Source organism: Zootoca vivipara, chromosome Z (genome assembly GCF_963506605.1).
Source record: "Zootoca vivipara chromosome Z, rZooViv1.1, whole genome shotgun sequence".
Lineage (NCBI taxonomy): Eukaryota > Metazoa > Chordata > Lepidosauria > Squamata > Lacertidae > Zootoca > Zootoca vivipara.
Genome location: NC_083294.1, coordinates 18,314,803 through 18,443,113, shown reverse-complemented (window position 1 = coordinate 18,443,113; position 128,311 = coordinate 18,314,803). Strand labels below are relative to the sequence as shown.

General features: G+C 47.5%; 2 protein-coding genes and 1 pseudogene across 2 annotated transcripts in view; 2 read left to right on the top strand and 1 right to left on the bottom strand.

Moving 5' to 3' along the window:
• Positions 1-14,131: 14,131 nt before the first annotated feature.
• Positions 14,132-86,906, bottom strand: EFNB1 (ephrin B1). The gene is made up of 5 exons (XM_035113208.2): positions 86,469-86,906; positions 43,228-43,505; positions 25,089-25,181; positions 22,174-22,302; positions 14,132-20,172 (listed from the first exon to the last, which is right to left on the bottom strand). Exons 1-5 carry the CDS (start codon positions 86,612-86,614, stop codon positions 19,784-19,786), a joined length of 1,035 nt encoding a protein of 344 aa, XP_034969099.1. The 5' UTR covers positions 86,615-86,906; the 3' UTR covers positions 14,132-19,783.
• Positions 21,167-21,430, top strand: LOC118083479 (protein S100-A6-like; annotated as a pseudogene).
• A 32,625-nt stretch (positions 86,907-119,531) lies between the features above and the next one.
• Positions 119,532-128,311, top strand: part of NALF2 (NALCN channel auxiliary factor 2) — a 20,507-nt gene continuing 11,727 nt past the window's right edge. Inside the window, exon 1 of the mRNA XM_035113946.2 lies at positions 119,532-120,712. Within this exon, the coding sequence (XP_034969837.1) occupies positions 119,936-120,712 (777 nt within the window). The 5' untranslated portion in view covers positions 119,532-119,935. The remainder of the gene's footprint in view (positions 120,713-128,311) is intronic.

The following is a 128,311-nucleotide window of genomic DNA, read 5'->3' as shown; positions in this document are numbered from 1 at the left end:
ATTTGCCGCATCACTAATTTTCAAGTGAAAGAGCTCTGTGGCATCTTTGCCCAATGCTATTGGCAGCCTTCAAAAGCAACAATAAATTCTGTGTGGAGTTTTGGAGGCAGCTGACAATTAAAGGGACATAGCACTGTGGTTTAAGAACATAAGATGGAGCCTGCCGGATCATAGAATAGAATCCCTAAATTTTTAGAGTTGGAAGGATCCTGAGGGTGATCTAGTCCAAACCTTTGCAATATAAAGCATTGCGAGCAGTAAATGCATTAAAATTATCAGGCCAATGGCCTATTGAGCCTAACAGCATGTTCTCACAATGGCCAGCCAGATGCCCCAAAGTAGGGTGACATGGGCATAGTCAAGAGGTGGCAGGGAGGCAGCTGCCCACACAAATTAAGTAAATCAATAAAAATACTTACCTAGCTGAGGTTCTCCCCCCCCCACACACACACACAACATAAAGCCTGCTTCCCTCCAACATAAATCCTGGCTACTCCCATGTAGGGTGGTCCAACTCTTCAAACCAACTGGACCGCAAGAGTACTTTGACACAGAATCCATGGGATGCACACTGCAGGGTGGGGAGCAAGGCCAAATTTGATGCCCCCCTCCGCCCTCGCTCTGCTTTCCCAAAGCTGGCAAAGTGAGGTGATGGGCTTTGGGAAGAAGGTGTGAGGCTCTGGCAGGGTCCCCAAACCATAGCTGCCAAGTTATCCCTTTTTTAAGGGAAATTCCCTTATGCTGAATAGGCTTCCTCATGAGAAAAGGGAAAACTTGGCAGCTATGCCCCAAACCCTCCTCCCAAAAGCTGGGAAATTGCTAACTAGGTTTTAGGAAGTAGACAGAAGGACTCTAGGACCCTGCCAGAGCCCTCACACCTCCTTCCCCAAGCCCAGAAACCTTGATTATCAGCCTTTGGGAAGGCAGTGTGAGGGCTGCGGATTGGGGGGGGGGAGTGTTGCCAAGGACCACTGACAAAGGCCTTGAGGCCAAGCAATGGGCCACCCTGCTGTAACGGACAGCAATGCCAGACTAGATAATCTGTGGTAAATTGTAGAATTTTGTGTAATTGTACTGTGATGTGGGTGCACTATATTTAATTGGGGGCAGCTGGCTGAGTGGATCTGCCACAATATTAATTGGTGGTGAAAATAGGTGGGTCCGCTACACCTGCTCCAGAGGGAAACCTTCTAGCAGTATCAATGGCATTTCAAGTACCATTTTACAATCCCATGGCGGGGCAGGGGCTTTTAACTGATTCTTTATGTATTGTTAAACCAGTTTTGAGTCATATATATATATATATATATATATATATATATATATATATATATGGTTCACTGCTGTAACATCATAATGCTATCCTATTTTAAAAAAAGAAACTTTCCTAATCATTGCAATTAACTACATTGCAAAAATGGCAATGACCCAAGATATATTTAAAATATATTAATTACCATTATCGTGTAATGGTACAATTGTGTAATAGCACTGTTATATAAAAATTAACAACATGTTAATTTTCTATTATTATTCCTTTCATTAAAAATATGTAGCTGGGAAAGCATTTTAGCAATAATTAAAATACTGATTTTTTTTTTAAAAAAACCAAAGGTCTTAAAATAGCACTGATCTCAAGCACTTGAGTGAACATAAGATCATAAGGAGAGAGCCTGCTTGCTGGATCAGGCTAGTGGCCCATGGAGTCCAGCATCCTGTTCTCACAGTGGCCAACCAGATGCCGCTTATGGGAAACCCACAAGCAAGACCTTAAGAGCACTCTCCCCTTGTGTGGCTTCCAGCAACTGGTATTCAGAAGCAACCCTCTTTTAAAGCCATCTGAGTTGGTGGACATCACTGCCTCCTGTGGGCATGAGTTCCATAGTTTAACTTTCTTTTATTGATCCCGAATCTTCCCTTGTTCACCTACACTGGGTGTCCGTAAGTTCTAGTGTTAGGAGGGAGGAAGAAAGCCTTTTCTTCTCCATGGCATGCATAATGTTACGGATCTAAGGTAATAGAACTTAAACCACAGGTTAAACCAGGAAATCACCTGGGGAGAAGGGCCATCCAGGTGTAATTACTGGACAATGGCCAGTCATTGACCCTCTGTCTGAGCTCTGAGCAGAGTTAGAAGGGGGAGGTTTCAGGAGGCATGATGTCACACAGGAAAAAATGTGTCCATTTGAAAAACAGAAGTCTGGATAAGGGGAGCGAGCTGTCAGATGGGGAGCAGTTACTTGGAGCAAGGGTTGTTGGGAAGAAGCAAGGAAGTGGGCGGAACTTCAGGAGCTGCTATGAAGGCCAGAACCATAATGGCAGGCTGGGAATGAGGCATGGAGATGGCATGCTGGATTCTTTGGACCCCACTGTTGTGGGGAACAAGCCCCTCTAGAGATGCAGCACTCTGAACTCTCTCCCAAGTAGACCCAGGTGTAAATATGCATGCAAGTTACCACAATAACAAACCATATTTCTTAAAGATACTAGTCTCTGCTGAGCCTTGATTTCCCAATGGAAACACAACCCTCGGTGGGCTCTGGACCCCCTTGGAATATTGCTACTGCTCGGCAGATATTAGGGGTGGCGAACAAAACTCTGCAGCAATAATTTTATACGCTTCTACGCATGTCGCCTCTTACTCGCCTTTTCCCTAAGCAGAAAAGTCCCAAACACTGCAACCGTTCTTCATAGGGGAGTCGCTCCATCCCATTTGCTTGCATATGCCCGGTGCAGAATCAGCTAGCATATGCCTGGAAGGTTGCCAGCTTCCCCATCACCCGAGCAGGGTTTGCTCTTTGGAGCGGAGTCGCGCTCTGACACATGGCTCCCAGCTGCCACGGCTGGATGCCACGTGGGCTTGGAGAGCTTGTGCATGAAACGGAGCCAGCCAGGGATGAGCCAAGCCTGGGAGCAACACAAAGAGCTGGCTTGTTTACTTCCGTTCGGTGTTTAACAAGCAGGATCTGGTGCAGCGCCTTGTTTACAAAGGATCTTGGCTCTCAGGTGGCGGCAGAGGCGTCTGACGCTTTCTTTCATTTCCTCGCAACTGCTGTCATAGAAGCCTAGAAGCCTAGGGGTGGACGGGACCCCTGGCCCTAGGGGGTCATCTAGTCCAGCCCCCTGCAATGCAGGGCACAGCTAAAAGATTCCTGACAGATGGCCATCCAACATCTGCTGAAAAGCTCTAATGAATCATAGAATTATTGAGCTGGAAGTGATCCCAAAGGACATCTAGCCCAACCTCCCGCAATGTAGGAATTGCAGTTAAAGAATATCTGACAGATGGCAATCCAATCTCTGTTTTTGGGGTGGGGGGGTGGGGAGTTCACCCTTTACAGCTACACCTCTCCTGCTTGTAGGGCCCTCAGCAGGGCAGATGGTCTGTTTCCCCAACTTATTAAGGGCTAATTATCCCTCTATTGGTTTTAGGGGAGGATACCAGTGATATTTGTGAATCAAGGCTCATTCCCACCCCCCTTTTCACCCCGCCTGAGATTCATTTCCCCTTGACCCTCAAGCTGGGCAACCCACTTCCAGGGGGAGATTTGCTCACAGAGGAAGACACTGCGGCCTTTGTTTGGACTGCCCTTTTGAATGGAGGATCACTTTTCTCATCAAAAGTTCCAAGTCCGCTACCAAATATCCAAGATAAGCAAAGGCCACCCAGCCTGGAGGATCATTTGAATCCAAGGGAGGAGGAGATCAAGCTCCATCACAGTCCAACCTCCACACACTCTATGCCTTCTAAGATTTAGGACTTCTTCAACACTGTGCATAATTAAACTGTGGAACTCACTCCCACAGATGGTCACCAACGTGGATGGCTTTAAAAAAGGGCTGGACAAATTCATGGAGGAGGGGGGAGCAATCAATTGCTACTAGCCATGATGACTATGCTCTGCCTTAAAGGCCAGAGGCAGCAATGCTTCTGAATACCAGTTGCTGGAAACCACAGAAGGGGAGAGCTGCTCTTTTTTTTTGCAGATCCTGCTTGTGGGTTTCCCATCTGGTTGGCCTCTGAGAGAAGAGAATGAGGGACCAGGTGGGCTTTGGCCTGATCCAACAGGGCTGTTCTGATGCTCCTGTGGAACCTTCAGGTTCAGATACACTCTACGTAGAATAATTGAATCATAGAATTGTAGAGTTGGAAGGGACTCCAAGGGTCATCTAGTCCAACTCTCTGCAATGCAGGAATCACAACTAAAGCATTCATGACAGATAGCCATCAAAACCCTCCAATGAAGGAAGACGCACCACCTTCCAAAGGAGTCTGTTCCACTGTCAAACAGCTCTTAGCACCTGAAAGTTCTTCCTGATGTTAGTTGGAATCTCCTTTCTTGTAACTTGAAGCCATAGGTTCGGGTTCTACCCTCCAGAGCAGGAGAAAACAAGCTTGCTCCCTCTTCCATGTGACAGCCCTTCAGGTATTTGAAGATGACTCTCATGTTACGTCTTAGTTTCCAGGCTAAACATGCCCAACTCCCTCCATTGTTCCTCCTAAGGCTTGGTTTCCAGACCTTTGATCATCTTGGTTGCCCTCCTCTGCACACGTTCTAGCATGTCAATTTCCTTCTTAAATTGTGGTGCCCAGAACTGGACCCAGTATTCCAGGTGTGATCTCACCAAGGCAGAATAGAGTGTTACTTCCCTTGATCTGGATGCTAACTTCTGTTGATGCAGCTTAGAATAGCATTAACCTTTTTTCTGCTGCAACACACTGTTGACTCATGTTCAGCTGATGGTCTGCTAAGACCCCTAGATGCTTTCCATATGTACTATTGGCAAGCCAGGTGTCCCCCACCTTATTTTTGTGCAGCTGGTTATTCCTGCCTAAGTGCAGAACATGACTTTTGTCCCTATTGAAATTTATTTTTTAAGCAGATGTTTGGTGGCTATTTGTCATGGATTTGCCATGGATGCTTTAGTTGACATTCCAGCATTGCAAGGAGTTGAACTAGATAACCCTCAGGGTCCCTTACCAACTCTACAATTCTATGACCTTATGGTTTGATGATGCTTCAATGCTTGGAGAGACCTCTTGCCTGAGGTTCAGTGATACTCCAAGGCCACCCAAGAATCAGAACCTGGTCTTAGCTGTGATTCCTGCAATGAAGAGGACTGGACTGAAGGACACTTGAGGGTCCGTCCAACTCTACCATTCTATTATTCTTTACTGGACCTTGAGGCAGGGTCCATCTGCAATCTCCTTCCCCACAGTGAAGCACTCATGGGCCTTCGAGAGGTTCTTTGGGCTAGCGTCTGAAATATTTTCTCTGCTCGGGAGAACCTGACCCCAGTAGGAGAGCCGAGAGCCTCCACCATCCTGTTTCCTTTTGGAATCAATCGATGGCTCTCTTCCTTTGCTGGCTCCGGAACATCGCAGAGACCTGGGAGTCCTAACGACAGTCAATTCTGCAGCAAGAACTTGGCACTCAGCTTGCTCCTTGGGAAAGTGGGTGGGGCAATTACACCAGCCTGCAAGAATTGGGGGTGGAGGTGAAATTCTAGGTGCCTGCACTTCATCCCACCAGAGTCTGAACAGAGCTGAGTCCAAACCATTTCCAGCAGGATTAAATGGGTGAGTGGTGAGGTCACATCCACACCAGACATTCAGGCATCGAAGAGCCACAGTTTCCCTTCCAGAAACCCCTGAGAACTGTAAGAACATAAGAAGAGCCTGCTGGACTGGGCCAATGGTGTAGCTAGTCCAGCATTCTGACCCCACAGTGGCAAAGCAGGTGCTTCTTGTGGGAAACTAGCAAGCAGGATTTGAGCACAACAGCGGTTCTCCCCTCCAGCAGTTTCCAGCAGCACCTGAGAGAACTACCGTTCCCAGGATTCATTTGGGGGTGGGGGTGGGGTGACCAATGTGATTGGGGGGATGGAGAGACTCCCCTATGAGGAAAAGTTGCAGGATTTGAAGGCCAGGGTGGCTATGCTCTGTCTCCATAGCTGGAGAAAGCAATCCTTATCCAGTTGCTGGAAACCACAGGAGGGGAGAGTGGCTCTTGGATCCTGCTATGAGTTTCCCATTGAGACATCTGGCCATTGTGAGAACAGGATGTTGGACTAGATGGTCCATTGGCATGATCAAGCAGGATATTCTTATGTTCTTGTGACTGGCCTGGAGAGCCTTACTTACTTACACTTACTTACTTACGTATTTATTTTATTCATTTTCATTTATAGCCCAGCTTTTTTTCTGCAAAGAACTCAAGGTGGTGCACATAGGTTCTCCCCCTTCTCATCCAATCCCTGCAACAACCCTGCGAGGGTAGCTTAGACTGAGAGGCAGGGACTGTAACATAGCGCCATCCAGTCAGCTTCATTGAGTGTGGATTTGAACCCTGGTCTCCCAGGTCCCAGTCTAATCCTCACAAGAACCCTATGAGGTAGGTCAGGCCAAAAGGCAGTGACTAGCCCTCAACATCACACCCAGTGAGCTCCATAGCAGAATGGGGATCTCTGCCCTGCTCTCTCACAGGTCCTAGCCTTGACACTCTAACATTATGCCACACTGGATTCTCCCAGGTTCTTCCATGCGTGAACACCCCAGTGCAGCTTTGCAGGGTTGGCGGTCAGGTCAGGTCTTGCATGTTGCAAATGCACTGTACACCACAGCCCTTACATTATGCTGGAAGAGAAAGGAGACTGGCCATCCTCATCCTTACTGCAACATCTGGCTCGGGGAAATTTAACAGCAGGGAATTGCATCATTTTAATCTTTAAAGCATCTCTCTCCTCCCCTGCTAAAACCTTTCCCCCCTGCAGAATTGCTCAAGGAAAGGAGGCAGGTTTTTTTGGGGGGGGGTGGAATTACTCCCCTCCCCAAATGCGGAGATGGTAAAGGATCTCTTTACTGGCAAGCAATGGGGGGCTGGGAAGGGGCTCCCCAAATGCCATTGAGTGCTGAGACAGAAGAGGGGGGTCTGAACATTCATGTCAACGAGAGATTAGTGGGGGGAGCATTTTAGGTCTCTTGCCAGCGGCCAGGTTGCCATGGTGACCTGCTCAACCTTTCAACATCAAAGGGCTGCCTGTCAGTTTGCTGCCATTGAAGTGGGAGATGGGAGTCCCCCCTTTTTCCTCTTCTGCAAGCCCTCCTGTGGGGCAGGAGCGGTGTGTGGTGAAGAGCAAAAGACCCCCTCCTCCTTGAGCAGAAGGCAGACTGGCCTGGCAAGAAGCCAGCCTCTACCCCCACCTTGAAACTGGCGGCCACTGACTTCTGGAAGCCTATAAAGGACCCTCACCTGCCAAGCTGGGGTGTTTGGGGGTGGGGGAATGGAAGAAAAAGAGCTAGCTCTGGGAATTGGGGGCAGGCTTTGTCCCTGTGACAGATGTCAGGATTTCCACTCAACTCAGCTTTCCACACCAACACAGGCCACCCCCACCCCAAGGAACCATTTTTTCGCTCCTTTCAACCTTTTCTCTCCTCTTATTCCTCCTGCTAAAGACTCAGGTTCATCTCGTGGGAATTGAGGGGGGAATGACGCTACTTGCCAGAAGAGAAGTAACGGGGCCCCACTTGGATGCTTGCAGCCAGCAAGGGAGAACAGCTGATCTGTCCTTTGAAGCACAGATCCCACTGTTGGTTTCCATGATTGCTGGGCGGGGGGGGGAGGGGCGTGGCATGTCCGTACGATGGAGTGGCCACATTTTACACATAAGAGACATTCCAGCATTGCAGGGGGTTGGACTAAATGTCCCTCAGGGTCCCTTCCCACCCTACAATTCTATCATTCTATGACATAAAGACATAAGAAGAGATTGATGGGCCCATCTAGCCCAGCATCCTGTCCTCACACTGGTCAAATGCCCCAGAGAACCTAGGAAGCTAGGTAGGCTACCTCTTTGCCTGGAGGCTCCAGAAGAGCATCATAAGAACCCTGCTGGGTCAGGCCAATGTGCCATCTAGTCCAGAATCCCGTTCTCACAGTGGACAACCATATGCCCATGGTGGGAAACTTACAGGCATGATTCAAGCATAAGAGCCCTCTTCCCTCTTGTGTTTCCAGCAACTGGGGTTCAGAACATTGCTGCCGTCAACGGTGAAGGCAGAGAATGGCCACCATGCCTAGCAGCTGCAAATAGCCCCTTTCCCCATCCAATGTGTCTTTCTCCCTGGCCACCATTTTGAATCTCTGCACCCGTTCCAGGGCTCCTTGTGGGGTGAAAATGGGAGCAGCCACAAAAATGAAATAATGATATATTTTTGCATACATAGAATATATATTCTATGTGGGCCTTTTTCTTTTTTTCTTTTCCTGGGGGAAGGAGGGAAAGAAACATCTCTAAAATTCTAGAGTGTTTTCCAGAGGGAAGGACTTTTATGGAAGGATTTTGCCCAGCTGGTGAGCCTTGCACAGTGGACATTGTAGAATAATGGAATTGTAGACTTGGAAGGGACCCCAAGGGTCATCTGAAAAAATGCTCTGCAATGCAGGAATCACAGCTAAAGCAATCATGACAGATGGCCACCAGACCTCTGCTTAAAAGCCTCAAACAAAGGGGAGTCCACCACTTTCCAAGGGAGTCTGTCTCACTGTTAAACAGATCTTCCTCGCAGAAAGTTCTTCCTTTCTTGTCATTTGAACCCATTGGTTTGGCTCCTCCCATCTAGAGCAGCAGAAAGCAAGCTTCTTCCATATGACTCAGGTGTTTGAAGATGGCTCTCATGCTACCTCCAAACTCCCACAGTCGTTCCTCATAAGGCTTGGTTTTCAGACCCTTTGTCATCTTGAATCACCCTCCAGCTTATCAATATCCTCCTTAAACTGGGGCACCCACAACTGGACACAGTTATCCAGGTGGAATCTGACAAAAGGCAGAATAGTATGGCACTAATGCTTCCCTTGATTTGGACACAATACTTCTCTTGACGTGGGCTAGAATTGCATTGACTTTTTTCTTCTTCTACTGCTGCTGTATCATACTGTTAACTCATGTGAAGCTTGTGTAAGACCCCAGGATCCTTTTCATATGTGCTATTGACAACCCAGGTGTCCTCCATCTCACATTCCTGCAGCTGGTTCTCCCTGCTTAAGTGGAGAACCTGACATTTGTCCCTGTTGAAAGCAGCCTTGGCAGACCTAAGGAATATGTGAAGGCAGGTATGATTTTTGTCTAGTTATATTGATATTTTTGCAACCCCATTTTTCTTCCTTTTTCAGCTCATTTCCTTTTGTGAAGTAGAGGAGACACTAGACATTAACATTATCTATACTGCATCTGCTGTCCATCAAAATGTGGTTGCCATTTCTCCCGCATTGTGTTTAACGTTTTCTAAACTATGTGCAAAACTGGTAAGAGAGTATTTTTTAAACGTTTTGTTAGTTTTGGCCCAGTTCTCCAATCTGTTAAGGTCATCTTGAATCCCAAATCAGTTTTCTGAGGCATTACGTAGCTAGCCCTCTCGGTTTGGTGTCATCTGCAAATTGGTTGAGCATCCCCTCAATTCCTTCACCCTAGTAATTTATAAAGATGTTGAACAACAACAATGGGCCGAGGACAGAACCTTGTGGCACCCCTCTTGTCCTCCCTCCCCCCCCCCCCCCCGGATGAAGAGGAACCATTAATGAGCCCTCTTTGGGTTCGGTCAGCCAACCAGCTACAAATCCACCTAACAGTTACCTCATCCGGCCCACGTTTCTGACACACAGCAGGAACCTGCTTTACACGAAATGAATGTGGCATCTTATATTCCCTCAAATCCTTTCCACCAAGATTGCATGTGACAGAAAACTCAGCCTTTCTTCACATCTTGCGTGGTGACTGCCATATTAATTTCGCATGCAAGAGCAAGCAGAGGCATAGGGGCTCTTCCCTGGATTGGTGTCACCAGAGACAGAGATGGACCTGGAGTGGAGATGCAGCATACGGTGAAGCAGGAGCAGAGAGGGCTGTTTACATTGCACAAACATCCCACTATGAGACAGAGAACGGTCTGTAAAATGGCACACCTAAAAAAACCATGTTTTTTTAAAATATATTCTTAGAATCATAAAATTAAAGAGCTGGAAGGGACTCAAAGGCTCATCTCGTGCAACCCCCCAGAAATGCAGGAGTGTTGCATGTAGTCACACCAATTTTTCTCAACCCATAAGGGAGCAGCAAATCCAAAAATTCATAACAAAAGAAGTCCCCTGCTCAATTAGGTCAATGGCCCATCTAGTCTGGAGTCATGTTTTCACAGTGGTCAACCAGATGTCTCTGGGAAACCCACTATGAGGACCTAGCACAAAAGCCCTGTCCCCTCCTGCAGTTTCCAGCAACTGAGATTAAGCATTGCTGTCTCCAACTATGAAGGCGGAGCACAGCCATCATGGCTAGTTGCCCTCAATAGTCGTCTTCTCCATAAAATTCTCATCTTCTTTGGAAGCCACCCATGTTTGTGCCCTCACTGCCTCCTGCAGAAGCAAGTTCCATAATTATCTATGCACTGGGTGAATGACTTTATCTGTCCTGAATCTTCCAGCATTCAGGTTCCTGGGATGTCCATGAATTCCAGCACTAGGAGAGTGGAAGGAATGCTTTCCCTATCCCCTTTCTCCAGATTATGTGTATTTTTAGGAATTTTTATGAGCCTCCCATTCGATTTTTTCCCCCTAACCTAAAAAAGTCCCAAACATTGCAGCCTCTCTTCACAGGGCAGTTGCTTCATCCTCTGTATCATTTTGGTTGCCCTTTTCTGAATTGTTTTTCCCAACTCTGCAACATCCTCTTGATGCTTGATGCTGAGGCAACCAAATCTATACCGAGTTACACCATAGATTTCTATCATGGGGAGTCACTTTGCCCCCTTGATCATTTTAGCAGCCTTTTCCTTTCACCACTGCACCTTGCTTTATCGTCTTTCTGCTCAAAGACTCAGAGAGAGGCACAATTAAAATACGAGAGACAAATTATCCTTTAGGGATCTTAAAGCAAATCCAAAGGACCACAAGAAACTCAAAATGTGCCCTATAGATGTTCCCAAACCCCACTAATGCAGAGTACTGCCAAATAGGCTACCAATTATTTCCCAGGCCCAATTTAAAGTTCTGGTTTTGACCCTTAAAGCCTTGTGCAGCTCAGGACCCCAACCTTTTGAGGACCATCTCTCCATCTTCTCTGGCCTCTCTGCAAGGGTGGCAGCTGATGTGCTGGACCACTGTCTTGTCTTGGTAATGGACTGGATAAGAGCCAACAAACTGAAGCTCAATCCAGATAATACAAAGGCACTGTTAGAGGGCGGTTTCCTAGAATGGATGAATGGGAGGTTGTCTCCTCTTGATGGAGTTACACTTCCTCTGAAGGAGCGGGTACACAGTTTGGGGGTACTTCTGGATCCACTGCTGTCGCTTGAAGCTCACTGTGGCTTCAATGGTGCAGTGCCTTCCATCAGCTTCAGCTGGTGGCTAAGCTGTGCCCCTATCTGAATAGGAAGAGGCTAACTGAGCCTAGGGCTTGCCGATCAGGTTGGCGGTTCGAATCCCCATGACGGGGTGAGCTCCCGTTGCTTGGTCCCAGCTCCTACCAACCTAGCAGTTCGAAAGCACGTCAAAAGTGCAAGTAGATAAATAGGTACCGCTACAGGTGGAAGGTAAACAGCGTTTCTGTGTGCTGCTCTGGTTCACCAGAAGCGGCTTTCTCATGCTGGCCACATGACCTGGAAGCTATACGCCGGCTCCCTCGGCCAATAACGCAAGATGAGCGTCGCAACCCCAGAGTCGGTCACGACTGGACCCAATGGTCAGGGGTCTCTTTACCTTTTTAACCATTGTTAACTATGCTCTGGTAACCTCTACAAGATGTTATACATGGAGCTGCCTCTGAATATAGTTCAAAAACTTCGGCTGGTGCAGAATTTGGCGGCCAGGTTGCTCACTATACAATGCCAATTCTGGCCTGACTGCACTGGCTGCCAATCAGTTTCCAGGGCCAATTCCAAGTGCTGATTTTGACCTTAAATGGCTTAGGACTGCAATACATCAAGAACTGCATCTCCCCATATGAACCAACCCAGACCCTGTGATCACCATCCAAGGCCCTTCTTCATGTGTCTCTTCTGCAAGATCTGGAGGAAGGCAACATGAGAGCGGGCCTTTCTGCAGTGGCTTTCCGAGTGCGGAATGCTCTCTGGGGAAGCTCGCCTGGCACCTCCATTATCTTTAGGTTACAGGCAAAAACATTCCTTTTTCATGAGGCCTTTGTGTGCTTGGGATGCTTTAATGTTAAGTTCCACACACACACCCCCTAAAAATGCTGACTCTAACGTATATATGTGCTTGGATTTTGGTTGCTATGACAAAAAAAGGGGGGCGACTAATCATAGAATCATATAATAGGAAAGCGCACTAAGAGGTCATTTAGTCCAACCCCCTGCAAAGCAGAATTCACAGCTAAAGAATAATAGAATTGTGAGTCTAATCTCCAACAGGTCATCTATTCCAACCCTTGCCATGCAGATACGACAGCTGAATTTAATATTTATTGCTTGACCCAGTTTCTAAAGGAGAACAACAACAACAAAAGATACAGAAGACTATACCAAATTCCATAGGAAAAAAATATTTTATTTAACAATATATCAGGCTCCATCATGGCACCAGGGAATCAAAATCCCGTTATTACTGATTTTTCCAGTGACAATGATGTTATGGTAACTTGGTGAGAACAGTGTGTGTGTTTGTGTGCATTGAATGAATGTCTACGAAGTGACAAGAATGTCAAGGAAAAATTAAAAAGATGTAAGTGTTCCATTTGATGGCACCCATAGAGCCCCCAGCATTCCCTGAGCCCTTGGCACAGAAATCTGACAATGCTGGAAGCCAGGATGGGATCAACCAGTGGCAGCCTCAGTTGTTGCATTCTACGCCCCCCACCCTACCCCCAGCATAAAAACCCAGGGGGAAAAAAACCCTTCTGTGAGGGAGGGGTGTTAAACTAAAGCTTCAAGTTCCCCTACTGCCCGCCCGCCCACCCCTGGTGAAAACATAGTGAGAGAAATTACAAAAAAGGGGAACTGTTTTATAAACTTGCGTCCCAACAGGGGTGGGGGTGGGCTGGCTGGATGTTGCAAAATTAGGGTGGTAGAGTTGGCAGGGGTGGGCCACCCACCTGGACCACCCAGGCGACTGAAGGAGACTCACATCCAAGGGAAGGAAAAAAGGGAGCTAACATTTATCATTGAACTACAGGGCCAACCCGGGTCCCAGAGGGGAATCTGGCCGAACCCCCTGCAATGTGGGAATCACGGCTGAAAGTGGCATGGGATGAGGTGGCTCACGAAGGATGTATGTGGATGGGTGCAAGGGATGGAACTCCCTCTTGAGAGGGTGTGTGTGTACTAACACAGTAGACACTCACCCCCCACCCCACGAGATGGGCTGGGTCACATCTCTGAAAGGTCAAAGATGCTGGGCTTGGAAGTGTGTGTGATGCTGTGTGTAGATGGCTAAGCTTTTTAGCACACGTTAACACACACTTCTCTCTCAGCCTCATCGGCACAGCAGTCCTACCTCCCAGGGCTGGCGTGAATGAAGGGGGTTCTGCAGTCCCAGGCAGGCATGGCTGGTGATATGCTTTGCTTACATGCGGCCGGGGAATGGGGAGGGGGGACGGGACGGGACTAGCTGGATGCAAAAGGTACTGATTCAGGGAAAAGAGGAGACACTGTACTTAAGAACAACCCTTGGTTATCAATTACCAGAATTCAGGAGCCTTGCAGCTTCACAGTGCTCATTCGCACAGGAGCAAAATAAGGTTGTGGCCGTGACTTCTGCTCTCCCAAGTCTGACCTGGCAGGAAATGTGACCAGGACACAAAGTCGTACTTTGGAATCAGAGAACTGTAGAGTTGGAAGGGACTCCAAGGTTCATCTATTCCAGCCCCCTGACCACTAGAAATTGTGCAGAGCCAATTTATTTCTGAAGGGCAAGCAGGGAACCTAACAATTTCAGGGGGAAGTGAACAGCATCCTAAAGGAATTTCAGCTCTGGGAAGGCTGGAAATATTTATGAAATGCCATTCCAGCCCCATCCAAACTGGCCATCCAGTTCTGCTCGGTGTGTGTGTGTGTGTATGTGTGACAGATGCAGGACTCCAAAATGAATCTGAAACAACCATTTTCAAACAGAGTTTTTGTTTGCCAACCCAGAGATTGCCAAATGGTCAGTGCCTATCCCATGTCTCCTCTCCTCTCCTCTCCCACAAAATTGTAGTATTAGAAAGGACCCCAAGTGTCACTTAGTCTAATGATGCCTCTTTTTTGCACTGGGACTGTTTTTTCCACTGTGGATTCCCGCCTGGCTTTTGGGAGGATAGCACACAGGCAATGACACCCCATGTTTGATGGATGAACCCTGCTAAGCCGGACTGCAGCATGACAAAATGTTTTACACCCGTTCTTGTGTGTGTGTGTGTTTTTTTTAGGTTCTCATTTGTTTTGTTTTTTTCTAAGAAAAAGCAACCAGAAAATAATCCAGAGTTTATACAAAACATCTTTACATTATATTTTTTTCCAAAAAAGACTAGATATTTACACAAAATAAAACCTCAAAAATCCAGAAAGAAATGTTCTTCCGAAGGGGCGGGGTGGGGAGAACAACAACAAAGAAACTGTTTTAGGACCCATTAAGTCAGACACACACAAAAATATCTGATCCTCCTCCTCTCCCCCATTCCCCCTTTTTATTTGGCTGTGCACAACTGGATGAGTTTGCTCCCTTTTGGACGAGGACCAAAACTAACCTTGGCGTTGGAACCTCCTGCAATTTATTGCGCACAAACCTGTGGCGACAAGTGATGTCAAGAAAGACCTTACTTATTAAGGTGGCAAGGATCATGGACAGGAGGTCAAAATTCCCTGTAAAGTCAGTTTTATGGAGGGGAACTGCCTCCCATGTTGTGGTGGACACGTACGTGTGTTTGGAGTATTTCCCTCTATAGGCAAAGATGAAGAATATGCAATTTCCACGGTTTTCTTACAGGAAATCAAGTTTCTCAACGTAGCACATTCAAAGAGAGTGATTTCAGTTCCATTCAGCCTGGCATTTCATACCTTCCTGTTTCTTGTTTGCCTCCCCCCACAGGATCTGCTATCTAAGAAATGTATCTATAAACCCCCCCTTTAAAAAAAATAGCAAAAGAAAAACCCTGGCCCCCTTTTTAAAATGTTGTTTTGAGTCTGACACAAACTCTCCCTGACTTGGAAAACAGTGTGATGACATGGTAAAGCCAGCCTGGATTTGGTAGTCCTTGATTTCCAAAAGTTGCTGAACAGACCCTGGGACCCCGCCTGACCTGCATTAAATCAAGAAAACGGACAGATGTTTTTGTCCAAGGCAGTATGATTCAAGAAACCAATTTGTGCTGCAGGGAAGGTAAGAAGCAAAATGCAAACCACAAAACCTTAGGCTGAAACCAGCATCATCCCTTCCAATCAAGACCTTGGGTTGGCATTTCCTGCAGATATATCTACCACCCATGGATGGCCCACGGCAAATGCCGCTTGAGGCAAAACAGAAAACAGGTGTCCCCCATGCCATCTCCTCCACTGCTGCTGGAGGCGGTTTGGAGAAGTCCCAGTGAGTGGAAGATGAAAAAGGCTGGAGAGAAGCAGGGGTGGCAGCAGCAGAGACGATGGTGGAGGTGGGAGAGAAGCAGAGGAGATGGGTGGGGGTGCTTCTCTGGGCCAAATCTGCTGTTCCTTCCCAGCCTGCCACCTGAGGCGACTACCTCACTATGCCTCATGAGTGTACTAGCCCTGCTACCACCCACATTCTAAGACAGAGGGTTCTCCCCCCCCCCAACAAACAAACAAACACACACTGCTTTGAACAGCTTCGAAGGACCCTACATTTGTGGCACCAAGAAAGGGATCGTTTGTATTAGGAGGAATGGAGATTTTCAAAAAGGAAGGAAGGAAGGAAGGAAGGAAGGAAGGAAGGAAGGAAGGAAGGAAGGAAGGAAGGAAGGAAGGGGGAAAGCTTCAATTCTTTTTTAAATAAAAAATAATAATAGTAATAACAACAACAACAATAATAATAAAAGAGACTGTTGGTTATTTGTGGAGTCCTGAGAAACCTGCCTTCTTGGCTGACCTCCACGGAGCATGCCTGAAAAAGTGCAAGGTTTACCTAAAGCCCTTACGGGGTTTCCCACCCACCAACAGCTTCCGGATCCTGCATAGAGATGGGGGGAGAGTCAGTGCATTGGTGGGGAGGGGCGGTGTGGTGGGGTGAAAGGCAGGAAGAAGCCAAACTGCATCATACATGAAGAAGGTGCAGCTGAAGTAGCCCAACTGGGGAGGGCTCAAGAGTTTGGCTGGTGTGTGTGTGTGTGAGAGAGAGAGAGAGAGAGAGATATGTGTGCCTGCTCAATTCTTCCCAAGTCCATCAAGCCTCAGATTATTGCCTTGAGCAGGAGTTTGTATCAAAAGGAAGGCAGAGAGGGTTTAAGCTGCATGCTGGCAGCTGTAACAGGGGTGGAGGGCTCCCTTCTGCAGTGTCTCCAGCTCCCTTCAAGGCCTTCCGAGACCACCTGGCCTGGTCCATTTGAAAGCAAAATCTACCTACGAAGAGGAGAAATAAGGCTTTGATGCAAGCGGGGCTGGGGGCGGGCAGGCTGCTACAGCCTCAGTGAGGCATGGGTGCTGGGTCTGTGGGTGCGATGGAGGAACGGTGTGTGTGTGTGTGTGTGTGTGTGTGTGTCTCCCAGAGTAGTGGGGAAAACCAGGCCTGGGCCTGGGGGGGGGGGTCCTCCTCCCCTATGCAAAGTAAGGCCTCTGGCATGACAAATTCAACCGAACAAATTGAGGGCAAATAGCTCTCGTGGGGGGGGGATGCCCCCAAACCTTTAGAAGGTCACAGCCCAGTTGTGGATCAGGCAGATTGGGTGTGTTAGTGATCAAGTGGAATGCAGGGCTCCCCACCCATGGAAAATGTGCTAACCCATCTGGAGACATGGGACATGGGGACAGGTTGGTGGGGAGCGGTCTGTCGCCAGGCGACAAAAGGAAAAGGTTGGAGCAGGGTCTTTGATTGGCGCTTCTGCCCTGATCTGAGCACCCAGCTGGGAATGCTAGTGTGATCAGAGGAGGAGCTGAGCCCCGCTTCTAGTGCACAGCAACAGGGGCCAGGATTCCCGGAGTGCCAGCCGACCATCAAGATTTGTTCCCTCTCTTCTGCACGTGAGGCGAGCCACAGGACAGGCAAGATTCCCCACTCCCACCCCCAACTCTCCTAGGGGTTGTGGAGGCCATGACTACGGTTCCTTCCACTGGGGATGTGCCTCAAATTCAAGAAGTCTGACTGCAATGGGCTTCAGCCATGTTAAGTTGGGCTCTGTCCTATTGCAATAGCATCTAATAAACTCCAGGCCCCTAACTGGATCTGCTGAAGCTTGCTGTAATGCTCTTGGTTCCGTGTTTTATTTAAAAGCTGTTCCCTCACTTGGGTAATGAACAGGTGGTGGATAAGTAAATTCTTACCACACCCTGGGCAAATAAAAAACCTCAGTGCTATTGCTAAATGGGCTAGGGGGCCACATCACTGATGGGCTCTCTCCCTTCCACACCATACAGAGATTGTCTGAGGGATGACGTGGTCCAAAAGTCTGTCTTTTCTGACAGAATTTTTTTTGGGGGGGGGAGGTGTTGCTGGGTTTAGATACAAGACCTCTTGTGAGAACGGATATGGTGACGGCTTTCTCTCTCTCATGCAGCAGCTCAGCCCCCTCTAGGCCTCAGACAACTGGCTTTTGTCACTCAAAACCATTTGAGACTGAATCGCCCCCTCCAGCCTCAAAGTTCGTCAACTCCTCTCAGCTTAGTGCTTGCTGGACACACCATGCCAGCAATGTTGGGATGCCTGAGAGAAGCACTTTTGCACACCTCAAGACAGCTTCTGTGGAACAGAAAATGATTATCTTCACAGGCCTGCACATGCATCCCTTTGTTCTCACAAAATCCCTCAAAACTGAAAGCAGACTGCATCATGTGGCATATTCATTGGTGCCAAGAACCAGGAAGCAACATGGTCTTCAGTGCCAGAGCCCCCTGTCTCTGGAAAAAAAAAAGGTTGTTAACAGTCCCTATCTGTACAACTTCCGAGAGAGATTAAGGGCTCATCCACATTTTTGCTTGACACCGTATTTTGATCGTATCGTGGACCGATTCATTCCCTCAGGTCTAAGAGCTTTTCTCGCTGTTCTGCGGCTGTGCCTTGTGAAAATCCGGTCTTACCCAGTGAATCAGATCTTATCAGATATGTGGAAAATCTGAAGAGGGATTTTGCTTACCTGAGCTTCAGATCAGCGGGTAAGATTGGATTTTTGCAAGGCACAGCTGTGGAACAGCAAGGAAAGCACACAGACACGGAGGAATTAATTGGGACAAGATGCATTCCAAATAATGGCCAAGCAAAAGTATGGACGAGCTCTAAGAAGCAGGATGAGGACACTGGAAAGGGTAAAACAGTGGGCTTGATTCCTAATACCTAGGGTCACTGGGTCAGAGAGCAGGCGCAGACCTCACTCTATTAGTTTTTCGTCCACGGAAAATGGAAGTGCTGAACTTTGTGATTCTGCTTTCCTTGCGGCAGCAAAACTCGCCTTGTAAGCCAGTGGCTCAGTTCTCCCTGAACAGACCCTGCACAGGAGGAAGGTGGCAGCCCATGCCTCGGGAAAAGATACAAGGCAGCATTCCAAATAGCCCTCCCCAACACCCATTACACACATGATCAAAACTTTGACCCTATTGCCTAACAGCCTGGAGGGGATGGCTCTTTCCTGTTAAGATTCCTTTCAGAACCTGGGCCCCTTTCCGTCTGTCTGTCTCTCACTGACTACTGCAGACCTTTCTTTATTTTTAAAATCTTTTTCTCTTTTATAAACTAAAAAGAAGACAGACCCAAACTGGAGACAGATGGAGAGAGAGAGAGAGAGAGAGAGAGAGAGAGAGAGAGCTGCTCCAAACGTCCAAGAGCACAAGCTCGAAATGGCAAAGAGGGTCATTGGAAGAGAGGGGAGGATGCTGGTCCCCAGGGCCCTGGTTTGACCCCCGGCTGGGGGAGTTATGTGTGTAGCAAATAGTTAAAGGAAGCTTGGAAGGTTGGCGGCAGCGACTCTAGTCCCAACACTCCGCGACTTCAAAAGGAAGTTACAAAAAAGTTTATGTCGCAGGAGAAAGTCAGGACCAGACACCTCCCCTTACTCCACAGGTTCTCCATCTTTGCCACACCGGCAAACAGCTTCCTTTCCCAACTTACCCTGGAGCACCAGGTTTAAGGACAGCTGACCTGGCGTGCACAAACACACACACATTTACACCCCGCCCTGAGAACACCTGAAATCATAAAAGCTTGGAGTAGTGGAATCGAAAACAAAAATGGGAAAGAGTAAGTGACGGCGACGGTGACGTTCCCTGGACACGTCCGAAGAGCGAGGGAAAAGGCACAAAGCCCAAGCACGAACAGCGGTACGTGCTGGGGGGGAGGGCGGCGGCGAAGACCTCGGCACTCCCGAGGCAGAAGGGTCTGCTGGCGAGGTCCTTCTTCTTCCTCCTCGTCCTCCTCAACTACAAAATCTCCGAACTACAAAACTAAATTACTGGAGAAAAGGGAGAAGGGCGGGAGGGACAAGGGTTCTCTGCGCTTCACTGTGGCAGCAGGTGGACCGCCTTCCGCCCTCTGCTGTGCAGTGCAGTCGCAAGCACGGTTCAGGCAGGAGGGGTTCCTGGCAGAGGCTGCCCTGCCCCCCTGAGCCCCAGTTTCTAGAAAGCATTTCCAAGGCTGCTGCTCCCTCAAACCTTGTAGTAAATGTTTGCCGGGCTCTGCGGGGGCATCTCCTGGACTATGTAGACGGGGTGCCCGTAGTCCCCGCTCACTTTCTCGTAGTGAGGGCAGTAGTTGTTCTCTGTAGTCCGCAAGGGGATGATGATGTCGCTGGGCTCTGAGCCGCCGCTGCCACCGCACTTGGGGCTGGCCAGGGTGCTGAGTGACAAGGCCTGCGCCCGCTGCTGTGTATGCTTCCGGTGGCGCTTGCGCAGCTTGATCAGCAGAACCACAAGGAAGATGATGATGAGGATGAAGATCACGCAGCCCGCCCCGATAGCAGCAAAGACAGCCACTTTGGAGCTGAAGAAGCCGTCGCCGGGGCTCTGGCCGTCCTGCCCATCCTGGTTGACGGGGTCTGGGGGTGCGAGGGGAGGAAAGAGAAAGATGGGGGGAAGGAAACTTTGGTGAATTGGCTCCAGGCTTGGAAGAGATTTCTAGAGCAGCAAACAACCTAAACCTACTAACCAAATAAAATTAACCTTGGCGATCTTTAAAAGAAGCTGGATTTATTTCTAAACAAATTCAGAGTTTGATTATAAAGTAGCATGGAAAAAGGCAAGCTCTGATACCCTTAAAAAAGTTTTGTTGAACACAATGAGGGGGGGAGAAATATGTGGTTTTTTGACATGGAAAGGTTTGTGTGCCAACATCTTTTTAAAGGGCTTTATTGATCCATCAGTTACATTAAGCAATATAGAGTACAATTTAGAAACTAATCCTCTTCTACCTAATTGTTGGAGGGGCTGTAATTAACTCGGTACAGGCATCCCCTCCCCACTAATGTGTATTCCATTATGTTTCAAAACCTCCAATTAATCATGGAATCGCAGAACTGCAGTCAGAAGGGATCCCATGGGTCATCTAGACAACCCCCCTGCAATGCAGGAATCACAGCTAAAGGATCACAGGATTGTGTGTTGGCAGTAGGCAATAGTCAAAGGGGCTGCAAATTTGCTGTGCCAGATTCGATTAGTGATCTTGCAATTTTGACTAGCTCATGTTTTTTGTTCTTTTAAAGGAAAGGAAGTTACTAGTTGTCATGATGTGTGTGTGTGTGTGTGTTCGATTATATTACAGTTTGTCACCAAAACTATTATGTATTACCCATCCTTGTTTCTCAAGAAGAAAAAGAAAACGAATTAAAGAAAAATAAAATAAAATGGCATGGGGGTGGGGAAGGATCATATAAAATTCTATAGTGCTGTGAATGAAGAAAAGGAAACTTAATTGTCATTTACACTGTCATTTTTTAATCTTCCTTTCCTTTAAGAAAGACGCCCGGCCTGACCACTTTCCCCTTCTTTTTCTGCCACCCAGCACCAAGCCCCACATGATTTGAATCTCATACCATGGCACACCCTCTTGACCAAGCTACTGGTTTCCTGGTTGCCGCTTTACACAAATATTAAGGCAAGGAAGGCAGTAAGAATGCTCTAAATAGGGAGGAGCTGATCCAGAAAGCGTGTAGCATTGAAATGAAACTGAGGGAGGTAGAGATCCAGGGACTGATGGAAGATCCAGACTGCAACAGGGACTAAGAGGTGAACTTCCTGGCATATGTCACTTTCCTGGGTGCCTTGGCAATGATTTATAATGAAGCTTTGTGTTCTTAAAGTGGGTCCCAGTGGTGTCATGGTTTCACATCCAATAAAATTTAAGTTTTGTAAAGTTATTTTTAAAAGATGATGAAGAAGAAGACCCCTTCCTGAAACCATGGAGAGTCACTGCTGCCAGTCCATGTAGACAAGATTGAGCTAGATGTATCAAGACCGTAACTCTATACCAAGGGAAGACTGGAGCCTTATTTTTAAAAGAAGGGCCATGGCAAAAGCAGCTATCTCTATTCCTATGGGTAAGTAGCTCAGTGAGGACAGAGCACTTGCTTTGCTTGCAGAAAGTCCCAGGTCCAATCCCCAATTGGCATCTCCAAGTAGGGCTGGGAGAGAGACCAATTCCTGAAACCCTGGAGAGGAGTTGCTGCCAGTCAGTGTAGACAAGGCAGAGTGAGCTGGACCAAGGGTCTGACACTGCAGAAGGTAGCACCCTATGCTCTTTTACAGCAGGAAAAACAGTTATTTTGTGAATAACTGTTCACTCTGTGGACTAACGCAAAAATGCTGCTTTGGAAACTAGAGGCAGGCAGACCCAAACTGACCATGTTGAAAACCTGTATTTTCATAGCTTTATACTTGCAAGGGGCTGGGTGTTTCCAAGAATGAGTACTTTTGTTTCACAGAAACACTGCACCACGGGGTGCATGGTCTGAAGTATCTCCCTGCATCGTGGGATTTATAGTCTGAAACATTTCCCTGCATTGTGGGGTTCATGATCTGATTCCTATGCTCCTGCTCTGTACCTGGCTTCCCAGGGTCCTCCACAGGTGGGAGCCGGTTGCGTGGGCTCTGTGTGACAATTTTGACTGTATTGTCAGAGTCCTTGCTAGGCCGGCTGGTCGTCAGCTGCTCGGGCATCACAGCATTCGGATCTAGGTACAAAGACAGAAAAAACCGGGATGATAAATCTGGGCCCAGAAAGAGGACATCATCTCTCTTGCTTTGCACCTGACCCTTTGGGAGGTGAGTACCAGGCCGGATTATTTTATCAGCAGAGGAGCATGCAAGGTTAGAGCATGCAAGGTTAGGTTGCTGCTGGGTGTCATAGATCAGGGAGGTCAAGCAGGCAACATAGATCAGGGAGGTCAAGCAGGTGACATGCACTTAAGAGGTGGAAGGAATCCATACAACACTAAAGGATAGGAGTCTGACTTTGAGTTTGACCTGCCACTCTACAATCACATGATCCTATGGCCTCTGTGCTTCTAGTCCTCATGATTACATATTCAATAGTTTGGAGGGCTGTGCAATGTCTGGGAAGGTCTCAAAGCCCCACAAAGCAACGGGGACTGATTCATTTGGTCTGAATTCTGAGGTCTTAGTGTGCGTGCCATGCCTCGTACACCGATGGCTATATTCCCTTCCCTACTTGATATATCAAGCAAAGTCCCACTGAACTACCAACTTTCATTTCAACCTGTTAAAATAGTTTCAACGATTGGTCCTTGGAAGTCAATGTTTACCCATGAAGCTGAATCATAGGGTTGGAAGGGACCCCAAGGGTCATCCAGCCCAACTCCCTGCAATGCAGGAATTGCAGCTAAAAAAAATCCCTGACAGGTGGCCATCCAGCCTCTGCTTAAATACCAACAATGAAAGAGAGTTCTCAATTCTGGGAACGAAATTAGGTTTTGGTGCAAGCCCAAATATCCTGAGCCACTGTGCTCTCAAGCCCATGGACTTCTCAGTTGGTGGGACCCTCTCTTCTGAAGGAGGCAGGGTTTCCAGACAAGGGGCTGGGGGACAGTGGTGGTGGAGGCAGCACTGGGAAAAGTCTGGTGTCTAGCGGCAGATCTGATTGCATGCGGTTTCCACTTGGCAGGTCATCTGGTTCCTCTGCCCTCTTTTCTTTTTTGAGGAGCAAGACAATTTCTCTGCTATTTCAGAAACTGCTGCGGTCTCGCCTCCCTGCCTCCTCAGTGTCCCCTGAGCCTGAGCAAAGGGAGTGTCAGAGAAACAGGAATCTGTTCTTTTGGCTCCTGCAACTGCGGCTGATACTCTAAACAATGAAAGAACACAAGAAGAGCCTGCTGGATTCAGGCTGGGGGGTGGGGGGAAGGGGACATCTAATGCAGAATCCACTTCTCACAGCAGCCAGACCCATTATGGGAACCCTGAAAGCAAGATATGAGCACCCTTTCCTCCTGTGGTTTCCATAGCAGCATAGTAATGTAAGAAGAGCCCATCTAGTCTGGCATCTTGTTCTCACACTGGCTGCCCAAATGCCTAGTATGTGAAACCCACAAGAGGGATCCGAGCACAAGAGCCTTCCCACTCCTGCGGTTTCCAGGAACTTATATTCAGAAGCACTGCTGCCTCCAACAGCAGAGGCGGAGCAAAGCCATCGTGGCAAGCAGCCATTGCTAGCTCTTTCCCCCATGGATTTGTATTTTAGAGCCATCCAAGGAGGTGGGCATCACCGCCTCCTGTGGGATGCAGTTCCCTCCTGCGCTGCGTGGAAAAAGTACATGCTGGTCCCCCTATCCGCCTGCTTGTTAGCCGCAAACATGAATGCCCAAATCTCGCTCTAGACACACAGCGGATTCAGATATTTGAACAGCCAGACCTTTGCCCACTTCCTTACTTGTTGGTCGGCAGAAGCCATTTTCAGGCAGAACCCACAAGGAGGGAGGGAGGGAGGGAGGAAGCAAGACCGGGTAAAGCAGGGAGCAGGAGAGCTAAGGCAAATGGTTTCTTTCCCCCCCCCCCCTTTCTCTCTCTTTTGCTGGTTGGCTGCAGCCATTTTAGAAGTCTTCAGTCAAAACACTCTGAGCCTCCTCTTAAGCCAGTAAATAAATGCAGCTGGTGAAGAAGAAGGGGGGAGGAGGAGAGCACAGGGTTGGGGGAAGTGGGGGGGCAATGGCGGCCTCATCCTTCTCACCTGCCTGCTCAGAGTGGAAGACTGAATCTGTTCCAGATTCCAAAGTCCGGAGGGAGGAAAGCCTTCAGCCGCTGGTGGGGGCCCTGTTGCTTTGCCTTTTACACATAACTGCCCTTCAATTGCTGCTAGTTTACTGTGTGGCTTTATCTGTAATTTCCCTCACTCTTGTGAGGTATTCCTCAGATTCCCCAGAGGGCAGGGGTGTGCAATACAAACAGAATGATCAATGAAATGAGGTATTCCTTATGACATCTTGGACACACGCATTAAGGCAGAAGCCCCCACCCACTCCTCAGTATTATTATTTATATTGCTATTTGCATTCCTAATTGGCTGCTTACATTTGAGCAGGGTGGCTGGGTTTACAAGCATGCACTGTTTTCGGAAGGAAGGAAGGAAGAAGCCCTTCTTCCCAGCAACTTCCTAGATCAAAGTTGTGCCTTCAGAAGGAGAGGAGAAACCAGCAGAGCTACCACCCCAGAAGCCCCAGCAGTGCAGACTCCCTTCCACGGAGCTGGCTGTGGAGGCACCTCACAAGGGTGCTGCAGGATAGAGCGGCCGGCAGACTGCCCTCTTCCCTTGCCCACCAGAAAAGGCCTTGCACACATGTTAAACCACCGTTTTATAGAATCGCAGAGTTGGAAGGGATTCCCAAGGGTCATCTAGTCCAACCCCCTGCAATGCAAGAATCAGGTGCCCACAGCCAGTCCCAAGGACCATTCTTGACCGAGTTCCCGAACCGCAGGAGAAATCGCATGCAAAGGCTTGGCAACTCACCCTGGCCCACTTTCATTATGATCTTCATGGAGCGTGTCTGGCAGACCCCGCCTTCCCGGTTCTCCAAACCCTCCAGAGACCCGTTGGACGTAGCTGCAAAGCAAGAGGAGATTAAGTAAGGGTTAAGGTGATGCTACACACCCCACCCACCCATATTATTACTAAGTCAAATTTGTTTGTTTGTTTACCCCAGAATTTATACACAGCTTGCTTACTTTAAAAAACTCTCAAAGGGGTTTACAAACGCATAACAACATCACCAGGGGAAAGAACCTTATAAGTGACTTTTGTAACGCTTTCAAAACATAAAATCAACAGTAAAATGAAAACAGAATTAAAAACATCCATCTACATTCTACAAAATTAAGTTGCCTTGACTAAACAAAAAAATGTTCCAAAGTGTATAGGTTCTGCCACACTAAAAGAACAAATTCTCACAGACGCTGAATGCACATTTTGTGACAGTTGTAATGGTCCCCGTTCCGCCGATTGAAGTGGCCAAGTATGTGGGATATGGTGATCTCACAGGTAAACTGGTCCCCAATTTTTAAGGACTGTATATATTAATAGTAACACCTTGAACTCAGCCCAGTAGGAAAAACTCCACATAGAGTACGTAACTAGAAATGCTCAGCCATGCGTTAGAGAAATTGCACATCACTGACTCATTCATCCACAAATGGTGGTGTTAAAAGTGGCAATGCCCCAAAGTCTTTTTATTTTAGGAAAAAGCTTTTTTTGTGAAACACGCCTTATCACAAAACAAAATATCCCTTTGGATGCCAAAATAGCACCTCTATTGTACTACTCAGAAATATCGCAACAATTTCCTCATTGCTCATCTGATCGACTGCTACACAGCTTACTATTTCATGGTATTGCACAAAAGAATTGTATAGTTGGAAGGGACCCCAAGGGTCATCGACTCCAACCCCCTGCAATGCAGGAAACAAAACAAAATTCAGACTTGTTTGCAATCAATCAACACACCTGCAATGAAGGAAAACATGGTTATGGGCCTCTGAGAACAGAAGTGGTGGAATGATACCTTATCTTAACAACTGAAATATAATTAAATAGGCATTTGGTGCTTCTGCGGCAGGTGGGGTGGTTGAAAATGGATTGTTGCTTCTTGCATAAATATGTGAAAATAACAACAATTTAAAAATTGGGTGAGGGGGAGATGGTGCAAAGGAAGGAGAGATCCCAGGTATTGATCTCTTGCAGGTGGCACCCAAGGACGCACTGCATGGGGCACAGAGACGCTCACAGGGGTGGTGGGCAAAGGGAGAGGAGGGGTGGCTGGCAGCAGTGGCACTGGGGCTCCAGGGAAAGGTGGATTTCAAATGGATAAAATTTATAGAATCACAGAATTGTAGAACTGGAAGGTACACCCAAGGGTCATCTAGTCCAACCCCCTGCAATGAAGGAACCACAGCTAAAATCCCTGACAGGTGGCTACCCAACATCTGCTTAGAAACCTCCAGTTTCATTAAAAAAAAGTTTTCTAAAAAGAAGAAAAACCCACAAGTAAAACACAGAAAATGAAAAACATGTAAAAGATAACAGTTCAAAAGTAATTAAACCACAACAGAACTGAAAAGATCAATTTATTGAAATAATGTTAGTAAAAATGGCAAAGCACTATTAAAATGCCCTTTCCTTAAAAAGCACTCAGTTCTCATAAACCCAGAAAAAAGGGCTTTGTCTGCCAGGGGAAGGATAGCCAGGAGGGAGCCAGCCTGGGTTCTCTAAGGAGGGAGATCCTAAGTTGCCAGGGAGCCGCCACCAAGAAGGCCCTGTCCCACATCCTCACCAATCATGCCTGTGAGAGGGGTAGGACTGAGAGGAAAGCCGCCTCCAAAAAAATCTCAAAGCCCAGGCAGATTCATGAGATACCCTGCTTTCCAGATATAGGTCATAATTATCCCTTTGAATTGTGGCTGGGAGCAGACTGGTAGCCATTGGAACTGTTGCAGCAAGTTCCAGCAGCAACTGTTGCAGTTGCTCCCTATAACCAGCCCCAGTCAGTTTCTGAGCACTTTTCAAAGGCAGTTCCACATACTGTAGTGCACGGGTGTCAAACACAAGGCCCGGGGGCCAAATCCGGCCCGCCAGACCTCGTCATGTGGCCCGCCGAGCGCCCCAGCCAGCGGGACCCAGCAGCGGGACCTTGCTGCTGAAGCGCCGCGCTGACAAAGCGCCGACAAACAGCTGGGGCCTGGGGGTGTTAGAAAGGCGCTGCGTGGAGCGCCCCGAGCCACAGCAGGAGAAGGAGGAGGCAGCTTGCCGGGTCAGCGCCCAGCAGCGCCGCACGGAGAGTGCCGAGCCTCTGGGACGCAGCAGTGCTCTGTAGCACTTTGAATCGTCCTCCTCCTGCCACGGCTCGGCGCCTGGAAACGGCTGCTGCTGCTGCTGCTGAAGCACAGACAAAGCACCCAGCAGCGCCGTGTGGAGCTACATGTAGAAGGACCCCAGCATCTCCAGGTACCAGTAGCTCTGCAAAGCTCCTGCATGAAACCCTAGCGAGCCTCCACCACCCAGTGCAGTTACCAAAAATCATTTTTCAATAAATTGTACAATAATTGTACATTTGAATATCTACTTGCCATTAGTCTGACTATGTTTCTGCTTTCAGAGCTAGTTATTACTGACATTATTACAAAAAAACAGTAATAATTGAATGCAGTGGCAATAATTTATGATAATAAAGAGTGGACACATAGTCCTACAGATACAACCGGCCCTTTGAGGGTGACCAAACTGCTGATGCGGCCCCCGATGAATTTGAGTTTGACACCCCTGCTGTAGTGTGTCACAGTAGTCCTGACGGAATGCAATTAAGGCATGAGTCCATGTGGCCAATTTAGATATCTCCAGGGACAGGTCCATCTGAGTTAACTAGGGCACTGAAGCAGATGGAGTGTCAGGCACTTGGGCTGGGCTGGGGGTGGGGGAAATCTGGGTTCAAATTAGAATCTTGTTGGGATACCTTAAGGTGTAGGAAAGTGATTTTAAAAAACAAAATAAACCCCTGCAAATCCATTACAGGTAGCATCCATTTTTGCATGTGTGATGTCCACTGACACACACATCGCTTTCGGTCCTGGAAGGGGGCGGAATGGGGTTACGTGAGACCACTGATGCACGCAACAACCTGGAACGCAACCCCCGCAAAACACACAATCCCAACCCCAACGCATGCTTGCATTCACAATCAACAACACACACACATCCATCTCAATTTGCACATACAGGTCAATATATATGCCATCCGAAAATGAATCCCAATGGTGTCTAAGTTCGTTCAAACGCAGCAAAAATACAAGAGAGAGGTGGTTTTTTTTAAAGAAAAAAGAAGCAACCAACCTCTCAGTCAGCTTTCAATATTATTGTCCGTACTCTCCAGGCTCCAGCAAATGCATCCCAGACACAGAACTAGGGGTGGAACTGTGCAGAGAGGAGAAGGAGCAGGAGGAGGAAAGGGCCAGTAGAGGCATACAATTGGAATGGAACCCCCAAGGGCAATATGGTCCAACCCCCTGAATCGCTGGAATCACAGCTAAGGATTCCTGGCAAACGTGCATCCAGTCTCTCTTTTGAAAATGGAATTGAGTCCTGCTCATGGGCTTCCCAGTGGGGCATCTGGCTGGCCAATGTGAGAACAGGATGCTGGACTAGGTGGGACGCCTTTGGCCTGATCCAGCAATGCTCCTCTCCATGGTCTTTTGGTGCTGATTTTCCACTAATGCAGGGGGTTGGACTAGATGACTCTTACCTTCCAATCCTACCATTCTATGATTCTAAGAAGAATTCCACTATATGTTAGCAGGAACTGACCTGTAGCTTTCTGTGGAACAACATCAAACATTGTATTATGGTGCCCAAAGTTTAACTTGCACACAATCACTGCTAACTCTGGCATCCTTTATGAATGTAAACCCACCAGTTTTCCAAAGTGGCTGTAACTGCAGAACAGAGGGCAGCTCAACTCCCTGTCACCCCTCTCCCCTCCACAATCACCAGTCCAGACCAGAACAACCCAGACTGAATCGCTAGTTCTTGACAGACTGGACGGAGCCACCATCCACAGACCGCAGACCTCCTGATTCTGGGAGGCAGGACTCAAACCACAATGCCAGTGCGGTCAACAAAGGCTACTTCTCTGATTACAAGCTCATCTGCTCAATGCCCAGGGAGGGAGAGGCAGAGAAAGAGGGTCACAGAGAACTGGAGAAATAGAGTGGTTCCACCGATATGGACTCCTTCCAAAAGATTTCCCAGACAGAAGGCAGACCTCGACCAAAGTTCTGAGTGGTAAGCAGGACTCCCTAGCTGGGAGTGACAGAAAGAGATCAATTGCTGTTTTGTTCAACGCAACAAAGTATTGTACATAAGATCCTGCTGAATCAGGCCACTGACCCACCTAGTCCAGCATGCTGCTCTCACAATGGCCAAACACACCAAGAACCCAGGAATCAAGATAGGCTGCCTGGATCAAGCCAATGACCCATCTGCTCCAGCATCCTGTTTCCACAGTGGCCAACCAAATACCTTAATGGGAAATCCAAAAGCAGGATTTAAGCACAAGAGCACCCCCCCCCCAAAACCCCTAGGCTTCCAGCAATTGGTATCCAGAAGCATTGCTGCCTCCCATGATGGAGGCAGAACATAGTCATTGTGGCTAGTAGCCACCAGTAGCCCTCTCCCCCATAAATGTGTCCAGTCCTCTTTTATAGCCATCACTGCCTCCTGTGGAAGCAACTTTCAAAAGTTAACTATGTGCCAAGATGGACTTCCCTTTTATCTGTCCTAAACCTTCCAACATTCAGCTTCATGGAATGTCCACGAGTTCTAGTGTTATGAGGAACACTAGAGGAACAGCAAGGAAAAAATTATCCATGCCACCCATAAGCTTATAAACTTCTATAATGTTGCCTCTTATTTGCTTTTCACCAAAATGATCATTTGGGTTTCCCTTTTCTCAACCCTTTCCAACTCCACCATTTCCTTTTTGATGTGAGGTGAAAAGAAATGTGCAAAGGATTCCAGACCCACCCCCAGAGCTCCCTGCCCTGCCCTACCCAATAAAAAAAGTACTATTCAGAATAGTGGCCTGCATGCCTCACCCACTAAGGAAGGTAACAACACAATAAAACTCAGGACAGTAACAGTTGTTTGCACATGTATCCAAAAAATAAATGTGTGAAAAAATAAACATATACATTGATCTAAGCTTGCAGCCAAAAAAAAAAGGATAGACAGCAAAGAATGTTGCACTGAAATTATATTTATGCATTTATATGTTATTAATAATTCTATCTATATTTGTATTTTTATATAACTTCTATTTAGCTGTTATTCTTGCATTGGAGGGGGTTGACTAGATGGCCCTTGGGGGTTCCCTTCCAACTCTACAATTCTACGCTTCTATGACCTCAGAAGGTGGTGGACTCTCCTTCCTTGGATGTTTTTAAGCAGGTTGGATGGCCATCCGTTGGGGATTCTTTGGCTGTGATTCCAACACCGCAGATGGTTGGACTACGGGTCCCTTCCAACAATTCTAGAATTCTATGCCTAACCAACAACAACATAAGCAATTGCTTTATAAGGTCAGTCGGGTGGAAAACAGTAACTGGGGAAGATGGGACAGTGGATTTCTACCATAATCGGCTCACTGCTAGAGCTTCACAGTTTAGCTTTTTTGCTGGACGCTTTTCCTGGTGGTGGAAAAAGGCATCTCTTCTTGCTAGACACTTCTATTAAAGAATGCACTTTTAAGTTAGAGGTTGAGATAAAGGACGAAGGCTGCTGAAGGCAGGTAAGGCATTCTTTCTTCTTTTTCTTTTTTTAAGGCTACTGCGCAAGGCATGAAATGAATTCTAGCCAAATCACATGGGTCACTTCTCTTCACTTTCCCTGCTTGGAAGCACCAGGGTGATAATTCTTCTAGACACAGAAAGCGCACAGGGCAGAGGCAGAAGCAGGAGGGAGTGTGCCGGGCCACACAAAGCATGGACATCAGCATTGTTGATGCCTGAACTCGCAGAGCTGGAAAAGGTTCGGAAAAGGGCAACCGAGATGATCGAGAGGATGGAACAATGCCCATGTGGGGGAAGGTTGCAGCATGTGAAGAAAGACTACAGCGTATGGGGCTTTTCAGTTTAGAGAAAAGGTGCTGGAGAGGCGACATGACAGAAGCTTATACAATGATGACCGGCCTGGAGAAATTGGAGGGAGAGAAGCCCACCCGGCCACCCACCTCCGCGCAGCTGCTTCCTAACACTGCAGCTTCATGGACATCCAATGAAGCTGAATGTCGGAAGATTCGGGACAGAGAAAAGAAATCACTTATTCACGCATAAACCATGGAAGTTGTTCCCGCAGGAGGCAGTGGTAGCCACCAAGCCGGATGTCTTGAATAGAGGATTAGACAAATTCATGGAGGAGGGGAGGGCTATGCTCTGCCTCCATGGTCAGAGGCAGCAATGCATCTGAATACCAGTTGCTGGAAACTGCAGGAAGGGGGAGGGTGCTCATGGGCTCGGATCCTGCTTGTGGGTTTCCCATTGGGGCATCTTGCTGGCCCCTGTGAGAAGAGAGTTCTGGGCAAGATAGGCCATTGGCCTGATCCAGCAGACACTCCTTATGTTCTCACAAAGAAGCCTGCTAACTAAGCATCATGCTATCATCCACAGAAGCACTTTTGCCTCCTGAGAACTACGTTAACGAGTAAGAACATAATACCTGTTTTATTTTATTGTATATGTATATGTATGTAGACCTCCTTTTTTCCTCCAAGGAGCTCAAGGTGGTACACATGTTCCTCTTCCTCCTTTCATCCACACAACAATCCCGAGGGGTAGCTTAGGCCAAGAGGACAAGACTTGCCGCCAACGTCACACACAGTGTGCTTCATGGCCGAGTGGGGATTGGAACCCTGGTCTCTCCGAGGTTCAAGTTGAACACTCTAAGCAATACACCACTTGGGTACCATGTAAGAACATCAGAAGAGCCTGAATGGCCCATCTAGTCCAACACCCTCTTCTCACAGTGGCCAACCAGATGCCCCAATGGGAAACCCACAAGCAGGATCCTAGCCTAAGAGGATCCTCTCCTATGGTTTCCATAAAAATGCAAGAGGTTGGATGCCCATCTGTCTGGATTATTAACTGTGATTCCTTCATTGCAGGAGGTTGGGCTAAGTGACACTTGGGGGTCCCTTCCAACTCTACAATTGTGCCATTCCATGAGTGCGTCAGTGCAGACTTGCACAGTCCCTCCTCCCCACACACTCAGGGACACTGGGGTGGGGTTTGCTTGTGTTATTTCCATCTTTCAAAGCAAAATGTGATCTGGGCAGGTTGGAAGATTTGGAACGTACAACACTTGGCGAAAGATAAAATGTAAGGGGGCTCTTAAACAGTAAGCTTTGGACAAAATTAAGCATTCTGAGCTGCCTCCCAGGTTCTCTTTAGCAGGTCTCTGTTATGATTTGGGGTCCAGCGCACCATTAACGTGCCGTGGCTGCAGCAAAATCCAAGCTGCTGGCCTTTTTATGGGGCTAAATGACTCTTGCAGCTGTGCAAGCTGTCTGGGTACTTTTAAAGGAGCAGGTAGAGTAGAGGCAAAACTGCACACATCTTTCCCTTTCCTTTGCATTCAGATCAAACCCGACAAAATCATTAAGTAAATCATATGAAATTCTTTCTGACTTTAGGTCCTACAAGAAATCTGTACTAAAACAGCTGGGGGGGGGAGGTATTTCAGACAGGAAATTCCTTTGGGCTTCCGGACCCAAGAAACTAAGAAGAGATTGCTGGATCAGGCCAATGGAATATCCAGCCTGTTCTCACAATGGCCAAATGCCCCTAGGAATCTAGGTAGACTGCCACTGGACCTGGAAGATCCATAAAAAGAAAGGAAGAGCTTTCTGGATCAGGCGAATGGTCCATAAGTCCAGCATCCTCTTCTCACAACTAGATGCCCCAGTGGGAACTCCACAAGCAGGATGTGAACACTAGAAATCATAGCATCTAAAGAAGCTGAATATTGGAAGATTCAGGACAGATAAAAGGAAGTCCTTCTGAGTTAATGTATGGAACTCACTTCCACAGGAGGCAGTGATGGCTACCAACCAAGAGGATTGGACAAATTCATGAAGGAGAATCACACTGTCAATGGCTACTAGCCAGGATGGCTATGCTCTGCCTCCAAAGTCAGAGAGACAGTAAATGCTTCTGAATCTCAGTTGCTGGAAACCACAGGAGGGGAGAGGGCTCTTGTGCTCAAATCGTGCTTGCGGGTTTCCTCTTGAGGCTTCTGGTTGGCCGCTGTGAGGACAGAATGCTGGACCAGATAGGCCATTAGCCTAATCCAGCAGCCTCTTCCTTTAAGCAGAGTCTTCTGCTTTGCCAATTTTAAATCGTGTTCAACGATTCATTTCCTGGGCTAGATTCAGACATTTGATAGTTTAAATGCCATGCTGACCATTTTCATTGAACAGCAGCCTGCAAGCAATTTAATTAAATATAAATACACTACATTTCCTCACCAGTTGTACTTCAAACACCCTGATGGGCACTGACATTTGCATCTGCCTTCAGGAGCCTTCACCCTTTATCTCATCCAACTGAATATTTAAGGGGAGGGTGTGTGTGCAAGCAAATACCTTTTCTTAGTGATTTAGTCAATTTTTAATTTCCATGTTCTGCATCAGTTTCAATTGCGTTTCTACAATCTGCAAGGCACCCTGGGAATTTTACCAAAAGGCATGGGATGAATCCCTTAAAACATACCCTCGCAGAACAGTAGAGTTGGAAGGGACTCCAAAGATCATCTATGCAATGCAGGAATCACAATTAATTGCAAATGTTAATTTCAACATTAGAATTTCAACATTGCAGTCCATTTTGAAAGGACTGTGGCCTCTCAGCTTAGGAACTAGAGATGCTCAAAATGCACTTCGGCACAGACAAATGTCAGGTTCTTCCCCTTAGGCAGAAATAATCAGATGAACAACTATATGATGGGGGACACCTCCCTTGACAGCAGCACAGGTGGAAAGGATCTGGTGGTCTTAGTAGAAACCACAAGCTTCACATGAGTCAACAGTGTGGTGCAGCAGCAAAAAAGGCTCATGCAATCCCAGGCGTGATCAACAAAAGTTTAGTTTAGGGAATGAATAGCAACCTTCTACTCTGCCTTGGCCACACCCCACCTGGTGTCCTATGGCACCCTGCTTTAAGGAGGATACTGACAAGCTAAAAGGTGTGCAGAGGAGGGCAGCCAAGAGTTGGAAAGGACCCCAAGGGTCATCTAGCTGAACCCCCTGCAATGCAGGAATCACATCTCATGAATACCTGACTGGTGGTCGGCCATCTGACGTCTGCCTAAAATCCTCTAAGGAGGAGAGTCCATAACCTCCTGAGCTTGTGTGTTCCACTATTGAACAGCTTTTACCCTCAATAAGTTCTTCCTAGTATTTAGTCAGTATCTCCTTTCTTGCAATTTGAATCCATTGGTTTGGGTCCTCCCCATTAGGGCAACAGAAAACAAGTTTGCTCCAGCTTCCACGTGACAGCCCTTCAGATATCTGAAGACAGAGACCTTTAAAAAGAAGAAGGGGGCAATTTTCCACTTCCGGAAAGCTATGCTGGGAACTTCTTGAGGGGGGAGGGGATCCAAAATAAACTAAAAACCGGGGTGGGAGGGAGTGCCTTTCCTCAAAAACCTCGGTATCTCGCAAAGCAAAACCTTTACAGAAGTTCAAAGTGGTGTCAGCCAGAACATCTCGTTGCAGGGTGCATTGTTTTGGGCCGTGTTCAGAAGGGCAGGGAACTGGGAAAGAATAACAGAATTGAAGCGTGGGAAGGGATCTCCAAGGGTCCTCTAGTTGAACCCCTCCACACACAATGCAGGAATCCCAGCTCAAAAATCCTGACAGATGGCCATCCGACCTCTATTTAGAAACCTCCAAGGAAGGAAAGAGCATCACCTTCCCGGCAGGCTTAAGCTTTGTGGTTCTCTTTCAGGAACTGACCACCGGACAGACATCCAAATCAAGCATCCTCTCACACTTGATTATCTTGGCTCCGTCGAACCACTTGGCCCGTGCGCTCACTGCAACTTGCCAGGACCTTCGCATTTCTTTTCAAGGAAGCAAATTAAAAAGAAAAATCTTCTCCCTTGGAGAAAAGAAGCTTTTTAATGAAAGCTGTTTAGCATTCAGAAGCTTGATGTTTCGGGGACTCCAAGAGGACGGGGGGGGGGGGGGAAATGTCACACAAGGCTTTTGCAGGCCTTGCTGGTTGTTTGGAAATCCAAGCTCTGAGCAGTGAAAGGAGGAGAAGGAAGAGGAAGATGCGGCCCCAAACATGAGAACATAAAAAGGGCCTGCTGGATCAGGCCAACTAGTCTAGCAAACTGTTCCCACAGTGGCCAGATACCCTTAAGAGCCTCGAAATCTAGATGGACTGCCTCTGGGACTGGAGGTTCTGGAAGAACACAGGGAAGAACTTGTCTGCTGGATCAGGCCAATAGCCCATCTAGTCCAACATCCTGTCCTCACTGCCCAAACAGATGCTCCAAAGGTAGACCAACAAGCAGGACGTGAGCACAACAGCCCTCTCCCCTCCTGTGGTTTCCAGCCACTAGGATTCAGAAGCATTGTGCCGTGGATAGCCCTCTCCTCCTCCATGAATTTGTCTAATCCTCTTTTAAAGCCATCCAGGTTGGTGGCTATCGCTGCCTCCGGAGGTTAGGAATTCCAGAGTTTAACTCTGTGCTGCATTGAGAAGGGACTTTCTTCTATCTGTCCAGAATTTTCCCATATTCAGCTTCATGGCATGTCCACCAGTTCTAGTGTAACGGGAGCTGTTCGATAGTGGAACGCACTCCCTCAAGATGTGGTGGGCTCTCCTTCTTTGGAGGCTTTTAAGCAGAGGTTTGATGGCCATTTGCCTGTGCTTCTTGTTTCCTGCCTTGCAGGGGGCTGGACCAGATGGCCTTTGGTGATCCCTTTCAACTCTACAATATCCTATGATTATATGAGAGAGGAGCATTTTATAAACTTTTATGCATAATTCTATAAACGCCTATTGTGTCCCCTATTCCTCACCTTTTCTGTAAGTTAAAAAGTCCGAAAAACTGCAAGATTTCTTCATATGTTGCAACTGTTTTTTTTATTTGCACTACAACCTGTTTTCAAATGCTGCAACAATTCTTCATAGGGGAGTCTCTCCATCCCCTTGATAGTTTTGGTTGCCCTCTTCTGAACCTTTTCCAACTCCACAATATCCTTTTTGACGTTCCCGGCAGGAGAAGGGGGGGTAACAGCTGTGCCCAGGGTGTTTGGCAGCAGGTGAGAGAATGATGAGCCCCAGGAAACTGCCATGGTCCAGAAAATGCAGCAGATTCTCCACCTGGGTTTTGGAAACCAGGGGCGGGTGGCACAGCGGAAGAGAACAGCCCCCGCCCACCCTCCTTTTAAGCTTCCTCTGGGCTTAAATCCTGCCAGTAATAGAAAAGGCAAGGGGAGAGGAGCTTACATCTCTTGAGGTTTCAGGGGAAGACAAAAACGTGGGTGGTCCAGACTTGCTTTTTACGGCGATCTCTGGAAGTTGGCAGCAGAGAGGTCTTGGGACTCGCGGGGGATCCGAGATCAGACGAAGATCTTTGGCCCACCCAGAGGCTGAGGATCAGTGCTCAGTGGATGCAAGGAGGAGAAGTCAAGGAAGATTAAGGTCAGGCATGAGACAGGACGAGAGACAAAGGAACACAGGAAGCAGCCTTATACTGAGTACTTGGTCTATCTTGCTCAGCACTGTCTATGCTTTCTGGTAGCAATGGCCCTCCAGGCTTTCAGTCAAGGGGTCTCTCTCCCGGCCCTATCTGCAGATGACACTGGGGATTGAACTTGCAATGTAGATGCTCTACCACTGAGCTGTGACCCTTCTGCTAGGAATAAAGGAAGATTCCAGTCCTCATGGTTCTCAATAACAGGCTCAGCTGAATAGGAACATAGGACCCTTATACTGAGTCAGACCCTTGCTTCTCTTGTCTACACTGACAGGCAGCAATAGCTTGCCAAGGATTCAGGCAGAAGCCTATCATAGCCCTAACCAGAGATGCCATTGGGAAAGGGATTTTTCTGCCTTCAAGACTGATGCTCTACCACTGAGCTATGGGCCTTTGTTGGGCAATCACTGCCATGGAAGATCCACTCACCCTGCTTCCCTTTGGCAGGGCTGCTTAAACTCTTGGGTTGCCCTTAGATGAAAGAATATACAGGCATTCCCCCACTTAACGCGCATTCTACTTGCACACGACTGCTTTTACAAGGGTCGCCGCAAAGTAAGTAAAGAATTTGAATGAAACGGCACGCCTACCCTTGCTCGGGTCAGCTGCCTGGAAGTCGCTCTTGGCCACTCGCTTGCTGCAATGTCACTGAATGGAGGGAAGGCATGCTGGGCAGAGGCCCTGAGCAACTTCCAGGCAGCATTCCCAGCGGTGCACATAAGTCTCTTTCCTCCCCACACACGCTCTCTATTAAAGTGGGGGGGGCTCCCCACTTTACACAATTTCTGTGATGCATGCAGAGGTCCAGAACGGAACACCTGTATACAAAAGTATACAGGGCCTTCAAAACAGCAGCTCAGCTTAACAGATTTCACCCGATAAACACCACGACGCAGGGAGAGATTTCAGCCTACAAATGCCACGATGCAGGGTTGCAAAAGGGCTGGAAATTCATGGAAATGTCCAGCACCTCGCAGTTGTAAAGTTATGAAAAGACAGGTTTTCTCCAGTATGATTTGGAGCATTACAGATTTTGGCCTGACAGCCTTCAGCTCCCAAAACAGCAATCTGCTGTTCTGGGTGTGCATTATATGTTAAGTAGTTTTTGCTGCCTTTAAGATAGCAAAGGAAGACAGGAAGTTTCCTCATACCATTGTCAGACTATTGGTCCATCTAGTTCAGTACTGTCTACACTGACTGGCAGCAATGGTGCTCCAGGGTTACAGGCAGGGGTCTCTCTCCCAGCCCCAACTGGAGGGGTTGAAGATGGGAGTTTCTGCTTGCAAGGCAGGTGCTATAGCTCTACAGAAAGTGTTGCAGGGGTTCTGTTCAAGCTTCAGACTCCTTCCCATCTCTTAAGCCCCTCGCTGTCCATTGTCTCCACTTAGTCCTACACAAGTTAAGCTAAAGGGATTGAGCTACTCCTGCAAGCAGGATTTGAGAACAAGAGCCCCTCCCTTCCTGCGGTTTCCAGCAACTGATAATCAGAAGCCTTACTGCCTCCAACTATAGAAGCAGAGCAGAGCCACTGTGGCTAATAGCCATCAATAGCCATCTTCCATTAATTTATCCAATGCTTTCTAAAACCATCCAAGTTGGTGGCTATCTCTGCCTCCTGCAGCAGCGAGTCCCATAGGTTAACAAAGGAGGACTCTCTTTTGTCTGTCCTAAGTCTTCCAACATTCAGCTTCACAGAAGGTCCACAAATTCTGTAGTCACAAGAAAGGGAGAACAGCTTTTCTCTGCCCGCCTTCCTCAAGCTATGCATGATTTCTTAAACTTTTATTGTGCCGCCTCTTCATCGCTTTTTCCGTGTGCTGAAAAGTCCCAAATGCTGCAACCTTTCCTCTTGAGGGGGGGGTCAACTGATTGTTTGGGGGTGCCCTTTTCTGATCTTGCTGCAACTCTTGATATGGTGGAGACTGGAGAGGAGGCATTTGAGAGGAATCCAAAAAGCCAGCTTCCCAACCTTTCACATCAGACCCTTCACCTTTCACTGCTCCCCATCTGCCTGAGGATCCACCTGCCCTTTGCGAGGAAGTGACCTACTCACAGCAGAAAGGGCATCGTTCTACTTGGAACAGACAGACAGAGACAACAGGCCACCAATCACCCACAAGTGTGGGGAGAAGAGATACAACAGCTGACAAAAGAGATTCCTCAGCAATGAATATCTGAACATAAGTGCTGGATCAGGCCAACGGCCCACACAGTCCAGCATTCTGTCCTAACCAACCAGATGCTCCAATGGGAAACCAGCAAGCAGGATCTGAGCAGGAGAGGCAATGCTCTCCCCTCCTGTGGCTTCCAGCAACTTGTGGCATTCAGAAGCATTGCTGCCTCCATCTCAACAGTCCTCTCCTCCACAGATTTATCAAATCCTCTTTCAAAGCCATCCAAGCTGGTGGCCATCACTGCCTCCTGTGGGAGGGAGTTCCAAGATTAACTAAGCTCTGAGTAAAGAATGGATTTCTTTTTAGGTGTCCTAAATCCTCCAAATAGTCAAATCCTGGGATATGGGACCTGAAATGAAAGGGGCTGGTGATGCCCTGCTTGCCTCCATGGAAGCTGTTCTGATTGCTCTACCCACTTACCTCTATAGCCATCAAGTCCCACATCCTTGCCCCCCCACCGCAATCATCACATTGAGCCCCCTGGTGCTGCTCTCAACCCCAAACAAGCATCCCAATAGGCTTCACCCCAGGATATAGGTGAAACTGACAAGGCCCACTTTTCATTTTCACGACTGCCAGAAAGTGTTATGTTGTTAATGCAATCTTGTTCTATTTACACTGCTGAAATGTTGTTCGTTTACAATGTGTTATATATTTGCTACTGTGTTGTTTTCCCATGGTGCTATTATGAAATTGAATTTGCAATGTTTGATTCTGAGATGCATTCCCGTTTTTTCTCTGCTGCTTTGAAAAGCAGCAAACAAATAAAACTGGAAGCTTCCAGAAGTCCTAATACAGCACATAGTTAACCTATGGTATTCCCTCACGCAGGAGGCAGTGATGGCCACCAACTTGCCTGGCTCTAAAAGAGGACTGAACGAATTCACAGAGGAGAGGGCCGCTGGTGACTAGCTAGCAACGATGGCTATGCTCTGCCTCTGCGATCAGAGGCAAAGATGCTTCAGGGCCAGATGCTGGGAGCTGCAGGAGGGAAGAGTGTTAATGTGCTCAAATCCTGCTTGTGAATTTCCTACAGGCATCTGGATGGGCAACTATGAGAAGCGGATGTCATCGACAGCCCTCTCCTCCATGTCTAATCTTCTTTCAAAGCCATCCACATTGGTGTCTATCGGGGCTTCCTGGGGGAGCAAGTTCCACAAATTAAATATGCACTGTGCTAAAATATGCATTGTGCTTCTATCTGTCCTGAATCTCCCAACAATCCGCCTCAGTGAATGGCCATGAGTTGTGGGGGAGAGGGAGTTTTTTCTCTCCCATTTTCTCTAGGCCGTGCATAATTTCATAAACTTCTTTTGTGTTGCCTCTTCCACACCTTTCCTCCAAACTAAAAAAGCCCACAAAGATCACTCTCGTGAGCAAGCAGCAGGCTGTGTCTTTGCTCCTTCCTAAGATGCTCTCAAGTCCCCAGGCTGGCTTCCTCGCTAGGAGAGAAATCCCAGATCTAACAAGTCCTTGTTCCTCCCATATAAAGGAGCCCTTGAGAGAGATGTTGCACGCTGGGACTCTTTGCTCTTGAGAAGCAATGGCAGCTGTGGGGAAGCCGGCAAGCAGAAGTGGGGGCGGGGGCGGGAGGGTGAGACTCTCTCCGGAAAAGCATCCCTCGGCCATATAACTGGAGCAGGTGGCAGGGGCTGAACGGCATGGCAGCTGTGCAAACCCCAAGGAGCAACACAAGGCTCGGGTCTGTTCTAGACCTCACGACGGCCTGGGATGGCTCAACGCGGCAGACTTTTTGGTTTGGAGCAGAGGCAGCACGATAGAGATATTGCGTCCAGTTCTGGAGGAGGATAAAGAAGGTGCGCAAGAGGAAGGCAGCCAAGAGGATGAAGGAGACCTGGAAACTAAGCCTTTCAAGGAACGGTGGGAGTTCTATCATGACACCTTTTCTCTAAACTACAAAGTCCCAAATGTTGCAACTGTTCTCCATCAAACACATATTCAATTCTCTCCCAAGTTACCCCTGCTGAATATGTGGAGACATTTCACCAAAAGGAACTGACTTGGACTCCCCTATCAGGAACGGTTGCAGCGTTTGGGGCTTTTTGGTTTGGAGAAAAGACAATAGAAGAGACATGATAGGCGTTTATAAATGGATGCAAAGCATGGAGGAAGGGGATAGAGAAATGTTTTGCTCCCTCTTTTCTAACACTGGAACTCGTGGACATCCCATGAAGCTTGTGTTAGAAAATTCAGGACAGATAAAAGAAAGTCCTTCTTCAAACAGTGCAGTTAAACTATGGCACTCACTCCCCCAGGAAGCAGTGATGGCCACCAACTTGGATGGCTTTAAAAAATTGGGCAAATTCATGGAGGAGGAGGAGAGGGCCATTGAGGCCACCAGCCATGACAGAGTCTCTGCTCTGCCACCAGAGGCAGCAACCATCCTAATAACAGTTGTTGGGAACAGCAGGAGGGGAAAGGACTCTTGTGCTCAAACCCTGCCTGAAGGTTTCATAGAGTCATAGAATTGTAGAGCTGGAAGGGGTTCCGGGGGTCATCTATTCCAACCCACTGAAATGCAAAAATCTCAACTAAAGCATCCATTGAGGCATCTGGTTAGCCACTGAAAGAAGAGGATGGCCTCTTTTGGCCTTGTCCAAAAGGACAGTTCTTATGTTCTTATGGAAGAAAACCCAGCATTCAGTCCTCTAGCCCAATGGACTTTAACTGGTCCAGACCAAAAACCAGACCAAAGTCCAGACCCACAGCCTGCAACACGAAACCCACTTTTACATCTTGACTTTTGATTACTACTAACAATGCACACTGGTCATGCCAAAATTGGGACAGGCGGAGCAGCACCCCTTAGCGTTGCTACAGAACAGAAGGCAATGATATGGTGCGTGTGTTTTATGCTGAATCTGAGCAGAAAAGTTGAGAGGCCATTGAAAGTCAGTGTTTTTTGCATTCTGGGTGGTCTTGATAGCCAAAGACCGGCCTCATTCAACCCGTGCATGGGGGGATGGGGGGACGGACGACAGGAACCTTTGAGGGGCCCAGCCCAGAGAATCACTCTGGACCCTGCCTGCAAGCCCAGGACACAAACACACATTTCAGCTTGTGAATAGGGGTGGTGTTACATCTGATTTAGGATTAGGACTAGGATTAAGTTTAAGGTCAGAGCTGGGGCTTACCAGGCTTTTGGGGAACAGAATGTTTTTAAAGAAAGGGCTGATGCTGTGATATTTTTATTGTAACGATACGTGTGTGTTTTAATAAATCTTTGATAGATAGACAGACAAGAGATACAGGCGCGCGCACACACACACACACACCATTATGCGCATTCCACTCAAGCGCAACTGCATTTACATGCGTCACTGCGAAATAAATAAATGATTTTAACCAGGAAATGGTGCCGAAAGAGCAGGAGAGAGCAGGGGGGCAGGGAAAACAGCTTGCATGGCCGCTCCAAGTGTCTCACTGCCCGCCCCGCCCCCACTCACTCACTCACTCACTCTCCTTGGCCTTCTTCCTGGCTATCAGGGTTCTCTTGCCGCGGGGTGGGGGGGGCGTGCTCCACACCTTCACAAGCCCCTCCCTCCCTTGCTCGTATCCATGTTGTTCCTTATGCCCTCTCCCTCGCCACCCCACAAGAAGGGCAGAAACATTATTTCTTGAGGGTGGGGGAGAAACTAGATGAAAAGAAACCCGTCTCCAGCAACTTCCGAGACTAACAGGGGGAGCACCGAAAGGCCCCGCAGCGGCACTGGGCACGGGAGCCACCCAAGCTCCAAACCCCAAGCTCAAGTTTCCGATCATCAGAAGCAGACAAGGGCACATTGCAGTCCGGGTGAAGGCAAATGGGATGGACAGTTATCAGCTGAAAGAGTGCTGCTTCCCAGCCTCTCTCAAAAGCACCCCTACCCACGTTACACAAATTTCACATATACGCACAGAGTCCCTGAATGTAACCCCCGCGTAAGTGGGGGGACGCCTGTATATATAAAAATTATACTAATGTTTGATTGCTTTTTTAATGGTTCCTTTTCCCCTCTCTGTTTCTAGCTGGTTCTCTTTTAGCTATGAAGCCACCTTGAGTCTCTGTCAGTGGGAAAAGGCAGGATATAAATATGAATATACTAATGAAAAGTAGTCGGGCAAAATAAGACCAGAGGGCAAACAATGCAGCCGGGGAGACTCACAGGTGATGAAATAGTCCTGGTGCCTCTTGAACTCCAGGCCCATGTAGTTGGGGCTGAACTCCTGGAACTTGATGGTGAAGCGGATCTCCTGGTCAGGCCGGTTGCAGGTCACCAGCACGTTGGGGTCCATGATGGTGCTGCAGGAGTCTGCCTGGCCACGCTTCACCAGGTAGAGCTTGTAGTACTCGTAGGGCCTGGAGGGCTCAGCCTTTGGGCAGATAATGTCCAGCTTGTCCCCAATTTCTGGGTAGATGATCAGTCCCTTTCCAGACACAAACCTGAGAAAGGAGAAGGAAAGATGTTAGAGCAATGATGATGGTGGTGGTTGCAACTCCTACAATACAGAAATCACAATTGTTGTTGTTAGGGTTGCCAGACTCAATAGAGGACAGGACTTCTGTGCCTTTAATTGCCCTGCTCTCTTTTGAGTCTGGAAACCTTAAAGAGAAACCAGCAGACCCTTTGTTTAATTTCCACTTTTAATTATCCCACTTTTCGCCTTAAGGTCCCAGGGCAGGTAACATCATTAAAACAAAACATTAAAAACAGTTTTTATAAATGTCCAAAATGTTACTGGGGGCATTTTTGACATTTAAAAAACTGCTTCTAATGTGCTTCTAATGTACATATCTGGATATAGATAACCTAATTGTCATAGGGGCTGCAATAAACTTGGTGCAGATGATCATTTATAGTGGACTTGCTCAGTCAGTAGAGCATGAGACTCTTAATCGTGGGGCTGTGGGTTTGTGCCCCATGTTGGGCAAGATTTCTCCACTGCAGGATGATGATGATGATGATGATAATAATTTATACCCTGTCCACCTAGCTGGGTTTCCCCAGCCACTCTGGGTGGCTTCCAATAAAATATTAAAATACAATGGTCTGTTAAACATTAAAAGCTTCCCTAAACAGGGCTGCCTTCAGATGTCTTCTAAAGGTTTGGTAGATGTTTATCTCTTTGACATCTGGTGGGAGGGCGTTCCACAGGGTGGGTGCCACTACCGAGTAGGCCCTCTCCCTGGTTCCCTGTAACTTGGCTTCTCACAGCGAGGGAACCACCAGAAGGCCCTTGGCGCTGGACCTCAGTGTCCGGGCAGAACAATGGGGGTGGAGACGCTCCTTCAGGTATACTGGACCGAGGCCATTTAGGGCTTTAAAGGTTAGCACCAACACTTTGAATTGTGCTCAGAATGATCCTCATGGTTCCTTCCAACTCTACAATTCTATGATACGATTCCAGGGCAAGAATTATCGAGGGATGAAGGCAAAGAGAAGGAAGAACTGGACATCAACTTAGGTTCTCAAAGGGTGTGACTTGCCACACTGGTGTGGCAGGAGAGGATGACAAGTGTGGAGGGGGAAATTCAAGGGCAATCAAATAAACATTTGAACATTTCAGTGTAGTATAGTATGAACACACACACACACACACACACACACACACAACCCAGAAACAATATCCACACCTCTCTTCAAGAGCACTGGCTACTCTTCTACAGTTCTCCATGACATATTGTTGTGAAAAGGGAATTTCTACTCTGACAAATATGAAAGATCAGAAGAGAGGAAGGCTTCTTTGTGTTGAAGAGGAGATGAGAATTTGTCTGCCTCGAAGTAGACCTAATATAAATGAGATTACCTGGCAGATGCAAATCCACAGCTCTGAGTTTGTAGACGTACTTAAGGTACATATGGAAGAGGCTCATTTATAATTACATTTTGGGAATGATTCATGTTTTTAAGTAGCCACATTGTTTTATGCTTTCTGCATATCCCATGATCATATTATAAAGTAATCCTGTTCTATGGTATAATCAAGCACTGCTAGCTGTTTCTTTTTTGCTTTCCAATGCATTTCTTATCAATAAAAAAATGGGTGTGGCACGAGCAAATTTTTATTCTGAAAGTGTGGCCCAGAGGAAAAAAAGTTTGGAGAACCACAGACTTAGGCTAACGACCATAAATCTGTTCCTGGTGAAAGATAACTCAGGAACAGATGTGAAGGTAAAATTATCCTGACTGCTGCAGGGCAGAAACAGGGGGCTCCAGGAGGGCGAGGGGAATAGAGGGGAATAGTCGTGTGGGCCCAGATTGTTGGTTGCACCCTCCCAGTCAGGCTGTGAGGCATTACTTCTTTCCCAAAGCAGGGGGGAGGGGAAGAAATGCCCTAACATCTTAGGAATTGAGATAGACAGCCTCTGCAGCTAGAGGTTCCATAGGAGCTTGAGAAGAGTCCTGCTGGGTAAGGCCAAAGGGGGACCATCCAGTCCAGCATTCTCTTTTCAAGGTGGCTGGCCAGATGCTCATTATGGGAAACCAGAAAGCAGGGTCTGAGTAAAAAAGCCCTCTCCCCACACCAATTTCCAGAAACTGGACTTCAGAATCATTTCCATAAGGTTAATACTTTATTATTATCTGTTTGGAGCTGGGCTGTGTTTGTATTTCTGCTCCTCTAGCCTGTGATTCAGAATATGTTCAGAATGTCTGAAAGGGGATGTAAAGGTAAAGGTAAAGGGGACCCCTGACCATTAGGTCCAGTCGTGACCGACTCTGGGGTTGCGCGCTCATCTCACATTATTGGCCGAGGGAGCCGGCGTATAGCTTCCAGGTCATGTGGCCAGCATGACAAAGCTGCTTCTGGCAAACCAGAGCAGCACATGGAAACGCCGTTTACCTTCCCGCTGTAGCGGTACCTATTTATCTACTTGCATTTTGACGTGCTTTCGAACTGCTAGGTTGGCAGGAGCTGGGACCAAGCAACGGGAGCTCACCCCGTCACAGGGATTCGAACCGCCGACCTTCTGATCAGCAAGCCCTAGGCTCAGTGGTTTAACCACAGCGCCATCTGGGTCCCTATAATTATAGAGGAATCCTATAATTGTAGAGTTGGAAGGGAACCCCAGGGTCATCTAGCCCAACCCCCTGTAGTGCAGGAACCACAACCAATTGCAGAGAGGGCGAGAGAAAATAAGGTCTAGGTATGCAATGTTGCAGGTAACTATGGCACGGAGGCCGTAACGCTGCCCAGAGCTTTTAAAAGGAAGTTGTTCATAGTCTCCCCTCCTCATTGCCTTCTGACAAACCCCACCCATGTACAAAGGTCCCCTTCCCTGCCTTTTGGCAGCCTGGTGACTCACCCACGAAACCACCCCACAGATCATGAGATTGAGGCCCGATTCTCAGAAGCAGCTGATAAGATGTGTAAGCGTTGCGCCCCAGCTCACAAGACTAAACACTCCTCCGTCCAAAGAAATAAAAACCCAGCAGTGGGAGAGATGGGAAGCAGGAACCTCATTCCATCAGCATTGCTGAAAACCCAGCTCTATCAGCTGCTGAATAGTTTAGAAATCAATGCCATAATTTTTATTTTTCCTCTTCCCTCCCCCTCCCTTTTTCTTGCGTGTGGTTAAAAAGAAAAGAAAGAAAGACTGTAAGCCTGCATGGGCAGGGACTGTCTCATTTTCACTGACTGCATGTAAGATGAAGAGCAGGGTGCAAATGCTCTGAATAAACAGATTAAAAATTCTTTGTTAACCCATGCATATAGATGAAACACACTGGATATTCAAAAAACTCAATCCAGGATGCCAAATGCAGGGGTTGCAACATTCATATCCACAAAAATTAAGACAAATTTAAAGTAATTGTGAAGAGTTATACTCTGCAGGGATTATATTACACAAATCCACAGGCCCACCCCTTGACCCAAACCCCTGGGACTGGAACACAAAGAAGGAGGGGATTCTTTGCCCACCCACCCCAGGGTGGGTCCTATAAGGGAATTTTTAGCTGGGATTCCTGCATCTCAGGAGGTTGGACTAGATGAGCCTTGAGGTTGCTTCCAACGCTACAGTAGTATTCTTCTGACTTTATGCATCACAATCCTGAGTGATTAACACCAAGGTTCTGTCCTGGGCCCAATGTGTGCACAACCTGAAAGAAGGAATTGAGGCCAACCAAGATGATAAAGGGTCTGGAAACCAAGCCTTAAGAAGAGGAACAGTTGAGGGAGCTGGCGATGATCAGCCTGGAGAAGAGGAGACTGATAGATGGCATTACAGCCATCTTCAAATATATGAAGGGCTGTCCCATGGAAGATGGAGCAAGCTTGTTTTCTGCTGCTCTGGGAGGATCTGAACCAACAGATTAAAATGACAAGAAAGGAGATTCTGGATAAATACTAAGAAGAACCCCCTAGGGGTAAGAGCTTTCTGACAGTGGAACAGACTCTCATGAGAGGTGGTGGGCTCTCCTTCCTTGCAGGTTTTTAAGCAGAGGTTGTATGGGCCACCTGCCAGGAATACTTTAGCTGAGATTCCAGCATTCCAGATGCTTGAACGAGACGGCCCTCGGGTTCCCTTCTAACTCTACAATTCTATGTTTCTGTGTCCCAAAATCTTTGCTCCAGGTGTTAAAACTCAGGCAGAAATGAAGGGAATGTAGACTAACTTAAACTAATTGGGAAAAGTCCGCTCAGGCTTCCAGACATCAAGTCCCACCCCCTTCAATGCAGGAATTCCAGCTAAAAAATATTGGAGAGACAGCCCTTAACCTTTGCTTAAAATTCTCCAAGGAAGGAGGGTGTGCCTCCTTCTTCAAATGTTGTCTGTTCCAAAGTCCAATGGATCTTACTGGGTCAACATATTCCTCAGGCTGCTTACTAGCAAAATTCCCTTATACAGTGGTGCCTCGACTTACGAATTTAATCCATTCCAAAGGCACCTTCGTAGGCCGAAAAATGCCATTGGAAACGCAATTTTCCATAGGAATGCATTGGAAACGGAAGAATTCCTAAGTCGAAGCAACCCTATCTAAAAATTCGTAAGTCAAAAAATCCCGCCGCGGTTTCCTTTTGGATGTTGAGACATTCGTAAGCGTGCAGGCATTAGCTCCATTCGAAAAATTCGGTTGTCAAGTCGTTTGTAAGTCGAGGTACCACTGTATGCTTATGTCCCCCTCCCCCCCCCTCAAAAGGTGTGGAGGGAGGCTCCTTGCTATTGCTTTTGGCCAGTGCTTGTGCTCAAGATCAAGAGCCCCCCTTCCTCCAAAGACTCCTTTGTGCTCAGACTTGGGGTGTGGGGGACAGATATGGAAGCCTCTTTCACCTTGGAAGGAGGTGTCGGGTGCCAGGTGAGGATTCCCACATTGTTCCTAGAGGTGTTTTCTGGTGGTTAAAGTGAAAGTGCCCCTCCTAAGACCACTGAGTTGAGTAAACAAAGAGAACTCTGTTGGCCAAGGGGCCTTGGGGGGCAGGCAGCAGACACTCTTGCAGAGAAGAGGGGGGAGCGTTAAGGGCAATGGAAAGCCTCAAGCTCACCACCGGCGCCGACCAAGTGGATAACAGAATCATCCCTGTGTTGCATGGGGCTGGACTAGATGACCCTCGGGTTCCCTTCCAACCCTACATTTCTATGGTTCTATAAAAGCACAGAAATTCACAGATTATTTAGCTGTGGTTCTTGCATTGGAGAGAGTTGGACTAGATGGCCCTTGGGGGTCCCTGCCAACTTTGTGACTCCTCTGCTTGAAGACCTACACCTTAAAGCAATGGTTTCCAATAGTGGGTCCATGCAACCCACCCAGGGGTCCGTGGCACATACCTGTCAACTGCCCAGGACATCTTTTGGGGTAGGGGTGGGGAGATGCTTTCACATGAGAGCATGGTGCCAAAAAAGCATGTCTAGTGCAGTTTGGGGCACTGTGAAATCACAGGGGACGTGGGAGCCCAGACCAAAAGTTGTGCATCTCAGTTTTTATACTTGCATATGTTGGAGGGTATGGGGGCACCATTCACATAAAAACTACGACAGAGATAACAGCATTTTAAAAAGTAGGGGATCCATAGCTTGGCTTTTGAAAAACAGAGGGTCCACTGCCCTAAAGATAGCAAATGGGGCCCAACAGTTAGTGGCTTATGACCATCAGCTTCTCATGGGGGCTCAGGATGAAATCTCTGAAGAGCACTGAGCAATTCAGCTTTAATCCCCACTCACTCCACACAGTGGTTTACGGATTCCCAGAAGGGGCTTAAGCGGAATTCGATCTCACAGCCTAAGTGCCGCATCTGGCTTGATAATCTGGGGACTCCCAAAGATATACGTTAACAGATTGCACTGGGACAATCCTGCCTCCATTAATAGAATCACAGAATTGTAGAGACGGAAAGGGTCATCAAGTCCAACCCCCTGCAATGCAGGAATCTCAACTAAATCATGCATGACAGACGGTCATCCAACCTCTGCTTAAAAACCTCCAAGGAAGGGGAGCCCACCACCTCCCGAGGGAGACCGTTCCACTGTCAAACAGCTCGTGCTGTTAGAAAGGTCTTTCTGGTGTTTAGTCAGAATCTCCTTTCTCGTAACTTGAAGCCATTGGTTTGGGTCCTACCCTTTGGAGCAGGAGAAAACAAGCTTGCTCCATCTTCCATGTGAAATCCTTTTGGATAAGTGAAGATGGTTATCATATCTCCTTTCTTTCTCCTCTTTTGCACAACTACTTAAATCACTCCTTATAAGGCTTGGTTTCCAGACACCTGCATCACCTTGGTTGCCTTCCTCTGCACAACTTCCAGCTTGTCAATATCCTTCTTAAATTGTGCTCGCCCAGAACTGGACTCCTGGTGGGGGTCTGACCAATGCAGATTAGAGCCGTACTATGACCTTGATAAGGACACAAGACTTCTGTCAATACAGCCTAGAATAGCATTAGCTTCCCCCTTCCTCCAGCTGCATCACACTGTTGACTTGTGTTCAGCTTGTGGCCTATTAAAACCCCAAGATCATTTTCACATGTCCTACTGGCAAGCCAGGTGTCCCGTCCCCCCCAATCTTATATTTGTGCAACTGGTTCTTCCTGCCTAAGTGCAAAATCTTACATTTGTCCCAACCGAAATTTGTTTTGTTCATTTTGCCCCATTTTGTATGTTCTTGTGGATCCTCCAGGCCAGAGGCTTTCTCTCTATTCCTAGGCTGTTAGGAGCATTTCACCACTGTGAAAACTAGGTGCTGGGCTTGATGGGCCATTGGTCTATTCCAGCAGCCTCTTCTTACATTCTTATGAAACTGGAGAGCACCACAGTTCAAGGAGGATACTGACAAGCTGGAACGTGTCCAGAGGAGGGCAACCAAAATGGTCAAAGGCCTGGAAATGATGCCTTATGAGGAACGGCTTAGGGAGCTAGGTATGTTTAGCCTGGAGAAGAGAAGGTTAAAGGGTGATATGATAGCCATGTTCAAATATATTAAAGGATGCCATATAGAGGAGGGAGAAAAGTTGTTTTCTGCTGCTCCAGAGAAGCGGACACGGAGCAATGGATTCAAACTACAAGAAAGAAGATTCCACCTAAACATTAGGAAGAACTTCCTGACAGTAAGAGCTGTTTGACAGTGGAATTTGCTGCCAAGGAGTGTGGTGGAGTCTCCATCTTTGGAGGTCTTTAAGCGGAGGCTTGACAGCCATATGTCAGGAATTTCCTGCTTGGCAGAGGGTTGGACTGGATGGCCCTTGTGGTCTCTTCCAACTCTATGATTCTATGATTCTATGCTCTTAAAAGCATCCTATTTCGATAGAATTCTTCCAATGCTTCTGCTTGTCCTTGGGTCCAGCATGCTGGGTTTGGGAACCACCAGAATGAATCAGAACAGCAACACTGTTTAATTTTTTGACTTCTTCTTCAGGCAGCTTGCTGGCTCCAAGTTCAGGATCTACCTTAAAAAAAAACCTTCTTATCCCCCTTTCCTCCCACCTCCTTCCTCCTCTGAGTCACAAACAACAATGGCATTATTTGATTTTAAAAAAAATTCTTGGAATTGCTACCTCACCCGCTGATTTTCCATCTTCCTCCACGACTCAACATTAATCCTCAGTCCTGCTTATTTTAGGGTGCTAAACCTCCCACAAAAGCAGCCACAATCACCCAGCAGGTGACCATGTGTTTGTAATCAGCTCATGAATATTCACTGGCCTATTAGCATAACTGTACGTCTTGGGAATATATTTCCTAATGGGAATGAGTTTTATAAAGGGCGGGGTGGGGGGGGGGAGATGTTGAATCAAGCTCATCCAACAGGAAATAATGTCTCCAGAGGCAGCCTCATATTTTATACTGCACTGTAAAGAGCTTCTCTCAGCATTTCATCGGCACCTGATTTGAACACAAAGAGCTGAAAGGCTTCTCCCATCCATTCTCCTGCATTACAAAAAAGGGTTAAATCACAGCAGCAAATGCCTTCTGAACTAATGGCTTCAACACATTATTTCTGAGAGATGGCCCTTGGGGTTCCTTCCAACCATACAATCATATGACTGCCTTTCCCCATTTGAACCAACCTGGACTCTGCATTTACCATTTGAGGTCCATCTCTTTGTGCCTCCTCTGCGAGAGGTTTGAAGAATGGCAACACAAGAACAGGCCTTTCTTGTGGTGGCTCCCAGCTTGTGGGATGCTCTCCCCAGAGAGGCTTGTCTGGCACCTTCACAACATATCTTTAGACACCGGACAAAAACATTCCTCTTCTCCAAGGTCTTTGGCTATAGCCTTTAAAATGCAATGGGAAGGGAGAACTTTGTTTATGTTTGTTACTATGGTATGTGTTTTTATACAGCCCCGTGATCTTCAGGTTGAGGAAGGAAGGAAGGAAGGAAGGAAGGAAGGAAGGAAGGAAGGAAGGAAGGAAGGAAAGAAAGAAGGAAGGCCTTGGAAGGTAGAGAATTCTCCTTCCTTGGAAGCTTTTCAACAGAGCTCAAATGCCTGTCTCTTAGGGATTCTTGAGCAGTGATTCGTGTACTGCAGAGGGTTGGACTGGAAGACCCTTGGGGGTCCCAATCTACAGTGCTATGATTCATTTGAGGTTTTAAAACAGAGGTTGGGTGACCATCTGTCAGGGATCCTTTAGCTGTGCTCCCTGCATTGCACGGGGCTGGATTATATGGCCCATGGAGACAATTCCAATTCTCCAATTTTAGGCGAAATGCTGCTAGGTGTTGCAAGACATCGACACCCTGCTCCAAACCCAGCCCTCCAACCCCAATGCTTCTATTGCCTGGGGAGCAAGGGTGGTGGTTAAATACTCCTCTATTAATAAAGTCCAGGGAGCTAAGGAGAGGCTATGGGGCTGCCTTTGTCCCCTGCTGCCCTCTCCACTCGACCTGGACCCCTGGACCCCTCAGAGACACACTTTGAGGCTATTCTTCCCCCTCCATGTTTTTTCACTTTTAACGAGGCTCAGAGACAAAAGGGGCCCACCTCCATGTCCTCCCTAAATGGATTTACAAGATGCATCAATGGGGCAGAAAAGAGGTTCCCTTGGCAACCCCTAAGCTCCCCCCTACACCCAAACTCAGCTCCCCTCCTCTTCCCAGCCGCAAATGTTTGGAAATCTGGGAGGAGGAAAATCCCTCTGTGGTTAAGGAAAACCTGATGCTTTGGTTAACCCCAGAAACCCCCCTCCCCCCCCAAAAAAAAGCAGCTGCCATTTTGTAACTTGATTAAACCAACAATGCTCCCTCCCCATCCCCAGTCACATTGGAGTCCCCTTTGTGCGCTTGAAAGGCACCTCATTTAAAAGGGGGGGGATTAGGCATTGGGGGTGCCAGGACCGTCCTCGCCTCTGCCCTCCCCCTGGCTGCCCAAGCAAGAGAATTCTGGGAAGGAAGGAAGGAGCATGAAGACCTCCGTAAGAGCTTCAGTAAGAGGGAGAACAGCAATGGAGGTGGACGCACAAGAAGCTGCAGCAACATATAGCAGTGATTCCTGCATTGGAGGGGGGTTGGACTAGAAGATCCTTGGGGGTCCCTTCCAGTTCTAAAAGTGGAACACCCATGTGGAGCAAGGGTTTGGAATTAGGGCCCAAGGGCTGACTCGTAAAACCGTTTCATAGAAGTTTACACCTAGGGTCATCTAGTCCAACCCCCTAGAATTCAGAGGGGAATACCAGCTCAAGAATCACAGAATCCTAGAGTTGGAGGGGAGCTGGCCTATGGGACAGAAGATTTAGAAGGGGTGGCAGGATTGCACCCTTCACACAACTCGAGGGCCGTCAGATGGAAGAGGGGAAAGACTATCTCGGCAAGGGTAAGGAGACCAAGGAGAGAAAGGGGCAGATAACGTTATTGGAGAAAAAATGACAAAAGGGATGCAGTGTGATGCAGTGGTTAAAGCTGGGTTCTCAGAAAGATAAAATGAGGATTGGAACCTGGGAGAGACCAGGGTTCAAATCCCCACTCAGCCATGAAGCTGACCAGGCGTTCTATTTCCAGGGTGGTGGCAAATCTTGTTTCTGGGCTTTGTGTTGTTTTGCAGACACCACCAACCACTTCAGTAAAATTCACACGTTCAGAGAGGCAACCACACTGCAGATGACAAAGATATAACATACACATGCAAACACGCCCTTCCTAAGCAAATCCAGGCAGTTCCCGATGTCATTGCAGAACACGCACTCAGTAAAAAAAAAAAATTAAGCCTTAAGGGTTTTCTTCCGCAAAGGACCGGGGCTGAGATGCAGAGCAAGAGAGGATTCCCAGGCCAGGTTCACACCCTCAAGCCACAAGCCAGTCAAAGCCTATGAGTAGCACAGAACCTCCCTGGGGACTGGGACTAGGGAGGAGAGACCAGCAGCTGCTTCAATAAGGCCTATTCCTCTGGATCTTTGTGTAAGGCAAGGACATAAAAAGAGCCCTCTAGATCAAGCCAGCAGCCCATGTAATCCAGAATCCTCTTCTCGCAGTGGCCAAATGCCCACAGCAACTTACATATCTGGGTAGACTGCTTCTGGGCCTGAAGGTTCCATAGAAGCACCAGAAGAGAGCTACTGGGTCAGACCGAAGGGGCCCTTTAATGCAGGAAACACAACTAAAGAATCCCTGACAGATCACCTTCCAACACCTGTTTTTTCAAAAGGGGAAAAACTACCAATGAAAGAGAGATGAAGGTTGAAAATATTCCAAGAAACATCATAAGATTACCTTCCAAGAGGCTGTTTTTGACCTGAAAGCTTTGAAAAAGATGCATAGAATTTAAGAAACGTATTTTTTTAAAATGACAGAGCAGAGCCAAGTATTGGAGATTTCCTTATGTGGATTAGAAATTTTACTCCCTGGCAGGTTGCCGTCCAACCTCTGTTTGAAAACCTCCAATCATATCACAGAATTGTAGAGCTTCATTCAGTTGCACACAGTGGCACCATTAAGGGCAGGTGCTTCCGTCTTCCCATGGGCCTCTTAGAGCTGTGTGGGTGTCCTGGGTGTGGGGAAGGGTTTGGGTTTGACGAGGCAGCACTTTGAACTTTGCAAATAGGGTGTGAGCACGCAATGCATATATTACTGCAAGGGTTTGGCAACAGCGTGCACAAGTCTTCAAAGTGCTGAAGGGCCATTTGATGGAGGACTGGAAACAGGTTTAAAAATAAAGCAGTGTAAACTTGATTGGCTGTGTGTCTCCTTTTCCAGACAAGCGTTGAGTAAGCCGCCTGAAGCTGGATCAAGACCAAGAGAGGACCAGTGCAGGCTTGCATCGATTCACTGGAAAACTCACACTCCCTTGGGGCTGGTTCTGACAAAGATCTGTACTCAGCCTTAGCAAAGCCTAAGTTGGAATGCTGTCCTCCCTAACGGAGTCAAAGAACAAGGGGGCAAAGCTGGAAAGAACAGCAGTATACTTGACTGGAGGTTTGGAGAAAGTGATGAAGAAGAGCCTTTTGGATCAGGCAAACGGCCAATCTCATCCGGCATCCTCTTCTCACAGTGCCTGAATACATGCCTGGATTCAGGTTTTGAGCCCAACAGCAGGATTTGAGCCCAACAGCAACACTTTCCCCTCCTGTCATTTCCAGCAACTGATATTCAGAAGCATTGCTGCCTCCAACAGTGGAAGCAGAACAAGTAGCCATTTCATAACCCTCTCCTCCATGAATTTGTCCAATGGCTAGCCATCCAAGTTGCTAGCCATCACTACCTCCTGTGGGAGTGAGTTCCACAGTTTAACTATGTGCTGCATGAAGACGGAGTTCCTTTTATCCATCCTGAATCTTCTAATGTTCAGCTGCAATGGATGTCCACGAGTTCTAGTGCTATGAGAGAGGGACACTAGACTTCTGTGGATACAGCCTAGAATAGCATTAGCCTTTTTTGCTGCTGCATCACACTGTTGACTCATGTGGAGCTTGTGGTCTCCTAAGACCCCGAGATCTTTTCTGCATGTCAAGCTGAGAATCCCCCATCCTACATTTGTCCATCTGATTACTCCTGCCTACTTGTGGAATCCTCCTTCGGTGCTTGTTTTTTCCTTTGCATCCCATCTGGAGAGGGGACTCTCCCTTATTTAGCAAGTTCTCATCTGCATCCAGACTCATGAGTACAGGGGAAAGAGCAGCCTGGAACTGGTCCCACAACCACCCAGTATCAGTGAAAGTGCTTACTCCAACGTAAGCTCAACAACACATCGGCCACCCAGACATAAATAACCATCACTCTAAGTGCCTTGTGTAAGAGTGAGATCATTCACAGCATTTATAAAGCACCTGAAATGTGCTTCCAGACTGGATTGCCGCAATGTGGGGCTGCCCTTGAAGACGACTCAGGAACTTCAGTGGGTTTGAGGTCAACAGTCAACATTCTTTTCTCACTGCATCAGCTGCTGGAGAAATGCCGAGAGCAGAGATGCCCTTTGTACATCGCCTTCATAGACCTGATGAAGGCCTTTGACCTTGTCAGCCAAAACGGGTTCTTCACGCTACTCAACAAGATAGGGTTACCCACCTAAGCTTCCACAAAAACATGTGCAGCGCCGTCCAATATGATGGACCATCCTCGTCCACCTTCCTTGTAAAGAGCGGTGTGGAACAGGGCCATGTTCTCGGCCCAACCCTCTATGGCATATTATTCTCCCTGTTGCTCTCATATGCTTTCAGCTTGACAGAAGACAGTGTGTACCCCCCAAATTCACAGAGGTTTGTTCAACATGGCACATCTCTGCATCAAGACAAAAGTATGGCGGGTCCTTTTCTGAGACGTCTATGCTGGCTTGGTCATGTCCGAATGGAAGATGCTCTATGGGGAGCTAGCTTCAGGCATCAGGTCCATTGGCAGACCACCTCTGTGTTACATAGATGTCTGAAAGCGAAATATGAAGGCTGGTGACATCAACCCCGCTGTTTGGGAATCCCTTGCAGACAACCACAGTGCCTGGAGACAGACAGGTTGTGTATCTGCAGCACTGGCCAGAGGAGGAATGACCACTGGGAGGAGCACAGGCAGAAGAAACTCCATGGTGCATCTCTAAAGGTGAAACCAGATGCCTTCATCTGCCCCAGCTGCAACAAAACATCTCTCTCCCTTATCAGCCTCTAAATTTGGCTTGAATCCTAAATACCTGAAAGGCTGCCGCCTTCCCTACCTCTCAGATGCTGAGATTGGCAGAGGTAGTCTTTGTAGCCCTTCCACATTGGGTGGGAGGGCTGGCCTGGGGCCTTCTCTGTGGTGGCCCCTGAGCTGTGGAACACCTTTCCCACAGAGATACATCAGGCATCATCATTGTTCAGCTTTTGGAGAAAGATGAAGAGGCACCTCTTTACCCTGGTCTTTAAAGATCCTAAGAAGAGCCGCTGGATCAGGCTAAAGGGGGGGCCCATCTAGTCCAGCACCCTGTTCTCACAGTGGCCAACCAGATGTACACGATGGGAAACACACAAGAAACACCTGAGCGTAAAAGCAACTGCACCCTCCTGTGGTTTCCAGCAACTGGCATTCAGAAGCATCGCTGCCTCCAGCCCTGGAGGCAGAGCATAGCCACTCTGGCTAGTAGCCATTGACACCCGAGATGTGTGTTTTCAGAACCCGCCCACCCCCCAAATTCTTGTGAACATAATGCGGTTTAACAGCTTTTAATTCTGTATTAAAAAATCTTGCAACCCACCCTGGGGCCCTGCTGGTGAAGCATAGGTTAATAATTCAACAGCAACAGCAACAATTGACGGAGATCCACTTGAATCCCAAGGTTCCTGGCACGCCGTCAAACACACTTTTTCTTAGACCTCCAAGCTGTGCAGTTGCTCTTTAACAACTTCTGGCCAGCAGCTCCACTACTTCCCGCTTCCTCCCCAAGTGAAATTCCAGAGTGCAATCCGCCTCCCAAATAAAGACTGGGTCCCTTTCCAGCACCTACCAGGCTAATTTCCTGGCCCAGCTACCAAGGGCTAATGACCACCATTGTCCGTTCCGGATCCCCAGATTCCGTTTGTTCAGTCCTCGGCCTCCAAATAACCCAGCAGTTAATTATTTTCCGGCCCCAAACAAAGAGCTTCGCCTCCTGAAACTGGTCCAAAGCCTTTAGCAGCACCTCAGAAGAAGGTGGCATGTTCTCCTTTGTTGGAGGCTTTTAAAAAGACTTTGCATGGCCACCTGTTAGGGATTCCTGAGATGTGATTCCTGCACTGAAAGAGGTTGGACTGGATGACCATTGGGTCCCTTCCAACTCTACAATTCTCGGATTCTATGATTAATTGTAGGTGATTCAACAGAGGTTGGATGACCATCTGTCAGGGATTCTTCAGCTGAGACTCCTGCATTGCAGAGAACTGCACTTAATGAACCGGGGGGGGGGGAGAGATTCCCAACCATACAATCCTATAATTCTACCTGTGCAACAGGACTATGACTTCTCCACTCCACCTATCTCAGGTAATTCCCTCCCCCTCCCGATCTCCGCCCCCCCCCAGGAGCCGGCTGCACAACGACCCTGCATGGAGTAACAGCCCAATTAAGACTGGAGCTAGCTTCTCACCCCACCCCATCCTGACTTTCCTCCCAACAGGGAAAGTGGGGGAGAAGTGGAGAGTGTCCGTCTGGCTCACCCCCTACCACATCCAGCAACCCCCTCACACACAAAAATATAAAATGGGCATGTCAATGTGATTATCTCCATCAATGGGTCCCCCATGCTGAGAATGAGGTAACAGGCAATTCAAAAGAGAGGCCTTTGTTAAGAGGTTTTGTGGGGTGTGGGGTTTAATGGGGGGGAGAACAAAAGAGGCTGATGAGAACTGACGGAAGCCTGAACAAAAACCGCCTGAACAAAACCCGTAAGGCAGCTGAATGCCGACATGGGGCGATAATTGGAAAAGTGAGACAATGAGGCGCTGGGCCTGGTTTTAAAGTCCCAGCCTGCCCAAGGAGGTAGTGGGGGTGGGGGTGGGAGAACAGACCCCAGGGCTCTGCTGGGATCGACAAGGAGGGAGGGAGCCCCCTACCCAAATACACAAAGGACTGGATTACTGCAACAAGCTCTATGTGGGGCTTCCCTTCAGGATGCTGCAGAGTGATTGCTGACAGGAGTGACACCTGTGCTCCAGAGATCTGCACTACTTGACCACTGGCTACCAGGCCAAGTTCAAGGTGCTACTGTTAGTATATAAAGCCCTTAACTTGGGACCAGATTACACCTGTGTGACTGCCTGATCCCATATGTGCTCCCTCAACTGCTTCAACCAGTGGAACTGGCAACAGTACAGGTGCCACGTAATCCTCACTCTGCTTCTGTAAAGACTTGATCCTTTAGTGCAGTGGCTCCTACACTTTGGAACTCCCTGCCTATTCATATCAGGCAGGCTGCACTCTTTTCAGCGCATGCAAAAACACTCCTGTGCAAAGTTGATGCATGTCTTAAGCTGTTCTCAATCTATTGTTACTTTAACTTAATGAGAATTAAATTATTCTTGTTGATTTGTCTTATTGATAATTCTATCGTTTTATATTTTTTCGGTAAATCACTTTGAAGTGTTTCTTCTTCTTTTTTATCAAGCGGTGTATAATTTTAAGAAAAAATTAACAAACAACATTTCTCCCCTGCAAACGGGAACTTGCTGAAGAAAGGAGATTTCCCTACCCCAGACTGGGAAGGAAAGGAAAAAGCAAGCACTGAGAAGGGTTTTTGCACTTGGGCAGGAATAAACCAGATGCACAAATATAAGATGCGGGGGCCACCTGGCTTGACGGCAGGACATGTGGAAAAGATTCAGGGGCCCTATTAGGCCACAAGGTCAACATGATTCAACAGTGTGTTGTACCAGCAAAAAAAAGGGGGGGGGGAGCTAGTGCAATTCTAAGCTGTATCATCAGAAGTGCACTGTCCAGATCAAGGGCAATAAAGTCCAACAGAAATAGTAGTAATAAAAGAAAAATCTGATGATTCCAAAATCTGGATACTACTGTCCCAAAGGAACTGACAGTAGGCTCATCAAATTTTCAGGGGACACCAATCTGGGACGGGCAACCAATACTGCAGAAGATAGAATCAGGACTCAAGATGACCTTAACAGTTAATAACAATAACTCTCCTTCATTGGAAGCTTTAAAACAGAGGTTGGGTGGTCACCTGTCAGAGAGATTCATGAGCTGTGATCCCTGCATTGTAGGGGGCTTCTCTAGATGACTGTTGGAACTCCCTCCCAACTCTACAATTCCATGATTCTATATACTATAAGGGAAACCAGAAGTCCTCTTCTCTCTCCACCCTAAACTGCATCCAAAAGCACAAGGCTTCCCAAGCTCGCTGGTTATGCTTTCAGAAAGCACAAAGGAGAATGTGCTTTACACACACACACACACACACACACACACACACACACACACACACGTTCTGGCTCTTCTTGCAGGCTCCCCGCCAGAGAAAACCTTTCCCCGTCCCACCACCCAAAATTCCAAATGAGCATAGATTCCTTTGCAAAGCAGCAGGGCTCCAAACAACAGTTAAATGATCCGACAGAAGGGGATCAGGTTCCTCTGTTTGCATTTGGCTTATGAAGGCCTATGGAGCCCCTTCTCCAATGATTTTCAGGAGGAGGGGAGGGATAAGGTTGGATGGGAAGGTGGCTTGACCCAGCATGATTCCCACTCCTTACTTGACCCCCAAGAGAAAGACAAAGAGGAAGGCAGAACACACACACATCCAGCTTCCAAAGCAAAGAATGTCTTTGGCATCTAACGTCAGCATTGGCAGCTGAGCGCCTGGTTTGGAAGATGGGGTGAGTCTCGGCAGCAAAAGTAGTCGGGGAACTTGATTAGGAGTCCAGTCTCCAAAGAGTATTGTACAAAGAACATAGAACCGTACAGTAGGAACTGACCCCACCCCCCAAAATGCAGGAACCACAGCTGACATACAATGGTCCCTAGGAGATCAGGCCAGTGGCTCATCTGGTCCAGCATCCTCTTCTCCCAGTGGCCAAATACCCTAAGCGACCTACGAATCTATGGGCCTGGAGATTCCACTACGGCAGGGGTCAGCAACCTGCGGCCCATGGGCCATAAGCGACCCATGGGGGGTCATTAAACTGACCCCTGAACCGACCCCTGAACTGAGCCACCTGTTCAGCAAGTCCCCACGGCAATCGTGTCTGCGCATGTGCAGGCGCAGAAAATCACGGGCGGGCACGCGATCCGGCCCACGGAGGGATCTTTGCTGGAGTGAACCGGCCCAGGCAAGGTAAACCTTGCCGACCCCTGCACTACAGCATCGTAAGAGACCTGCAGAAGAGGGCATCCTAGTCTCACCATGGCCAAGCAGGATTTGAGCAGAAAAGCACTCTCCCCTCCTGTAGTTTCCAACAATTAGTATTCAGAAGCATTGCTCCCTCCGAGCTAAGATGTCCAACATAGTCCTCCCCTTCCTCATCCAATCCCCACAACCCTGCAAGGTAGGTTAGGCTGGGAGGCACTGACTTGCCCCAAGTTCATACCTAATAAGCTTCATGTCCAACTGGGGATTTGAACCCTGATCTCCCATATCCGATCTAGTCCAAAACTCTGACCACTACACCAAACACTCTCATTTTACCTCTTGTTGTTATGTTATTTTAATCTACTTTTAATGCTGCACTGCAATGAAACATTTAATGTAGCAAGGTGACAAAATTCACTGGAGTCATTTACAAAAAAAAACCTCCAACAGCCAGCTGCAGGGGGGGGCAGTGTTAAAAACTCATTATATTTAAGCTAATTGCCAAACGGCACCTTAAATCTACGTGTTACAGCTGCCAGAATGAGATGTCTTGATGCCATTTTTCCCCTAGTGAAATTTGTTGTTGTTCATTTCATTTCTATACCACTTTATACGTTAAAGAAAAAATCTCAAAGCGGTTTACAACACATTAAAACACCAAATCTAACCATTCAGAATATTTCAAGGAAAGTATTTCAGATCCTTCTCTAAATGTCATTTTACTTTCCCTATATTTATTTCCCTACTTAATTTATAGAGCTGACCCATAGCTGAAGTACCCTAGGGAGCCACTGTGGTGTAGTGGTTAGAGTGTTAGACTAGGACCTGGGAGATCAGGGTTCAAATCCCCAGTCATAAAGCTCACTGGGTGACTTTGGAGTCAATCACAGCCTTTTACCCAACCTCAGAGGGTTACTGTGGGGATTAACCTGGGGCGGGGGGTTGAACCCTTTACTTCTTGGAGAAAAGGGTGGGATATAAATGCAATAAACAAACTCTTCTGCTTACCTGCTTAAGAAAGCTGGGGGGGGGGGAGGCTAGATGGAGACAGAAATCACCAACCTGACATCCAGAGATCACCATATGGTCGCAATTGAACCTGCACCAGTAGCAAAATGCACCTGGCTAACTTCAAACACTGGGAAGAAGATCCAAGTGTGTGCATCCCACCCCCCAAAAAATCTCCTTGCAATTCAACAGGTGGGAGAAAGCGGCAGGATGAAAAAAACTCCCTCTCTAAGAGCAGACCATAATACCCCTTTATGTCCCCTCTCTGAAGTAGCTTTTGGCTTCTGATTTGGGAAAGGAGGGAGAAGAGAAGGGAGGGAGTGCAGAATTCAGGTAGTAGAAATGAGGTTTATTCCAACACTGGGGAGAGTGGTTTGTTTTTTTGGCATGCGAAAGAGTCCTCCCCAGTTCTGAGGCCTCTCAGAGCCTCAATGGGAAAATGGGCCAGAAACCTTTTTTGCTTCTGCATCACACTGCCGACGAAAGTTAGGTTTGCATTCCACTAAAACCCCCTAGATCATCTTGATCTCCCTCCGGTGTTAGAAATTTCCCAAGTGCCAGGTGCATTTTCCGACTGGCAGGGGTCCAATTGTGACCTCATGGAGATCTCTGGGTGCCAGGTTGGTGACTGACATCTGCATTTGGCAGGTGGCCCCTCCACTTTTCTTAACCAGGTAAGCAGAATAGGTTATGTATTGCATTCATCTCCCACCTCTTTCTCCAAGGAGTTCAAGCCTCTCCCTACAATGACCCTGTGAGGTAGGTTAGGAAGTTGGGAGCGGCCCAAGGTCACCCAGCAAATTTCATGACGGAGTGGGGACTTGAACCCTGAACTCCTAGTCCAAAATCTAATCACTACACCACACTGGCTTCCTAGAGTACTTCTACAGTGGAGCAACTACCGGTATATAAATTAAGTCGTTAATAAATAAAAGAAAGCAAATTGTCACTCATAGAAGGATCTCAAATATGCTCCTTGAAGCCTGAAATTTGTTTTATTCGTTTTGTTTGATGTTTTAATGTGTTGTAAACTGCTTTGAGATTTTTTGGTAAAGTATATAAAGTGATATATAAATGAAAGAAGTATTTTCATCGGGGGGGGGGGGTGCCTAGACATTCCACTGTAGTGACCATAACTTAGGCTTAAGGTGGCATTTGGTGATTAGTTTATGTATCTGAGTTTCTAATACTGTCTCCTTCCTCTAACCACCTTGCAGCTTGTCAATATCCTTCTAAGCAGAAGTTGGGTGGCCACCTGTCAGAGGTTCTTTAGCTGTGAATCCTGCAATGAAGAGGGTTGGACTAGATAACCCTTGGTGTCCCTCCACAATTCTATGATTCTTAAACTGGAGTGCCCAGAACTGAACTCAAGAACCTTTAAGAACTTGGAGGTTAAAGCCACCCAAAGTGCAGGTCCACAAGAAGCCGGGAAAGCTGGTTCTGGGTTTTGCACACAGCTCAGGTGCATGGAAACCTTAGCAACAGTGAAGTGACACATCACAAGTGGCAGGTTCTTACCAGAGAGGACTACAAACATCCAGATTTCCTAGCTGCTCTTCCCTCTGTCTCCCCAAGCAAGTGTTGGGAACTCTGGAGGAGGCCAAAAACTTTCTTGTTTGTTTTGGCAGAGACAGACAGGAGGCACACAAGCTGCTGATCCAGTCACCGTTTTGGCCTTCCTAGAACACCTATAAATTCATACTCAGCTCCCTCAGAAAACAGGGGTCACCCGTCCTCCTGGAGGGTGGCCAGGCATCCCCAGTTGTAAAGAAAAAAGAAAAAAAAACCCTTTCTCCTGCAGAAGAAAAGGGCTTGATTCCTCAAGGATATGCTGAACTGGCAAGGAAATAAATACAGCCTTTTTCACTTAGCAAAGATTATTCATACAATCAAATTTTTTGGCAATGCACCCGTGGCTTCAGATTTCAGCCTCCTGTATGTCTTTCCTTTCACTCACTGATTTGTGATCATGTGACAGTATCATAGGGGGTTCTACATGTGGAAGGGACCCATGGGTCATCTAGTCCAACCCCCTACCTTGCAGGTATCACAGCTACAGCAACATGACCACATGATAGCACTGAGCAATTGCAATTCGTATCTGGGTGAGCCATCAACCCCTCCCAGCCATCTTTGGGCTGTTCATCTACCAGGTTTCATTCATTGCTTGTTTCATTCATTCACTGGGGGTGCCTGGCGTGACAACGCTCCATATGAAAAGGATTTGTGGGTCTTCTGGTAGACCAAAAACCTTAACATGAGTCAACAGTGTGATGCAGCAGCAAAGAAGACAGAGGAGAGGGCTATCCATGACGACTGTGCTCAGCCTCCACTGTTGGACTAGGACCTGGTAAAGACCAGGGTTCAAATCCCCACACAGCCATGAAGCTCACTTGGGTGGCTGACCTTAGGGGCCAAATCACTGCCTTTCTCTGCATAACCTCCCTCAATGAGCTGTTGTAGGGAGAGAACTATGTATGCGAACATGAGCTCTTTGGGAGGAAAAAAGGTGAGATATAAACGCAATGCAAAGAGTCCGCCCACATGAGTTACAGACAGTGGTCCTCAAATCAATGCTATTACAGTAAATATACTAAGCACTTAGAACTCAGGTCTCTTGCCCATTTCCCCCATCTAGTCCGGCATCCTGTTCTTACAGTAGCCAAAACCCCTTAGGACTCTAGATTTTAGCAACTGGTATTTGGAAGCATTTACTGCCTCTGACCATGGAGGCAGAGCATAGCTATCCTGGCTAGAAGCCAACAATAGCCCTCTCCCCACGAAATTCCCTAATCCTCTTTTAAAGCCCTACAAATTGGTGGTCACCCCTGCCTCCTGTGGAAGAGTTCCAAAGTTTAGTTTGAAGTGCTTCCTGGGTTGGATTCAACCAGAGATGGTGAGAGGGAAGGAGGGAGAGAGGGAAGAGAGGGGGAAAGAGAAAGTGGGAGACAAAGAAAAAGAGGGAGAAAGGAGAAAGAGAAAGAGAGAAAAGAGGTTTCCCAAAATGTCTGCCACCACACAGAAAACAACTTTGCATGTCAACAAACCCAGCCTTCTGTCGCAGCTGTGAACTGGGAGGATTTTCTCCATGGCAACCATTTCCCAGGAGAGGCCTTGTGAAGTGGAGGCCGTGACCATTCTGAGCCTGCCATTTGCAAAACCTGATCCCCAAGCGAGCAAGAGGCTCCTTCTGGTCCTTGCAGGCGCCGCTGCTGGCCCTTAGCTAAGATCCTTACATTCCCTTTAAAATCAGCTCCTTCAAGACTGGAATACCTCTGCTTACGTATCCCTCTGGATATGTAAACTTCGGGTTGCAAACGCGGCAAACCCAGAAGTGTATACTTCCAGGTTTCGCCATGCGCACATGCGCGAAGCACTCAATTGTGCCCTGTGCGTGCATGAGCAGAAGGGTGCCTCCGGTTACGGACTTTTCAGGATACGGCTGGGCCTCCGGAATGGATGCAGTCTGTAACCAGAGGTGCCACTCTACTGCAATGGGCTCTTCTGTTGTGCTGGATCCAGAAGCTGCAGCCAGAGCAGGATTCTGCAGCCCAGTTGCTGCAAGGCCTTGTTGTATATATAATCCCTATACAGTACTCAAAAGATCTGCACTGGTTCTCCATTTGCTACTAGGATGAGTTCAAGTGGTACAGGTGGCGACTATTATGTGTGGGGATTCTGTTCCTGACCCCGGTGCACATCAGCGGAAGACACATAAGCGACACACACGCACCCGTGTTCCGCCCCACACCATTTTTCGGTCCACTTCCTTGACAGCAGCAACAAGTGTGTGATTGCGTATCAATTGGACATGCATAAAATGATCGCTGCCAATATACAAAGCCCTTAATAATTTAGGACCGATTTACCTGTGAGACTGCCTTACCCCACAGGAGCCCACACAACTGCTGCAGTCCTTTACAGGTACGGGTACCACATAATCCCCATTCTGCATTTGTAAAAACTCAACTCTTTTATTGTGCTGCCACCTCACTGTGGGACTCCCTGCCTTTTGATGCCAGGCAGGCGCCTTCACTACCGGTATACCATTTACTGTTTCTATTGTTGTTGACCATGTTTCTAATGGATCTTTCTCAATATCATTTTAATTTCTATTAGTGTGTAATTACATTTTAATGTAATTTCCTGCGTTTTGAGCTTTTTCTATTTTATCTTGAATCCCGGACTGGTAATAATAGTAATGGGAATAATAGTAATGGTAATAATAAATCAATATTCTAGTGTGGAAGCAGCCAAATTTTGGAACTCCCTGACTATTGATATCAGGCAGGCACCTTTGCTGTACACTTTTCAACGCCTGCTAAAAACATTTTTTTGTTTTAGACAAACCTTACCCTTTTACCTGGAATGCTGGTGCGTGTTTTTTAGTTTAATTGAATGTTTCAACCATTTTTACCAATCATCCTATTGATTTTTAGTCTTTTTGCAAACTGCTTTGAGGCAGGAATAGATTTGGAAAGGAATAGATTTAATTGGCAATCACGACAATGAGAGCTATTATTGGCTCCCACTGCATCTGCTCAGTTTCCTTCAGCAGGAGAGGTCTCTAACCTGCCTCCACCTCCGTGGGGTCTATTTTTAAACCTCAGACGTCCTTTCTACCTGAGTGGGTTCAGCAGATCTCCAGGGAACAGGAAAATGGGATTGCTGAGCTTGTAAAAGACAAAGACAAGACTGCCCTCAGATAGACAGCAGAAATTAGAGGTTAACGCAGTTCTCTCCTAACCAACCCAAACCAAAAGCATTTGGAGAGGTTCCAGTTTCAAGCAAATACAGACGTCCATGTGCAAATACTTGCACAGTGTTAAAACAAGAAGGATATTGATAAGCTGGAAGGTGTGCAGGAGGGCAACCATGACGATCAAGGGTCTGGAAGCCAAGCCCTATGAGGAACGGTTTATCTGTGGGTTCTACATTCTAGGGGGTAGGACTACTAGATGACTCTTGTGGCCCCATCCAATTCTTTGACTCCATGAATGAGAGAGTTGGACATGTTTATTCTGGGGAAAAGTTGGCAGAGAGGGGATATGAGAGCCACCTTCAAATATCTGAAGGGCTGTCACACGGAATATGGAGCCCATTTAGAGAATTTTTTTTATGCCTTTCCAACGCTTAACATGGATCATCACAAATCTATTGCAAAAAACCCCAAACAGAACAAAAAAAGTTTATTTTAAATGTTTATATTTTTTATATGCACTTTCAGAATAATTGTTTTCTTTTCCTATTCCATGTTTCATTTGTATAATAAGCAGGGCATAGATATGCAGATGACACAACCTTGATGGCAGAAAGTGAGGAGGAATTAAAGAACCTTTTAATGAGGGTGAAAGAGGAGAGCGCAAAATATGGTCTGAAGCTCAACATCAAAAAAACCAAGATCATGGCCACTGGTCCCATCACCTCCTGGCAAATAGAAGGGGAAGAAATGGAGGCAGTGAGAGATTTTACTTTCTTGGGCTCCTTGATCACTGCAGATGGTGACAGCAGTCACGAAATTAAAAGACGCCTGCTTCTTGGGAGAAAAGCAATGACAAACCTAGACAGCATCTTAAAAAGCAGAGACATCACCTTGCCGACAAAGGTCCGTATAGTTAAAGCTATGGTTTTCCCAGTAGTGATGTATGGAAGTGAGAGCTGGACCATAAAGAAGGCTGATCGCCGAAGAATTGATGCTTTTGAATTATGGTGCTGGAGGAGACTCTTGAGAGTCCCATGGACTGCTAGAAGATCAAACCTATCAATTCTTAAGGAAATCAGCCCTGAGTGCTCCCTGGAAGGACAGATCGTGAAGCTGAGGCTCCAATACTTCGGCCACCTCATGAGAAGAGAAGAATCCTTGGAAAAGACTCTGATGTTGGGAAAGATTGAGGGCACTAGGAGAAGGGGACGACAGAGGACGAGATGGTTGGACAGTGTTCTCGAAGCTACGAACATGAGTTTGACCAAACTACGGGAGGCAGTGCAAGACAGGAGTGCCTGGCGTGCTATGGTCCATGGGGTCACGAAGAGTCGGACACGACTAAACGACTAAACAACAACAAAGTTGCTTGGAGTGGGGGCTTGTACATCAATACAAATCCCACATAAAACCCTTATGTGTTTTTAGGGTTTTTAGCTGGTCTGCACTTGTTGGGGGGCCTGGGGGGGATTCACCCGGGCCCAAACCCACTCTTGGGGGTCCTTAGTGCGAATGATCCTCCCCTGGGATCTGTGGCTCCTCAAGGAAAAGGTTGCTTGCTGATGCACTGAGCTGAGCCAGCCTCCTCCTGCTTCAATGTAGTTTCCAATTTTTATTCCTCATTCTAAAATAAGTGACTCATTAGCCATGTGCAACGCTCAGAGCGAATTCCAGGCTTGTACTGGCACGAAACATTCATTAAGCAAATCAGAGAGTTGCAGATTCAGCATAAGCAATGTGGGGATAAATTTCTAAGTGGAGATACCCAGGTCAGAATGACCCACAGGCACCTCCAAGCCCTGGAGCGAAGGAGTCCCAGACTGGAGAACTTGGCTACAGCTCACCCAATTACCGCATTTTTCCGTGTATAGACTAGGTGGGGGTTTTTTACCAAAAAAATAGGTTTAAAATTGGGGCTCGTCTTATACACAGGTAGTGCTGAGGGCTGTTTTCTTAATTTGGGATACCCAAAAATAGAGGGTATCTTATACATGGGGGCGTCTTATACACAGAATTTCAAAAGGGGCAGATGCCAGGTTCTGCACTTAGGCAAGAATAATCAGATGCCGAAATATTGGGGAGGGACGACGACAATCCGGCATTACAGCAGGACATGTGAAAAGGAAGATGAGGTCTTGGGAGACCACAGGCTTAACATGAGTCAACAGCAAAAAAAAAAAAAAAAGGCTCATGCAATTACAGGCTGCATTAACTGAACTCAAGTGTCCCAATCAAGAAAAATCACAGCACTACTCTATACTGCTTTCATCAGACCCCACTGGGAGTTCTGGTTCTGGGCACCACAAAATTCTAAGTATCATAGAATTGTAGAGTTGGAAGGGTCCTGAGGGTCATCTAGTCTAACCCCCTGCAATGCACGAATCTCAATTAAAGCATCCTTGACAGATGGCCACCCAGCCTCTGCTTAAAAACCTCTAAGGAAGGAGAGCCCACAACCTCCCAACGGAGTCCATTCCACTGTCAAATGGCTCTTACTGTCAGAAAGTTCTCCCTGATGTACAGTTGGAATTTCCTTTCTTGTAATTAGGAATCCATTGGTTCACATTACAAGGAGAATATTCAAGAAGCACATTGGCAAGGTTGATTGTGTGCAGCAGAAGGCAACCAAGATGACAAGGGTCTGGAAACCAAGACTTAGGAGGAACAGTTAAGCTGTGATTCCTGCATTGCAAAGCACTGGACTAAGATGACCATCAGGATCCCTCCCAGCTTGTTTTCTGATGCTCCAGGGTAGCACCAATGGATTCAAGTTAAAATAAAGGAGATTAAGACTAAACAAGAAGAACTTTCCTGATGGTAAAATCGTTCTGAAAATGGCGTGTTAAGGATATTCAGAATTATTGAGTATTCAGAAGCATTCCAGCCTTCAACTGTGGAGGCCGATTACAGCCACTGTGGCCAACAGAAATTAATAGCCCTCTTAGCCCTTTCCCCCATGAAGTAGACTTCATGGGGGAGAGGGGTATTAACTTCTATTGGCCACAGTCCTGCTTTAAAGCTATCCAAGTCTGAGGCCATTGTGAGCTCCTGCAGAAGTAAGTTCCACAGTTTAACTAACAAGTTTTTCCTTCTAACTCTCCTGAATCTCCCAACATTCAGTTTTGTTGGATGTCCACTTTCTCCAGGCCATGGATAATGTCATAAGCCTCTATCATGTTTGCCTCTTGCTTATATGCCCTCTAAACTAAAAAGTCCCAAACAATGCAATTTTTTTTCATGCACTGCAACTCTTCTTTTATGGAAGTTTTTAAACAGAGGTTGGGTGGCCACCTGTCACAGGGGAGTCACTCCATCCCCTTGACAGTTTTGGTTGCCCTTTCCTGAAACATTTTCAAATATCCTGTTTGAGGTGATGTGACCAAAACCGCACACAGTATATTCCAAACGCACCAAAGATAATACGAGATTGTGATACTGGAAGCTTTATTTTCGATTCCTTCCCTAATGACCAGGGAGTTTGCACCCATCAAATAAAGGGGACCCAGAGTTGCCCTATTATCTCCAGGTTTTGGGGAGGGAGGGCAGCAGCACCTGGAGTGGGGGGGGGGAGGAAGGAAGAGGGAGCGGGCCTCATCCAATCACATTTGCCTCATAGACAAAGAAACGAGGTCACACAAGCTCGGAGCCTCTGAAAAGGAAAGGGAGTTCATTACTTGTCAAGCCCTTTTCAATGGGGTGGAATGTGGGAGGGCCCCCTTTTCAAGGGCCAATCCATCACCCACAGCTGGGGGGAAGGGAGGTGAGAGAGAGGAGGCCCTTTGCAGAAAACACACCACCCTGCCAGCCTTGACAGCTGGGAGTGGAGATGCTCAGTGCAGATGCAGATCTAGACTCGCAGGGCAAAACATATTCTGGTGGGTCTCGAGGGAGAATTGCCCAAACCATGTAAATCAGGGTGGTCCGACGTGCAGCCTTCCGCAACATTTGACGCCCCCCCTCCCTCCTTCAAGCTGCCTTCCCAAAGCCTGGTAAGTGGGGCAGGCTCTGGGCTTTGGAAAGGAGGTGGGAGGGTTGGGGGGGTCATATTCAGGCCACTCTCCAGCACCACCATGGTGCAACAAGGCAATGTGCGGCCCGCAGGTTCTGTGATGAAGTACTCTTGTGGCCTAATTGTTGTGAAAACGTGGGTAGAACTGTAGAGTTGGAAGGTAACCTGCAATGGTCATCTAATTCCTGCAATGCAGGAATCTCAACTAAAGCACCCATGACAAGTACGGTAGCCATCCAACCTCTGCTTAAGAACTTCCAGGGAAGGAAGGCACACCACCTTCCAAAGGAGCCTGTTCCACTGCCCAATGTCTATTGCCCTCAGAAGGTTCTGCCTGACGTTTCGTTGCTTGCAGTTGGTTGGACTAGATGACCCTTGGGGGTCGTTTCCAACCCTAAAATTATTTTATTCTGTGCAACAATTCTAGAGCGTTTCTTTGCAGGGGGTTTAAAGCCCTTAAAGCAGAAATACGATCCCGTTGGGTGGGAAAAAATAATTGCTGGAATGAGGAAGGCTTCAAAAACTAAGAGGGAAGAATGAGCAATGCATTCAGCAGACTAAGCAATCCAGCAGGACCCTGCTAAATGGGGAAATGATCTGCAATAATTATTCCAGTTGTCTCTCTGGAACCAAAGTCCTGCTCAGAGAGAAAGAGTCTGAAGGCAGGAATGGATCAGGGACGCTCTACAGCAGGCATCCCCAAACTGCGGCCCTCCAGATGTTTTGGCCTACAACTCCCATGATCCCTAGCTAACAGGCCCAGTGGTTGGGGAAGATGGGAATTGTAGTCCAAAACATCTGGAGAGCCGAAGTTTGGGGATGCTTACTCTACAGGTCTAGAGGGGATCCCGGAAGGTATAGGGATGCCAGCAAAGGCCCCCGGCAAAGAGTGGGGCCACAGCAGGCTGGCAACCCCTTGTGGAAAAACAGTTCGAATTCCAACATGCTAGTATTCAGGTAGGGGCTGGAAGGCAGGTGGAGATGCCTGCGATACTCACAGGGTCTAAGAGGATGGGGAAATGCCCTCTTATTTAGAGCCTGCTGGATCAGGCCAAAGGCCCATCTCGGCTAGCACCTTCATCTAACAGTGCCTAACCAGACACATGCCCTTAATGGGAAACCAACAAGCAGGATTTGAGCACAGCAGCACTCTCCCCTCCTGGGGTTTCCAACAATACCTTCAGGAAAAAAAACGCTGTCTCCATCTTTGAAGGCAGAGCACAGCCATTGTGGCCATTCTCCTCCATGAATTTGTCTAATCCTCTTTTAAAGCCATCCAAGTCTGTGGCCGTCACTGCCCTCCTGCAGGAGTGTAACCAAGGAAGAATTTCTTTTATCAGTCCTGAATCTGCCAACATTCAGTTTCGCTGGATGTCCACGAGTTCTGGCGTCATGAGAGGAATAAAACATTTCTCTCTCCAACTTTCTCCAGGCCATGAATAATTTTATAAACTGCCACCATATTGCCACTTTCCCCGCTTTTCCTCTGAACTGAAAAGTCCCAAACACTGCAATCTTAATTCATCAGGGCATCACTCCAACCCCTTGATCATCTCAGCTGCCCTTTTCTGAACCTTCTCCAACTCTGCAGTGCAGTTGCGATTCCTACGTTGCAGGGGGTTGGACTAGATGAGCCTTGGGTTCCCCTCAAACTCAACAATTCTATGATACTTTCTGAGGTTTGTTGGCCAGTACTGTGCACAGTAACTCATAGATCGGATTAGGGGTTTCTGAACTTTCTCTCCCCCCCACCACCACCCACCCATCACAGCTGGGTAGGAAATCTATAACTGGTTTTATCCTGGACTTCGCCTCCAAGATCATTTCACTGACACCCACCCTAAGTGCGTCTGCCTACTTTGAAGTATTTGGCAACACTTACACAGAGATACAACCTTTATTGCATTTCCTATGAATCACTGTAACTGCATATATATTTTTCGTAACAAAAGTAATTTTATGCTTTTTACCCTTTGCTGGGGGGGGGGGGGATCTTCCATTTTTAATTGGGTGAGTTTTCTTTCAAGTTACTGGTTCAGTCTCCCATTTCTTCCTTCCAGATATATTTTACTGGCAGACAAAAAAAAAGGACTCTGAAAGCAGGAGTTGCCGGGGGGGGGGGGGAGAGAGAACCAGATGCAGATTCATTTCAATAGCCCAGACACTGTGTCCTACCCTGTAGAGGAGTCGTTAGGATTACAGATAGCCAATATCATACAATTTCAGAACTTTAGCTCAGAGAAGAGCTGAGAGGTGATATCATCATCATCATCATCATCATCATCTATTTCTTTATCCTCTGTCCTTTTCCTGAGAGGAATTCAAGGAGGCTTAAAAATAAAATAAGAATAGCTAAAAACATAGGGAAGGGGAAGCAATAATTTAAGAACACTTAAACATTATAATTAAGTGACATATATAATTTTTAATAAATCATATTGCATCAAAATATAGATATAAATAAAGCTCTATTAAAAAACATATAATCACAATAAAAGCAGTACAGCACCAGCCCTTTCACTAAAGCAGCTGGTCCCCAAGCAGCCTGTTTTCACCTGCTGAGAGAAGGATAGCAGTCTGGCTTTTCTGTGGAGGGAGTTCCAAGCTGTCTGAGAGGGGCCACCACCGAGAAGGCCCTCTCCTGCGTCCCCCACCAAGTTGAGGGTGGTGGGACTGAGAGAAGGGCCTCCTCCAAAGATCTCAAAGCTCAGGCAGATTCAGATGCAGGAAAACAGTCTTCCAGATAGCCTGGACATAAGTTGTAGGTATAAGCCATCTGAAGATGGAACAAGCTTGTTGTCTGAAGCATCGGATGGGAGGACCCAGATTCAAAAACAAGAAAGGAGATTCCAACTGAATGTTAGGAAAAAACTTTCTGAAGGTAAGAGCTTTTCCACAGTGGAACACGGTCCCTCAGAAAATACTGGACTCTCCCTCATTGGAGAGTTTTAAACAGAGGTCAGATGGTCATCTGTCAGGGATTCCTTTAGCAGTGGTTGCTGAATTTCAGGGGTTTGGACTAAAAGGTCCTTGGGAGTCCCTTCCAACTCAACAATTCTAAGATTCTTTTAGGAAAAGAGAAACCAGCCTCCAGGATCACACTCCCCCCCCCCAACACTTTTAGCTGCTTGCACATTTTCAGGAGCATAAGCAAATTAAGGGGACTTCTGAGTTAAAGGCAGCTTTTCAGTGCTGCCTCTCTTACAAGTCTGGCATCTGTGTGCCTTTCGGTGGCCTCTGGTCAAGCTATTTCTGCAGGGCAAAGTCTTGGCCTGGGGGAGGCTAAGACAAGCTTGTACAATACATAAGAGCTTGCTGGATCAGGCCAGTGGCCCACCTACTCGTGTGTCCTGTTCTCACAGTGGCCAAACAGATGCCTCTTGTGCAAAACCCGCAAGCAGGATTTGAGCACAAGATGCACTCTCTGCTCTTGTGGCTTTCAGCAGCATTTGCTGCCTCCAACAGTGCAGGCAGAACATAGGTATCCTAGCTAGTAGCCACCAATAATGCTCTGCTCTCCTCCTTGAATTTGCCCAGTCCTCTTTTAAAGCCACCCATGTTGGTGTCCATCATTGCCTCCCGTGGGAGCGAGTGCCGTGCTAAGTGAAGAAATCCTTCTTTTTATCTTCCAACATTCAGCTTCATGGGATGTCAATGAATTCTGGTGTTCTGTGAGAGGGAGAAGAACTTTTCCCTACCCACTTTTCCCATGCCAGGCTTCTTCTCTATGCTAAAAAATCCCAAATGCGGCAACCTTGATAATTTTGGTTGCCCTTTTCCAACCATGCACTATTCTTTTTCAAGTGAGGGAACTAGAATCATACACAGTATATTGCAAGTGTGGTTGGCACCAAGAGATTTCTCTAATGGAATTAGGTTACCGGTAGTTTTATTTTCAATTCCTTTCCTGATGTACAGCCATCAAGTTCCCTTAGCTGGGAGGCAGAGAAAGAAACAAAGAAAGAAATCATCTGGGCATACACAGAGTGAGCAACATCTTAAAAACACGCTTCTCTCCTGGGAGAGGAAGGTGGCCTGAAATGGACTCCCTGCTTCCCTCTCGAGGGAGACCGAGATCATGTTGGTGGCAAAACTAAACAAAGGAATTGCACTCCTCACAAAAGCAAAGCTGAGTTTGCAGGCAGGCCTGCAGGCAATTGCACACTTTTTCTTTTAATTAGCAGGAACATTTGCAAACTGCCCTCCTGTTCCAAGTGAAGACCAATAGCTCCCACTCCTGCACCTCCCCCCACACACACTTGCCCTGTCTCAGCCATTTCAGGGGCTGCTAGCTTAAGAGACCATGTTTTTAATCAAAGGGAAGGGAGAGAGCACCAAGCACTTCTCTCGCAGCCCTGCCTCTTTGGGGCCCAGGCAGAGAGGGCCGTTTTGCAGAGCAAGAAAGGAGAATGCAAATGTTCAGAAGGGCTTGCAAAGGCAGGGCAGGACCCGGCAGGAGCAAAGAGCATCAGAAGAGCTCTGCTGGATCAGGCCAATGGCCCATCTAGTCCAGCACCCTGTTCTCACAGTGGCTGACCAGATGGCCATTATGGGTTTGAGTGCAAGAACAAAAGGTGATTTGTTAATAAAAATATATGGAACTCAATCTCTTCCTGCCATTACACGCCTCACTTTCTCAGCCTCCTTTCCTACAGATATTAAACAGAGAAACATAAGAAGAGCCTGCTGGATCAGGCCAAAAGGGGCTCACCTAGTCCAGCATCCTGGTCTTGCAGTGGCCAGCCAGTTGCCCTAATGGAAAACCCCCAAGCAGGATTTGAGCGCAAGAGCTCTCTCCCCTCCTGTGGTCTCCCGCAACTGAGATTCAGAAGCATGGCTGCTTCCAGCTGTGGAGGGAGAGCATGGCCATTATCCCGGCCAGTAGCCATCAACAGCCCTCTCCTCCAGGAATTTCTCTCATCTTCTCTTAAAGGCATCCAAGTTGGCGGTCATCACTGCCTATTGCGGGAGTGAGTTCCATAGTTTATGTGTGAATAAGTACTTTGTTTTATCTGTCCTGAATCTTCCAATGTTCAGCTTCATAGGATGTCCCCACTGAGTACTGAGTGTTACGAGAGAAGGAAAATGTTTCTCTCTCTGCTTTCTCCAAGCAACGCGTCATTTTATAAACTTCCATCATGCCCTCTCTTTTCCTCACCTTTTCTCTAAACCAAAAAGTCCCAAATTCTGCAACCTTTCCTCACAGGGGAGTCGCTCCATCCAACAGAGGTTGGATAGCCACCTGTCAGGGGTTGGGCTAGATGACCCTTAGAGTCCCTTCCAGCTGTACTATACTATATGCAACTATGATTAAGGAGCACCTTGCAGGGAATGGGAGGCTCTTAATTCTGCATCAACACATGGGGGAAGGTAAGCCTACTGACATAAGGGGGGGCTCTCTGTTGTCCTCATCAGCTATAAAAAGCCAAGCTGGGCTGCTTCCCAACTCTGTTTCCCCATTGAGATATCGCACCGACAGCATTCAGCTGAGCAGGGTTGTGCCCGTTACTGTAAATAGACCTTTGTCAAGGGCCTCTGGCTAACTGCCGAGAGCAAATCTGTCCTCAGTCCTGAGCGAGCTCAGTTGTCCACCCTCAGGCTACTGGCCGGCAGGAGGTGCGGGATGCTCGACAAACAGGGAGGGAGGGAGCAGGTTGTAGAACTTTAGAGTTGAAAGGCAGCCTAAGAGACATCTGGCCCAACTCCTGCAAGGCAGGAATCACAGCTCAATAATCCCTTCACAGGTAGCCAAGGAATGGCAATCCACCATCTTCTGAGGGAGTCCACTCCACTCCACTGTATATCAGCCCTCCATGATTGCTCAAGAGACTTCGGATGGAAGCAAAAATCCATCCAGCCCACAATATTCTACTTTCCACAGCCAACAGGAGGATGGAGGAAATAAAGAATTACGCCCCCATCCACTTGCCAGCTTGCAAGCCCATGGCATTTAGAGGTAGAATTTTCCTGCACATGGAAGGTATACACCAGGCATGCCCAAACTGAGGCCCTCCAGATGTTTTGGCCTACTACTCCCATGATCCCTAGCTAACAGGACCAGTGGCCGGGGAAGATGGGAATTGTAGTCCAAAACATCTGGAGGCCCGAAGTTTGGGGATGCCTGGTATACACTGTGGCTACTCAACTAGCTTGGAAAACAATTGGGAAGTGAGAAGAATGTGGAAGGGGATCCAAGGACCATCTAGTCCAACCCCTGTTTCCCCACCCTGCCCCCAGAAATAAAATCAGGAATCACAGCCAAGTTTATTTTGGCTTGCCTGGCACCACCATTACTCATCTTTAGGTGCCAGGCAAAAAATTCCTTTTTGCCACACCTTGGCTTTTAATCATCTATTGCCTTTTTGCGTGGGTGGGATGTTTTAACATAGGGTTTTTTTAAGGAAAAGACACACCTTTCTTTCTCTGTCTCTCTCTCTCACACACACACACATCCCTGTACATATACATATACATATATATACACATACCAAAAAAAAAAAATACAAATGCTGGTTATCATGTATGTATGTGGGATGGGGGGTTGGGTTGTTGTTGTTGTTGTTGTTGCTTAAAATATTGTAAATCACTTTGAGTTGCCCTTACACCATGCTGCCTCAGTGGGAGAGATGGGGAGAAAGCTCATTCCATCAAAAATGCAGACCCATCAGCCCCTGAACTATGGCAGCTGCCCACTGCAGCAACAACAGTTTAGAACAGGCATCCCCAAACTTCGGCCCTCCAGATGTTTTGGACGACAATTCCCATTTTCCCCAGCCACTTGTCCTGTTAGCTAGGGATCATGTGAGTTGTAGGCCAAAACATCTGAAGGGCCGCAGTTTGGGGATGCCTGGCTTAGAAACTGCTGTCTGAGTTCTGATATTTCTGGTCCCTCCTCGTCCCTTTTTTCCTTGTGTGCTGTGTGTGTGTGTGTGTGTGTGTTTGTTTGTTTGCAAGATTCTTAGCCTCCATGGACTGTCTCATTTTCATTTTTCATTGAGGCTGCTCTGGGAGCCTTTTTGGCTGACGGGAGGGGATGAAAACACTCTGAATAAATGAAATGAAAACGAAATGTAATGTTTAGGGAGGCTTTTAATGTTTAATAGATCACTGTGTTTTATTTTTCTGTTGGAAGCCGCCCAGAGTGGCTGGGGAAACCCAGCCAGATGGGCGGGGTATAAATCATAAATTATTATTATTAATATAATAATGGTCTCCCCAGGCTGCAACATCTCAACCTGGAGGCAGAAACTTTAAGGCTCTGCTGTCTCTTGTCTCCCTGATATGGGGAAAGGTCAGGTGGCCGCCTGTTGGAGATTCTTCAGCTGTGATTCCTTCACTGTAGGGGGTTGGGCTGGATGACCCTCAGGGTCCCTTCCACCCCTAAAATTCTGATTCTATGCTGACAAGGCCTCGCTTCTTTCAGTAATCGCACCGCAGCATTACAGATTCAGCACGAGGGAAGCCCATAAAAAGAGATATAGGGGGAGCAGCCAATGCTGTGATCCCTCCCACCCACCCACCCGCCTGCAACCTGACAATGGTATGGCGTGGCACACCTGATGTCTCAGGTGAAACAACACCTACAGCCTTCCCTTTTCCCGATCCCAGGCCCGAGGTCCTGTCCAGCTCCTCCTCCACCAGCCTCTTTTCTAAAGTGGAGCAAGGCCAATATGAAGCCCTGCGCTCCTCTCAGCACCAGAGGAAATGAGGGGCCATCATGGGTGCTGGATGAGGGAGGCCTCCTGGTCTCATAGAGGCCAGCCAGATGCACCAGGGTGAAACCAGCAAGTACAAACAAGGGAGCCCCTCTCCCCCTGTGCAGTTTCCAGCAACTGCCATTCAGAAGCATCAGGCTTTGTAAGCACACAATTAGATCCCATGTAGCTCAGCATCCTGTTCTCACAGAGGGAGACCATATGCCTTTTGCTGGGAAACCTGCAAGGAGGATTTGAGTGCAAATGAACTCCCCCTCCTGAGGTTTCCATAAGAACACAGGATGAGGCTGATTGGATCAGGCCAAGGGGCCCATCTGAGACAGTATCCTGCTCTCACAGTGGCCAAACAGATTTTCTCCATGCTGTGCCTAATTGAATACACCATGTTTACTGACTAAAATGGCAAGAAGGAACTTTGAATTTTTGTGAATAGTGAGGCCGGTCAGGTGGGGAACAATCCCTGCGGGAAATAACCAGACCCGAGCACAAGAGTCCTCTCTCCTGTGGTTTCCAGCAACTGGGTTTCAGAAGCATTGCTGGAGGCAGAGTATAGCCATTGTGGCTAGCAGCCATCAATAACCCTCTCCCCCTGAACAAATTTGCCCAATCCTCTTTCAAAGCCATCCCATTTTGTGACCATCACTGCCTCCTGTGGGAGGGCGTTCCATAGTTTCATAGTCAACATCTGGTCGGCCACTGTGTGGACAGGATGCTGGAATGGAAGGATGAACCCTTGGCCTTATCCAGCAGGTTCTTCATACGTCCTTATGACCTCATCACAAAATTTCACCCCTTGGCTCAGGCCGTCTTAAGCGCCCCTGGCGCCATGGTGCGATGGATCCCTCCGGCGCCCCCGCCCCATTTCCCGGCACCCGTAGGGCCGGCCCCGCCTTAGCTCCGAGATGTTGCCCCGTTACCCCAAATCGAGCAACCCCGGACGTCTGGCATTGCAGAAAAAAGGATGACTGAAATCACCCAAGCAAGGCCATTGTTCTCCTTTCCCCGGAAAGATATTTGCTAAGCAGACTTCCCCCTTCAGGCACGAGGGGATAAAATTAAAACCAGACCAGCGTCTGTCTGTCTGTCTGTCTGTCTGACACACTCACAGACACGCGCATATATACAGGAACTTTTCCTGGAAGGAAAATTCCAAAAGACGATCAAGAATAAATAGTGAATTTAAAACGCAGAACGAATCGTAAGCGTTTCACGAATTATTCGAGCCATCTTTGCCCTGCAACTACAAAGAAATAAATGTTTAGATATGATGAAAAGGTAGAGAACTCCGATTCCATTATCTCTACCAAAATACAAAATAAATGATTGCTTGCTTATCTAGAAGCAATGCTAGGTGTCCCCTTCCAAGTCTACAATTCTATGATTCTATAAAACTGAAGATTTTAAAACAGGTAGTAAAATCTGGTAAAGCGGTGTTTGTTCCTTCCATCAGATATTTAACTCAAGAATGTTAGCCAAAGAAAAGCTAAAAGTTCTCCCACAATCCTGGCTTAGGTAGCATTCAGAAAGTTATATATAAACTACTGTTTTAGTGTAGCAGAAGTTATGTCAGAGCGAGGAAAAGAAAAGTGGAGGCAGGAGTAGTGCACAGAAATTTGAAACAATTTCATTTTTTTAAATGATTTTTATTACAGTTTTCACAATACAATAAAATACTATTTGGAGCACACAGAATCAAAAAGACAAGAAAGAGAGGATAGAGAAAGGGAACAAGACAGGAACAAGAAAGGAAAAGAAGAAAAAGAAGAAAGGAACAGAGAGATAAGAAACATTAAAGATAAAGGGAGAAAACTTCTGGTTTTCTGTCTGCTGGTTACATTAGAAATAGATTATTTAAGGTGTTAGTATCCATCTTTTCTACATTCTGTTAAATCATATGAAATTTTGAACCATTTAAAGTTATTTTCTCAACACCACAAAGTGCAACACCATTTCTACCAGGTTGGAAAACTCCACACTTCTTGTTTTTCTTTTTAAAGGATATAGGCAATTTGTTCTGAAAACAAATATTAAATCACAGCACTTATGGAGGCCAGTTAGGTGGGGACAAAAAAGGCAGAACCACCATTATGTGCTCCAGAGAATCTCCTGAAATGAAGCACAGAATCACAGGGTTGGAAGGGACCTCCCGAGGGTAATCTAGTCCAACCCTGGCAATGCACGAATTGCACAGCTAAAGAATCTCCTACAGACAACCATCCAAACTCTGCTTAAAAACCAGCAATGAAAGCAAGTTAGTGCAAGGTTTTTGGAATTTGATTTTGACAGAAGTGATCAATATTACTAAAGAAACTGCTATTTGTTGTCCAGAATGAATGCTACTGATTATTTTCGATGATACCAGTATCAACAGAACAGCTTTTATATATGATCTTGGCAGCTCAAATGGTCATCACAGCTCTATGGAAAGCAGCCCAAAATCTTAACACTGGACGCTTGGTAGCTAGCACTTGCTCTGTAATAGAGCTATAGAGGAGAAAAATGCACATAATTTGATATTTCAACAAGGGCTAGAATAACCAGGCTTTTTGTATGGTTTGGCATTTCTTTATGACATATACAATGGAAGCATCATTTCCTAAACAACCCTTGTCAAAAGACTGGCAAATCTGGAATAATCAGATAAAGCTGATATTCTTTAATTGGACATTGCTATTTTCACCCAAGTACAGTGGTGCCTCGCTAGACCAATTTAATTCGTTCCACGGGTCTATTCTTATAACGAAAAATTCGTCTAGCGAATCCCATAGGAATGCATTGAATTTTTTGGGATTTTTTTTGCCCATAGGAACGCATTAATTGAATTTCAATGCATTCCTATGGGAAACCGCGATTCGCTAGACAAATTTTTCGTAAAATGAATTCGTCTAGCGAGGCAACCTCCGCTAGAAAAATCCTTTCTTTAAGCAAAAGTTTTGTCTTACAGGGCGTTCGTTAAGCGAGGCACCACTGTGCAACCAGCCTTATTCTATGCGCCTATTTTATAGCTTCACTTTTTGTCTGTCAATCTTTACCTGTCATTGTAACTGTTCTGTTTTATAGAATAAAATGGAAAGCTTCACAATAAACTAACCTCCACAGAATTACAGAATTGCAGAGTTCGAAGGGACCCCCAAGGATCATCTAGCCCAACCCCCATGTTTTCATGTCTTCTCAAGGCATCTGAGAAAGGGGAGAGAATCCAAACTTCCTTTCCCCCACGCTTTCCATGCACAGCTCGCACTTTAATGCTTTTTGTTTTCTCCAGAGCTTTCGCTGTGAAAACCCGCTCTTTGAAAGCTCAATGAGAGCAAACAGCAATCCACAGAAAACCTGAATTGCTGTTTGCTCCAATTCAGCTTCAAACAGCGGGTTTTCACAGAGCATGCTCCAGAACAAACATACAAAAAGAGGGGGTGAGATTCTGAGCTTTACAGCTCAATGTGTGGAAAAGTTGGTCTTTAAAACTTAAAGAGTTTGCTTGTTTTGTAATACACACACTTCCTCAGCTGAAGTCTCTGACCATATTATTTTGGTGGGAACTTAACAAGATCTCCAACCACACAGAAGGGTAGGATGTTCCCCTTCAAGGTATTCTCTCCCTTGCCGACCTGCCCTGCAAGACAACCACAGACTGCTCCTGCCACATCCTCCAGCCACCCCAAATCCAAAAGTGGGAAAGCATGTGCCAAAGGAACTGATCCACTGAGTACAGTTCCAGCCACCTCGCTTCTAAAAGTATACTGCTGAGTTGGGACAGTTTCAGAGAAGGGGAAACCGAAATGACCGTAGGGATGGAGTGGCTCCCCTATGAAGAGAAGTTGCAGAAGTTGGGATTTTTTAAGAGTAGAGGGGGAAAGGCGACATGACTGAAATTTAAAGAATTATGCCTGGCATGGAGAAAATGGCTAAAGGAAAGTTTTTCTTCCTCTGTCCTAACACTGTAATTCATGGACAACCAACAAAACTGAATGCTGAAAAACTCAGCAAGACAGAAAAGAAAGTGCTTCTTTTAAGTGCATAGTTAAACTATGGAACTCCCTCCTCCAGGAGGCAGTGATGGCAAAAGGTGATGATGATCATGGCAAAAGGTTCTCCAACTGTTGAGAGACCCTAAATGCTGGCTTGCTTTGAGAACCAGATCTCGCAACTCTGGGACTTCATATTAACTGGACAAACTGACAACCCACGTCCCGAGAGAGTCGAACAGGCTAGAAAACCCCGACTTTTCAATCAACCTGGTCTTGTTTTATTACATATGCAACATCGACAGAACATAGAATCCTAGAATTGCAGCGTTGGAAGGGGTTCAAGGGCAATCTACTCGAAAAGCACGCAAAAGTCATAGGCCTCCAAATACATTTACTGAACAATATCTTTGTTTTTAAAAATGACTTAAAATCAAATGCAATTACAGTAAATAGGCATTTGGTGCTTCAGGGAGTTGGGGGGGGGTAGCATTGTTCAACACTGATGGAAGTTTATAAAATTATGCGTGATCTGGAGATAGTGCAAATAACACTTGGAACTCATGGGTGCCCAGTGATGCTGAATGCAGGAAGATTCGGAAATAACTTCTTAGTTACCGTAAATTCTGGGACTTCTGGCCACGAACCTAGATGGTTTTGAAAAAGACAAATTCATAGAGGAGGACACAGCTATCAATGGCTACTAGCCACGCTGGCTAAGCTGTGCCTCCATGGTCAGGGGGCAGTGACAATTCTGAATCCCAGTTGCTGGAAACCGCAGGAGGGGAGAGTTGCTCTTGTGTTCGAATTCTGCTTGCAAGCTTCTTATAATGGAAATCTGGCGAGCGACACTGATAACAGGATGCTGGACTAGATGGGCCATTGGCCTGATCCAGCAATCTCTTCTTATGATCTTATGTTGTATGAATAAATAAAGACAATAAAATACTTGGCAGGGAAGGCCTCCCATCATACAGAAACTTTCTAGCTGTAATTTGGCATGCTATCCCTTTTTATTTGGAAGCGGTGACCAATCATCCAACAAAAGGCTCTCAAAACTTCAAGACCCACATCGGTCCAGTTGTATCTAAAAACGCACCCCCACCCCCAAAGGGAAAAAAAACCTTCACTCCTCAATAGAGACCCCTGCGTGCATTAAGATTCCAGGCTCTTCCAGAATCCTGCTCACGAATTCTAGTTCCACCCTTAAAAACTGATCTGCTAGATTACTGGGGGGGGGGACCACCTTCTTCAATTTCTTCAATCAAAAAGTTTCCCCTTTTTCAGCAATATGTCTTCCAACAACTTGATGCAGAATGATTCTTTTTGTCGTGCTCGGAGAAACGTAGCAGCTAAAAATTTTAATAAATACTAATGTTTTTGAAGGCTGGAGAAAATGGGTCCTTTCCCAACTATGTGACTTGAAAAGAATATGATCTCTTTCCCCCCCCCCCAATCTCTCCCTCCCTCCACCTTCTGGGATTTGTTCCCTGACGGACAAAGTGGGGTTAGTTCACCCTTGATTTTTTTTTCCCACCCTAAAAGAGATAAACAGACTTATAAGATAAAGGATAGCCGCTCCCAAAACATCCTGATGAAATCAGTCTCCAAACGTCTCCGGATAATTAGCACTCGAACTGGGAATCTAAACATCTCTCAGAGGACTTTTTTTTTTTAAACTCTCCCAGTTGAGAGGACTGTTTGGAAAGAAACATCTGCCATTGTTAACATTTCTTTTGCACAACCCAAGTACAGAGGCAGGCCTGGAATTGCACTGCAATTGTTTTAATAAAAAGGAAAAATGTGAGGTCCCAGCAGTGGACTTACAGGAACCCAGAAACCAATGTTATTTATTTATTTCATACTGCTACATTATCAAAGCTATTGGCAGCAATATAAAGATAAGCAACAGCCCAGCTTTTTTGCACTCCCAAGTTGCTGGGCCGCCACCCCCACCCCCACCCCACTTAACTTCCATTAACGTGGGTGCAAAAAGATGCACTTTCTATCATTATCACTTTGTTTTTAATTATTTGTATGTCTTGCACTGTTGTTGGTAATGTTTCTTAGTGATCACTTTAGGAAACCACTTTACTTTTTGGAAATCAAGCCGCCTGACCAAATATATTATTATTAACATCATTAGATTTATCCGCTGTCCTCCCGAGATGTTCAGAAAGTTGATGGGAATTTTAATCTGGTTTATTGTTATTTCAACTTTTCATCAGTCTGAAACTATCGTCCTCCTTTTTTCTCAGAGACAATTTTGTTATCTTTTTTGTAAGCCACTTTGAGGATTTCTTTTTTCTTTTCTTTTTTTACAATCAAGCAGGTGTAATTTTTATGAAATAAATAAATAAATATCACATGGAGGGAGGACCCACACACTTTTCTCTACATCCAAGGATGTTTCTTGCAACTATTAAAGTATTATTTCATTATGATGCCATGTGCATATTCCATGGAATATTGTATTGTGGGGACAGACAAGTCTCTGCCCCAGGGAGGTTACAATCTGCATTTTGATGAGGGAGAAGTGGAAGGGCTGAATCCAAAACCTGTCCTCCTTGCCCAGCACAAGGTAGTACAATAGGTATCTTGAGTTAAAATTATTTGGGGGGGGGGAGGAGAACCCGGGAAGACTGGGAACCAGGCACTTAGGGAGACTTTCTGCAAAGTCAAACTCAGGAAACCCCACAGCTCCGTAGAGAGAAGCGGGTGATGCTTTGTGTCTGCAAACGCCTGCCAAACATTTCTGCAGCTGGATCTGACAGACAGAGGCCAGCCAAGGCGGCATGCAGAAGGTCTGTTGGACAAATCAACACTATGTTGGCACTATGTTTACCATCTATTCCTGGGTGTCTCAGTGGTTTTTCCAGAGCGCAGCCAGTAATAGCCTTTTTTGCTTCGACTCACTGAAAACTCAAAGTCTGGGTTCTGGGGTTCAGCTACTCTTGACAAGCCAGGTTTAGGGGTAGCCCCACAAACCACAGCGGGGCAGGGGATAAACCTGACCCCAAGGGTCACTTGGTGCCAGACAGGGAAAGAAGAAATATGGGTGGGTCAGTTTCCATTTGGTGTGGGTCAATTTCCATTATCAGAGTGGGTCAATTTTGGGCACCCTATTCAACAGCATTCACCAGGAACAACTCCCTTCCCAGCCACACCCAAGAGTGGGCGCCAGCATCCAGTTTGGGTGCAACCTGAGATGACACTCCCCCCAGGTGAAGTGCTCAGGGCCCAAACAGAGAAGCCAAGGGGGAAGGAAGTAGGTGCCATACAAAAACCCTCAAACACCTTGAGAGTGTGGCATTTAGCCCACCACCACCACCTTTAACTCAGCTCTCTGCCCCATTCCAACCTCTCCCTGCACGCACACATACAACGCCAAGCCAAAACCCACTTTCCTGCAACAAAAGACCCCGTCACCCAATTTGACCCCTGCATCACAGGAGGTTGGACTGGGTGACCCTTGGGGGTACCATTCAACTCAAGAAGCCTCGTTTTAAAGCGGAGAGAAATGGGTGAAGAAGGGATTCCCTGTGTGTAGCATTTAACAGGGGTGAAAGTTAGACAACTCCTTGGAGGGGAAAGAATTAATCCGTCGCCTATTAAGAGAAAGAAACTCCGACTGGGTGCCAGCATCCAGTTTGGGTGCAACCTGAGATGACACTCCCCCCCAGGTGAAGTGCTCAGGGCCCAAACAGAGAAGCCAAGGGGGAAGGAAGTAGGTGCCATACAAAAACCCTTACAAAAATAGATGGAAAAGAGGAGGCGCCCCCCCCCCTTCCAACACACACCAGGAGACTCCTTTGTCTTCCACAATCTGGACAGTGCTGCCTTGATATTTCCTCTTTGCTCATTTGCGATTGAAAATCCAATTAAAAATACATTCATAAAGAACACACACGCAATTCGGACTCACTCGGTTTTCTATTTCAGCAACAAAGAAGTGCCATTCTCCTCCAAGACAATAAATGAAAATTGGGGAGAGGGTTAAAAAATTAAGAGGGAAATGCAACCACCCACTCAGGTGCCCCTTTCTCCTCCCCGGGAAAAAAACCGAAACCGGACTCGGGACACGCCGGCGCCTTTCCGACGAGCGGGAGCGCCCGCTTCGCCCTCCGAGGCCGGTCAAGGGCGCAGCAGGAACAACGCGGGAGGGGGAGAAGGGGACTCCAGCGCCCGCCCTGTCCAACCCAGCCCCGGCAGAAGGGATTCCTGGACAGAAGAGCCCGACGGAGCCGCTCCCGAGTTGGGACTGGAAGATGCAGCCGGTGCTCCCCGCTCCGGCCTCGGCCGGCAGCCTCCCCAGCCCGCCCTCCGTCCCCGTCGAGGCTGCACGTACTTTGGGTTGGCGGCGCTCCAGGCGACGGGCTCGAGGCTCTTGGCCAGCAGTGGCGGCGCCAGGCGGCACAGGGCGAGCAGCAGTCCCAGCAGCAGCCGACGGCAGAGGAGGCGGCGGCCGTCGTGGGTCCCCTCCGGGCGGCCCATCCTCCTCCTCCGCCGCCTCCGCCGCCGGCTTTCCGGCGCCTGCGCTTCCGACTCCCCCTGTTAAATCCACACCACGGACGAAAAGTAAATCCCCGATCCTCCACGGCGCCTCCTGCGGCGGCTTCAGGCAGCTCCCATAGCCGGCTGCGATTCCTCTTCCTCCGGCCAGGCTAAGCAATCCTTCCCGGGCTGCTCCTCCTCGCTGCGCTCCAACGACGCGCACTCTCCGGCCGCCAAACCCCGACTGGCGCGCCGCGCACCCCTGTCCGCGCTCTACACCCGCGAGCAGGCGGTCACCGAGGACAGCCCCGGTGCGGCGGCCAATGGCGGCGCAGCGGAGAACGGGTCCTGTCGTGAATGACGGCTGCAGGAGAAGGAGGGAGGAGCGGGAGGCCACGCCCAGCTCGAGGAGGCGCGGCCGCGGCAGACGCTCCCGGGGACTGATCCCGCGCCTGCTGTTGCTGCTACCGCTTCTGCCTCGACGGCAGTGACTCGTGCGCTGCACGGGCCGGCTCACGAGGAGACCTATTCCTACTGCGAGTCCTGACTGCTGCTTGCTCTCACAGGAGCTTGACTAGCGAGGGATAAAGGGAAGGGAGGCAGCCGAGCTTTAATATTAGTGTTAACAATTTATTAGTGGTATTATGTCATTGGGATTAATATAATAATACTAATTAATTTTGATATATATTGTTTTATTATAGATTGTATTATTGGTGTCAACATATCTTTATTTATTAAGCAATAATAGTGTCTATACTAAGCATTTATGAATATATTAATATCGATAAAATGTTTAAAAGATTTCATATAGTATTGGTGTATTGTTAATTTATTTACTGCCCACCCTTCACTCTCATGGACTGCAGCATTAAAACACAATATTAAAAAACCAATTTTGAAACAACTTCCAACCATAAAGGAGCAAACATTTCCCCAGCTCCCCTCACACTTGCCCTGCAAGGTAGGCATGGCGGTGACACCAATATGCTTTGACAAATGTAGCAGCCTGCCAGGCCAGAGTGGAGACTTTCCTGCTTTGGGGGACGGATGGGGGGCCTCGTTCTCCCTGCTTCTTTCTTTTCCCCTCCCCTGAGTAGCCTTTGCCACCTGGGGGCTCTCCAAGCCATCAGAGGTAGAGGGGAGCGCAGGCCCAGCTGAAGATGGTGCTGTGGGGAGTGGATTGAACTCAGGGCCTCCTGAAAAAGGTGGTCAGTCGGTCTGCCTCTTCCAAATGAGCCTTGAGTCGTAGAATGGTAAGGTTGGGAGGGACCCCCACAGGTGTCAGGTAACCCATCCCTCTGCAATGCATGAATTACAGCCCACCTGGTTCCTTTCAGCAAGCTCTCCCGAAGAGAATAGAAGCCTGTTCTGCTCTCACCTGGCTAGAAGGCACTGCCTCCACTTTATTCATAATTACCGTTTTAGGGGTGAGCTGGGGTTTTCTCAATAGGTGCAGGGGCTAAGTCCCAGTTCAGATGCAGCCCTCTGCTAACCTGGCCAGGTCTCTTGGTACAACATGTCCCTCCCTCCTCTACATTCCCACCACCCCCTCCTCGGATGTCCCACATCTGCCAGTCCAGGATCACACAGCATAGAATCATAAACTTGTTGGCTTGGGAGGGACTCCCAAGGGTCTGATACAACCCCTTCAATGCAGGAACCACAACTAAGGACTCCCTGACAAGTCTCCACCCAACCAGGTCTCTGCTTGGACAAAACTTGAGCTGCCTTTTTTCTCATTGCAAGGAGACTCCCAATGAGGGGGGAAAGCCTGAAAAAAAATCCTTTCCATGCCTGGAGCAACCCAGATTATAAATACACAGTACTGATCAAATGCAGTGGTGAAATCTGGGGGGGGGGGCTGCTCCAGACCCATATCCCCTGAAATTTTGGGTTTTGCCTCTTTCCAAGCAAGTTTGTTTGTTTATTGCATTTCCATCCAGCCTTCATTTAGCACCTTTATAATAGCACCTCTTTACTCTGTTTTTTTTACATTTGAGGTTTGCATTCTTATTTATTTTATTGCATTTATTTTGCACTATTTCTGCAAAAGGGTGTATCGTATGTGGTATTTTCCCTTCTCATTCAATCCCCACAACAATCCAGTGAGGTAGGAGAGGCTGAGAGTGAGTAACTGGCCCAAGGTCGCCCAGTGAGCTTCATTGCCAAGTGGGAATTTGAACCCTGGTCTCTCCCAGGTCCTAGTCCAGCACTCTAACCAGTACACCACACTGTCGTCCTACAGAATGGCTTCTCCCCTGCAGAACTACACCAATCTGAAGCCCTGAATTGTGTTTTTCTTCAGTGAATAACTTATTTGAGGGCAATTTTAACATATAAAAGTGAAGATTTTCAGTGCCTTGTTGCTTACATTTGTATCAGGGATGTCCCATTTAAAGGGGGTCTGGAAATGCATTCCCCCCCCCAACCACCCAACCTATTATTAGTGGGATTATGAAAGGGAAGTCAATAGCACTTCTCAAAAATGAACCAATACCTCCCTCTGGTGGCCAGGAACAGCCACTACTGGCCTCATTCCTGCTCCCCCTTCAGGTAAGTCATTCATTGGAACCGTGGAAAGAATCAAAATATAAAACCAAAATACTTGTCAAATTGCATTCTTACTGCCGCATGTTTATTGATTGCTCCAAAGAATATAGGGGAAATCATGACATGAAGAGCTTGCCTGGTACACTCATTTTTTGGAAGGAAAAGGCAGCCACTTTTTTCTCCCTTTGTTTGTTTGTATCTATTTCTTGTAACGGTAAAAAGATACAAGTTTATAACATCTTATAAAAACTACAGTACAGTTTAAAAGGGCCAGGATAATACACACCCTGCCTCAATTCCCAACCCTATAGCAAAATAAGTGAATTATTGAATACGTTAGAAAAAGAATATTGGTATATCTCTCTTCCACAAATCTCTTGAAAAATTAGTGATAAGCAACATCTAAAAATTGGTTGGCAATGTTTCTTGATGTAGAATCATAGAATTGTTGAAAGGCACCCCAAAGGACCATCTAGTCCATGGTTTCAGGTATAGGTTTATGTTTCCGTATATCTTTTAAGTCATGTGCACAACATCTCTTGCTCTGTCATTTCTTGTGATGGCACCCTCCATTTACCTGTCTGTATCTCATCACAAATATCCAGATAACCAGCTTTACCCTTTCTTCTGGTGAATGCAACATCCCATGCTAGCTTTGTACTTAGTAAATCAATAGTAAGTAAATAAGTAATAGTAAGTAAATAGTGAATAAATAGCAATGCTTCCTTAATATTTACTTCCTTACTACCGGTATTTATTTACTTCCTTACTATTTATTTACTTACTATTGACTTACGATTACTTATTTACTTACTTATTTACTAGTAAGCTAATAGTATGTAAATAATAAATAAGAAAAATAACTAAATAACCAAATAATTAAATAACATTCAAAGGGGATGTGTCCAATGCTAATCCTACTCAGAGTAGAAACTAAGTATGGATGGGACTGAGCTGCCAGGAGTTGAGAAGTCTTCCACCCTGGGATGGAGGTGATAAAATGAATGAAAAGCTGAATGGGTGATTCTATATGTATATATTCCCCATTTGGATAAGAGCAAAATCACCAGATTCTGTGACCTAAGAAGAGCTTGCTGGAACAGGACAATGGCCCATCTCATCCAGCATCTTGATCTCACAGGGGTCAACCAGATGCTCCAATGGGAAAAACGGAAGCAGGATCTGAGCACAAGAGCCCTCTTGCCTCCAGTGGCTTCCAGCAACTGGTGTTGAGATGCATGGGTGCCTGGCTCCCAGGGGAGGCCATCTCTACCAGTCGATATCAAGCAGCTGCCTTCCCTGCTAAAAACATTCCCAGATGCTTAGGAAGTTGAAGCAATTTTAACCTGGTTTTAGTATTTTAACTTTTGTATGTTTTAAAGTAGGGTTGTGGATCTTTCTGGATTTTATTGTCTTATCTTTTGTAAACTGCTCTGAGGGTTGTTGTTGTTGTTGTTACAATCAAGGGGCAAATAAGAAACAAACAAACAAGGATGGAGCAAGTTTGATTTCTCCTGCTCCAGGGGCTAGGACTCGAACAAATGGATTCAAGTTACAAGAAGGGAGATTCCAACTAAATATAGGGAAGAATTTCCTGGCAGTAAAATCTATCTGAGAGTAGAACATACATCTTTGGAAAGTGGTGGGCTCTCCTTCCTTGGAGGTTTTGAAACAGAGGCCAGATAGACACCTGTCAGGGGTTATTCAGCTGTGGTGCGTGCATTGCAGGGGGTTGTGCTAGGGGGACCCTTCCAACTCCACAATACTTTGATTCTATCTCTTTGTGCACACAGCCTAGGAGGACTCAAAGGCACCTCTCTGCCCCCTCCCATCCATCCATTAGCCAATCTGCCCCCCCCCCCTACTCTGGGATCCTCAGCACAGAGACTGGCTCAGAGCAACCCAGACAGGCCCAGCCTTGCCAACGTCAAACATTTCGGGAAGCAAGTCATAAAACCCAGCCAGGCTTCACAACAAGTTCAAACAGACCAGGCAAGGTCTGGCCACCTCATAAACATCCAAGATAAAAAAGGAGGGGAAGGGGGAAACACCTAAGTTCTTTCGATGCTGGTCTGATCTTCTCCCTCCCCAATAAACATCTGTGGGGGCTGCATTTGGGAAAACCTCAAATGTGCTAGCATTCCCACAACACTGTCACAGGGTCGATATGTAGCAGCTGAGTCTGGAGGACCAGAGAAGGCAGCAGGATTATGTAATGGGCTCCACCCCCCACCCCCCTGTAGTCATAGAATCATACAATTGTATGGTTGAGAGGTTCCCCCTGCAATGAAGAAATCACAGCGAACGAATCTCTGGTAGATGGCCACCCAACCTTAGCTTAAAAACCTCCAATGAATCATAGAATCACAGAACTGTAGGGTTGGAAAGAACCTTGAGGGTCCTCAGTCCAGTCCAGCCTTCTGCAATGCAGGAATCAATCACCACCCACCTTTGTAGTGCTGCGGCATTTTGGCCAACCAGGATCAGGGCTATCCAGGGTTTAGGAAAGGAAGGTTTTCAGTCAGGGGAGGCCTGGCCTGAAAGCTCCACCTTGGCCCCTTTGGGATCTATGGCATCTCTGTAGAACAGTGGTTCCCAACAGGTGGTCCGGGGACCCACAGGGGTCCGCGAGCTATGCCAGAGGGGTCCGCAAGATGCTATTAGAATAAAAAATATATTAAATATATTTCGTATGATAACAGATTTTTTGTTTTGGCCACTTCCTGCATGAGCAGAGTCTAGCGCAAAACTAGAATTAGATAGAGGCAGTAGTTCTGCTATATGCCGTTAGGTGGCGCTTTACAAACACTACTGTTTTGCAAAGAGGCAGCGCACACATTCTACTAACGCTCACCTCCCCAAGATGCTTTGCGCACGTCGGTTTCATTTGTGCGCTACTGCGCAGGTACCCTGTCTTCTCCATTCCCCCTCCCTCCTCCCTGGCGCGTGCTGCCTCTTTGCAAAACAGTAGTGTTTGTAAACAAAGCGTTGTTTTTCGCGGAAGCTACAGTTCGCGTAGTTAAAAATGGGCCGTTGGTTTAAAAGTGGTTCGTTAGAACGACAAAGGCCTACAGATGAAGAGGAAGAACTGTAAAAAAAACGTATAAATATAAATTATAAAAAGACTCTTAATTTGGCTCTCACTTTTTAATTTTAGGATTAGGAATTAATGGGGGTCCTTGTCACAATAGCAGCTCAATGAGGGGTCCTCGAGAAAATTTTGTTGGGAACCCCTGCTGTAGAACACTATGAAAACATAAGAAGATCCTGCTGGATCAGGGCCAATGGCCCATCGAGACCAGAATCCCGTTATCACAGTGGCCAGCCAAAGAGAAAGCCACTAGCAGGACCTGAGCAAAAAAAGCACTCTTCCCTCCTGTGGTACTCTAACCACTATGCCCTGCCAGTTGCCCCAGTGGGAAATTGAGGGTTCTAGCACAAGAGCAATTCTTCCCCCCCCCCCCTTTGCGGTTTCTGATATTCAGAAGCACTGCTGTCATAAGAATGTAGTAATAGCATGAGGCTCAGTTGGATCAGGCCAATGGCCCATCTACCCCAGCATCCTGATTATAGAATTCATAGGATTCATAGAATTGTGGAGTGGGAGGAACGGGACCACGAGGGATGTCTAGTCCAATATTCTGTAAGGCAGGAAGGTGGGACTCAAACCCCAAAACCCCAAGATTAAGAGTCATGCTCTATTGACAGAGCTATCCCAGTCTTTCTCGCAGGAGGCAACCAGATAATCCCAGTGGGAAACCGGCAAGCAGGATCCAAGCACAATGAAAGCTCTGCCTACCTGTGGCTTCCAGCAACTGGTATTCCAAAGCATTGGTGCCTGCAACCATGGAGGCAGAGCCATAACCATGTGCTGTGTTACTTTACGTGCTCAATTGTTTTTTCTTTCTTTCTTTCACACTGTGAATTGCTGGAATATTTGGCTAGCCTTGTTTGTTCTTCATTAAATTATATATATATAAACACTTTCTGGTTGCGAAGAGAGACCACAGGCTGTCTTGCCCGGCCAGTCGCTCCCATGCAAGACAGAGTTCTCTTTTGTTCTTTTTTCCTGGGCAGGTCCCAACACCCGTAATCATAAGGTTGGGGCAGGCAAAGGAACAACAGAGGCAGAACTGGGAGCAGGCCCAGATCCAGGCAGGAAGCTGGAAGGGGAAGGACTCCCCTCCTAAAGGATATGGCAGAGTTGGGGATTATTAAAAAAACAAAACGGTTCAGAAAAGGGCAACCAGAAAGTTCAGGAGGCTGGAGCAATTTCCCTATGAAGAAAGCATGTGAAGAAAGGTTTCAGGGTTTGAGACTTTTTAGCTGAGAGGAAAGGTGGGGGAGTGGAGCCACGATAGAAGCTTATAAAATGAGAAAGTGGTCAGTTTTCCTCCCTCTTTCTCAAGAGGAAAATACTTCTTCTCACATCGCATAGTTAATCTATGGAATTCCCTTCCACAGGAGGCAGTGGTGGCCACCAATTTAGATGGATTGGACAACTTCATGGACCCAGACCTCATGGAGGAGGAGAGGGCTATTGCTGGCTACTAGCCAGGGTGGCTCTTGTCCGCCTCCATGGTCAGAGGCAGTAGTGCTTCTGAATACCAGTTGCTGGAAACATACCCTCCAGCATTCCTCAGATGAAAATAAGGACTTTTCTCACTCCCCCAACAACTGTCCCTCCTTGACCCCCCCCCCCATTTTTTTTTGCCTCCCCTCACCCTGATAGAGCATTTCCCATCAGAAGACGGGCAAATGCCACCTTCACTACACCAATGGGAGACTAATGGGCACCCAGCGCAGTCAGGCAAGGATCGGTGTGAAATGTTCAAACCATCTTGCCCCGGTGAGCAACCTCACCGCCAAATTCTGCATCAGCTAATTTAGACAAAGAAAAAAAGAAAACACTCTGGTTGAAAATGGCACACAGGTCCCCCCCACCCACACATCTTTGGCTCCTGAGCCAAACGGGAGCACATCAGAAGAAGCTTTAACCTGATATGAACCCTCCAGGCTGACAGTCAAAGGGACGCCCAGGCAGTTTCCCCTCCAACCTCTTCTGACAGAGCATAATTGGCAATGCAGGAGTCACAGCTAAAGAATTCCTGACAGGTTTTCCTTTCATGTGGCAGCCCTTCAGATATCTGAAGATCACTATCATGTCACCTCTCAGTCTCCTCTTCTCCAGGCTAAACATCCCTGACTACCTCAACTGTTCATTTTGTGAGTTTGGGCGCGGCCCTCCATTCTGTTGAGGTCAAATTGAATCCCAATTCTGTCTTCAGGTGCATTAGCTCCCCCTCCCAGTTTGGTGCCATCTGCAGATTTGTTGAGCATCCCCCTCGGTTCCTTCAATCAAGTCATTTTCCAGCTGCTGGTATTCAGAACCATTCACTGCTTCCAGCTGTGGAGGCAGCGCATAGCTGTCCAGCCATCAATAGCCCTCTCCTCCATCATTTTTCCTTTCCGGATGATCCCATGCTGTCATGGGCATAGCCAGGATTTTTTTGGGGGGGGGAGTCTTTATGATGGGGGTGGGGCAGAACCAAGTTATCTGTGATGCAATTGGTCAGTTAGTTGTATATATTTTTTTATTTACTTGATTTACATCCCCCTGGCTACGCCCATGTGCTCCGTCTTAACAGATTGCGTGAGTGGAGGGAGTCAGGTGTGTGCATGCAGCTGCTGCACACTGAAACCCATGTGGGGAGGGGGGTCTCTGCCCCAGCAAGCAACCTGCCATGCCAAGCCCTCCCCTCCAGGCCCAGGGACTGCCACTCCAGGTGCCTGGGAACAGGATCCAAGCCTGGGAGCTGGAACAGCTTCAAAGCTGCCTGTAGGGTGGAGCGGGGGTGGGGGGGTGCTCCTGGCGACCGCAGGCGGGAAGACAGGAATGTTGTGGGGTGTTGCTGTGAGAAAGGGTGTCGGCATCAGGAGAGGCCTGTCACTCAAGGAACAAAGAGGCAAAGAGCGGAGGCTTCCTTTCCAACTCCCAGGGCTGTGGTAAAAAGGGCAGTGGCAGCCCTGGGAGAGGTGGGGCTCTCAAAACAGAGGAGCCCTGCTGGATCCAGCACCCTGTTCTCACGGGAGGCCAAATGGCTTTGAGAACCTAGGAATTGAGATAGACTTCCACTGGGCCTGGAGGTTCCACAAGAACATCAAAAGAGCTTGCTCCCCACCCTCTGTGCTTTTAGGATTCCCCAGCAAAAGTTCTTCCACCTTAAGGATTGTTCGTGGAGCTGGCTACCCTTCTGAGGACTTTTCCTGTGAACAATTCCCAGTCCTGTCCCATCCACTGCTCAGCGGGGCTTGGGATGTCACTTGACAATTGTTTGCAAAAGAGAAAGAGAGAGTAGGAGGAGGTGCATGTCCCAGTGGCAGACTTTCTGGAGCAGTGCCTCAGCCAGAAGAAACTTTCCTCATGGTCTGGGCCAGGAACGAGCAGGTGGTGCCTAGGCAGGCATGTGAGGAAGAATGGGAGGTCATCATCTTGTCTCCCTGCAATTGCACTGAGGAGCCGCATGCACACAGCAAACCGCTCTCTTCTCACTCATCTTTCTTGATGCTTGGGCACCAGGATGGGCATGTCTCTGGAGGTTGGATATTGTCCCTATTTTCATCTGAGGAATGTTGGAGAGTATGCAAATGGCACTGGTTAAATGGCACTGGTTAATTTTTTTTTAAAGAAAGAAATCCTGCTGTCAAAACTCAGCCAAGAGGTCTATAAACAAGACTGGTTTACTGGGCCAGAGTTAAACAGGACATGGCTGGCTGCTTTGGCTATTGGATCTTTTCTTTCTCCTCCCAGGAGAGCCAGTGTGGTGTAGTGGTTAAGAGCGGTAGACTCGTAATCTGGGGAACCAGGTTCGCATCTCTGCTCCTCCACATGCAGCTGCTGGGTGACCTTGGGCTAGTCACACTTCTCTGGAGTCTCTCAGCCTCACTCACCTCACAGAGTGTTTGTTGTGGGGGAGGAAGGGAAAGGAGAATGTTAGCCACTTTGAGACTCCTTTGGGTAGTGATAAAGCAGGATATCAAATCCAAACTACTTCTTCTTCTTCTTCTTCTCCTTCTCCTTCTCCTTCTCCTTCTCCTTCTCCTTCTCCTTCTCCTTCTTCTTCTTCTTCTTCTTCTTCTTCTTCTTCTTCTTCTTCTTCTTCTTCTTCTTCCAGCCTCTCACCCTGGGAGACCAACTTTTCCCTGCTCCCCACCGGGGTCCCTCCATCAACCATATCATCATCATCATCATCAGTTTATTGTTTGTATACACCCATCTGACTGGGTTGCCCCAGCCACTCTGGTGGCTACTGACAGAATATTAAAAACACAATAAAACATCAAACATTAAAATCTTCCCTAAACAGGGCTGCCTTCAGATGTCTTCTAAAAGTCAGATAGATGTTTATTTCCCTGACATCTGACAGGAGGGCATTGCACAGGATGGGCACCACTACCGATAAGGCCCTCTGCCTGGTTCCCTGTAACTTTACCTCTCACAATGTGGGAACTGCCAGAAGGCCCTCGGAGCTGGATCTCAGTGTCCAGGCTGAATAATGGAGGTATACAGGGCCGAGGCTGTTTGGTGCTTTAAACCTCAGCACCAACACTTTGAATTGCACTCAGAAACATACAAACAGCCAGTGTACATCCTTTAGGACCGGTGTTACATGGTCCTGATGGCTGCTCTCAGTCACCAGCCCAACATCCCCATGAGTGTACAATCACTGTCTGGAGCCTAATAAAGAAAAAAGGGAATAAAATGAAGAGGAGAGAAAAAGAAGAAGAAAAGAAAGAGAAAGAAACAGGCAGAAGAAAGGAAAGAAAGAGGTGTCCATAAGACCACCCAGAAAGCAACGCTGAGCAGGAGTTTAATTTGGCAGGTCTGTCCCCAAAATGCTTGCCCCACCCCAGACCTCCTTGTCCACCTGGGAGGCTTCTTGGCGCAGCCACCTCCTCAGCTGTGCAAACAGAAGGCTGTGTCTTCGGGCTTCCAGCCTGCAAGATGGGACACTTGTTTAACCAATTCTCTGTCACCAACGGCCTACCTGCCAAGAACAGAAGAATGTAAAAAGAGCCCTGCTGGATCAGGACAAGGGGATCCTGTTGGCTAACCAAGTGCCTTATAGAGAATCCAGCAAGCAGGACCCAAGACCAAGAGCCCTTTCCCTTCCGATGGTTCCCAGCAATTGGTATTCATCAATGTTGCTTCCTGCAACCAGGGAAGCAGAGATTAATTTGACGATCCTCTTGCCCTCCCATCACTGCCTCCTGAGGCAGTGAGTTCTACAGTTTAACTGTGTGCTGTGTGAAGAAGTACATCGTTTTATCTGTCCTGATTCTTCCAACATTCAGCTTCATTGGATGCCCACCAGGTCTAGTGTTAGAAGGGACCTATCTCAGTGTCCTGCCCGCAGGGTTGGTGTGTTCCATGGAATCCCAAGAATGGCCTTGCACAGTGCTGGTGCCCTAGAGGTGGGGTGCTCTCCCTCCATATGTTTGACTAAGGTTACACAGGTGCCCTTCGACATCAGCTTAAAACATGATGTTATAGAATGGAAGGGGGCCCTCCCCTAAACCCTAGAAATTAATAAATGGTAGGTTTTCGATTATTTGGATTATTGAAGGGGAAAACGGCAGGCCAAGCCAGGGCCTCACCTGGAACAGAGGTGTTAAAAGGTGTTGATGGCCTATCAAAGAGGAATCTTGGGCCTGGGCAGACAGAGGCTGCCATGGTGATGGGGTATGTTTTTGAGGTGACAGGAAAAGAGAGTCTTTGGGGCAAGGTATGCTGGGAGGAAGAAGGGAGAGAAGAAAGACTGGGATCCATCTTGGGCAGGCTGGCTGAAGGCTGGCTGGGAAGGATGCATTGGACTTCAGGGCTGCACTGCTGTGAGGAACAAGCTCTGCTTGAGATGACCATGCCGTAAGATCTCCGTGCAGTCTCTGGCGTGTCTCAATTCTCCAAAGGAAACACAGACCCTGGAACACCCTGGAATATTGCTACCACTCAGCAGAGACTGGGGGGTGGCACCCAACTTCTGTAACACTATTTATTTTTCCAAGCTTTTAAGCACTTTATTGGGTATTGAGATTATCTCTAACTTCTGGCATTAGTATACTGATATGCATTGTCATTCTTGACCTGGGGTCAAGAATGACAGAGGGCAGGATCAACATTTCTTTAACAAATAAAGGAGGGGATTGGAGGAATTTCGACACAGAGCTAGGGAGTGCTAAGTCCTTCCCCCACCTCCTTATCCTCCCTGAACCCCCAGGCTGAACAATGATTGCATGGATGAACCCTACTTGGCTTCCCCACAATAAAAGAAAATGTGGGTGTGAGTGAAGTTTGCACTCAGGTTCTGCTTATTGGTTTCTGATTGAGGCATCTAGTGGACAACTGAGAGAACAGGATGCTGAACAAGACTGGGTCTCCTTTGGCCTGACCCAGCAAGAATCTTACTAGTTTCTTATTTCTTCATGTACCTGTCTGGAATGGGGAATGACCGAGGCAAGGAGCACTAGGTGCTGTTCTGCTTGGGGTCAAGGCCCTGCGGAATCCTAACAGAGGCTGGATTTAAAATAATCAAGAGATAAGGTGACCTCTGGCCCCATATGCAAACTCACCAAGGCCCGACCATCCGAGGTACTGATAACCCAGAGAAGATGCCATCGTTGCAGTCTAGGCAAGAACGCAGAGAATCAGAATCTAAAGCTGCAGCATTGCCTCTTCCCTTAGAAACCTAATGGGGAGCAATTTTGGGTGGAGTCATTTTTAATTAGTATTTTTTTTGTTAAAAAAAACTTTTTTAATTTGACACAGTTTTGCGGGCGGGGAAACAATAGGGAAGAAATGGTGAATCACATTTTGGTGGGCAGTGGATATAAAGAAGAATAGAATCATGGACTGGTAGAGCTGGGAGGGACCCCAAGGGCCATCTAGTCCTAACTTCTACAGTGCGGGAAAATCTAAAAAGTATAAATGACTGGTGTACCTTCACAAAAGGAATGCAAACATAGCAAATGAGCTGAAAGAAAGGAAAAACTGGGGTGCATGAAAAATGTCACCATAACTCTGCAAAAACTGTACCGTTCTCACGCATTACATATATCTGCCAAGACTCGTGTCCAGAAGTGTTAATTTTGATTTGATTTGATAGTTGTGTTCTGCATTTCAAACAGCAAATGTTGAGCTCAATACAGCTCACAGTAATCCTGATAACACTGGAAGGGGGAACACATACGTTGTGTCTCTGCTGCAATATAAAACACAATGGTAGGTAAATGCAGCAAAGAATGTTAGAATAATTAATGCAACTCAGTCCAATCATGACTCAGTTCAACGCTGAACTGATGATCCAAATTGCAAGGAAGGAGGTTCTGACTAAACATTAGGAACAACTTTCTGAGCCATTCAACTGGAAGGTGGCATGCTCAGTTTTCTTTTCTTTGAAACAGAAGTCCGATGACCATCATCTGTCAGGGATTCTTTCGCTGTGATTCCTGCATTGCAGGGGGTTGAGCTAGATGATCCTTGGGGGCCCCTACCAACCCTATGATTCTATGATTCTATAAAATACCTAGAGGGCTGCCACAGGGAAAAGTTGAGCAAGCTTGGAGTTGTTGCTCCAGAGGGGAGGGCATGATCCAATAGACTGAAATGACAAGAAAGGAGATTCCCACTAAACATTAGGAAGAACTTTCTGATAGTGGAAGGTGGTCGTTTTGGTTGTCCTTTTGTGAACCCTTTCCAACTCTGCAACCTCTTTTTTTCAGGTGAGGTGAGCAGAACTGTACACAGTATATTCCAAATGCAGCCATGCCATAGATTTCTAGAACTGCATGATGATATTGGCAGATTTATTCTAAATCCCTTTCCTAACACCTTCTGCATCCAGCCAGATCTCATGCAAGGTAGTGATGCCTGTGTGAAGGAACCAAGCTAGTTGTGATTCCTGAATTTAGTTGTGATTCATGTATTGCAAGGGGTTGGGCTAGATGACCCCTGATGTCCCTTCCAGCTCTACAATTCTTTAAGCCCCAGTTTCGTGCCTTCCTGGCTGTGACTGCAGGATTTTTGTGTGTGTGTCTCATTGTTGTTTCTCCGAGAGTGGGGAGGGCCTGCCTGTAAATCTTCTCCCTTGGCCCATCCTGCCTAATTTATGCTCTCCATGGGGCCCTTTGCACTCTTTCATCCTTCCTCCTTAATACAAACCAGAAATTTTCTTTGGCTCAGAAAGTCCTGCTGCATTTCCTCCCACTGGTTCTCCCTTCCCCACCCTCATTCCCGTTTTTTTCTTTGCAGGGTGCGATAAGGACAAGATTTATACAGCAGAGGAAGGAGGCAGGGGGCAGGGGGTTAAAGACCCACATTTTTTTGAGATGCAGGTCAGGGAGGGGGTCTTTGAAGATAAATTTAACTGCCTCTTATCTTTTTGCTGGGGAGGCATCAGGAAAAAGTTCACAGTGAGGGAAGGGGAAGGAGATGTGGGACAAGCTGCGAAAGTGGAGACTGTTTTTAATAGAATCAGAGAACTGTAGGTTTGGAAGTCACACCCATAGATCATGTAGCCCTGTCCCCTAGTCTGTGCCAGTTTGGGGTTCATTATAACAACATTGACCAGGCTCAATAGCCCATGCACAGGTTAATAACTCTTCCAAAGGATTCAGATTTTCTGATGGTAAGAGCCGTTCAACAGTGGAATAGACAGTCGCAGACTCTCCTGCATTGGAAGTTTTTGAACAGAGGTTGGATGGTCATCTGTCAGGGATTATTTAGCTGTGAGATTCCTGCATTGAAGGTGGTTGGGGAAGGTGGGAACCCTTGGGTCTTCACTTCTCTGATTCCACTCTGCTGTGGCCTCAGGCTATAGACATAACTCTCATGGCTTATAAGGAGCTGGAGGATTTGAAACCTAATACCAGATAAAATGCGGGAGAGGGGGAATTCTGACAATTCTCCAGTGTTTAATTGCCGGGATGTGTGTGGGTAGGATGGTGTTACCACAGGTGCTAGAGGCAGATGCCCATGACCTTACTCTTTTCCAAATAATTCTACAGCTGGAAGGAACCCCAAGAGTCATCCATTCCAACCCCCCTGTGAGGCAGGAATCACAGCTAAAGAATCCCTGACAGGTAGCCACCCGACCTCTGTTTAATTATCTTCAGTGGCAGCCAGGTTCTGACTTGATGGACAAACATCCCCCAAACCTTTGGAAGCTCAGAGGTTGCATCCTGCATCACTACAAAGGTCATTTCCCTCAGGTTTCCTCAGAGGTTTGAGGTTCAATCCCCTGACCTCTGTTTCAGCAGATATTAGTGATCTGTTCATGTGTTTCCTTTGTGGACAAAGACAGCAACCTTTTTTTTTTCATTTTTTGGAAGTCTGCCGCCCAACAAGCTCCTAACAATATTCAATCAACATTCATTTTGGACAGCAAATAATAGTTTATATAGCAATTGTCTTCGCCCAAAAGGAAGGCATTGTCCAACCTGGTCATAACAGAATAAACAATGGCAGGAGGGAGCTGCTGCCTCAGATAGGAAAAGAGGTGGATATGTAAAGGAACAGCTAGCAACTTTAAATGGATTCAAATCTGATGAGGGCCTGATGAGCTGTATCCAAGAGTACTAAAGGAGCTTGCGAATGTAATCTCAGAGCCTCTGTATATAATCTTTGAGTATTCTTGTAGAACAGGTGAGTTCCTTGCAGACTGGAGGCAGGCAAATGTTGTCCCCATCTTTAAAAAGGGGTGGGAGAAGAAGACTCAAGTAACAAATAATTGGTGAGTTTGGCATTGATACCAGGAAAGATCCAAGAACAGATAATTCAACAGTCAATATTTGAGTATTTAGAAAAGGATGCTGTGATTACTAAGACCCAACATGGGTTTCTCAAAAACAAGTCATTCCAGATGAATATCATTTCTTTTTCTGATAAGAGTTACTAGCTTGGTAGATCAGAGGAATGCTATGGACATAGTGTAACTTGATTTCAGTAAGGCTTTTGACAAAGTCTCCCATTATATATTTTTTTTCAGAGAAGCTAGATATGGTAAATGTTGGGTGAATTTGTAGCAAGTTGACTGACCAAACCCAAAGAAAGCTCACTAATGGTGCCTTGTTATCCTGGAAAATGGGGAGAAGTGTGGTGCTGCAGGGTGCTGTTCTGGGCCTGTGGTTGTTCAACATCTTTATGAACAACTTGGATGAATGAATTGAGGGGGTGATAATAAAATTTGCAGATGACACCAAACTGGAAGGGCTACCTAATGCCGCAGAAGACAGAATTGTGATTTAAAATGACTTCAACAAATTGGAAAACTGGGCCCAAACTAAGAAAATGAACTTCAAGTGGGACAAATGTAAAGTTCTGCACCTAGGCAGGAAGAACCAGCTGCAGAAATATAACATGGGGGTTACTTGGCTTGCTTATAGTACATGTGAAAAGGATCTAGGGGTCTTGGTGGAACACAAGCTGAACATGACTCAGCAGTGTGATGCAGCAGCAGCAGCAAAAAAAGCTAATGTTATTCTAGGCTGCACCAACAGAAGTCTAGTGTCCCAGACCTGTCAAAGGAAGTCATAGTACCACTCTATTTTGCCCTGCTCAGACCACACCTGGAATACTGAGTCCAGTTCCCCCCCCCTCTCTCTCTATATATAATTTTACGTAACATCGTACCCTCGTTTTATCTCTTTGGCTTGACTGAGCCCTTCCGTCTGATGGTTTACAAAATTAAACTTTACATCTTTACATTTTGCTTCGTTTCCTATCCTTGTTATATCATTACCTAGAATATTATATTACTCAACCTGAATACGTAGCAATTTCACCTTACAGATCTTCAGATAACCCTGCTAATGATGTTAATTGCTTACAGTTGTCTTTCAAATATAATATAAATTTGTTCCAGTCCTTTTGGAATGTTTAATCTCGCTGGTTCTGGATTCTTCCCGTCAGTGTCGCCAGTTCTGCAAAGTCCATCATTTTCATCTGCCACTCTTCTTTTGTTGGTAACTCCTGTTGTTTCCATCTTTGGGCTAACAACATTTTTGCTGCAGTTGTTGCATACAGTATAGGAACAATTTTTTTTATCTTGTCTCGGTATCTCTCTACCCACTACACCTAATAAAAAAGTTTCTGGTTTTTTAACAAAGGTGTTTTTAAACATTTTCTTTAACTCGTTATATATCATTTCCCAGAAAACTTTTACCTCTTTACATGTCCACCACATATGGTAAAAAGTACCTTCCTTTTTACCTTTCTACATTTCCAACACTCATTTTTTGTTCTATACATTTTGGCCAGTTTAATTGGTGTTAAATGCCATCTATACATCATTTTTATAACACTTTCTTTAAGCGTACTGCATGCTGTGAAGTTAATGCCTTCATTCCATAACCTCTCCCAATCTTCTAACAGTATATTACTGGGTACAGTTCTGGGCACCACAATTTAAGAAGGATATCGACAAGCTGGAGCATGTGCAGAGGAGGGCGACCAAGATTATTAAGGGTGTGGAAATGGAACCTGATTGAGGGAGTTGTATATGTTTAGGCTGCCGAAGAGGAGATTGAGAGATGCAATTGTAATGGCCACCTTCAAATATCCGAAGGGCTGTCACATGGGAAATAGAGCAAGCTTGTTTTTCCATGCTCTGGAGGATAGGGCCTTAACCGACAGATTCAAGTTGCAAGTAGATTCTGACTAAACATCAGGAAGACCTTTCTGATGGCAAGAGCTTTTTGACAGTAGAATTGACTCCCTTTTAAGGTAGCGGAATTTCCTTCCTTTGAGGTTTTTAAGCAGAGGATGGATGGCCACCTTCATGGATGCGTTAGTTTGGATTCCTGCATTGCAGGGGGTTGGACCAGGTGACCCTCAGGGCCCTTCCAACTCTACAATTTTATGCTTCTATAATATTTATCATTTCTGTCCAATCTTGCAGCAACTTAAATTCCCTCCATCCATGATAATTCATACCAAGTTTATCGCAGCCCCTCCAACAATTAGCTGATATTGGCGGCAGGGGGGGGGGAGGGGATTACATTCGCAAAGGAATGTAATGATATCTGTGTAGTAATTCCAAGGAGTTTTTCCGAAGAAAACTGGAAACAGATTTTAAGATTTCAAAAATTTTATTCCAATTCTTGGGAAGATTTTGTTTGCAGCTCATGTTTCTTCAACTCCATTTACGTTAGCAAACATCTCTTTCCCCCAACCCCAACCCCTGCATCCTGTGACATTCAATTCTGTTGGGATTCGGCCGAACTGTTCTCTGGTCAAAAGTACACCCCTCCAACCCCAACCTACCCCATGATCAAAACAGATGTCCCCCCCCCCGGCACTCCAAACTGTGTACTCTCACCATGATATAGAAGCTTTTGGTTTGGTTTAGTTTTCATGTGTGTGTCTCATTAAGTTCTATGTTGCTGTTTTCCTTACATGGCTAAAATTGAATAAAAATACTTTTAAAAAAATACTATGGAAAAGAAAAAAGGAGATTGTTCGTAAAACGGAGTGAAATATCTGCTTATTATTATTATCATTATTAAATTTATCTATCACCTTTCATTCCAGCAACGGCAATAATACATAAGAGGTAAAGGTAAAGGGACCCCTGACCATTAGGTCCAGTCGTGACCGACTCTGGGGCTGCGCGCTCATCTCGCATTATTGGCCGAGGGAGCCAGCGTATAGCTTCCAGGTCATGTGGCCAGCATGACAAAGCTGCTTCTGGCGAACCAGAGCAGCACACGGAAACGCCGTTTACCTTCCCGCTGTAGCGGTCCCTATTTATCTACTTGCATTTTGACGTGCTTTCAAACTGCTAGGTTGGCAGGAGCTGGGATCAAGCAACGAGAGCTCACCCCGTCACAGGGATTCGAACCGCCGACCTTCTGATCAGCAAGCCCTAGGCTCAGTGGTTTAACCCACAGCGCCACCTGGCTCCGTTCATTCCAGCAACGGCAATAATACATAATAACATACAAAGCAATAACCCAGGTCCCAGACTGACACCCTTAATCCCTACATCACACTAGTGTATCCCACCTCACAGGGTTGTTGTGGGGATTAAACAAGGAGGGAGGGCATCACATATATCACCTCAAAATCCTTGGAAGGAAAAAAGAAAGGTAGGATACAATTGCAACAAATAGACAAAATAAAGAAAAACTGAGCTAGGGGGTTAAGAAAGACTTTTGAATCTGACTTGTGAATTTACACCCAGCTGGCTTTTCTCTGTCTCAATTGGCTCTAGGACAGGAGACCATATATCTGCCAGAGAGTTATCTAGGGATTTGAGCCCTGCCTCCCTTATCTCCATGATATAAGCCCCTGGTCCTTTCTAGGTATCTTGCCCTTTTTTGAACCAGGCCCCATCTTATCAGTGGGGCCAAATCCAGGCTCTGCCCTCCACCACCCTCCTTGGTCTCTGCAAGACTGATGGGCCATACCTTTGATGAGGCAGGGGTGTTTCTGCCATAGGCTTGGATCCCAAAGGGTCATCTAGTCCAACCCCCCCTGCAATTCAGGAACCCAGCCTAAGAATCCCCAACAGGTGGCTGTGAAACCTCTGTATAAAAACATATAATCAATCATAGCATTGTAGTGTTGGCAGGGACACCAAGGGTCATTAAGTCCTTACAATGCAGGAACTGGAGCTAAAGAATTAATGTAGGCAGAAGGAGAAAGGGTCACTGGAATACCTGGGAGAGAGAAAGATCCAGCCCACAGCCATGCTTTTGCTGGACTCATATTTTGATCAGATCCTGTACTGATTAATTCCCACAGGCCTGATAACTTTTCTCATTGTTAAGAACATATGAAGAGGCTGCTGGATCAGGCCAGTGGCCCGTCTAGTCCAGCATCCTGTTCTCACTCTCCTAATTACCCTAACAGCCTAGGAATCAAGATAGATTGCCCCTGAGCCTGGAAGTTCCACAAGAGCACCACAAGTGGCCTGCTGGAACAGGCCAATGGCTCACTTAATCCATAGTCTCCATCTGCCCCCCAAATGCCAGGACCATCACAAAAACCCTATCACTAGGGCTGGGCAATACCTGTTCTTCAACGTTGTGATATATTACCAGCTAACCATTGTGATATAGTGAAATATCACTACATCTGCTGTGTTGGCAGTGGCCGGGGAGGCAACAGGGATTCACAATATCTTGCCACTCAAAATTCTGAAGTTGTTATTACAATCTGAACTTCAAACCAGTATTGATATATCGCCCAGCTCTAGCCTTTATAGATCATAGAATTAAAGAGTTAAAAGGGACCCTGAGGATCATCCAGTCCAACCCCCTGCAATGCAGGAATATGCAGCTGTACCATATGGGGAACCTTGGTGTTATCAGCACCATGCTCTAACCTACTGACACAGCTTCTCTCTTTGTTACACAGTCCTGAATTCCCAAGCCAGAGTGGTCCAACACCCAGCCTGTGAGGCCTTTTTGCTGGTCCTCGAAGAAGCATCGCTAGCACCAGCAGTCATTCTATTCCATTTTTATTGCTATATTCATTCTAGGTGTGAAGAGGGGACAGCCCCCTGATTGGCAGGGGCAAGTTGCAATTGGCTAAGACCTGAAGAGCAGGGCAAACTCTCAGCAAAAGGGATCTCCAATCTGAGGAGCATCTGCATTGCCGCCTTTGCATGCAGCTTACTTGAGGGCTTGGCAGCTGAAGGAGGCAGTGGATGGCATCCTGCTCCATGGCACTCCTAACTGAACTCTTGGAACCAGAGCAAAAAAGCACATGGAAGGCCAAAGGGAGCCCTTCTTGACTTCTTGCCAGCTGAAATGGGCTGCTTGCTTGTTTCCTTGTCCTTGTGCACCATCTAGTGGCCACTGGTTCAGTTGCAGTGGTTGAACTGTGCACCAGAGAACCAGAGAATTGTCCAGTTGGGAAGAACATAATAAAGCAGAGCCAATACGCCCACAAGGTGGGCTGAACAGTGCCGGATTTATGTATAGGCTAAGTAGACTGAAGCCTAGTGCCTCTAAATTTAGGGGGCCTCCCCAGCCTGCCTCCCGCCCCCCCCCCAGCGGGCAGTTTCCCCTCTCCCAAAATTGCAAACCCAAGACTTCATGCAAGGGCAGGGCAACTTGGGCCCCGCAGTTATGAGACTCCAGGCCAGCCAGTGGAGCCCTATTTGAAATTCTGGGGCCCAACTTGAAAAAAATTGTGGGGCCCCAGTTCACAGCCAAAGTCTACAAAATCTTAGAGATATAAATGAAATCCATCTAGATTGCCCTATTGCTCCAATTTATTTCTACCCCGCCCATCTGGCTGGGTTTCCCCAGCCACTCTGGGCGGCTTCCAACAAACTTTAAAAATACCAGTACATTAAAACATCAGTCATTAAAAACTTCTCTTAAAAGGTCTGCCTTCAGATACTGTATCTTCTAAATGTCAGACAGTTGTTTATCTCTTTGACGTCTGATGGGAGGGCATTCCACAGGGCGGGCGCCACTACCGAGAAGGCCCTCTGCCTGGATCCCTATAACTTGGCTTCTTGCAGTGAGGGAACCGCCAGAAGGCCCTTGGCACTGGATCTCACTGTGGGCAGAGCGATGGGGGTGGAGATGCTCCTTCAGGTATACAATACTTCAACATCAACACTTTAAATTGGGCTCAGAAACGTACTGGGAGCCAATGTAGGTCTTAGAAGACCGTGTTATGTGGTCTCGGCAGCCACTCCCAGTCACCAGTCTGGCTGCCACATTCTGGATTAGTTGTAGTTTCCAGGTCACCTTCAAAGGTAGCCCCACGTAAAGCACATTGCAGTAGTTCAAGCAGGAGATAATTAGAGCATACACCACTCAGGCAAGACAGTCTGCGGACAGGTAGGGTCTCAGCCTCCATACCAGATGGAGCTGGGAGACAGCTGCCCTGGACACAGAATAGACCTGCGCCTCCATCGACAGCTGTGAGTCCAAAATGACTCCCAGGCTGTGCACCTGGTCCTTCAGGGACACAGTTGCCCCATTCAGGTCCAGGGAGTCCCCCACACCTGCCCGTCCCCTGTCCCCCAAAAGAATACTTCTGTCTTGTCAGGATTCAACCTCAATCTGTTAGTCGCCATCCATCCTCCACCTGCCTCCAGACACTCCAGCCCAAACCCCCTGGTGATCTCTCCCAGCGGCTTCATGTTAAAAAGCATGGGGGAGAGGACAGAACCCTGAGGCACCCCACAAGTGAGAGCCCAGGGGTCTGAACACTCATCCCCCATGACCACTTTCTGGACATAGCCCAGGAGGAAGGAGCAGAACCACTGTATAACATTGCCCCCAGATCCTCTAGATGGTCCAGAAGGATCTTATGGTTGATGGTATCAAAGGCCGCTGAGAGATCCAGCAGAACTAGGAAACAGCTTTCACCTTTGTCCCTAGCCCACCAGAAATCATCAACCACCGCAACCAAGGCAGTTTCAGTCCCATGATGAGGCCTGAATCCCGACTGGAATGGATCCAAATGGTCCGCATCCTCCAGGCATGCTTGAAGTTGTTCAGCAACCACCCACTCAATCACCTTGCCCAAGAATGGAAGATTTGAGACTAGGCAATAGTTGGCCATATTGGCTGAGTCTAAAGATGCTTTTTTCCCCCTTAAGAAGCAGTTTAATGACCACCTCTTTCAGCGGGTCTGGCATTCACCACCTCGCAGAGCCCATCACCCAGTCCTTCCCAGCTTGCTTTTATTAGCCAGAATGGGCAAGGATCAAGGAGACAGTTGGTTTCACTCGTCCAAGCAGCCTGTCCACATCCATGGAGGTAACAGATTAGAACTGATTCCATGCAACTTGACCAGACAGGGTTCTAGCCCTGCTCCTATGGTGCAGTTTATCTCTTTCCAAATCTGAGCGGCTTTGTCCGCAAAAAACTTTGCAAAATCGTTGCAGGAGATCTTGGGGTCTTTACCAGGCCCCGATGGCAAAGGTGGTTCCATTAAATTTCAAACCACCTGAAAGAGTCTCCTGCTACTATTTTCTGCAGATGCAATAGATGTGGTGAAGAAAGTCCTCTTCACCGTCGCTATTGCCACTTGGTAGGCTCAACGTTGAGCTCTAACCTGTGTCTGGTCCAATTCAAAATGAGTTTTTTGCCACCAGCACTCTAGCTGTCTCAGTGATTATTTCATTGCCCTCAGATCCATGGGAAACCACGGGGCTGTCTGAGCTCCATGCAATCAGAGAGGGCGCTTTAGAGCCAGATTAGTCAATAGCCCTGGTTAACTCCACATTCCTTTGGGGCCTGGGCCACCAGGGAATCCCATAACCATGGGATAAAGCATCCCCTACCACTCTCTAGAAACCATTTGGATCCATTAAGTGGAGGAGGCGGACCATCCGAATTGGTCCCACCTCCCAGCAGAGGGGAAGGGTCGCAGAGAAGTCCAGTTGCACCAGGAAGTGTTCTGACCATGGCACTTATTTTGTTTCACTTTTACTTAATGTCAGATCACCCACGGCAATAGGATTATCTTCGTTTTCCTAAAAATTAATGCTTATTCCATGAAAGGTTTACCAAGTTCAGTCATTGCAAAAGTTTTTCAGTGTTAATTTTAACATTTATACATTTTTTAAAATCACCATGGTATTTAACAATAGTGTGTCCTTTAGAGGAGAAATTGTGAATTGCAGAATTTTAAATACCCATCATCATCCTTGACTTCACTCAATTTTGTTTATAACTCTTTTCCATTTTCTTCTAGTCGTGAGGGTGGGGGATTGGGAGGGGCCTCACAAGTGGAGTAGCCTAGGCAGTGGCGGAGCTTCATGCTCTGGCACTTGGGGGGGGCAGAGAGCAGGCAGGGGAGGAGCTGGCGTGTGTCCCGGGGGCGGGGCACCCCGCCTGCAGGGGCATGGCGCCCAGCGTGGGCGGGGGGCAGCCGCGATGGCACCCCACCGGGATCGTGCTGCCAGGGGTGGTGCACTCCCCTACACTCCTCTTCCTCTGCCAGAGAGCCTCTCTTCATCTAAATCCGGCCCTGGGGCTGAAGCAGCTCCATCGAGTGGTGGAACCCCAAGAGGTAGGACCCCAATGGGCACCCCACCTGCTCAACCTCTGGTGAAGAGGTGACAGAAACTTGCAGCGAGTTCTTGCAATGCCTCTATGAAATATCATTAGACCACGCCAGAACCTGCTGCCACCACTTCGCAGAAGCCTCTGCACAAACTGGAGTCAGGCCCGGCTCACCCATTGACTCTAGTGGTGCAATGCACCATGGCGCCTGGGCGATCAGGGGGCGCTGAGGGGCGCCCCAGCAAGTGGGGGAGCTTCGCGGCGGCCTCCCTTTTCCCTCCACCAGCCGCGCCGCGAGAGCAGGGAGGGCACTAGGACCCTGTTCCGCTCTGCAGCGCCAGGGTCATCCCTCACCCGGCACTGCGTTTCATTGGTAGAGGTGACGCCACATGGCACCAGTGCTTTGGCCTGCAAATCAGGCTGCTGCCTTTTGATTTGATATATGGGCAAGAGCAACAGAATTTAAAATTAGTTACATGTGAAAATAGCCTAAGAAGACCCCCTGCTGGATCAGGCCATTGGCCCATCTAGTCCAGCATCCTGTTCTCACAGTCACCAAACAGATGTAGAGCCTATGAAAAAAGAATGGAGCATTTGGGCCTACCGGTACTTAGTTTAGAGAAAAGGTGAGTAAAATGTGACAAAACAGAAGTTTATAAAATAATGCATGGCAAGGAGCAAGGGGATAGAGAAAAGTTTTTCTCCCCCTCTCATAAGACTAGAACTCAAAAGCATCCCATGGAGCTAAATGTTGTAAGACTGAAGATGGATAAAAGGAAGGACATCTTGACACAACACAGAGTTAAACTGTGGAACTCACTCCTACTGGAGGCAGTAATGGCCACCAACCTAGATGGCTTCAAAAGAGGAATGGACAAATTCATGGAGGAGGAGAGGGCTATTAGTGGCTTCTAGCCAGGATGGTTCTGCTCTGCTTCCAAGGTGAGAGGCAGCTATGCTTTTGAATAACAGTTGCTGAAAGCCACAGGCGAGGAGAGCTGCTCTTGTGCTGCGACTCTGCTGGCTGGTTGACCACTTTGAGAAGAATATGCAGAACTGGAGGGCCATTGCATAGGCCTGCTGGATCAGGCCAATGGCCCATCTTAGTCCAGCATCCTGTCCTCACTGTGGCCAACCAGTTTTTGACTGCTAACCAGTGTTTGAGGACCGGGACATTCGCAGGGAAACCAAAGTGCTTGTTTATAAAGCTATTGTGCTACCAACCTTACTATATGCTTGTGAAGCATGGACCACTTATAAACACCATCTCCAACTCCTCGAAAGATTCCATCAACGGTGTCTCCAAAAAAATTTACACATCACTTGGGAAGACAGGCGAACTAATATCAGTATACTGGAAGAAGCAAAGATCACCAGTGTTGAAGCAATGATTCTTCAACATCAACTTCGTTGGACTGGTCATGTTGTGCGGATGCCTGATTATCGTCTTCCAAAGCAGCTACTCTATTCCGAACTTAAAAATGGAAAGCGTAATGCTGGTGGTCAACAAAAGAGGTTTAAAGACTGTCTCAGGGCAAATCTTTAAAAATGTAGTACAGTATAAACACTGACAACTGGGAAACACTGGCCTGCGAGCGCTCCAGTTGGAGAACGGCCTTTACCAAAGGTGTCATGGGCTTTGAAGAAACTCGATCTCAGGACACAAGGGAGAAACATGCTAAGAGGAAGGCATGCTTGGCAAATCCACACCGTGATCAACTCCCACCTGGAAACCAATGTCCCCACTGTGGAAGGACGTGTGGATCCAGAATTAGCCTCCACAGTCACTTACGGACCCATTGTTAAAATCGTGTTTATGGAAGACAATATTACTCAGCTACGAGTGATCGCCAAGGGAAGAAGTAGAAGCCTCCGGTTGCCTTTATTAAATTATACACAGGGCTAACAGAATGCAAAACACACACAGAGGGGGGGGAGAGGGAGAGGGAGAGAGAATGGTGGGGGGAGTACAGTCGATTCAAAACCCACTGTGATTCCTGATTTGATGTCCCTGTTCAAAGTGGTGATGACTTTTAAACCATGTGGTGGCTTGAGACCAATATATCTGAAGGGCTACCTGCAGCAGGAAAATGCTAAGATCATTGTTAGAGCACTGGAAGCCTGTGTGCAATGCAGCTTGCAAAATATGAGGTTTTGTGTCAGCTAAAACAGGCAGGGTAGGGATTTCCAGCTTCCCAGGCTATCCCTGTATCTTTAACCTGATGAGCCTGCCTCTCTACTGTGAGATATGAGCATCCAAAATGCTAAGCAAAGCATTAATACTCACAAGGGCTTCAATATTCTAAGAAAGAATCTTGTGAGTGAGGTCAGATAGCTTGGGCTTGAGGCAGTTTTATAAGTTGTTACAGTCATATCAGTTAATAACAGCCTTTTTGTGTTGTTAGAGCAGTAAGCCTGTTCTGTTCTGCTGCTGTCTGCCTCATAGTTAGTGTATGCAAGGATTTTTGTCTTGGTGGTAAATCTATGTAATACATGCCTACATGCCTCATACATATATATATTTAATCTAACTAGTGCAAGGATACTGTGAGAAAAAGTCATTTTTACTTAAACTTTAAAAGAGCACCTTGCATAGTATTTATAGGAAGGAAAAGGGAACAAACAAAAGCTAACTTTCACATAAGCTCTGTTAATGGGAATTAAATATGACTGCTAAACAAACTAACATAGATTAAATTTCAAAAGTGTGAAACAGCAAAAATAACATTAACCTATTTTTCCCCTAACTAAAATTTAATTTCCACAACTACTGATATTATCAGGTTGCATCCTGCTTGCAATTTCCTCCTCCTCCCTCCCTCCCTCTCAGACAGTAAGGTAAGAGCTCAACTTTAACTATTGTTAAATAGTTTTATCTTTAACCACTGTTAAATTGGGTCTCCACTTGGTACTGAGCCAGGTTCAAGGTCTTCATATTAATTTACAAAGCCCTAACCAATTTAGGGTATACCTCAGGGACGACCTGAACCCTTACATATTCCAACTCAGTCACTGAAATCACCCACAGGAGTGTTGTTGGGTGTTCCCCAACTTGGTGGGGCTCATTTGACAACAGTGAGAAACCAAGCCTTTAGTGACCAGTGGAACTCTCTACCACTTGAGATTAAGTAGGTGCTTTGTATGCCAACTTTTAAATGCTTGTTGAAAACTTTTCTATTCTGGCAGCCCTACACAGGCAATTAAGAATACAGCCTTCCACAAAGATTAATTGATGTCTGTTTTTAACTCCTTAAATGGTTTTAATGAATTTTATTGCTATAAACCACTTTGATTTTTTTATGATATAGCAGTATACAAATATTTCTACAAATAAAATAAACTATCCTCTAAGAGACCAAAGGAGCAAGCATACCAGCCATGTTCTTCTCTAGATTAGTTAATTAAACTGGAATTGGAAACAAAACCCATTCAAAGAATTTTTTGGATTGCAGAGTTGGAAGGGAGCCAAAGGGTTATCTAGTCCAACCCCGTGCAATGCAGTAACTTTTCCATCCAAGCTACTATGTGTTTCCTACAATAAATAACTATCATTTTCTCACCAACAGGCTTGTATTTGCAACAAGCCAAGCCAACTTTCTAACAAAGATTCACTAGTTCAAAGTGTTGCTGTTGACCTAAATGGCCTCAGCCCAGTATACCTGAAGGACACTGAGGGTCCAGCGCTGAGGGCCTTCTGGCGGTTCCCTCACTGCAAGAAGCAAAGCTACAGGGAACCAGGCAGAGGGCCTTCTCAGTAGTGGCACCCGCTCTGTGGAACGCCCTCCCATCAGATGTCAAAGAGATAAACAACTACAGTACCTGACATTTAAAAGACATCTGAAGGCAGCCCTTAGGGAAGTTTTTAATGTGTGACATTTTAATGTATTTTTAATCTTTGTTGGAAGCCGCCCAGAGTGGCTGGGGAATAAATTGTTGTTGTTGTTGTTGTTGTTGTTGTTGTTGTTGTTGTTGTTGTTGTTGTTGTTGTTATAGTTCACAAGCTGCGTACTCCACATACCAAAAAGGCTTCCAATAGGTAATCAACCCTGTAATCCCATTGTGATGTATTTACGAATTTCATTTCTATCCCATCTTTTTCTTATAAGAGCTCAAGGTGGCATACATGGAAGGGAGGTTAGGCTGAGAGGCAGTGACTAGCCCCCAAAGTCATGCCCAGAGGCTCTCTTGCCTGGGCAGAGGTCCCCAGAAAAAGATCAAGCAGGGGAAGATTTATCTGGGCTCTGAGGATCCCTCCTATCCTCAGAGACCACTTGCTGCTCCCCACCTTGAATGGCTTTCTGCAGGATGAAGCTATTTTAATGGTGTGATGCAATTTCTGTTGATGGGCACTTGGACTAAGAAAAAAAAACCATGCCATTTTGGTGTTTTACTACTGCTTAATTGATTTTAAAAATGGCAAAGTGATTATTTTGAGTTTGTTACACATTTTGAAGAAAGTATTGGTATGAAACATCCCAAAGCTTTGGGGGAACTGATCATTATTGGGGGGGTTAAGGAAAGGGGTTTTTAAATAGTGCTGTTCATAACTATCTGTATTTCAACCACACTGATTTAATCATAAGCAACATTGAGTCCCAGTCTGGGGGGAAAGTGGACAAGAGGAGGAGAAGGAGAAGTCTAGACAAACGATACAGCCAGTGGTGACATAGTGATTAGAGTGGTTAGCTAGCTCCTGAGAGTGCCCAGGATTTGAATCTGCACTCAGCCATGAAGGTCACTTGGTGTGACCTTGGGCCAGTCACCCACTCTGGCCCACCTCACAGGGTTATGGAGTCACTGAATCTTTTCCAGGTTAAACATCCCCAACTCCCTTAACCGTTCGTCATCTGGCTTGGTTTCCACACACACAGCTTTATTGTGGTCCATTGGCCCAAAATGCACAGTAAAACAAATGGCATATATCAACAGTTATTAAGGCGTAAGAGTGGCCTTGCTAGCCAACAGAGGAGCTTTAGCCCATAGATACTGATTTCTGATTCTTCCTGCCTCTGAGAGAAATTGGGCTACAACCAGTGTAATAGAATCAGTCTTATCCTCAAGGAGAACCTTAACATAAAAGGAGTCAGCAAATCCAGGTTGTTCTGTTAATATTGGTTTGATTAGATGCTGTCTAACCTGTTGATACAGACCTACAGTATAATAAAATGTGTTTCATACATTCAACATCCTGGGAGCATGGGCACAGCCAGCCACTGCATCATAGCCTGTCCTACCTTACATGATTGATGTGAGGTTTAAAAGAGGGGACGAACTGTTATGCCGGCTTGAGATCCTTGGGGGGGGGGAGAATGTGAGGTATGTCATTATTATTACATTTAAATTCTTTTTACTGTTAATTATCAATACAAATTATTATTATCAAATAATTGTTATTATTATTATCAAATAATTGTTACAAAAGGAGCATGTGCACTGATTAAAATCTACATTAAAAATAAAAAATTCTTTTCTTTTTTTAAAAAAAACTGCATTAAAACATCCCACCCATGAGAAAAAGGCCACAGAAAGTTAAGAATCAATGGCATGGAGGAAAAGGAACAGTTTTTGTTTTGCTTGGCACTTAAAGATATGTAATGATGGTGCCAGGTGAGCCTCCCAGGGAAGAACCTTCCACAGGTGGGGAGCCACTACTGAAAAGGCCTTGTTCTATTGTAATAAATGAAAAATAATAACTATTATTATCCCCCATCAGAGTGCAAAGTCCAACCAAGCAGGAGTGACTGTCTCAGCTGCTTCAGACTCTCAGATGGGGGAGGCACAGGATGTGATAGAGACCGAACAGAGGGGGCCCCACAATTGTCATGATCCATCCCTCGAGGGGAAATGGACCTTTACAGGTTCTGGGAGGTAGACGAACTGTAAGCACCCTCCTTTGTAAGAAGGATGCCTTTGAGGGGTGTGGAGGTGCTTCATAGAATACAGTACTAGAGTTGGAAGGCAACCCAAGGTTCATATCGTCCAACCCCATGCAATGCAGGAATCACAGTTAAAGAATCCCTGACGGGTGACCGTCCAAACTCTGCTTTAAAACCTCCAACAAACGAGAGCTTGCCTCCTTCCCAGGGAGTCCCTTCCACTGACGAGACAGCAGGCGTCCAGGCGATGTAGGAGCAGCGGCAGCGTGTCCCTCTTGGCGAAAGGCTGGCCGGAGCTGTCCTTTCAGAACCACGACTTCCGCGGAGCATAGCTGTCAACCCTCCTGTTTTTTTGCAGGAAACTCCCTTATTTCTATCCATTTCCCGCTGCTATCCCGGATTGTTAGATATCCCGTAAATTTGCCAGATTTCAAAGGAAGCAGCTCCTCTCCCTCCCCCTGGGGAGAGTCCGTGGTGCTCCGACGGGCTCTGCCGAGCTAGGAGAAGGAACTCGTGGAAAGAATCCTCCCAGGCGGAAGGGGGCGCTCGTTGCTAGGTGCCTTCAGGGTGCAGGCGGTGGCTTATCCCAGAACTGTTCCCCTCCCCCTCTTCCCCTTTCCCCCCTCCCTTCTTTTCCTTCATTCCATCGGTCCACCTGTTGGGGTTGCGCTCGCACACCAGGGGCACAGGCCCAAGCCTCATGCCCCTCGCGCTTCCCTCACGGTCTCAGAGCAGGCCGGGTCCGGCTCCCTCCTCATTCTCCAGCTGGCATCAGCGATCCCACCCAAGTAGAAGCAGGAGGAGAAGCCCCTGAAGCTGCTGCGGGAGATGAGCAAGTGCTTCAACTGCCACCAGCGCAGCCGCACCTACACCAATATGATGGTGGGTAGCTGCGGCAGGAAGAGTTTGCAGCTTTAACCCCACACACCACCACCTCTCTTTCCTTGGCCGGCCCCCTCAAGCACAGACGCTGCTGTTGCAGCCACCGGGAGCTCCATCACTGCCATGCAGGAACCGCATGGAGAGAAGCATTTGCCTCGAAGCTCAGCTGCTCTTTGTTGAACGCGGTGTCTGCGAGGGGCAGATGGAGCCCAGGGCTCCCCCAACCCCAACACACACACACAGCCCTTGAACTTCTCTTCAACACCCCTTTATTGGCACACACACAAAAACACACACCCCTTGGCTTGATTCAGCACACACACAGCCCTTGAGTTTATTCAACACCCCCACCCCTTTATTTGATTTAACACCCCCTATACACACACACAAGGGACTCAGGTGGCGCTGTGGGTTAAACCACAGAGTCTAGGGCTTGCTGATCAGAAGGTTGGCATTTCGAATCCCTGCAATGAGGTGAGCTCCTGTTGCTTGGTCCCAGCTCCTGCCCACCTAAGCAGTTCAAAAGCACATCAAAGTGCAAGTAGATAAATAGGGACCGCTCCGGCGGGAAGGTAAACGGCGTTTCCGTGCGCTGCTCTGGATCGCCAGAAGCAATTTTGTCATGCTGGCCACATGACCCAGAAGCTGTCTGTGGACAAACGTCGGCTCCCTCGGCCTATAGAGCGAGATGAGCGCCACAACCCCAGAGTCGGACACGACTGGACCTGATGGTCAGGGGCGCCTTTACCTTTATACACACACACTCCTTGACTTGATTCAACACACACACACAGAGAGACACAGCCCTTGAGTTTATTCAACATCCCCCACCCCTTTATGTGATCCAGCACCCCCCTACACACACACACCTTGACTTGATTCAACACACATACACACAGCCCATGAGTTTATTCAACACCCCCACCCCTTTATTTGATTCAACACCCCCTACACACACACACACACACACACACACACACACACACACACACACACCCCTTGATTTGATTAAACACACATACACACAGCCCATTAGTTTATTCAACACCTCCTTTCTTTGATTCAACACACACACACACACACACACACACACACACACACGCACACACGCACACATGCACACCTTGACTTGATTCAGCACCCAGGAGAGCAAGCCCAAGCTGAATGTGAGAGGGTTTGTTTATGGGGCAGCAAAGGATATATGCATTTGGGATCATATGGAGTGCATCTCTCCCCCCCCCCCATTAGAGAATACTAACTGGGACTAGCCGTCAAAGGTCACAGATCAGAGATGCTCATATTTTTCATCAATATAGCAGCTAAAGGTAATTATCTCAGGTCAGAGACGTTACTGTTGTTTATTGATACAGCATTTAAAGGTGATCTGTGAAACCCAGTGATACAGCATCCTCACAGAAAGTAAGAAGCTGGAAGTACCGGTAGCTTCTTCATTATGACTTTTCTGTGGCAAACTCCCCCCCCCCCCATGCAGTGCTAGTCGCCATGCAGTTGTTCCACAGTATTTTCTTGTTTAAGGTTTTTATATGGTGCTTTCTGTCAGATGTGACTTCAAAGCTGTTTCCAGACAACAGGGAAATCCATATCAATAAAATACTTACAGGGCAATTCAAATATCAGCAAGAAAACAGGAATGATAAGCATCAGTTCTACAATACAAATAGAGACTAGAAGCTATGCATGGCTTCCAAAAGCACAAGAAAGCAAACAGATTATTTATTATTATTAAATTATTACTATAAATTATTACTATAAGTCTGAGGGCAGCAAAACATAAAGATTATGGAATCCCATAAGCCATAAAAAGGCTACAAATACCCTTAACAGAATAGCACAGGTGTGTGTGACAGCCAGCAAGGAGTAATAGGGTTAGGGTTGTTGGGAGGAGGGAAGGACGGTGTGTAGCCTGGTGTAAATTAATTTTTAGCCTGTGGGGATTACCGCAGCGTGGACTGTCCCTGAGAATTGTAGACAGGTGAGGATGCTGATCCCTTATTTTCAAATCCGAAACTTGAGAGCTATGCCGCGAAGAGAGGCTGTTGCGACAATGGAGATGCTCGGAACCGTCGACGGAAGCCCGAAGCCGTTTCTCCGTCCCTCCTGGGGAAAAGTTGCCCGGAGAGGGTGCCTGGAAGGGGTAATGGAGGGGGATTTTTTGAGGGGGCCCTGATTGGAGGCGGACACCAGAAGGAATCTCTGCCCGCTGCCCCACTAGCTGTCGGGCCAAGGGAAGGAGGAAGCGCGCCGCTGGCTCGAGGGGTGTTGGGGCCGGTAGCAAGCAGCGCGCACGCGCCCTCGCGCAGCAGCAGCGGCAGCAGCAGCCCACCCCATTCCTCAAGGTGTTCACGGAAGATGGCGACGGCTTGAAGGCGAGCGATGGGCAGGCGGAGTTCCCCCCGGCGCCAGGCTCCTGCTCCGCGACGCGGCGGTCCGGAGGAGAAGCGGGCGAAGGCGGAGCGGGCGCGCGGCGGGCGATCGGGAGCGAGCCGGCCGGCCAGGCCCCGTCGGAGCTGAGCGGGGATGGAGGGGAGGGGGAGAAGGAGGAGGGCCGAGCGGTGACGGACGGACGGAGCCGGAGCCGGGGGATGCCGACGCGCCGGGGCCGGCCATGGTGAGGGGCCTCCCGTCGTCGGCGACGCAGCACCATGCCCTGCCCGGCGGGAGCCCTTAGCAGCAGCAGCAGCAGCCCCGCGGCGGCAGCGGCAGGAAGAGGCTGGGGGCGCCCTCGGGGCGGGGATCGGCGGCGGAGGGCGCGGCGGCGGACGGGGGGCGCCGCCGCCGCGCGTCGCCTCGTGGCCGGGGATGCTTCTGCCGCCGCCGCCCGTCGTCGCCGAGCCACCATGCCGCGGAGGAGGAGGAAGAGGAGACCGGTGACATTACCGGGGAGGGGGTGCGGAGAGGAGCCCCGAGAAGGAAGAGGAGCCGGAGCCCCCCCGCCGCCGCCCCCTCCAAAAATATGACCGGCGGCGCCGCCTCCCAGAACCGCCGCCGTTGCATCCGAACCCCGCCGAACCCCCCCGAGAAACCGTGCGCCGACTCGGAGCGGGCCCAGAAATGGCGCCTGTCGCTGGCCTCTCTCCTCTTCTTCACCGTCCTTCTCTCCGACCGCCTCTGGCTTTGCGCCGCCGCCGGGGCCCAGCTCAGAGCCCAGGATAGGAGCGTCGCCCGGCCGGAGGCCGTGGTGAGGAGCGGTGGAGGCGCAGCCCCGACAGCGGAGGCGCAGCTCTGCCCCAACCAAGACTTGAGCTCAGCTTGTGGCCAACCGGCCGCGCCTCCCAGACCAGAAGCCGCGGCGGCGAGCAGCCCCGACGGCACGGCGCAGCCCTGCCCGGACTTAAGCTCTGCCTGCAGCCACCGCCGCCTCTTGCTAGGGCCGCCCGGGCCCGCCTTCCCGGTCGCCGCGCCTGCTGAGGCGTCCCAGCCGCAGCTAGCCTTCCTGGAGCTACACTTCCGCGGCCTGCGGCTCCCGTTCTGCCAAGACTACACCGTCTGGGACCTGCTGCTAGGCATGGCCGCCGCGGAGAGTTTGGACTGCAGCCTCCGGAGCCTGTTGGCCGACGTGGCAGCGGCGGCAGGCGGGGCGCAGCGCGGGGAAGCCTGCAGCAGCTGTCTCGAGGCCTACCAGAGGCTGGACCAACACGCTCAGGAAAAGTACGAGGAGTTCGAGGAGCTGCTGGAGAAGTACCTGCAGGCCGAGGACTATTCCGTGCGCTCCTGCCTGAGAGACTGCAAGGTAGGGTTGTCGTCGTCATCGTTGCTTCTGTTGTTGTTAATTACATTTATAGACTGCCCTGTTTTCTCTAAGGAGCTAAGAGTGGCGCACATACCATATTTCTCCCTGTTTTATCCTCACAAGAACCCTGCAAGGTAGGCTGAGAGGCAAAGACTGGCTCCCAAGGTCACACCCAATGAGATTCATGGCCAAGCGGGGATTTGAACCCTAGTATCACCCAGCTCATAATTCAGCCCTTTAACCTCTACATCATTATGCGACCCCTGAGTGGAAGCTTTTATTGTTTAACAGACTATTGTATTTTAATATTTTGTTGGAAGCTGCCCAGAGTGGCTGGGGAAACCCAGCCAGATAGGCAGAGTATAAATTATTATATTATTATTATACACCACACTTGCTTTCAGTTGTGAGAATTTGTAGAATGGGCGTTTGCCCCAGGACCTGAGACTGCCTTCCAGGCCCCCTCATCTCGCATGGAAGGAGTCTGGGCTTTCTCCTATTTCATTACATTTCTCCATTGCACTTATTTCCACTTTAGGGGCCAGCTCCTCCTCATTTAATCCCCACAACGATCCTTCAAGTAGGTTAGCTTCAGAGAAGACAGTGGCTGGACCCCAAGGTTGCACCCAGTGAGCTATAGGGCTGAGCAGCAATTTGAACCCTGGTCCTCAGGTCCTCATCCTCATTGATCCTTGAGAGGTAGGTTAGGCTGACAGGCAGATACTGTCATCATTGTCCCCCCCCCCCCATGAGTTTCCTGGAGCAGACTCCAGAGGGGGCGGGCTCTCACAGGTCTGTATTCCAACCTTCTAACCATTATGGCTCTCAGGGAGTAAGCGACTTGTTTTGCCTCAGGGATGACTAGCAGACCCTGTTTTGAGCCCAAGGGTGACTAATATAACCCCATTTGCTTGCCCACACCTGCCTACCTTACTCATTTGAAGTACCCTGTGGGGGAAGAAAAGGTCTTGTATCCCTGCTTGAAGGGTGAGTCCAGGTTGTGAGGGAGGTAACATGGCTCGGATCTAGGTGCAGAATGGAAATTTAGTAAAAGCACAGCAGGAAAATGTGGTGTTACAAAGCAGGGAAAACAGAGGGTCAGTGAATTTGGGGAGGTTTGCCATCAGTGGCTGCTAGCTATGATGGCTATGCTCTGCCTCAACAGTGAGACAGGAATGCTTCTGAATACCAGTTGCTGGAAACCAACTCTCAGAAGTTCATGTGTCTTCCATAGTACCCAGTTACATTATGGGACTCAGGCAGGAGGCACTGGTGGGTGGCTGTAAAAGAGGACTGGACAAATTTTTGAAGAGGAGAAAGCTATTGATGGTTGCTGGCCAGAATGGCTATGCTCTGGCTCTACTATCTGAGACAGCAGTGCTTCTGAGTACCGGTACCAGTTGCTGGAAGCCACCAGAGAGGAGAGTTGCTCTTGTGCTCAGGTCCTCCTTGCAGATCTCTCTTTAGGGTATCCAGTTGGTCACTATGAGAATTCTGGACTAGATGGGCTTTTGGCCTCACCTAGCAGGCTTTTCTTATGCTCTTGTGCTCATGTTCTGCATGCTGGTTTCCCGCAGGCATATGTGCCCCTGTCGCAAGATGCTGCTGGACTCCAACTCTCATCAGTCCCAGTTGTCAGTATGTCTAGAGGTCAGGGAGGAGGATGGGAGTTGTAGTCCAGCAGCAAGTGAAAAGCTCTGTACTGTGGCAACGTTATTACTGCTATCATTATTAATTAAATATACTAGTCCCAAAAATGGGACGCGGGTGGCGCTGTGGGTTAAACCACTGAGCTTAGGGCTTGCCGATCAGAAGGTTGGCGGTTCGAATCCCCGCGTCGGGGTGAGCTCCCGTTGCTCGGTCCCAGCTCCTGCCAACCTAGCAGTTTGAAAGCACGTCAAAGTACAAGTAGATCAATAGGTGCCGCTACAGCGGGAAGGTAAACGGCGTTTCCGTGTGCTGCTCTGGTTCGCCAGAAGCGGCTTTGTCATGCTGGCACATGACCTGGAAGCTGTATGCCGGCTCGCTCGGCCAATAACGCGAGATGAGCGACGCAACCCCAGAGTCGGTCACAACTGGACCTAATGGTTAGGGGTCCCTTTACCTTTACTAGTTTCAAAGTGACATACAATATTTTAAAGGAATGAACAAACATAAATACATTGAAACCATTTTTTAATGTAAAAAATCAGCCATGTATGACTCTTGGCTTATTGCTGATATATACTGCAAATAAAAGAAGAAGCAGCAGCAGCAACAACAACAACAATCATAATTTATTATTTATACCCCACCCATCTGGCACCTTGTAAGGTCCGCTTACAAGAACAACAACAATTTATTATTGGTACCCCGCCCATCCGGCTGAGTTTCCCCAGCCACTTTGGGCGGCTTCCAACAGAAAATAGAATAAAATAATTGATTAAACATTAAAAGCCTCCCTAAACAGGGCTGCCTTCAGATATCTTCTAAAAATCTGGGAGCTGTTTTTCTCTTTGACATCTGATGGGAGGGCGTTCCACAGGGTGGGCGCCACTACCGAGAAGGCCCTCTGCGTGGTTCCCTGCAACTTGGCTTCTTGCAACGAGGGAACCAACGAAGGCCCTCGGTACTGGACCTCAGTGTCCAGGCAGAACGATGGGGGTGGAGATGCTCCTTCAGGTATATTGGACCGAGGCCATTTAGGGCTTTAAAGGTCAGCACCAACACTTTGAATTGTGCTCGGAAACGTACTGGGAGCCGATGTAGAGCTTTCAAGACCAGTGTTATGTAGTCTTGGCGGCCGCACCCTGTCACCAGTCTAGCTGCCACATTCTGGATTAGTTGCAGTTTCCAGGTCACCTTCAAATGTAGCCCCACATAGAGCGCATTGCAGTAGTCCAGGCGGGAGATAACTAGAGCATGCACCACTCTGGCGAGACAGTCCACAGGCAGGTAGGGTCTCAGCCTGCGTACCAGATGGAGCTGATAGACAGCTGCCCTGGACACAGAATTGACCTGTGCCTCCATGGACAGCTGTGAGTCCAAAATGACTCCCAGGCTGCGCATCTGGTCCTTCAGGGGCACAGTTACCCCATTCGGGACCAGGGAGTCCTCCACACCTGCCCGCCTCCTGTCCCCCACAAACAGTACTTCTGTCTTGTCAGGATTCAACCTCAATCTGTTAGCCGCCATCCATCCTCCAACCGCCTCCAGGCACTCACACAGGACCTTCACTGCCTTCAGTGGTTCTGATTTGAAAGAGAGGTAGAGCTGGGTATCATCCGCCTACTGATGAACACCCAGCCCAAACCCCCTGATGATCTCTCCCAGCGGCTGCATGTAGATGTTAAAAAGCATGGGGGAGATGTTAATAAGCCAGAACCCTGAGGCACCCCACAAATGAGAGCCTAAGGGTCTGAACACTCATCCCTCACCACCACTTTCTGAACACGGCCCAGGAGGAAGGAGCGGAACCACTGTATGACAGTGTCCCCAGCTCCCAACCCCTCTAGATGGTCCAGAAGGATGTTATGGTCGATGGTGTCAAAAGCCGCTGAGAGATCCAACAGAACTAGGAAACAGCTCTCACCTTTGTCCCTAGCCCGCCAGAGATCATCAACCAGTGCGACTAAGGCAGTTTCAGTCCCATGATGAGGCCTGAATCCCGACTGGAAGGGATCCAAATGGTCCACTTCTTCCAGGCATGTCTGGAGTTGTTCAGCAACCACTCGCTCAATAACCTTGCCCAAGAATGGAAGATTTGAAACTGGGCGATAGTTGGCCATATTGGCCACATCTAAAGATGGTTTTTTAAGAAGCGGTTTAATAACCACCTCTTTCAGCAGGTCTGGGAAGGCTCCCTCACAGAGAGAAGCATTCACCAACCCGTGAAGCCCATCGCCCAGCCCTTCCCAGCTAGCTTTTATAAGCCAGAATGGGCAAGGATCAGAGAGACAGGTGGTTGGTTTCACTTGTCCAAGCAGCCTGTCCACATCCTCGGAGGTAACAGATTGAAATTGATCCCACGCAACTTGACTAGACAGTCCTCTAGCACTCCCCCGCCCCGGCCCTGCTCCCACGGTAGAGTCTACCTCTTCCCGAATTTAAACGACTTTATCTGCAAAAAAAACTTTGCAAAATTGTTGCAGGAGATCATGTGGCCCATACTGGGCCCCGATGGAGCAGGTGATTCCACTAAACTGCGTACCTCCTGAAAAAGTCTCCTGCTGCTGTTTTCTGCAGATGCAATAGAGGCGGTGAAGAAAGTCTTCTTTGCCGTCGCTACCGCCACTTGGTAGGCTCAACATTGAGCTCTAACCCGTGTCCGGTCAGCTTCAGAATGAGTTATCCGCCACCGGCGCTCTAGCCGTCTCAGCGATTGTTTCATTGCCCTCAGATCCGTGGAAAACCATGGGGCTGTCTGGGCTCCATGCAATCGGAGAGGGCGCTTCGGAGCCAAACAGTTTATAGCCCTGGTTAACTCCACATTGCAGCGGGCCACCTGGGAATCAGCTGAAAGGCCATCAACATGGGATAAAGCATCCCCTACCACTCCCTGGAAACCATTTGGATCCATTAAGTGGTGGGGGTGGACCATCCGAATCTGTCCCACCTCCCTGCAGAGGGGAAGGGTCGCAGAGAAGTCCAGTTGCACCAGGTAATGATCTGACCATGGCACTTCTTTAGTTTCACTTTTACTTAGTGTCAGATCACCAACATCCAAAGAGGTAAACACCAGGTCCAAGGCATGTCCATGGCAATGAGCTGGGCCAGACTTATTCAGGGACAGCCCCATGGACGCCATGCTTTCCACGAAGCCCCAAGCGGCCCCTTGTAAGGTCCGCTTACAACAACAACAACAACAACAACAACAACAACAACAACAATTTATTATTGGTACCCCGCCCATCCAACTGAGTTTTCCCAGCCACTCTGGGTGGCTTCCAACAAAGATTAAAATACATTAAAATGTCACATATTAAAAACTTCCCTAAACAGGGCTGCCTTCAGATGTCTTCTAAAAGTCTGGTAGTTGTTTATCCCTTTGACATCTGGTGGGAGGGCGTTCCACAGGGCGGGTGCCACTACCAAGAAGGCCCTCTGCCTGGTTCCCTGTAACTTGGCTTCTTGCAGTGTGGGAACCACCAGAAGGCCCTTGGCACTGGATCTCAGTGTCCGGGCAGAACGATGGGGGTGGAGATGCTCCTTCAGGTATACTGGGCCGAGGCTGTGTGTGTGTGTGTACACACACACAAACTCGATTAAAACTTATCATGTGTGCAAAAAAGGTCATAGTTAAAAGCCAAAGACCTGGCAAAAGAGGATTTTATTTATTTATTTTTGCCTGGGAGCTAAAGATATAGAATCATAAAATTATCATTGATATTAGTAAGGTTACCAGATTTTTTTTCAATGAATCCGGGGACACTTTAAATACATACATACATACATACATACATACATACATACATACATACTGTATATTCCTGCGTATAAGACTACTTTTTAACCCAGGAAAATCTTCTCAAAAGTTGGGGGTCGTCTTATATGCCAGGTCGTATTTCTTATACGGCGAGTATATCCCAAACTCTATATTTTAACTGGAAAAGTTGGGGGTCATCTTATACGCCAGAATATACGGGTACATACTACACCTTCGGGACGTTGATGTTGCAGCAGTGGTGGTGGCAGAGGGGCCAGCCGCTGCCTTGACCTCAACTGCCACGTTTCCCCTTCCTCTGAGGCTTCTATCTCCTTTCTCCATGAGCCTGGGCAGCTCCTGAGTTGTTGCATTCTTCGGTGGTGGTGGTGGTGGGGAAGCAGTGTGCAGTGGGTCAGGCATGGAAGGTGGAGGAGGAGGGCCAAGAGTGGCGGTGAGGCTCAGGCAGCGCGATGCCTCCTTTCCCATTGGAGCAACCCCAATCCCATTCCTACTAGCTTGCAAGCAGGAGTGGGCAGGGATCCCCCAGCTGGGAAGGGAGGCTTCACACTGCCTTTCGGAGCAGCCCCATTCCAACTCCTACTTGCGTGCAAGCAGGAGGGGACAGGGATCCCTCAACTGGGAAGGGAGGCCTAACTGATAAGCCCCCCTCACAACTTAGTTGCTGGAGTCAGGGAAGGTGAAGGCAGCCCAGAAGCTGCTCTTTGAGCCCCTGCACCACCATCATATGGGGACTTCCGAGCAGCTCCTTAAGCCAGCCAGAGCCAACTGGTCCAGGCTGCTGAGATTGCAGCCGCTGCGTTTCCCAGGGACATTAGATGAAATCCGGGGACACTCCGGGGATGGAATTTGTCCGGGGGCTTATTCACAAATGCGGGGACTGTCCCTGGGAAACGGGGACGTCTGGTAACTCTAAACTAAGGTGGCTCAATTGGAGGTTTCCAAACAGAGGTTGGATGGCCACTTGTTAGGGGTGTTTTCACTGAGATTCCTGCATTGCAAGGGTTGGACTAGATGAGCCCTGGAACGCTTCCAACCCTACAATTCTATTATTAATTAAAAGCCAAAAAGACCTGGCAGAAAAGAAATGTTTTTGCCAGGCACTTAAAGATATGCAATGATGGTGCCAGAAGAGCTCTCATTGAGGAGCACATTCCACAAGCTAGGAGCCACTACTGAAAAGGCCCAATTCGCACATGGCATACCTGCAGACCTCCCATGGAGGAGGAGCACAGAAAAGGGCTTCAAATGATGGTTGTAGGGTCCGGGGCAGTTCCAATTGGGATGTATTGGGATCCTAAGGCACATAAGGCTTTTTAGGTCAAAACCAGCACTTTGAATTGGGCTTGAGCTTGAGATATTTTAGCTGCAAAGAAGTACCAAGGACTAGGAAACCCATTTTTGTGATGGTATCTGAAAAATCTTGTGGGGCGAATTCTTGCAAACTCTTCATCCAAATGAGATGGCCTAGTGTTTGGTGGCTGTGAAAAAGGCAAGCTCAATGCTAGGGGTCATAAAGAAAGGAACTGAAAATTGAAAACTGCTGGTATCATAATGCCCCATTATGCAAACCTACAGTCTGCATTTGTGAAGAGTTCTGGCTGCCTCACCTCAGGAAGGATATTGTGGAGTTGGGATAGGTTCAGAAAAGGGGAAGTGAAGCAGTCAAGGCAATTGGAGCGGCTCCCCAAGGAGAAAAGGTTGCAGCATTTGGGACAGTTTGGAGAAAGGGGGGGGGGGTGATATGACATGATAAAAAGTTTATACAATGATGCATGGCATGGAGAAAGTGGATGGAAGAAAGCTCTCCTCTCTCGCTCATAACATTAGAACTCGTCAGCACCCAATGTCGGAAGATTTGCAAAAGATGAAAGAAACTCCCACAGAAGGCAATGATGCCCACTATAGTGGAGAAGGGCTCTCAATGGTTACTAGCCAACATGGCTCTGCTCTGCTTCCACAGCTTGAGGTAGCAATGCTTCTGAATACCAGCTGCTGGGGACCACAAGTGGAAAGAGTCACTCTTGTGCTGGGATCCTACTTGTGGGTTTCCCATTGGAGCATCGGGTTGGCTCCTGTGTAAGCAGGATGTTGGACTAGGGGGGGTCATTGGCTCTTCTTCTGTTCTTATGAGTGGCAACCGTAGCCTCATTTTCCTTTTGAACAGACAGGAGTCC

Excerpts from the sequence above, each read along its gene's own strand:
- EFNB1 (XM_035113208.2), bottom strand. The coding sequence starts at position 86,614 with ATGGGCCGCCCGGAGGGGACCCACGACGGCCGCCGCCTCCTCTGCCGT. Across the intron at positions 25,182-43,227 it reads CCAGGACTATTTCATCACCT|CTACGTCCAACGGGTCTCTG; the intron begins GTGAGTCTCCCC and ends CTTGCTTTGCAG. Across the intron at positions 20,173-22,173 it reads GGAGGACCCTGGGAAGCCAG|ACCCCGTCAACCAGGATGGG; the intron begins GTACAGAGCAGG and ends TCGCACCCCCAG.